Consider the following 144,179-nt stretch of genomic DNA (forward strand, 5'->3'; position numbering starts at 1 on the left):
ATAACTCAAAACGTAAGCATTTTGTCGATAACTATAAATTTTGTTACTATTTTGTCGAAATCTATAGCCTATCAAATAGTGAAAAAAAAACGGTGTACATATTAGGTGTCTACACCTAGCCAATGAAAAATAGGTTCATATTCGAAAAATTCCAAATAGGATAATTTAATGTGAAATATCCAAATAATGAAGCACTCTTGGAAAAAACACATTACAACTTTTTTAAAGAGTTTAAAAAAGCTTTATTTCTGTTTTCATAAAAAAAATTTCTAGGATCAAATGTAAGAAGCAAGTTACGCTCAAAATAAAGTTAGTCCCTTTTGTTTTGGCAAAAAAAAATCAGGAAGATCACCCCCTCCCCCAATTAACAACTTAAATGAAATTAATCGTTACCGCTTCACAAGTTACTTTACTTATGTTGTGTTTATATGATCTGTAAGTGCTTATTTTTGAAAACATTTGGTATTAAAGTAAAATTTTTAAAAAATTTAATTTAAAAAAATGCTTTTTTTTTTCAAAATAACTTAAAAATTGTTAGAGATACCAAAAATCTTAAACAATAATAAAATCAGCTGTACTTTTCTGAATATTTTGTATTTTTTTGTTTTTCTGTAAGACAAAAATTGGTTAAGATTCGATGATTCTAAATTTGCATACACTCGTGATAAGTGACTCGTTCAAACCCTTTTAACTACAGCTTTTTCAAAAATAAGGGCTTTGAACCGATGAAACTTACAGATCATATGATCAATACGTACGCGAGTAAAAAACTTGTGAAGTGGTAACAATTAAATTCATTTGAAATGCTAATTAGGGCGTGATTTTCCCGATTTCTTACTAAAAAAGGGACCAACTTTATTTTGAGACTAACTTGGTTACTTTGATGCTAAAATTTTTTTTTAAAACAAAAATAAGCATTTTTTAAACACTTTAAAAAAGTTAAAATGAGTTTTCCCCAAAAAAGTGCTTCCTTTTTGGTTATGGCACGTTAAAATATTCTATTTGGAATTTGACGAATATGAACCTATTTTTCATTAGCTATAACTCTGCTTCTGCTAGGTATAGTGACCTAATATATACACCATGTTTTTCACTTTTTTACGTGCTATATTTTTGATAAGGATCTTTTTCTCGACCAAATACTTACTTTTTGAGTTATTTGCGAAAAACCGTCCGAAAACGTGGTAATTTTGTAGAAAAATTAACATATTCACTCGCAAATAACTCGAAAAGTATTATTTTGGTGAAAAAACTTTATGGAACAAAAGTTGCTTAGAATTAGTCATTTTATGCATTTCCGGACTTATTTCGAACATATATTTTTCATCCCCAAAAGGGAGGAAACTCACCCCTAGAGCAAAAGCACACATCGGCACAATATCACTTTTTTTCTTTGACTTGTTAGCTACGTGTATGCCAAATTTAATGTCAATCCAAGCGGTTCTTTAAAATTTAGAGGTTTTGCAATATTTTACCTTTAAAGAACGTACTAAATTGGAAGGGTGCTACTTCGGTATGCGGTCTACGGCAGAGTTTCTAGTTTGGTATGCGGTCTACCGTCTGATATGCGATCTACGGCAGTTTAGCTGATTCGGCATGCGGTCTACGTACAAAAACAAATTAGAGAAACTATTACAAACTTTTTATTTATTATTTATATTTATACTTTACTTTACTTGTCATACTTGTGCTTTACTTCACACTTCACGTGTTATTCTGTCTAAATCCCGAACCGAGGATTAGCGGCGTGTAATTTGGGTTGCCTATATAAACTTGAATCAACGAAATGGGCCTTGAGTGTTAATTTAAAACGCTGAAAAGACCGTTTAGTGATAATAAAAAGGGTGGGTTGTGATTGCGCGCAGCGGTCAAATACCTCCTGCCCTGCGGTTCTCTCACTCTAATACCCGTAAGTTGGGTTTGGACCGAAGGGTTAGGTCTTCCTCCTTTCAGGCAAAAACCGATATTTACTGCGGTTGCATGATATTTAATATTAAAATAGTATTGGATGTGGTAGAATGTAGACTCTTTGTATAATTACCAATTGAACAGTGAAGCTGTTAGTAATAATAAAATAGTAATGTTTGTAATAGTTTCTCTAATTTGTTTTTGTACGTAGACCGCATGCCGAATCAGCTAAATTGCCGTAGACCACATATTAGACGGTAGACCGCATACCGAAGTGGCACCATTGGAAGTACCTATATGTTGATTAGGATAGAGATCGATAGAAAGAGTTATGTCATATATCTAAAAATGGACGATAGATGGATAGGAAGAAGGATATTTTTTTACATATTTATTGAATTTTATCAATGAAAATTTATGAAAATCATCAATATTTGATAATATTCAGGTGGGTGTGAGGTGTCCTGGCTGGACACCCTCCTGGCTACGAGGTAAACGAGGTTACGCCACTGGTATAGACAGACGGCGAAGGACCTATATAGCTACTTTACATTCAAGAATGGACTGATTTCTGATTAGGCTATAAACGCCAATATGAACATCCAAAAATTGAAAAATACCCTAAAGAAAAATACAATCTAATATCATATGCGTACATACTCGTATGTTTTAACTTATGCGCAAATATTTTTACTGGACGCGACCTTTAAAACCATTCGGCCTTAGCGCTTAACGACTTACTACTCGAACTCCATGCTCAGTTCAGACACGTAGTTCTCAAGAAGAAATTAACGCTGGCCCTACCTGTCGAACACAATAACCATAGGAAATCGTAAATAATACCGTAAATATGGGGATTCCCGTCGGCACAGCTTTTATTACACGAGCTTTACACGTTATGACATATTTAAAAGCAATAACAACGTTGCAAAACTTTCTTCGGGATCTTCATAGTCAACAAATTCCGAGAAGCTATTGAGGCATTGTGTTATTTCTATTACTTAAAATGTCGTTTTAGGACATGTTATAAACGTATCTTCGTAAATAAGGAAAAATATGTTTACTTCTGTTAAACTATTCAAACTATTTAAAATATGCAAATGAAAGATTAAAATTAACAAAACTAGTCTTGGACAGTGGTTGAAGGTTGGTATGTATTTGAATTTGAGGGTAAAATTAAAATTATCTGTCAACTACTTAAACATGTTTTGACTACAATAAGAAAAGAATAGCAATATGATTATAAGTTTATAGGAACCAACGCATTTTCCAGTGGATGCAGTGGACGATGAATTAACTGACCCAATTGAAGCCGGCAATGGGATAAGAGTCCCTGCATAAGTATTCTAGTGATAACATAAAAAGAGATATGGTAGGTGAAAAGACATTTTATTGTGCATACTCAAATCGGTGTGTTCAACTTAATAACAGAGAAATGGTCGATTTTAAGGGTATAATGTATCTTTTGTAAGTACTGCCAGAAAATACCTTTAAAACGACCGCAATGTTAAATTTCGATTACATTCAAACTAAGCGAGATATGGTGCAACAAAAAAGGATGACTAATTTATTTTAAGATAAAATGCGAAGTATGTATATTTTAACCCCTCATCCACCAGATTTAAATGCATCGTTTTGCTTCTACAATACCTTTTACTATAGTTTTATTTCTATGTTCAACAAGTTTAGTGCAGTCACTGAAGGTGGATATGAGCTATTACCTCCGATTTCGTTGAACCTCCATAGATATGCATGAAAATTGGTGACTGGTTAGAGGATATCTCAGGGAACAAAGGTGACATGGTGTCAACTTGCGCTTTTATCCTGGGGGTCGATGCCACCCCTTCTCGGGGGTGAAAATTATTTTATTGAATATAACCCCATAATTCGATAGAGGGACAAATTCTAAGTAAAATTTGTTATATAAAGTTATTAAAATAAATCAAAACTTTTTGAGTTATTGAAGATCAAAAATTTTAATTTTTCTTGAGAAAAATGCATGTTTTTATACGATTTTTCATCAATAACTCAAAAACTATGAGTTTTTACAAAATAGTTATTATTACCAAAATTGAAGCTAATAAAAAATGAATTAAACTCTTGACAAGAAAAACCTTTTAATGCTAACTAAAAGTGAGTTATAGGTAATTGAATATATATATTTTTTGGCGAGTAAAAAAATCTAAGTATTCAAGCTGAAATAACGGGAAAATGATGCATTTTATAACATAAACTTATTAAACATTTGTCAAAGTACTTAAAAATATCTATTAAATGAGCTCCCGAGCATGTTGATAGCGTAAAAATTTATGCACCAAAATTAAAAAAAAAAAAATTTCAAAATTTTTCCAAAAAATGTTATTGTCTTTTTTTTAATAACTCCGTTTATTTTTAAGATATCAGGTTTATCTAAAAACCGTTTGAAAGTTAGTTCCAAGGGCTATTTAACCACGTTGAATTTAATCTTTAAACCCCCTACTTTCAAAAATAAAAGGTTAAATGGTTGCATGGTTTTCACAGCAAAATTTAAGATTTAAACGTTTCTATCTCGGTTATTTTTTACCCTATGGAAATAGTAAAACAGGTAAAATATTTGACACAGAAAAAACTAAAATTTGGGTATATATCATTTTTTACGTATATTGAGTATTTTTGGAGTTATTATCAAAAGAATATGAAAATTACAATAATTTTAAAAATTATGATTTTTTTAAATTATATCTTTTTTCAAAAATATGCATTCTAAACCGGTCAAAATTATTGAAATCATTACTTATGTTAATATAAAGAAGTTCTTGTAAGGATTACTATAAATTTTAATTTTCGTAGAAATGGCGTATGTTTTATTTTTCACTTTTTCCTAAAAAATTCGAAAGGGTTCTTTTATTTTCATCGTAACTTGCTTAATTTTGACGCCATTAACTTGTTCTGAAGCTCATTTAATAGGTATTCCGAAATACGTTGACAAATGATTAGCAGGTATATTTTATACATTGCATTGTTTTCCCGTTATTTAAGCTTGAATACTTAGATTTGAGTACTCGTCGAAAAAAAAATACACATTCAATTGCCAATAACTCACTTTGAACTAACATTAGCTTAGTTCTTTAAGCGAGGAATGTATTCATTTTTTTATTATCACCAATTTCAGTAATAATAACTATTTTGTAAAAGCTTATAGTTTTTGAGGTATACATGAGAAACCGATTTAAAACATGCATTTTTTTACGAAAAAATAAAATCTTTGGTCTTTAATAACTCAAAAATTGTTGATTTATATTAATAACTTGATATAACAAATTTTGCTTATAATTTCTCCCTCTATCGATTTATGGTATTATTTTTAATAAAATAATTTTCACCCCCGAGAAGGGGTGGCATCCACCCCCAGGGTAATAGCGCAAGTTGGCATCATGTCACTTTTGTTCCTTGAGGTATCCTCTAATTACTCACCAATTTTCATGAAAATCGATGAAGGTTCAACGAAATAGGAGGTGAAAACCTTCAGTGACTCCACTAGTTGGACGGGTTTAAAATGTATGGTTTTTGAAAAAAAAACAAGATCAAATTATAGAGAACATTTTTAATTTTTTTTAAATCTTCCTTTTTCTCCATGTGAAAATGATAATGAGATACAGTAATGAAAGAAAAATAAAATTGTTATCTAAAAGAAAACCTACATTTTTGTAAGATATTTTTTTAAGTGTCTCTTATAACTTTCGAATTACATGGAGAAAAAGAAAGATTTTTAAGGAAATTTTAAATGTGCTCTATAATTTGAAATTATTCTTTTCAAAAACCATTCATTTTAAACCCGTCCAACCTTTTGAATATAGAAATAATACTATAGTAGAAGGAAAACGATGAATTTAAATTCTGGTGGATAAGGGGTTAAATATACTTTGTTTTCTATAGTTATATAATTATACTATTTCTTATTTTATACTAATTTTTCCTTAAAATACATTAGTCATAAGTTTTTTTTGCACCATATCTCGCTTAGTTTGAATGTAACCGACATTTAACAGTTCTCGTTTTAAACGTCTTTTCAAGCGCTACAAAAGGTATTGGTAGCATTATACCCCTAAACTCGACCATTTCTCTGTTATTTTAAGTTTAATACACCGATTTGAGCATGCACAAAAAAAATCTTTTTTCACCTACCATCTCTTTTTTTATTAAAACTAGAAGATTTATGAAAAAACCAATCTCTTTGATTTTTCATAAAATACAAAAATGTTTTATATAGTTTTTTTCGTTAGATGCACAATTTTTATGGTATTCCCAAAAAACAGTCTCCGAAAAGTGTCATTTTCAATGAAAATGGCAAATTTTGAACCACGAATATCTCAAAAAGTATTGAGTTTTCAAAAAAATTTATAAAACAGTTTTTGCTTAGAATTAGGTTCTCTGATCACTTCTGGTGTTAGTTTGATAAAAAAAATTTCCACCCCCGAGAACGGGTGGGAACCACCCCTAAGTTAAAAGCGCCATAGGATATAGGGTAGACTTTGTTTCTTGAGCTATTCCCTACTTACAGTGAAAATATCAAGTAAATTGATGCAGTAGGATAGAATTCGGAGCCAAATACCCTCACTGCCTGCACTAATAGATACCTACATCATTCATACATGAATGATGAATGCATTCACTTAAAGGGTCATTTGGATACCACAATAAAATCACCAATAATTGACATATCCAAATATTTAGAAGAGGGGATTTAAAGATATTTTCCCTAATTTTGATATTGCTTTGAGCATTTATTTGTGCCTCCCAGTTGCCAACCAACCTCTCCGCTGAAAGGTCATTTTCGAAAATGTCAAAAATTGAAAATAGTCATGAAAATAATTTCTGATCGAGTATAACGCAAGAACTTCTTAACAATTTGTCGATTTTGTCCATAGAAAGTGACGTAACAAAGGCGATAAATTATGACGACATTATAGATGATATTTCTAAAGAAAAATCAAGAAATAAATCTGATGTGATCGAACTGGAATGACAATTTTTATGTATTCTTATTTAAATAAAAAAATCTGCTTGCAATTTTTTTTTCGCAAGAATGGTACATGCTTGAAGGGAGGCTACTAGAGAATTGCCTAGGGGGTCAATTGACCTAAACGCGGCCCTGCAAAATACACATATTTTTTCACAAGTTCTATGGGCGATTTCTCGATTTCTGTCAGCACATTGGGCACGAGATTGGTCATCATTTTTGTTTTTCCATAAATTGTCTTTAAACCGACTCTCTGTGTTAGGTACTTGCTGTGGCATAACTTTAGCTTAACAGTCACGATATAAAATTGGAAATAAAAGTTTGTTTACTAAAATGCTACGTATTCTTCGTTCTTCTATATGGAGTGAAGTCATGGACCTTAACGAAGCATCCCTAAAGAGACTCAAAGTATTTGAAATGTGGTGCTATAGAGGCATGTTGAGGATTTCCTGGATAGACGAACGAAGAAGTTCTACACAGAATGTGTAGAGAGCGCAAACTATTCATAACAAGTAACTAGCAGAGAAAAGACATCTAAGGATAAAACAAGAGCGGGCATCTCAAGGAAATAGCAAGAAGAAGGTTGTCGCTACTATTTCATCATTAATATTTTGCTAATTTAAAATTTAAGCACGCCTAGAAAACGTAGCTTGAAAATGAATTAATCAACTCGCTTTTATACCAAAAACGAAAGGAAAAAATGAATAATGTTAACTTTGTTAGAGAAAACTCATTCTTCCGAACTGGCCTAATGCACTTGATTGCGAACTAAGAGAAAAATCTAGAAATTATAGCGAATCTACGTTTTTTATCCGTGCATTTGAAATTTATTTTTCTTGGGCAAAAATATTCAAAGCACCACTTGTGTAAAACTTGCATACCTTGCAAAGAATATCATTTTATTGGAGTTTAAGTCGTAACATGCAGATCCGGACTCCATATTATTATTAGGTCTGGATAATATAAGAAACTGGTATCAAAGATTAGATCAGAAACTAATAGAATTTAGTTTTGATGAGAATATCAACTTACGAACATACATATAAGCGTCGTATACAGGTCTAGAAGTGCTCGGAGAAATTAGTCCATTCTTTCACGGTTTTTGCTGTAAATTTTAAAAAACCGCTTGGATTGACATGAAATTTGGCTTACGCATAGCCAACATGTCAAAGAAAAAAAGTGATATGGTGCCGAGGTGTGCTTTTGCCCTGGGGGTGAATTCTCATCTCGGGGGTGAAAAAATATATGTCCAAGATAAGTACCGAAATGGATAAACTGACTAATTTTAAGCAACTTTTGTTCTATAGAGTTTTTTCACCAAATCAATACTTTTCGAGTTATTTGCAAGTGAATATGTTTATTTTTCAACAAAATAACCACGGTTTTAGACAGTTTTTCGCAAATTACTCAAAACGTAAGCATTTTGTCGAAAAAAATATTCTTAGCAAAACTATAGCCTATCAAAAAGTGAAAAAAACTGTGTATTGTTGTGATCTTATTTTTGAAATCTGATGCTGTTCTCAGATGTAATTTATTTTAATTAATTAATTAATGATTATCTCATTAATCAAACAGATCAAATACCAATATAGTGTCAATCTCAGGGCTAAATTATAATATCAATTACTTACTTTCGTGGCTTCAAAATATTTCTCAGTGGATTCCTAATCGGGATAGAAAAAAAGAGTAAAATAATACACACATATGAATTTCAATTAGAAATTATAAAATCGTTTATTTTATCTAAATGGCATTCAATGCTTAATATTTCTTATATCTTATCTTTCTATCTTTATTTAATATAACATTTACAAACATGGGAATCTTATTTGTTTTTGTCTCCAAAGTTATTTTATTTAAAATGAACTATTATGATTTATCAGTGATAAATTGATTTAGGTTTGATAAAAAATTTTTAATAATGATTGTGCCTCAATTTTCAATGTGGTATTTAATACATAAACCATACATTCATGTCATAACAAAATAGACTGACCTTTACTGATGATTTGACAATGTCTTCACACAAAACACGTTTCCTCCTATCTTGGGTTGCGATCAAACGACTCGTACCAGCTTCCCAGTAAAGCCTCTGCTCCTTTCTGAAAACTACGCCTCGTACCGCCCTCGTTCCTGCCTTCTCCTGATGCCGTGTTCTACCTTTTTCAAACACTTCAACAAAAACCGGGATACTCTAGACTCAAGGAGTTATATCTTATCTCGACTCGGCCTAACACGCGTTCCACGATATCTTACTTTTTAAATTTCAAGAACAAACTAACTATACCGGCGTTTCACCTTTTTGTACACTCTTCTCGAACACTGGACTTCGCCTTTCGATCGCTCTAAACATTCTGCCAAATATCTCTCATCCATTCTCCTACTTCCAAATTACCCCTTCCAGCATTCAAAAATCAACCAATCCCAAGCAACTTTCAATTATCCGTATTTATCAACACAACTTTCCTTTTTCTAAATATCTTAATGGATTTCAAGAAAAAATAATATTCCCCATTTCAATTTTACTTTCTACATTAATACAACATTTACAAATTTAATGACCTATTATCTTATTCACTAGAGTATTAGTTAGCGGTGGTTAATGACAAATCCTTCCGCGAACACTTTCTTTGTACACATCACTCTAATTGTTTACTTGAGTCGTATTGTTCCCGCGGTTCGTAAACACTTCTCCGAATCACTCTCTTAACAGCTACCTATACATAATTTGTTTTATACAGGGTGTTCCAAATTTACATGCCCGTGGTCGAGAAAAATGAAAACCTTTATTTTAATTTGACTTTAATTTATAATTATAAACTTTTATTTCTTATATCAATTAGGAATATAACAGTATATATTCTCTGTACCTAGGTCTCTGTACCTAGAAAAAGCAAAGTTATAGCTAATGAAAAATAGGTTCATATTCGAAAAATTCCAAGTAGAATAATTCAATGTGAAATATCCAAATAATGAAGCATTCTTGGGGAAAACACATTATAACTTTTTTAAAGTGTTTAAAAAAGCTTTATTTCTGTTTTTATAAAACAAAATTCTAGCATCAAATGTAAGCAAGTTACGCTCAAAATAAAGTTGGTCCCTTTTTTTTGGCAAAAAAAATCAGGAAGATCACCCCCCAATTAGCAACTTAAATGAAATTAATCGTTACCGCTTCACAAGTTATTTTACTTATGTTGTGTTTATATGATCTGTAAGTTTGATCGATTCAAAGTGCTTATTTTTGATAAAATTTGGTTTTAAAGTAAAATTTTTAAAAAATTTAATTTTGAAAAAAATGCTTTTTTTCAAAATAACTTCAAAATTGTTATGAGAAACCAAAAATCTTAAACAATAAAAAAAGTCAGCTTTACTTTTCTGAATATTTTGTATTTTTTGGTTTTCTGTAAGACAAAAATTGGTTAAGATATGGTTGTTTAATATTTGCATACACTCGTTATTTGTGATGTCTATTAAGCCAGATCATCCATTTCATAAGTCCATATTTGGAATAGTTTCATATTTTTTTGCTAATTTTTTGCTAATTTATTACCACAAAAACAAATTTTTTGCTCCACCCCTAACCGAGAAACAATGGTTGATGTAGCTTAATATTATGTCACATCATCGATAGCCATATCTCGCGAACCTAAAGAGCTAGAAAATCGTACGACGCGGCATATTTTTTTGCTAATTTATTGCTGTCGATCTGCATATTCAACATACCCCAAAACCACCCCTGCTTCCCTTACAGCTAAACAACACCCCCAAAAAACAACGAAAAATCTTGAAAAATGATTTTTGTGATATAGTTGACGGTTGATATTTAATTGCTAATTTTTTGCTGTCATTAGCCGTAAAAAACAAATTTTTTTCTCCACCCCTAACCGAGAAACAATGGTTGATGTAGCTTAATATTATGTCACATCATCGATAGCCATATCTCGCGAACCTAAAGAGCTAGAAAATCGTACGACGCGGCATATTTTTTTGCTAATTTATTGCTGTCGATCTGCATATGCAACATATCCCAAAACCACCCCTGCTTCCCTTACAGCTAAACAACACCCCCAAAAAACAACGAAAAATCTTGAAAAATGATTTTTGTGATATAGTTGACGGTTGATATTTAATTGCTAATTTTTTGCTGTCATTAGCCGTAAAAAACAAATTTTTTGCTCCACCCCTAACCGAGAAACAATGGTTGATGTAGCTTAATATTATGTCACATCATCGATAGCCATATCTCGCGAACCTAAAGAGCTAGAAAATCGTACGACGCGGCATATTTTTTTGCTAATTTATTGCTGTCGATCTGCATATGCAACATACCCCAAAACCACCCCTGCTTCCCTTACAGCTAAACAACACCCCCAAAAAACAACGAAAAATCTTGAAAAATGATTTTTGTGATATAGTTGACGGTTGATATTTAATTTCTAATTTTTTGCTGTCATTAGCCGTAAAAAACAAATTTTTTGCTCCACCCCTAACCGAGAAACAATGGTTGATGTAGCTTAATATTATGTCACATCATCGATAGCCATATCTCGCGAACCTAAAGAGCTAGAAAATCGTACGACGCGGCATATTTTTTTGCTAATTTATTGCGGTCGATCTGCATATGTAACATACCCCAAAACCACCCCTGCTTCCCTTACAGCTAAACAACATCCCCAAAAAACAACGAAAAATCCTAAAAAATGATTCTCATGATATGGTTGACAGTTGATGTTCAATAACAAATTTTTTTCTATGATAAGTTCTATCGATCCAAAGCTTATTTTAAATGTTTTTTAACGATACTTATGCACGTATTATAAAAATTGAGTTATCCATCGCATTTTTTCGGTACGTCAAAAAAAAGTGTTTCATTTTTTGTTTATTACATTTTCTGTTATATCTCAAAAACTGCTTGATGGATTTTAATGATCCTCATCTCTTTTTATTTTGTTAAACGTGCAAAAATATGAATTTTTCATTTTACCATATCAATGTATATCGAACCATATCTCCGAGATTTATCGATCGATTTTTGACTATTATTAAATATAAGTCACTTCGATACCACTCCGGCTACACTCATAAAAAAAGTAGTTACCGATCTTAGAAAAAGCGTTCTTGAACGAAGAAAGGCTGTTTTCTACAGCAACGAGTAAAATAAACTATAGCCAAGAACTTATTCTTCATAAGAATGTATTGAAAAAAAATTCTTGGTTGTAATTTATTTTACTCTTGGCTCTAGAAAACAGCCTTTCTTCGTTCAAGAACGCTTTTTCTAAGATCGGTAACTACTTTTTTTATGAGTGTAGCCGGAGTGGTATCGAAGTGACTTATATTTAATAATAGTCAAAAATCGATCGATAAATCTCGGAGATATGGTTCGATATACATTGATATGGTAAAATGAAAAATTCATATTTTTGCACGTTTAACAAAATAAAAAGAGATGAGGATCATTAAAATCCATCGAGCAGTTTTCGAGATACATATAACAGAAAATGTAATAAACAAAAAATGAAACACTTTTTTTTTGACATACCGAAAAAATGCGATGGATAACTCAATTTTTATAATACGTGCATAAGTATCATTAAAAAACATTTAAAATAAGCTTTGGATCGATAGAACTTATCATAGAAAAAAAATTGTTATTGAACATCAACTTTCAACCATATCATGAGAATCATTTTTTAGGATTTTTCGTTGTTTTTTGGGGATGTTGTTTAGCTGTAAGGGAAGCAGGGGTGGTTTTGGGGTATGTTGCATATGCAGATCGACAGCAATAAATTAGCAAAAAAATATGCCGCGTCGTACGATTTTCTAGCTCTTTAGGTTCGCGAGATATGGCTATCGATGATGTGACATAATATTAAGCTACATCAACCATTGTTTCTCGGTTAGGGGTGGAGCAAAAAATTTGTTTTTTACGGCTAATGACAGCAAAAAATTAGAAATTAAATATCAACCGTCAACTATATCACAAAAATTATTTTTCAAGATTTTTCGTTGTTTTTTGGGGGTGTTGTTTAGCTGTAAGGGAAGCAGGGGTGGTTTTGGGGTATGTTGCATATGCAGATCGACAGCAATAAATTAGCAAAAAAATATGCCGCGTCGTACGATTTTCTAGCTCTTTAGGTTCGCGAGATATGGCTATCGATGATGTGACATAATATTAAGCTACATCAACCATTGTTTCTCGGTTAGGAGTGGAGCAAAAAATTTGTTTTTGTGGTAATAAATTAGCAAAAAATTAGCAAAAAAATATGAAACTATTCCAAATATGGACTTATGAAATGGATGATCTGGCTTAATAGACATTTATTTGTGACTCGTTCAAGCCATTTTAAATACAGCTCTTTCAAAAATAAGGACTTTGAAACGATGAAACTTACAGATCATAATAATATGATCAATACCTACGCGAGTAAAAAACTTGTGAAGTGGTAACAATTAAGTTCATTTGAAATGCTAATTAGGGGGTGATTTTCCCGATTTCTTACCAAAAAAGGGACCAACTTTATTTTAAGCGTAACTTGTTTACTTTCGATGCTAAATTTTTTTTTTAAAACAAAAATAAGCATTTTTTAAACACTTTAAAAAAAGTTAAAATGAGTTTTCCCCAAAAAAGTGCTTCGTTTTTTGGTTATGGCACGTTAAAATATTAGATTTGGAATTTGAAGAATATGAACCTATTGTTCATTAGCTATAACTCTGCTTCTACTAGGTATAGTGATCTAATATATACACCATGTTTTTCACTTTTTTACGTGCTATATTTTTGATAAGGATCTTTTTCTCGACCAAATACTTACTTTTTGAGTTATTTGCGAAAAACCGTCTGAAAACGTGGTTATTTTGTAGAAAAATTAACATAACTCGAAAAGTATTATTTTGGTGAAAAAACTTTATAGAACAAAAGTTGCTGATAATTAGTCATTTTATCCATTTCCGGACTTATTTAGAACATATATTTTTCACCCCTAAAAGGGGGTGAAAGTCACCCCTAGGGCAAAGCACACATCGGCACAATATCACTTTTTTTCTTTGACTTGTTAGCTATGTATATGCCAAATTTCATGTCAATCCAAGCGGTTGTTTAAAATTTACAGGTTTTGCAATATTTTACCTTTAAAGAACGTACTAAATAGAAAATACAAGAGATTAAAATTACAAATAGGAATTTCATGAAGACTCCATAGAGAAAATAAAAAAGGAATTGTACCATAAATACTTAAGCAAAAAAGATCCACACGACCTCAGGAAAAACGAGAAAAAAACGGTTAGGACTATTACAACGAAAGAAAAAAATGAACACTGAGAAATATCATGTAGAATGTAGAAGTATTATAGCGACACGCTTCATTTATTATTTTTTTAATTGCTAATTTTAAATATTAACTTTTCTCAAAACGAAAGAATACGTCTCATGTTAAATTCACATGTGTTTTCGTTCCTAAAATACAAAACCAGATTGTATAAAATTAATGGTTTTTTTCAGAGAAACACAAGATTACGATGCCAGATTGGCCACGCTCTTTATGTCAACTTCTTCAAAACTACAGAAAGGTTCTCATCTTTTAAAACGCCAGATTTAGTAATTTATCGCCTTTTCTGGCCATATGGTAGAACTGCATACATGATGACATAATAGCGTTTGTGGTCTTGGCAATTCAGACGTATATTATACATTTTAATGATATCGCCAATATTTATGAGTTGCGTTCCTGGGACGACTTTATTAAAATATAGTTCATTCGATTACATGAAATCAATACCAACTCAAGAATATCCGTCACAAAAAAATCATAGCATGTGATCTGTCTTTAAAAAGACAACCAAATGCAACGATGACAGTAAAATTCTCGCGTTAGAGATTCCGTAGTAAATCACGAGGGAAAACCAGGAAAAAACCTCGTGATACTATCCCAACATCGTAAGTATTTGGTCTTACATTTAATTTACTTTCAAAAAACTAATACCAAATTCTGACTTTAATATGTTTAAATGATTATATGACAGAGCCAAAATTACTTGTTCTAACGAAAATTCATTTTTAGAAGAAAAACAATTGTTAACAACTGTTTTATTAAAAAATGATTATCCTTTATCGTTTATAAATAAGGAATTGTCAAGATTGGATCGAATGGAACAGAACAACTTAGAACGGGATCCTACAACATTCACAAGAAATAATATGAGGAAAATATCAATACCATATATAAAAGTACTATCCGAGAAACTTAAAACAATAGGAAATAAATTCAACATTTCAACAACATTCAAAACAACAAACACATTGAGATCTATTCTATCTAAAACTAAACCTAACAATGATCAAGAAAGAACAAAGAATTGCATTTATAAAATACCTTGTGAATGCGAACAATTTTATTTAGGTGAGACATCAAGACCATTAGACGTTAGAATAAGTAAACATCAATCTTATATTAAAAATAGAGAATTTGAGAGATCTCAAATATGTCAACACGCATGGGATAATGAACATAGAGTTCAGTGGAGAGATTCAAGTATAGTCCTGAAAGAATCAGATAGTAAAAAGAGAAAAATCAAAGAAGCGGCTCTAATTATGCTAAATGAAACCAATTGTGTCGCAAATTCTTCGGTAGAATGCAGTAGGATGTGGTTACCCATACTGAAAGAGGAAGTCAATAGAAAGAAAATACCACGATTAGCAAGTCAATAACATATCGAGTTATTAGAAGAATTTTTGTTTACTTAGCAACAACATATTTGTTTATTTTAGTAGTATTTTGTATTTTGACAACGAAACCCGATTTGGGCTTCGAAAACTTAATAAAATCTTTTTTTTTTTTGGTAAAATTGTGGCTTATTTCCCATTAAAAATAGTTGATTTTAAAAATGCCACAAGGAAATAGCTTCAGAACAACATTCTACTGTCACAGTGACAGTTGTTATACTCCTCTGATACGTCTAAAGGTGGAAAACTATATAATGTAATGTTATTTTAGACGCTTATAACGATAATTTCCACCTCCACTAGTTTCATCTCTTTTTGTTGCGCAACGTATTATCTTTTCCGTCTTTTGAGCTATTTTGCTGGTTATTAGCGCACTCATCACTGTATTCTGTTTACATCTGTGGTTAAAGTGTAGACAAATATACAACCTGTAAGACAATTATTATACTTAATTATCGAATAGAAATTAAATTATGGATGTTACAAATGTTGTATTTTACAATTTTATTCTTAATAAACATTTTATAATTATCAATTAACCAATAAGGATTTAGCAACCTCAGCAAGATACGTCGAATGAAGTAGGTGTTGTGGAAATCCGTGACTGCATAAAAATATAACGTCAAATGTGACATTATTTTGTAATAATTATTTAAAATAGTTTAAATTCAAACAAATTAAGTCAGTGCATTAATTTTTTAACTGATTTCTGTGTAATTTGTTTAGGGATAAGAAATTTAAATTGATTAGTATTAATTAAATATATATATATATAATCGGTTTAAAACGTCCTCCGACGTCTTCCGATGCCCAATCTCCATGCATCTCTATCTTCCCAAAGGTCTTCGTCTAAACCTCTCTCTCGGATCTCTCTGTCTATTCCTTCTCTCCAGCTCTTTCTGGGTCGGCCTCTTTTTCTCTTACCATGTGGTGACCAATCTAGAATATGTTTTGGCAGACGGTGTTCTGGCATTCTCTGCACATGTCCATACCACTTTAGTTGTTGTACTCTTATATCTTCGACAATCGTATGTGTGACTCCCATAATCTCTCGTATACGTTCGTTATTAATTCTTTCGAGTTTTGATTTTCCTGCGGCACGTCTCCAGTAGTCCATCTCCGTGGCTTGTAGTGTTCTTTCAGTAGTTGTCTTTAACTGCCACACGTCACTTCCATACATTACTATGCTCTTTATAATAGTGTTGTATATTCGATGTTTATTTTTTTTTGGATATATGTTGATCCCAAATAATACTATTTAGTTGAGATATGGCCCTTCTACCTTGAGTGTTTCGTTTTTTTATAGCCTGATCTGATTTGCCGTCGTCCGTGATTTCTACTCCTAAATAAGAATATTTATTGTTGTACTTAATGTGTTGTCCGTCGTTTAAAACTAGATTCTGTTCGTTGCCACCGATGTTCATGTACATTGTTTTCTCTATGTTAACTTCTAATTAGTATTAATTAAATACAGTTTAAAATTTATAATTTATTATTCTAATAAATCTTCATTTGGAAATAGTTATTTTTATTTTTTACAAAAACTGTGGTTGAAGAAAAAGTATAGTGTGTAACACGTGCAGAAAGGTAATTTCTCACTCGTTTGAATTGCGGCACTCGCTTGCGCTCGTACCGCAACTTTTCAAACTCGTGAGAAATTAGTACCTTTCTGCACTTGTTGCACAATATACTATACAGGGTGTCCAGAAACTCTACCGACAAACGAAGACAGGAGATTCCTTAAATAATTTTAAGACAATTTAACCCAATTCACCTAGTCCGAAAATGCTTCTTAAGGGAGCTAGAGCTCTTTGAAGATGGCATCATGAAATTAGTTTTTCTTAAATACCTCTAGAACGCTTCTATTTGGAAAAACGAAAATTGGTATGCATATTTACTTTTCAGAGATGAATCGATTCCATCCATTGCAAATTTCTAGTACCGGTCATAGGCGTCCGTTTTGGGTAGAACAACAGGTATTTTATCGGATAACTTTTTTGTCCTTAACTTTTATGCATTTCTCACACCGGATTATTAAATTGTGAGGCATTCTAGTACTAAAAGGTACTCTTGCTTTAAGTCGATAGGACACACCGTTTTCTAGAAAAATCGATTTGAAAGTTTTTCGTTCTTGGAATTTGAAACAAAATTGAAAGACCTTTTCAACAAAAGAACGAAGTATTTTACCAACATAAAGTAAGAGTAACTTTTAGTACTCGAATACCTCATAATTTAATAATCTAGTGTCAAAAATGCTCAAAAATTCAAGACAAGAAAGGTATGCTACAAAATAACTGTTGACCTACCCAAAATGGACGCCTATTAGAAATTCGCAATTAATGAAATCGATTTATCTATGGAATATAAATAAATGTACCAGTTTTCGTCTGTCTAAACAGTTTTTTTTAATTTTTTTTTAATTCATAAAGCGAAAAATTTTGAAATCGATTTTTCTAGAAAACGGTGTGTCCTACGGATTTAAAACAAGAGTACCTTTTAGTACTAGAATACTTCACAATTTAATAATCCAGTATCAGAAATGCATTAAAGTTAAAGATAAAAAAGTTATGCGATAAAATAACCGTTGCCTTACCTAAAACGGACGCCTATGATCGGTACTAGAAATTTGCAATAGATGAATTAGATTTATATCTTGGAGATAAATACGCGTACCAATTTTTGTTTTTCTAAATAGAAGCATTCTGGAGGTATTTAAGAAAAACTAATTACAAGACGCCATCTTCAAAGAGCTCTAGCTCCCGTAGCATTTTCGGACTAAGTGAATTGGGTTAAATTATCTTAAAATTATCTGAAGAATCTCCTGTCTTTGTTTGTCGGTAGAGTTTCTGGACACCCTGTATAATAATAATACTCTAATCTGCAAATAGGCCTATTTTAAATAAAATTGATTTGTCTTCGGTATACTCACATCTAAACATAAGTCACTGACTTAAACTTAACTTTATCAAAGTAGTATCGGTGGCTGATCTCTAAGAAAGCCGTAGTACAGTCCTGAGTTCATATCTGAGTGATTATGTTGGTAAAGTGAATCCGAGTAATTATATATTTAGCAATGAGAGTATACAAGATCCACGAAGAATTTCAACGAATGATTTTATTAAACTGCAAAATCTGCAAATCTGCATTATTTCCTCCTCCAACTCGATAACAAGATTACCGACTTGTTTTCGTTCATTCGTACATTCTTCTTCTCTCCGTCTGTTTCTCCACTAACCAACAACTTATGTTCGGTTGCCTGATTTTTTTAGCTTTAGTTTTATTTTTAGCGAATGTAAGATCTGTAGTGTTTAAGGAGAGAGTTATTGTTCGCAGTCGGTGCCAGAAGCTGGGTTTGTGATTGTCGTAATACCGAAGATGAGAATCTAATCTCTTGATACTCACCTCTGAATGTTGATAAATTGCAGTCATAAAAACAAATACGTTCTTTTGTAAAATAAATCAGAACGTACAAAATCATGTTTTAAGTTGTGCAACGGGGTGCAGAGATTACTGGGTTGCATAATACGAATATATTTACACATTTGAAGAACCGATTACAGATGTTTATATTTTTTTATTATGATTATTTCATTTTCGAAGTGGATGCATGCTCTTTGCCTGATAATAAGGATTAGAGAAGGACTAAGCAGATTTAGCAGAAAGGAGGTATCTAACTAAAACGACAATGCTACGGTGGATGTAAATAAGACTAGAAGAGGTAGAATCAGGAACGACTTGATTATGAGGATAGAGCTGTTAGAAGTTGATGGAGAAGACGTAGAGAAAAACGGAGGAGAAGATGGACAGACTGTGTGAAGAAGAACATGAAGATTTTTGAATGGGTTCTGATAATTAAAAGTAAAATTATTTCAGTTACTTATTCACTTATTTATTATATTTCTGTCTATGTAGATTTGGTACAAGAGAATATATTTTTAGTAAAAGTTTAAAAAGATAAACAAATTACAAATTCTCATCAGGTGTCTACTGAAGGCTTGTTAAATACTAAATTTTTATTATGATGTACGGATCTGAATGTTATCTAGTTAAAAAGAAATAAATACAACAAAAGTAGATGACAGAAAAAAAAATGTTTAATGGTCTAATAGTCTAATTGGTCTAATCATGTGTAATTTTTTTTTGGTTTCCTGGCATAGACTTGGTTGTCAATTAGCCAGTCACAACTGTTTTTTTCTATTCATACATAAAGAAGGCAATGAGGTCCTTAGATTTCCATAGTAAACTCTTCCAAACTCTTCCACAGCTCTCTACTCAGTTCAAAAGCTGCAGCTGGCCGCTATGGACTATATTAAACGATCATATATATTTTTGTTGCTCAGATACAATAGATAAGATATATTGAAAGGTAGAACAACATTACATTTATTAAATCTTCGAATTAATTAGAGGTGTATGGAATGTATTTTGTGTTTGTGCACTCAAAGAAAGTGTGATTCAAATCACCCACCTTCTGACATTCGGTACAAAGATTTGAATCAAAAACTTTAATTTTTGCTATATGTAGAGGGAAAGATGCATGCCCAAACTTCATTCTGATTAATGTTGTTATATCGCCGCCGCCTACGAAAAGTATAACTCTGAAAAATGCCGTTAAGAGTAGAACTTTCAATGAACGCCGCGAAAAATATTATTTTTGATTATATGATTGTGAAAATTATAATCACTAATAAAGTGTTAGCGAAAAAATTTATTTTTTTTAAGTATCGGCAAAAAACATCATTTCTGTTTGTGGGTCCACGAAAATTTTAATTAGTAAAAAGTTCTCAGAAATAATTGTTTTCGTCGGCAGAAGCAGAAACAGAAACCGAAAGGGAAATAATAATTGTTTTCGTCAGCATCTATTATGAACTAAATCTTTTCATTATACATATTTTGGGAGTTATAATCTTCGCAGACATGCATATAAAAAAATTGTAATCGCCAATACTTATCAAAGAGTTATCATTTTCACTGGAAATGTATATCACGTTAATCATAGGTACCAGCGATATATCTTCGAGGTGTAATCATGTGTAATGTCGGAAAACAATAAAATTCATATATTATTATATCAAATTGTCGACTTTGGTGTGGATGGTCCATGACATACTAATAAGAGCTTGTGTCCTTTATTGATATCTGTCAAATAATGCCGTTGGTCTGGGATTATTATTTGTAATAATATATAAAATCTTAAAAGATATTATTTCAGTATTCTTTGTGTCAAATATTTACGATTTTCAGCTTCAATCCATAAAACTTTTTTAAACCCAAAAATTCTAAAGTTTTGACTTTTTAAGATAAAATCTTGCCAAATAGGTATTTTTAAGTAGAATCTACCTGTTACAATTATATTTCTCCCCTATTTAACCCATATTGAAACGAATACACTAGGCACCATAGGCGTCCATGTAAGTAAAAATATAAATATTAAAGGATACATTAAGATCTTTGTACAATAAATATATTATACACGGCTCACTAAAATAATTAGTTACGCCCCTGTACTACTGATTACTTAAAATTCAAGTAGTATTTATGTAACCTTTCTGGAAACTCCAGGTTATTGTTGAGACTCGCATTTGAACCCCTCGCCGGGGCAGATCGTCAAAAGCTTCCTAACGAGAATCATCTCTAATCTATCGACGCTCCCGCTATTCGTAAAAAGGCCGCATTTTACCGGCTTTTTTTGCTATCGTTTTATACCGCTCAGATAATTCAATCTGCTCAGTATTATCGACGATGATTTATTTAGCGTATTAGTGAGTGCCTTACAAATGAACCAAATGGATTATGGAATTCAATCAGAGCTCTGATGTGACACGTCATCAAGGAATAAAACTGTAAGTACTCTACATGTATGTGAACATAACTTATTAGTCGTGATACTGTATGCATTTTGAACCATATACCTCTCGTAGCAAATATTCTTTGTGCCATTTATGCAGATAATACTTTAAATTACATATGAAAAATCGTTATCTACTCTTAACCAGCTTACCTATGGGAATATACTCTATAACCGTACAATAAGTATAGGTTACTATTGTTAAGGATACTTTACGTATTGCCTAAACAGTTCTGTTCCATCGAGCCGTATCATATTAATTATTTATTAATTAAATCCTCAAGGTCCTTCGTATTTGCATATTTTGATAATCTCTATTCTGAGAATAACGGTTTTTCATTTATAGTGTCTTTCTGTTGCATTTGGAAATTTCCAAGCCACGCCGCCCCGGCACAAAAATAAAATATTCCTCTCTTTCTGCACTCAAATTCTCAGTATTTAACCCAGCACGTCTCTACAATAGCTGGTAGGTTGTTAAGCCCGGTCTACACGTGCAATTTCAGAAACTACTTGCTTTGTTCAAATAAAGGAGTCGTTTTGTTTGTATGAAAAAATATTTGCATATATTACATTATTTTATTTTCGTAAATATATTTTTCTGTTTATAGTATACAAAAAGTGTACTCATTTCTTGGCTGATAGTACGGGTGTTATAATTTTAACATTGTTTGTTCAACCTTTTGATTTAAATTAAATTTATAATTTTGAATCCGATTAAGCCTGGTTCACAGGTTACAAAAATTATTAAAAATAATTTTGTTTTCTTGCATAAATTGTAAGTTTTTGCTACATTTAGCTTCGCTTAAGCTCATTTTACACTTCTAGAAAACTATAGAAAATAAATAATTGTTTTTTCCTTCAATTTAATTAATTTAAATACTTGTTAAGGGTGTCTCACACTTGCTGAAAAATACCCATTTTGGAAAATTGCATATATTTTGAAATTTTATAGTTTTGCATTTCATATACTAATCTGCGCTCATACAGGGTGATACTATTAAGCCAATCTCACACTATTAAACGTGTAATATATAATATATTGTACATATTCTCTCATTTTCGCATCGATTTATAGGTTTAGACATTTGCAAATAATCTATCTAATCTCACATTCTCGCAACATGGCTGACCGATCAAAATATAACCGACAGAGGCTCACCGCAAAACTTGATATAACCAAGTTGGCTGATTCGGTTCCCACAACTCTTAATTCTCTAAACAAATATAAAATTCGTGAAATAATTTCACAACTCAAACATTCTTACGGACTTTTCCGCGATGCTCAAAATGTGCTGGAGACGATCCCCGAGGAACCTACCCCCTCTACTGATTCCTCTGTGGTTTTTGATAAATATTTGGATACAATTTCTCTATTGGAAGAAAGGTTAGAGGTCATTGAAAGTTCTAATGTGACTGCTACCCCCTCCCTCCAATTTGACCCTAATTCTTCTCTAACCTCACAGTCTATGGCTAGGCAACGAACAGTAAACCTCCCTCGTATTCAGTTAAAACCATTTAGTGGCTTAGTTACTGAATACAATTCATTCATTGAGACTTTTGATACAATAATAGGATCTGATACTACATTAAGTGATCTGGAAAAACTCATTTACCTCAAAAGTTTTCTAACTTCCGAGCCTTTGACGCTTCTCGAGCATATCCCACTCACAGGTGACAATTACAAAATAGCCCGGGATAACCTGACACAAAGGTACGCCAACTCTAAATCGCTTATCAAAACTCTCATCTCTCAAATTCTTGATGCGCCTCCTATTTCTGGAAACGCAAATCACTCACAATTAAGAAGTTTTCATACGGTCATGTCAAATAATTTTAAGGCCCTATTGAACTTGAATAGGCCCCCTTCAGATCTCTTGCATTTACTTCTCATACATATCGCTACTCAGAAGCTCGACGCACCTACCATTAGGGCTCTTGAGTTCCAATCCGGTGGTAGCCAAGCTACCCCTGATTTTGTCCATTTTCTAGGGGAAATCGAGACACGCGTTGTTCATCTTGAGAATATTCAATCTCAATCAAAACCAAAATCGACTACTACTTCCAGACACTCTTTACACCTAGCCTCAGACACTTCTACCAGTAACCTTTCGCCTCGCTTAGGTCCTAAGAAATGTTCCTATTGCAACGACTCTCACTCGATCTACTCTTGTCCTCAGTTCAAGCAGTTGAATTCTAAAGAACGTTTTAGTTTTGTCAAACAAAATAAATTTTGTATTAATTGTCTTGGGTCTCACATGCTCGATCAGTGTAAATCCAAATTCTCTTGCATAGTTTGTAAATCTCGTCATCACACGTTGCTCCATTTCGACAAAACGGGTCATAGTAACCCTTCCGCGGCTGTTGGCCAACACAACTCAAATAATCATAATAAAACCGCTATCTCAAATAACTCCCATACACAGGGTAATTCACAACAGGGGCCCTCACATGTTAGAGCTCCTGAAACGGAAGTTAATCTTCAAAATTCGACTCCACATTCAATGGCTCTATCTGCAGCCTCGCTTGATAATCATTTGGTGTTATTAAGCACACTCCAGGTCTATCTTGTCGCTCCTAGCGGCAAGAGGGTCTTCGCAAAGGCACTCTTAGACTCGGCCTCACAGGTTTCATTTATTAGTGCTGACCTCGTAAAGGAACTGTCACTCACCACTAGAGATGGAAAATTACGGATCAATGGAATTAACTCCACCTCATCCTCGTCTCAATCTATTGTAGATACAACAATTTTCGCTGTCGCTAACGACGTTCCTTTTGACATCTCGTGCTCTGTACTCCCAAAGATAACAAATCCGCTTCCTCAAATTTCTATTTCGGCGAGCAAACTAAACATACCCTCAGAGATACCATTAGGTGATCCGATGTTCCATGTAACATCCCCAATTGGTATCCTGCTCGGTGCAGACCTGTATAACGATATCATTCAACCTGAAATAATTCGTTTGGGAAAAGGTCTTCCCGTTCTTCAACGCACTCTACTCGGGTACACGATATCAGGGTCAGTTCCAGACTTTGCTCTTAAGTCGAAAAATACTAAAAAGGCTTTGGAATTTTATTCAAACTCTCTCGTTACTTGTTGTTCTCATAACACTCCTTCCGCCGTAAATGAGCCGGTAGTGTCCAACGAGGAACTATCCGATCATTTACAAAAATTCTGGGAGCTGGAAGAAGCCGCTCCTCAGAACACCGATCTCATTAATGATCACCCCGCTGAAATTAATTTTGTAAAACATGTTAATGTTCTCCCCAATGGACGATATGAGTCCACACTCAATCTCAAACTCCCTATCGAAGATATAGACATGGGAAATTCGTTTCTCTCGGCAAAAAGACGTTTTCTCAGTCTCGAGAAACGTTTTCAACTCAACCCTGATTTATTGGAAAAATATCAGGACATTATATCGGAATATCTCAATAACGGACAAATAATTCAAGTGCCGTTAAAAATGCTAAATGACTCAGGTAAACCTAATTACTTTCTCCCTCACTTTCCCGTTTTCAAATCCAACTCTACTACTTCCACTCGTATAGTTTTCGATCCAAACAATAAATCGTCTACGGGAATCTCCCTCAGTGACGTCATAGACAAAGGTTATGTCGTCCAACATGAACTTTTTGACATTCTCGCTAAGTTTCGTCAGTTTAAATTCGCACTAGTAGGCGACATCAAGGCTATGTTCCTACAAATCGCCATTTGTCCCACTGAAACATTTCTGTTAAATTTTCTCTTTAGGGACAATATTCAGCAGCCTTTACGGTGCTATCAATTTCAAAGATTACCCTTCGGGCTCCCAAGTAGCCCATTTATCGCTCAAAGAGTTATCAAGCACATCGCTGACAACAACAAACATACCCACGAACTTGCTACTAGTGTTCTGCAAGAATCTATCTATATGGATGACCTGATCAGCGGTGCTGACAGTCTTCATGAATTAAGTTGTCTTTTCGAACAATTAACTTCTTTGCTAGAAACCCATGGTTTCCTCCTCCACAAGTGGAACTGCAGTTCTTCAGAATTTCTGTCTCAACACAATTTAAATCCCGTCTCTGAAGTCAGTCTTAACTTCACGGGATCTGATAAAGTCTTAGGCATATTCTGGGATTCAGAACGCGACCACTTTTCGTTTAAAACTCCTATCTTCAAATTGGCTAATGTTGTTACTAAACGTACTATTCTCTCCTACATTGCTACTTTGTATGACCCGCTAGGATGGTTATCCCCTGTCCTTGTGAACGCTAAGCTCTTGATACAGGAAATATGGTCCCAGAAATTGGACTGGGATCAACCCATTGACTCACCCATCATTATGAAAAATTGGCAAAACCTCTTATCGACATTCAAAACTATAGAAGAGGTCAAGGTACCTCGATGCTTACTTTTACAAAAGAAAGTTGTTGATGTTCAATTAATTATTTTCACCGACGCATCGGAAAAAATATACAGCACTTGTGTGTATCTCAAAGCGACATACTCAGACTTTTCTGTATCGTCGCGGCTTATCGCTTCTAAAAACAAAATTTCTCCGCTAAAAAATAAACTCACCATCCCCAAATTGGAACTTTGTGGAATAGTGTTGGGAGTCACTCTGGCTCATAGACTTTTTCACATCTTCAAGAAAAATTTGAGTATATCTTCATCTCATCTCTTTGCTGACTCTACAATTGCCTTGTCTTGGATACTTTCTAAAAAACACATTTGGAACATTTTTGTACAAAACAGAATTCAAAAGGTCAATTCCTTGTTGGAAACTTTTCCTTGTGATTTCCATTTCGTCAGAAGTCACGAAAACATCGCTGACCCCGCTTCCAGAGGGATAAATGTCTTTGATAATCCCCAGACCACCGAAGACTGGTTATGCGGACCTAGCTTTATTAGAGACAATCCCATCGATTTTTCTCTTCATCAAATTCCTCATTTTCAGGATGATCTTCCTGAATTAAGGAAGTTAGTTGTCTCAAACATAGCAACAAATCACGAACTCAACGACACCTTTGAAAATCTATTCGCTAAATCTTCTTCTTTTCGTAAAATTCAAAGAATTGTCGCTTATCTTTTTAGATTCATCAGTAATATTAAAAAGAAAATAAATAACTCTCCACGAGATACGGATATATTGACGCCACCCGAAATGGAGATCGCTGATCACGCGATCATCAGGTATATCCAAAGTATCTACTTTAAAAAAGAGATTCTTGAATTGAAAAATGCTAAACTCGTGACCAATAAAGCCATTCGTAAACTCAACCCCTTCCTACAACATAATGATGGGCTGATTCGTGTGGGAGGACGTCTCCGACACGCCCCCATATCGTATAATCAAAAACACCCCATTCTACTTCCTTCTAAATGTCGAGTTGTAGAACTAATCTTGACTCAAGCTCATCATAAGTTATTACATTCAGGCGCGCAAACAGTACTTTCGTATGTCAAAATGAAGTACTGGCCAATTGACGGATTAAGACAGATTAAACGCTTAATTCGTAAGTGTGTAAACTGTTTCCGATTCATGACACCCAATTCTGTTCAACAGATGGCAGATATGCATCCCGATCGTGTACTCCCCACTAGACCCTTCCAAGTCGTCTCAGTGGACTATGGGGGGTTCTTCTTAATTAAGTCCTCACATTTGAGGAAGGCACCGCTTTACAAAGCATACGTAGCCTATTTCATTTGCATGAGCACTAAATGTGTTCATATCGAACTCGTCACAGGATTAAGCGCAGAAGCCTATATTCTTACTCTGAAAAGGTTTATTGCCAGAAGATCCACGCCCAGTATTATTTGGAGCGACAATGCCACAAATTTCCATGGGGCAAAAAATGAAATGCGCGAATTCTATGATTTTTTCTTAAATCAAAATAATTCGGAACAGATTAAGGAATTCTGTACTCAAAACTCCATAACTTTCAAGATGGGTGTTCCCCGCAACCCCCATCAATTCGGCCTCCATGAGGTAGGAATAAAGAGTGTGAAGTATCACCTCTATCGAATTATAGGAAATTCCCACTTCACCTTTGAAGTGTTTAACACAGTATTATGCCAAATCGAGGCTATTCTAAATTCGAGACCCATCACTAGGATGTCGTCTGACGCCAATGACTTCGCTTTCCTATCTCCAGCTCACTTCTTAGTTCAAAGAAGTTTAACCGCGCCCCCTGAACCAAGTGTTTCAGAGATACCTGAAAATAGGTTGAATCTTTTTCAGCGTATTAGTAAAATTCAACAGCAATTTTGGAAATTGTGGAAAAAAGACTATCTTTGCCTCCTGCAGCAAAGAAATAAATGGACCGACCCTACTGACCCTGTCAAGATCGGGGATTTGGTTCTGTTGAAGGAGGATGGTACTCCTCCACTCTTATGGCCAACTGCCAGGGTAATAGATGTATTGCCTGGTAAGGATGGTCTAGTTCGTACTGTCAAGATTCACACTACTCACGGTGATTTTCTTCGTGGTATTACGAAAATCGCTGTGATTCCCCTGGAAGATTAAAATCTATCCCTAGGGGGAAAACTTATCGTTTTCCTCCATTTTATCGTTGTTACCCCTTGTGTATATAAACTCTAATTTCTTCAAACATTTCTTATCGTTGTGCACATCTTTGCCAATCCCCTCTCTTCGAGGTGATATAGGCCATCTCTCTCGCCTGTCGCCCCCGGCAATATGTACAATAAATATATTATACACGGCTCACTAAAATAATTAGTTACGCCCCTGTACTACTGATTACTTAAAATTCAAGTAGTATTTATGTAACCTTTCTGGAAACTCCAGGTTATTGTTGAGACTCGCATTTGAACCCCTCGCCGGGGCAGATCGTCAAAAGCTTCCTAACGAGAATCATCTCTAATCTATCGACGCTCCCGCTATTCGTAAAAAGGCCGCATTTTACCGGCTTTTTTTGCTATCGTTTTATACCGCTCAGATAATTCAATCTGCTCAGTATTATCGACGATGATTTATTTAGCGTATTAGTGAGTGCCTTACAAATGAACCAAATGGATTATGGAATTCAATCAGAGCTCTGATGTGACACGTCATCAAGGAATAAAACTGTAAGTACTCTACATGTATGTGAACATAACTTATTAGTCGTGATACTGTATGCATTTTGAACCATATACCTCTCGTAGCAAATATTCTTTGTGCCATTTATGCAGATAATACTTTAAATTACATATGAAAAATCGTTATCTACTCTTAACCAGCTTACCTATGGGAATATACTCTATAACCGTACAATAAGTATAGGTTACTATTGTTAAGGATACTTTACGTATTGCCTAAACAATCTTATTAAACAAATTATTATTATAGGGAAACTAAAAATGACTGAATTCAAAATTATATTGTCTTATATAGTTATATAATTTTACATTATGCCCTGGTCCATATGTCTACACTTATGTTCATATATCCAATGGACTGTTATTATTAGGGTTATTTGGCATTTGGTTTGTCTGGTAATATTATTTATTAGTTTTAGATTTTAATCTGTTGAATGCTTCTTCCATCTCATCTAATTAGAGTGAGTTTTCTTCAAACTTTATTTTGAAGAATTCTGGCCATCTTTACTTATTTTTATTCTGGCCAATATTTCACTTTGTTCTTTCTATGTCTCTTTCTATGTGTTTTTACATCATTGTTCTTGGTTTTCTTTTGCTATTCTCTCTGTGCTTCCCTCGATGCAATTTCTTTTTTCCATCCATACCAGTTTATAATCTTCTTCTGCTTGTCATGTCCTATGTTGCTGTTATAGTCGTCAGTATACATTATTATTTCTGTCTGGTCTACTCGTATATTCATCATCAAACCATTGTACGCCAGGTTTTTGTACCTTTTTTGAGCAGAATGTCGTTTCTTGTACTTATAATGCTTCTACACATTCTCATGCTAATTTTGAATCGATTGTCAAGGCTATATCTCGTAGCTGTTGGATGGATGGGTTGCCCCAGTACACTATCTGGTTTTATCTCTTCAAATTCAATGAAAAACTTTAAATATCCTTTAATAGGCTCCTAAAAACGATAATTGTAGTGGTTGCATATTACATACTAATATTTATGTAGTCCAAAAATATTTATTATTTGAGACTTTTGTTGGATCTAATCAACTCAAGTTAATTTTACAATTAAGAAAATCCAAAACATTCCAGTTAGAATAAATGATGCCCACATATCATAATATACATCTTCTGCAAAATACTATGTATCACACTTGATGCAAGACTTTGCTGGAAAGTCCATATTAAAAAGGAAAGGAAAGAACTAGGTATCCTTTACAAAGAAATGTATCTATAGGCTGATGGGAAGAAAGTCAGCATTGTCCATACATAACAAACAACGGCTACACAAACAAATACTGAGACCAGTATGGACATGGACATACGACATACTGTTGACAACTCTAGGGCTGTGCCTCAAGTAATATTCGGATCATCGGGAGATTCCAGAATAAAGTGCTAAGGAACATCATTGATGCTCCTTGGTATATCAGATAAGTCGACCTCCACAAGAACCTTAAAATGGAAGATATAAATGAAGTTATCAGGAAGATGGCAGGTAGTCACGAACAACGGCTCCATAGTCATATAAACATCGACACCATCCAGCACCTCGATAACAACTGGGTTAGAAAGAAGACTCAGAAGAAGAAAACCATTTGCGGTGGTGTAAAATATTAATTAGTATAAAAGCCGAAGCCGAGCATAGTGCTGTGTTGTGTGTTAGCCATAGTGCATACTTGTTAGATAAAATAATAAGAGGACATCATAGGATTATACGCGAACAAGAAGTAGAACTAGTGGAAAAGTACATTTACTTGGGTCATGAAATTAGAATTGGCAGAGATAACCAAACATGCGAAATAAAAAGAAGATTAACTCTTGCTTGGGCAGCCTACGGAGCTCTGAGAGACATATTTAGGAGCAATATACCGATCGGTTTAAAAAGACAAGTGTTTGACCAATGTGTGCTACCGGTAATGACATATGGAGCAGAGACACTGACTCTAACCAAGGCAACAGCGTCGAAAATGCGAGTTGCTCAAAGGCGCATGGAAAGATCCATGCTGGGCGTAACTCTACGGGATAAAATAAGAAATGAAGATCTCAGACAAACAACCGGTATCGCAGATGTTGTAGAACGTATTACCAGGCTCAAATGGAACTGGGCAGGACACGTCGCCAGGCTGAAAGATTCAAGATGGGCACGAAAGCTGATGGAGTGGAGACCAAGAGAAGATAAACGAAGTAGAGGAAGGCCGCCTACACGATGGACAGATGATATCAGGCGGATTAGTAAAAACTGGCAAAAATCAGCACAAAACCGTGAAGTGTGGAAACAATTGGGGGAGACCTATGTCCAGCAGTGGACGTGAATTGGTTGGATGATGATTATAGGGTTAAGCTCTTAAAATTTATGTACGATTTAGTAATTTAAGTCAAAGAAGAAGAATTGATGATTGGTCAATTGGGACCAGATTTGAGTAGTATAAACACAGCTTAAGTGTTCATTGAAAAAATTACGCTCACTTCCTAAATACGTGTCTTTTTTTAAGTGGACGCCAATGGCTATTTGCTGCTAAAAGCATGTCATGTGGGCATTTTAGAAAAGAGCCATTTTCGCCATGTATAATGTTAATACACTCACAAGAGGTCAGTCTACCTCAGAGTTGGCGTCAAAATGCCAGGTAGTAATGATTTTATCTAAATATATGACAGCCTTAACCTTCCCATTGTATTGTTTTCAAGGTAGCTCTTCCTGCCATAAAAGTATGTGAATGTTGTTATCATAAACTGACCGAGAGGACCTTTCTTTTTATTTTACTTTTCGCCGAGTTGCTTTCTGGCACCTTTTTACTTTGTGAGGCTTTGTAGAAGAACGTTTTATGATGATGTGAGAGTAATACGTATATCTGTGTAATACCTGGACGGTTATTGTAAAGTAAATTAATTTCTAGAAATATTTACTTATATACCTATAGAGATCATAAAAGTAACAAAGAAACAATTTTTTTTCTTTTGAAGTTTCGAGTTCAAATCGGTCCCGTTAAAATCGTAAAAGAAAAATTGTGAAAGCTTGAATTATAGTAATTTCTTCATACAAATCAATTCATCCATTCAACAATCACAAAAATTATTCTTGTTCCATTTTATTCCATTTTATTTAATGTTTTTTTTTCTCCTCAACTCTCCACATATCCCATTCCTATGTTTTAATCTGTAAAAAAATTCTACCAAGAAGTTAAGAAATCGAGAGAAACTAACAAAAATAATACAAAGTACCTATTTCAGAAACAAAGAAGGTTTAACTATATAGGAGCAACTACAGGCAGGCCGCACATCAAAGAAACATGAAACGTAAATCACGTTTCATGAAAATAAAACACTGCTAAACAAATAGACGTCCGGCCATTTGTGAAACTTTCCGAAAATAAAAATGTGTTATGAGCATGAATCACACTCGTTTCATTGGTAGGCGGACTTCAAGATTTGAATTTGTTTAGCCGTGTTTAATTTTCATGAAATTTTACGTTTCATGTTTCATGTTTTTCGTTTTATGTTTCGTTGGTGTGCGGCTTGCCTAAGATACGATATAAGGTAGATTTGCATCGATCTGTTTAATGGATAAAAATTATTGGATATGTAATTTAGCATGTTAACAATTACAAAAAAACAAGGGTTGCCCGATCTAATCTTGTTCTAACTAAATTAAAAAAAAATACATTTTTTTTTATAAATTAAAAAAAAAAATTTCGACCCCGGCAGATCTTATTTCAGATTTTCTAGGTCATTCTAAACAAAAAAGGTCTTTTGTAATTTTTCTGTAAAGTTGATCGTTTTCTAGTTATAAAAAATTTAAAACTGAAAAAAGAACGAAAGATGACGATTTTCAAGTCTTAAAAACATAAGTATAAAATATCATTTTTGAAATTACGAAACACCTAAATTCAAGTTCAAACCTTTCTATCAGTTCTTGATAAGCCTTTTGGACTTATTTCATTCTGAAACATTGTTTTTTAGTTGTTAATGCCCGTCTCCCCATAAGAAACCTTCCTCATTAACAATTAAAAAAATATGTTTTAGAATAAAACATGGCTAAAATTCTTATCGGGATCTGATAGAAAAAGGTTTGAACTTGAATTTATGTACTCGATGGTTACAAAAGTCATATTTTTTACTTGTGTTTTTGAGCCTTGAAAATTGTCATCTTTCGTTCTTTTTTCAGTTTTAAATTGTTTATAACTTAAAAACGATCAACTTTAGAGAAAAATTACAAAAGACCTTTTTTGTTTAGAATGATCCAAAAAATCTGAAATAATATCTGCCCGGGTCGATTCTTTTAATTCATAAAAAATGTCATTTTTTAATTATTAATTAATTATAATGTTGTTCTGAAGCTATTTTCTTGTGGCATTTTTATAATCAAGTATATTCAAATGAGAAATAAGCCACAATTTTACCTAAAAATGATTTTATTAACGTTTCGACGCCCAAGTCGGGTGTCGTTGTCAAAATACAAAATAATACTAAATAAACAAAAATGTTGTTGCTTAGTAAAAAATTCTTCTAATAATTTATTTAATCTGACTCATTTATATCGGCAATTCAGACACGTATTATACATTTTAAAGTAGACGACTTTAAAACGATATTGCCAATATTGATGAGTTGCGTTCCTGGGACGACTTTACTAAAAGATAGTTCATTCGATTACATGAAATCAATCCCAACTCAAGAATATCCACCACAAAAAATCATAGCATGTGATCTGTCTTTAAAAAGACAACCAAATGCAACGGTGGTACTGAAATTCTCGCGTTAGAGATTCCATAGTAAATCACGAGGGAAAACCAGGAAAAACCTCGTGATACTATCCCGACATCGCAAGTATTTGGGTTTACATTTAGTTTACTCTCAAAACTAATACCAAATTCTGACTTGATATTTTAAATTTTAAATAATACTAAAATACTAAATATGTACTAACTCGATATGTTACTGATTTACTAATTGTGGTATTTTCTTTCTATTGACTTCCTCCTTTAGTATGGGTAACCAGAAAAGTTTATGGTTTTCCTGTATAGAAAACCAACACACACCAACAGATATCTCAATTACAAATCAAATCATAACATCAACGTTAAAAAGGGAATCATTAAATCCTTATATGATAGAGCCAAAATCACTTGTTCTAACGAAAATTCATTTTTAGAAGAAACACAATTGTTAACATCTGTTTTATTAAAAAAATGATTATCCCATATCGTTTATAAATAAGGAATTGTCAAGATTGGATCGAATGGAACAGAACAACTTAAAACGGGATCCTACAACATTCACAAGAAATAATACGAGGAAAATATCAATACCATATGTAAAAGGACTATCCGAGAAACTTAAAACAATAGGAAATAAATTCAACATATCAACAACATTCAAAACAACAAACACATTGAGATCTATTCTATCTAAAACTAAACCTAACAGTGAACAAGAAAGAACAAAGAATTGTATTTATAAAATACCTTGTGAATGCGAACAATTTTATATAGGTGAAACGTCAAGACCATTAGACGTTAGAGTAAATGAACATCAGTCTTATATAAAAAATAGAGAATTTGATAGATCTCAAATATGTCAACACGCATGGGATAATGAACATAGAGTTCAGTGGAGAGATTCAAGTATAGTCCTAAAAGAAGCAGATAGTAAAAAGAGAAAAATCAAAGAAGCGGCTCTAATTATGCTAACTGAAACCAATTGTGTCGCAAATTCCTCGGTAGAATGCAGTAGGATGTGGTTACCCATACTAAAGGAGGAAGTCAATAGAAAGAAAATACCACAATTAGTAAATCAGTAACATATCGAGTTAGTACATATTTAGTATTTTAGTATTATTTGAAATTTAAAATATCAAGTCAGAATTTGGTATTAGTGTTGAGAGTAAACTAAATGTAAACCCAAATACTTGCGATGTCGGGATAGTATCATGAGGTTTTTCCTGGTTTTCCCTCGTGATTTACTATGGAATCTCTAACGCGAGAATTTCAGTACCACCGTTGCATTTGGTTGTCTTTTTAAAGACAGATCACATGCTATGATTTTTTGTGGCGGATATTCTTGAGTTGGGATTGATTTCATGTAATCGAATGAACTATCTTTTAGTAAAGTCGTCCCAGGAACGCAACTCATCAATATTGGCAATATCATTTTAAAGTCGTCTACTTTAAAATGTATAATACGTGTCTGAATTGCCGATATAAATGAGTCAGATTAAATAAATTATTAGAAGAATTTTTTACTAAGCAACAACATTTTTGTTTATTTAGTATTATTTTGTATTTTGACAACGACACCCGACTTGGGCGTCGAAACGTTAATAAAATCATTTTTAGGTAAAATTGTGGCTTATTTCCCATTTGAATATACTTGATTAATTAATTATAGTTAGAACAAGATTAGATCGGGCAACCGTTTTTTTGTAATTGTTAACATTCTAAATTACATATCCAATAATTTTTATCCATTAAACAGATCGGTACAAATCGACCTTATATCGGATCCTTTACTAATAAAAATTGAACAGATGAGCAGAATACTTTGACTATCTGTTAAATATAGGCCAGCAAGAGGAACTACAGGGAAATGAGAATTGGCAATAGGATGAAGAGAGGAGTGGGAGGAACCAACTCTAAATGAAATTAGAGTTAATAAGATACTTAAAAAATAACAAAAAAAAGACAAACTCTAACATGAAGTAAAACCACATATGTATATGTAATATGTATATTTACTAAAATTTTAAAATATCCCAATGGATTGAATAAAATAGGTTCATTCAGAACGTTTTCGGACCTATCAGTCCATCATCAGTAAATTCATAAATACTTGCTAACTAGCTCCAGAACCAAACAAAGGTTGTACTAATAATTCAAACTACACTATAGTATAGATGGTTGGCTGGGATTCTCGTTTAGAGTTTCACCATGTTCCTGGAGGTAATCTTTTAACATCGGCGTTTAGTCTTTTCAATTTTACAATACTATAATGTAGATTGAATTATAAGTGTTTGGTTCTGGGGCTAGTTAGCAAGTATATATGAATTCACTGATGATGGAAATATAGGTCCGAAAACGTTCCGAAAATATACCTATTACATAGAAGTGGTTTTACTTCATGTTAGAGTTTGTTTAGCTATATATATGGTATTCAGCCAACCCAGGGAACTACCCCTTTTAGTAAAAAAATGACAATTCGGTGACTTAGATCTTCTGAAGATACAAGTCTATAGCTTTTGATTTTTAGGTGTCCTCAAAAAAATTTAGGGAGACAAATCTGGTGATCGAGGAGGCCACTCGATGGTGCCCCCCCCCCTTCCCCAATTCAATGCCGTGGAAAATTTTAGTCTAAATATGGACGAACGAGTAAAGCATAATGCGGAGAAGCCCCATCGTGTTGAAATATTAGATGATATTTATCATATTGTTGATCATTTTCAATCATATCAGGCAAGGCAGAATTAATCATGCCGATGCTGCTATAATGTGCGGTCTGCCCCGAGGATGCGGTCTACCTCTGCATGTAGCACTCAGAAAATTCCTGAAGGATTTGCCCAAAATAATGAAAAGCAGAAAAATGGAATGAAAAGCTTGGAATGAGATGTAGGCCTTAGGGCAAGATAGAACACGATGGCGTGTTTTCAGTGAAGCTCTATGCTCCACTTAGGTGTTCAAGAACCTTATTTATATAAATTTTTAAAGACTACAAATTACTATTTACAGCTGATATTCACAAGAGAATCCTTATGTTCCTCATATGTTTATATCATATCATTTACTTAGTGTGACAAATGTGGCAAAAAGGTAAATGCAAATTTAAAGTATAAAATGTTTTTAAATAATTAAAATAAAATTTGGATTGAATTTAAAAGTTTAAAGGGAACTCTAAGCAGGGCAGCTTTATCCATTAGGCAATATAGGCAGTTGCCTAGGGCGGCACATTATGAGAGGGCGGCAAGAATACTGTACAAAAAATATTTGTATATAAAAATTATGGATCTGGGTTCTGTCATTAAAGAGTATGAAGCTCTTTCAAATTACTTTACCGCACGGAAGTCAAGAAATTGTGCCCAAATAAATAGAAATAAGAAAGAGAAAAAGGAAAATTCAATTTGACGAGGAGGCCGATGATGAACTCAACTTTTCAGCTAGTGATGAGATGAAAATCCACACATTCTGTATTATAATCGACACTGATAAGACACCTGAATAGACATCTGGAATCTTATCGACTTATTTATCAACGTTTTCGTGTTACTGACAGATTTGCCAAAATTAAGCAATGAAGAAATTATTAAAGAAGCTGAAAATCTGATACAAAATAAAGACGACCAAGATACATCATTCATACATGAATGCATTCACTTAAAGGGTCATTTGGATATCACAATAAAATCACCAATTGCCATCAGAAGTGTTAGTGCAGTCACTGAATGTGGATATGAGCTATTACCTCCGATTTCGTTGAACCTCCATCGATTTGCACGAGAATTGGTGAGTGATTAGAGAATATCTCAAGGAACAAAGGTGACATGGTGTCAGCTTGCGCTTTTACCCTGGGGGTGGATGCCACCCCTTCTCCGGGGTGAAAATTATTTTATTAAAAATATCCCCAAAATTAGATAGTGGGACAAATTCTAAGCAAAATTTGTTACATAAAGTTATTAAAATAAATCAAAACTTTTTTAGTTATTAAAGATCAAAAATTTTAATTTTTCGTGAGAAAAATGCATGTTTTTAACCGACTTTTATAACTCAAAAATTATAAGATTTTACCAAAAAGTTATTATTACCAAAATTGAAGCTAATAAAAAATGAAATGAAATAAACTCTTTACTGGAAAAACCTTTTAATGTTAACTAAAAGTGAGTTATAATAGGTAATTGAATGTATATTCGAGATGTATTCTGGTATAAAATCGTTTATTTAAAAACTATAAAATGTCATCGATTGCAGAACGTTTTCGTTCTAAACAGAACATCTTCAGTGCCTAGAATGAAGTATTTCCACGTTAGATTAAAGCAAAGGGTTAAAAATGTGACTGTTAAAATGAAAAAAGTGTGGGAATACTTACATCCTGCCGAGTATTTTGAAACTAGCACACCGTAAATAGTGTTAACATCATCATATATGGTTTACATAATGTAATATGTTAAAATGTTATGACTACAAGTCGATGTTAATGGATAAAGTGGAACACATGCTAAAAGGGTGCCATGGTTCCCTGCTCGAAGATACTAGGTACTTGCCAATTCAATGGGCACAGACCAACTGAGAAATTATGAAGTGGATTTACAATTTGACAAGGGTGACATGACATGACAAGATAAAGCCAATTTTTGGTTAAAGTTTCATTTGATTTTGGATTTTTTAATAATGTCAAATTGTAAATCCACTTCATAATTTCTCAGTTGGTCTGTGCCCATTGAATTGGCAAGTACCTAGTATCTTCGAGCAGGGAACCATGGCACCCTTTTAGCATGTGTTCCACTTTATCCATTAACATCGACTTGTAGTCATAACATTTTAACATATTACATTATGTAAACCATATATGATGATGTTAACACTATTTACGGTGTGCTAGTTTCAAAATACTCGGCAGGATGTAAGTATTCCCACACTTTTTTCATTTTAACAGTCACATTTTTAACCCTTTGCTTTAATCTAACGTGGAAATACTTCATTCTAGGCACTGACGATGTTCTGTTTAGAACGAAAACGTTCTGCAATCGATGACATTTTATAGTTTTTAAATAAACGATTTTATACCAGAATACATCTCGAAGTTTTTACTTCTGTATTGGTTTTTTAAACTATGGTATACAGCCAACTATTGGGATTTTCCCATTGATTTTTTTTTTTTTTTTTTTTTTTTTTTTTTTGAATGTATATTCTTTTCGGCGAGTACCCAAATCTAAGTAATTATTCAAGCTTAAATAACGGGAAAATGATGCACTTCATAACATAACCTTATTAAACACTTGTCAAAGTACTTAGAAATATCTATAAAATGAGCCCCCGAACAAGTTGTTAGCATTAAAATTTTGCACCAAATATTTTTCAAAATCTATCTTTTAAAAACTTTTACAAAGTTACTGTTTTTTTGTTTTAAATAACTCCGTTAATTTTTACGATATCAAGTTTGCCTAAAAACCATTTGAAAGTTAATTTTAATGGCTATTAAACACGTTGAATTCAATCTTTTAAACCCCTTACTATTTTAAAAATAAAAGGTTGAATTGCCCCGGTTACCTGGTTCTCACAGTAAAATTTAAGCTTTAAAAGTTTCTATCTCGGTTATTTTTTACCCTACAGAAATAGTAAAAAGGTAAAATATTTGATACAGAAAAAACTAAAATTTGGTTATACATAATCATTTTTTACGTATATTGAGTATTTTTGGAGTTATTATCAAAAGAAAATGAAAATTACGATAATTGTAAAAATTCTGATTTTTTTAAATAATATCTTTTTTTCAAAAACATGAATTCTAAACCGGTCAAAATTGTTGAAATCTTTATATTTAGAGGTATATTTTATAAAGTACATTGTTTTCCCGTTATTTAAGCTTGAATACTTAGATTTGCGTACCTACTCGTCGAAAAAAATATACATTCAATTACCCATAACTTACTTTGAATTAACATTAGTTTAGTTCTTTAAGTGAGAAGTGTATTCAGATTTTTATTATCTTCAATTTTGGTAATAATAACTTTTTTGTAAAAGCTTATAGTTTTTGAGTTATACGTGAAAATAGCTTTAAAACATGCATTTTTTACGAAAAAATAAAATCTTTGATCTTTAATAACTCAACAAGTATTGATTTATATTAATAACTTTATATAACAAATTTTGCTTAGAATTTGTCTGACTATCGATTTATGGTATTATCTAAAAAATAATAATTTTCACCCCTGAGAAGGGGTGGCATCCACCACCACGGTAAAAGCGCAAGTTGGCATCATGTCACTTTTGTTCCTTGAGCTATCCTCTAACTACTCAACAATTTTCATGAAAATCGATGTAGGTTCAACCAAATCGGAGGTGAAAACCTTCAATGACTGCACTAAGTGGATTGAAAGATATTTTCCCTAATTTTGACATTGCTTTCTTTGCACATTTATTTGAGCATCCCAGTTGCCAACGTGTCCGCTGAGAGGTCATTTTCGAAAATGTCAAGAATTAAAAATAATTTCTCATCAAGTATGACACAAGAACGTAACAATTTGTCGATTTTGTTAAGAAAAAAAATTTTTTTTGAAAGGTTTTTTTTTTGAAAAGAATTCTCGGATGTGATCGAACTGGAGTGACGATTTTTTCTGTTATAGGTAGTGTGACCAACTCCAATTCGGTCGAATCAGGGACAAGGCTGAAAAAAATACCTGAAAATCGGGCCATTTTTTTTTCAGAAGACATCGTAGTTTAAATCCATTTTTAGTGTATTCTTAATTAAATAAAACTTTCGGCAATTTTTTTTCGCAAAAGTGGTAGGTACATGTTTGAAGGGCGCCTACTAGAGAATTGCCTAGGGCGTCAATTGACCTAAACGCGGCCCTGACTCTAAGGGCTTTAAAATGACCCCCATTGTCAATCAAACATGTTGGAGGGATTCTATGGGTTTATTTACATGGTCGTTTTCTTTAATTTCCCCATTTCTATATCTTTTAAACTGATCTATAAATAATAGAAACTAAAGCTTCTAATAAATAGCTCACGAACACCACCCTGTCTTTTATCGATCCCCTCTGCGATCCCCTTCATCATACCACATTTCTTTAAAAAACACACATGGCCCTCAGTTAGACGTGTACGCATAGGAAACGTACGCAAAGAAGGCAAATATATTATTTTTGATATTCGCCAGCAGAGCCAGAGCCAGAACCAGAGCCAACACAAGCAGCTAATTGAATTCCCCGTAGGAGGCACGCGATTGCGATGCTAAATACGCATAATTTGTGGCTCCTCCGATTTTATTGCCCTAATCTACATTATATCAGTTTGCTTTACTTCTATTAAATTTAATTTATTTCTTGTTTGAAGGCCTCCGAGCTTGGGCCCTGTCAGCCACACTTTGAAAAATCTTTATGGCTTTATTTCGTTTTTGACAAAGACGGTGTTGCCTCAGTTTGTCTTATGTATTTATTGGGCAAGATTTATGTCTTCGTCGAAGAAGAAGGCAGTGATTAAGCTTTTTAATTACCTATATTATTTATTATAACATAACATACGAAGTTTTACAAAGTACCCTGCACAAACCTTATGGAAATTAGGTCCCAGTGGATTTCGTTCATACTTTGGGAAAATACTATTTGAAGCATCCTGATAAAAAGTTCTCATGTGCACAACTCAATCGTATAAAGGATTTTCAAGATATAGAGGCACAAACTCGGAAAATTATAAGATTTACTGGGTATTCCAATTCCCTGAGTTACTGGTTATCTGGCAACATGTAGAAGTTTGGATCAAGGAAAAGTACTAGTAGTCTAGGATTTTTTCCTGGCTATCCAATGGCGACCTTTACTTTGACCTTGACCTTCAACGGACGTCATCTTCCAGAGTTTCGAGGGCTTTTGGCATTAAATTGATATAAACGGATAACTCATGGGTTTTTGGGATCGATAAACACGAATACGCCATCAGAATTAACCTCCGGAGGACGTGGTGGCTAGAGCCACTGCAAGCGACGTCATCTTCTAGAGTTTCGATGGTTTTCGGCATTTAATTGATGCAAATGAATTACTGGAGTGTTTTTTGAGGTCGCTAAACACGAATATGCCACCAGAACCGACTCCCGGAGCACCTGGTTTCCAAGGTCAATGAAAGCTTCTGGAGTTTCGAGAGTCTTTGGTACTACATTAATGCAAACAGATAAGTTATAGGTTTTTGGGGTTGCTGAACACGAATACGTGATCAGTACAGACACAGGAGCACCTGGTGTATAGGACAGGTTATCTTCTGGAGTTTCGGAGAAATCAAATGGATGAATCAAATGGATTACTCTTAGGTTTTTAACTCCAGAAAATAACTTGTCTTAGGCACCAGGTGCTCCTGTGTCTGTGCTGATCACGCATTCGTGTTCAGCAACCCCAAAAATATATAACTAATCAGTTTGCATTAATGTGGTACCAAAGACCCTCGAAACTCCAGGAGCGCCTTTCAGTGACCTTGGAAACCAGGTGCTCCGGGAGTCAGTTCTGGTGGCATATTCGTGTTTAACGATCCCTCAAAAAACCCTCCAGTAATTCATTTGCATCAATTAAATGCCGAAAACCATCCAAACTCTAGACGATGACGTCTTTAGCAGTAGCCCTGGCCACCACGTCCTCCGGAGGTCAATTCTGATGGCATGTTCGTGTTTAGCGATCCCAAAAACCCTTGAGTAATCTGTTTATAACAATTTAATGCCAAAAATCCTCGAAACTCTAGAAGATGACGTCCTTTGAAGGTCAAGGTCAAAGTAAAGATCACCATTGGATAGCCAGGAAAAAATCCTAGACGACTAGTACTTTTCCTTGATTCAAACTTCTACATGTTGCCAGATAACCAGTAACTCAGGGAATTGGAATACCCATAATCTTATAATTTTCCGAGTTTGTGCCTCTATGTCTTGAAAATTCTTCATACGATTGAGTTGTGCCCATGAGAACTTTTTATCAGGATGCTTCAAAGAGTATTTTCCCAAAGTATGAACAAAATCCACTGGAACCTAATTTCCATAAGGTTTGTGCGGGGTACAAATTTTTAAACACTCGCTAAGAGTTTACTAATTCCGATACTAAGATCCCAAACATGGGATCCCCTCTGGAGTATAATGGATAATATGGAGAATATCTAATCACTTAGTTAGCCGAACAAGAAATGTATATGATAAAAGCTTAGCCAAAGTTAAAATACGGGAAATATGTACATATATTCAAATGCGTTCAAAACAAGTCCTTGTACATGAGCACCCTCATCCTCATTCATTGGGCACCTGTCAGGGCATAGTCATACTCCAGATATGGTAAGATTGATGTCTTCATTGGTTGGGATCTTCTACCAGATGGGCAGCTTTATGTAGGGATTTTCAATCTTTATTATTTGTTCTTCGCTTTGTCTTCATTTGGTATTTGTTTGGTCTTCATTTGGTCTTCATCTGGTCTTCTTGTCGTGTTGGAAAACTTCCTCTTAATCTTGGGCCTTCTATCTTGATGCAAACCTAGTTTGCATCACTGAACTTTCAACTAAAAATGTTAAAACAGCAATAACAAACTTGCTTACTTTGCGTGTCCAGTTCAAACAATTAAATCTTGTTTATTCAAAAAAGAGCGGTCTCAAAGGCCATGTCTTTTACGAGCAGGATATCATGTTTATTGCAAGATTTCTCCAACAGAGGATAACTAAGTAGATGTGTTGAATCTTGTACCGCACCATATTCACACAGGGAAATCGAAGTCAGCAAGCAACAGTCCCCATTTGTCCATGTTGGTTTTACACTTGGACAGTCCAATTCGCAGATGATTGAGAAACCACCACACAGGGTAAGGAAGACGAAAGTTCCCCTCGAGGGTTCAAATGGCGAGGAACAGATTCTTTCCATTTGGCAAGACGAGTTCTGTCTGGTGTATCTAGCAGATGTGTTACTCTGATTAGAAACCTTTTCCTCGATTTGAGTATTCATGCGGTAGATTGGTAATCGTAGAGTAGATGTTGCGAGTCTAGAACTTGTTTCTTTCGTTCCACTTCACATATCTAACTACTTCTCTTCGAATGTTAGGTGGAGTGATACCTATGATAGGGTGAAGCTTATAATATATGAGTGTGGCTCTCAAATATCCACTGATAATTCTTGCTGATTCATTGATAGCTACATCTACAGGTTTTCGTATGCTGATGCTTTTCAGCGAGGTTGTTTTTGGCGAAGCAAGTTCGGCAGCAGAAATGCAGAGTTCAACAACGTTTTAAGGGTAGAAGAATCTGCGTCCCACTTTTGTTGATAAACTTGAGAAAAATATTGTTTCTGACCGTCAGTTTGTCTATAAGTTGCAAACAATGTTCTTTGAATGACAACGTGCGAACCAAAGTAACTCCCAGGTATTTAGCAAGGTGTTCAAGGGTTTCAATTAAACCATTGAATGTATTCAATCTTCTTCTTGTTCAGATTTTCCTTTTTAAGGGGTCGCTGTCGGACCCTTCTTCGTCACTCATTCCTCTCCATCGTGTCTTTTTTCAGAACTTCATCTCAATTTTCCTTAGCCTTTCTTTCCTTAAACGTCTAACAGCTCTATCCTTTGTCCCACATAGTTCTCATTTCTACGTGTGACCAAACCATTGCAGTCTTTGCTTTTGTACCTATTTTGAGCCTGTAGTCTCTTTCTAATATTTCATTCCTGATATTTCCGTGATAGAAGTTAGGTAATAACTGAAGGATCACTTTGATTAATCGAGACCTTCCTATGGAGCAGAGGATAAGAGGAACACTACGTGTTCTCAACTTTGTTGTATGGAATGGAAAGCTGGACACTAAAAGTGGATAATATAAAGAAGTTGAGACCCAAGAGAATGGTATAGTTGCAGCTCAGTACATCTTTTCAGAGCAGCCGCCAATAAGGTTTTGATAGCTGTGGTAATAGCGAACCTCCGATCTACAAGAAGAAGAAGTATTACTTAGACTAACGGGAGCTTTTGAGATGTGGTGCTACAGAAGAATGTTGAAATATTCAAAATAGTGGTATCAAAGAGTGTAGTCGTGAGAAGATCCGTTAAGGAATGGGTTTAACTGTGATAATGTGCAATTTAGAATATATGGATAATATAATGAAAAATCGACTCTTGTTGGGAGAAAGAGTACAGCGGAGAAGAGGTCCCTGCAGACGAAAAATTTCTGGTTCTATGTCCGGTGCCAATGTGCATCTTAGAAAGAAAACGACGGTCATGCTTCATTCATATGAGGCTCTATTTTCTATTGTATAGCTGTTCAGGTCTCTTACTTATTGCTATTTATTGTCTATTGTATGTATATATGTATGTACTTATCGGTTTTAGAACGTCTTTCTACGTTGTCCGATGCCTAACTTCCACGTCCTTCTATCATCCCATTGGCCATCTCTAAGGTCTCTTGTACTCATTGCTTTAGTTACCCCTTCTTTCCATGTCTTTTTGGGTCTTCCTCGTTTTTGCGGTTTGGTGGTACCCACTGCATAATCTTTTTGGGCAATCTTGTGTCTTCCATTCTTTGAACATGATCATACCAAATCAACTGTTTCCTCCCAATGTCTCCTGTTAAGTAACCATCTATTCCAATTCGTCGTCTTACTTCCTCATTTCGAACTCTTTATATACCTAACGATCTTTTAAACACATCCATTTCTACAGGTCCTAATTTTTTCCAGTTGTTCTCGGTTATTCTCCAAGTGTCTGCTCCGTAAAGTATATTTCGGAGCTCCAAAGTATTCCATTTAGGCAGCCAATTGTTCTTCTAGCTTGTGTTACCCTTTTCTTTATTTCCTCATCGTCTTTCCCCGTTCTATCGAAGATTACTCCCAGGTACGTGTATTTACTACAGGATGTGATTTCTTCATTATTATCTAGTTCGATATTGGATAACTCAGCTCCTATGGGAAGGTATTTAGTTTTTTCCACATTAATTTCCAAACCCCACTGTTCATATTCCTCCTTTAGTTTTCTTGCCATATAGTGTAGATCGTCTTTATCATTATTAGCTATGATGACTTGGTCATCAGCAAATTGTAAGGTATATAAACAAACCTTTCCGAGGTCTATACCCATACCGTGGCATTTACGTTTCCACTTTTTTAGTGCTTTTGCAACATATATCTTGAACAAAGTTGGTGAAATACAGCAGCACTGGCGCAGACCCTTGTTAACGATGAACTTTTTAGATAGTGTGTTGCCAATTTTTACTTGTGATGTAGAATTTTCATATAGATTTTTTAAGGCTGTGATTAGAGTGTAGCTGATGTTAGTTTCTTGTAGTGATTTCCACAATTTAGTCACAGGAACGCTGTCGTATGCTTTAAGGAGGTCAACAAACATGAGATGGGTCTCTTAATTGGTTGCTGATTTTTTTTTCAATTAATTGTTTTAGACAGAAGACATTATCTGTGCAAGTCCTTCCAGCGCGGAAACCAGCCTGTTCTTCTTCTTCTTGTTCCCTATACTCCATCTCAATCTGATTTCTAAGAATGCGCCCGTACACCCGGCTTAGTGTACTAGTTACTGATATTCCTCTGTAATTTGAGCAATCCAGTCTATATATTGTTTATTGTCATTTGATATTAAAACATTTTCTATCCTTCATTAGTTGGTTTAAAACAAGACAGTGACTGAACGCTTGACTAGTTCGTTTCGTCATCTTTATCTGTAGATATAAGAGATCTGGAAAAAGAAAAATTTCGCGCTCCCTCTATGAAAAAGTAATGAAAATCGTTCAAGATTCCATCTTCTAAAATTTAAAATACACAGCGCATAATCAATTCTAATTACAGACGGGGAGGCAGTATAAATATTAGAAGTTCGATGCAAGGCACTCTCATTTTCTTAATCACCAGCCTTCCGAATGTTGGGCATAACATTGAACAGATAAGACGTGAGGGGGAGTGAGGTGGTGGGCGAAAAGAAGGGGGAAAAGAACGAATCCGGCCTGGCATTTCCGCAGTTAGTTAGAATACATGCATAAATTAAAAACGTAAAACATCAATACTTTCTTATTAAACGTCACCCCCACCCCACCCTCTTAATGACAATCAAGCGGGCCGGGAACGTATGTGGATGGAGAAAGGGGAGAAAAATAAAACGAGGCATGCAGGGGCGGCGGGTGTTAATTTAAATTTTTGAGCGCACAGCTTAAAGGGCTCGATCAAGATTGTCACTGTTGTTTTTAAGAAGGGAGATGGGATAATGGGTAATGTAGGGAGGGGTTAAATTCACCAGAAAACTCACTCGAGGAATGATGAGATGAAATATCGCGGGATTCGTTCCGATTTTATACTTTTTGTCGTACAGACAGACTTTTGAATGTAAAAATGAACAATGGGGGTAGATATACATTTCGCCCCCTTTATCACTTCACAAAAAATATGAGAAATCTTAAATCCTTACATTTTTAAAAACGGGATTTAGAAATTAAAGACTATATGGAGTATTTTAATTCAACTTTCCATTGATAGTAAAAAATTGTAGGTGGTCGACCGCCTACACCAGCCTAGACCAAGACTTAAACCTAGACCTAGACCACCTACCAGGGGTCACCAATTATATTCCCTGAGGGTCCGTTTCAGGACCCTAGGACGCTTCCGGGGTCCGGATTAAATGCTACATGATTCTGGTTGTCCTTTTTTCCAGAACTGTAGTGTTCAACAATTTTTGGAACATATTAAAAAAATAATGCCTTTAAATTTGGAATTTTGGCAATAGCTGACCTTAAATAGCGTTAAATTACTTTACAACTGCTGTTCTGTATATTTTACGGCGACAAAAGAGACTATACTATATGAAAAGGCAAACTAATATACAGAGAGAGTCTGTAAAGTGGAATAAATTCAATAACTCAAATACTAATTGTTTTTTTGGAAAATGCTCAGACCCGTCGATTAGTATTTCAAATTGTCCTTTTTGACATTCAATAATAATGTATACAGGGTGTCCCAATTTAGAGATATGACGTCATCGTCGATTTTCTTAAATGGCAACACTGTCATTTTGATAGCTAATTTGATAGGGTTTGTAAAGTTATACATAACTGCAAAATATCAAATTTTTATTCTCTACCATTTACAAGATAATAGAAAATAACAAAGTTATATCTGTAATTTGGAATATATTCAATAATTAAAATACTAACTGTTTTTTTGAAAAATGCTCAGACCCGTCGATTAGTATATCAAATTGTCCTTTTTGACATATAATAATAATGTATACAGGGTGTCCCAATTTAGAGATATGACGTCATCGTTGATTTTCTTAAATGGCAACACTGTCATTTTGATAGCTATTTTGATAGGGTGTGTAAAGTTATACACAACTGCAAAATTTCAAATTTGTATTCTCTACCATTTAGATGATAATAAAAAATAACAAAGTTATGAAAAAGAAGTAATCAACTAATAATTGAATTTAATTATTTCAATAAATTAAGCAAAACTCATAATGTTGCCCTCAATTATTGTCAAATTGTCAATGGGCAACGTTATGAGCATTTGCTTAATTGAAATAAATAAATTCAATTATTATTTGATTACTTCTTGTTCTTCATAACGTTGTTATTTTTTATTATCTTGTAAATGGTAGGGAATAAAATTTTGAAATTTTTCAGATGTGTATAACTTTACACACGCTATCAAAATACTAGCTATCAAAATGATAGTGTTGCCATTTAAGAAAATCAACGATGACGTCATATCTCTAAATTGGGACACCCTGTATACATTATTATTATATGTCAAAAATGACAATTTGATATACTAATCGACGGGTCTGAGCATTTTTCAAAAAAAAAGTTAGTATTTTAATTATTGAATATATTCCAAATTACAGATATAACTTTGTTATTTTCTATTATCTTGTAAATGGTAGAGAATAAAAATTTGATATTTTGCAGTTATATATAACTTTACAAACCCTATCAAATTAGCTATCAAAATGACAGTGTTGCCATTTAAGAAAATCGACGATGACGTCATATCTCTAAATTGGGACACCCTGTATACATTTTTATTGAATGTCAAAAAGGACAATTTGAAATACTAATCGACGGGTCTGAGCATTTTCCAAAAAAACAATTAGTATTTGAGATATTGAATTTATTCCACTTTACAGACTCTCTCTGTAGTTAATATCTCATTGTTTTCCTACTGTAGAGTTGAATACTTTACTGGTACAGTTAGACCCGGGCATTTAAAAAAAATAAATCGCTTTTTTTAAATACAGCACCTAGAGACTCATAACTTTTCTATTTCTAGTTCGAGATGACGTCAGCAAAAAAGTCTACAATAGAAAATGGGTGGAAATGCTTAACTGCATTTACATGCATAACTTGCATTCAAAAGTGGATAAGCATGTCAAAATCAGTATTATATTAAGGGCCAGATTTTGTTACTCGGGGGTTTTTGAGGTTGCTGATCACGTACACTCCATCAGACCGACCCCCCGGAGCACCTGGTGCCCAGGGTCACTGCTAAGGCACGTCGTCTTCTGGAGGTTCGAGTGTATTAGGCACTAATTAATGCAAACCGATTACACGGGGATTTTGGGGTCGCTGAACAAGAATACTCCATTAGAACCAACGTCTGGTACACCTATGCTTCTTAAAAACCCTCGAAACTGCAGACTACGTACCTTAGCAGTAACACTGGGCACCAGGGGCTCCGAGAGTCAATTCCCGTTGCGTATTCGTGTTCAGTGACCCCAAAAACCCCTGAATTACAACATCTGGCCCTTAATATACTAATTTTGACATGTTCATTCAGTTTTGCATCAATTTTATGCACTTTTCCACCCATTGTTCTATTGTAGACTTTTTCCTGACATCATCCACAACACAAAGCAAAAAGTTGCAAGTTTCTAGGTAGTATATTTAAAAATCAATTTATGCCAGTTTTTTCTGTTCTAAATCCCCTGGTCTGAGTAGAGGAAATATAAATTGTGTATTATTTTGATTTCATTCATAGGAGATTCTGACCAATAGAAAGCTACAGAAATAAAAATTAAACTGATAATTTTTGATAATTTCCCGTCGTCAAGTATATTACGTCAGATGCCCTTCGTTGCTATAAAAAAAAAAGAATGTGTGTGTACTTTGTACGCACGTAAGAAGTTATACTTCTATTATATGATTTAAACGAAATTAATATACTTTTTATTTATATTTTGTTTAAATATTAAACTAATTTATACTTACTACTTCTCAAACATTTTTATTAGAACAGTGCCAAAAATTAAAATAATAAAAGAATAAAACACACACAAACACATTAAACAAGCCACAAATGATGTCTGAACATTAATTGTCGAAAATTTTTTTAACTAAATACGTATTTTCTGAAAATACAATTATATAATAAATATACTTACAATCATAAAATGTATTAAAAAAAACAAAAAAGAAAGTTTCTATTGGGACTCGAACCAGCGCCGATAAGAGCGGTTGGTATTGGAATTCATTCGCCTTCTCCGCTTAGCCACGGACACTATGTGTCATTATTTACGAAGATCGACTAACTAAACGGATTAAACTTGTGATATTTTGATATTTTGAAAATTGATCAAATTATTTTAATTTTGAATTGAAATGATTTAGAATTGAAAAAATACAACAAAACATAGAGTAAAAAAGCAATATATTAGGTGAATATTGATAGAGATTTTGATGGTAATCAAATTATATAAATAAAAGTATTACATACTACGTATTTTGGCAGATCAAATAGATAGGTTTATACCCATGATACATTAACAATTATTACGTACCTGTTGCTTTTAAAAACTATTTAAAAGTCACTACAATATTATAAACTTTTTTGTTTCTGTCCTCACAACAATAACACTAATATATTATACATTTGTTTACCTTTACCTCCAAACCACAGCTGCCATATCGGATAATTTTTGACATGTCATTTGAACATCCAATCAGAACAAAGTTATAATGCGCATGCGCCGGGCTGATAGGTTTTAACATATAAAAAAATCACCCTCTACCGCCGGTAAAGAAGTATAACTTCAAAAATACATTCAGTGTCATTAATGACAACTATTAATGATTTAAAGATTATAAAAGTGATGACTTTCAACCGTCAAATATTTATAACAGCTGTGTGTTTAATTGTACTAATTTGTACTTACATAAATACATTACAATCAAATTTTGGTATTGAACAGTTTTATTCATGAAATAATCGCAACAAATTGCACTCGATCTCTATAATTAATATAGAATTTTAGAGCTCTTGTGCAATTACTACTGATAATATTATTAGTAGGTAGATATATTTTAAACACAGGAAATTATTACTGAGAATATTTAAAAGTTAGGAATTTATAATTGGAATATTAATGGCATATTTCATGTGAATATTAATGACATAAAGTTTTTAGACATCTTCAATGTTGTACATAGTTATTAACTTTCTTAAATCCAGTTATTGAAACATAAATTTAAAATAAATAATCATAGTACAAAATGTTAATTAACAATTTTTTAAATAAGTTTCAATGCAAGATGTTTTGTTTTCTATATTGGCTTTAGGATAAGACCATGCGGCCAGAAACAAAGTAATTAGTACATAATATAAACATAATACAAACAAAACAAATATACATAATATAAACAAAACATAAATAAACATAATATATTTTATCTAAATTATCTAAATAGTAATCTAAGTTAAGGTTATCTACGTCTGACCGACCTTTTTGTTAAGAATAGATATATTATTATTTAACATTTTAACATTTTTTTTGTGAATTTTTGTTAAAATAATCTTAATAAACATTTTGGGATAAGGACAAGGGTCACACTTTTCTCATCCAAGGGTTTTTATTATCATTTTTTATTAATTATTGATTACCTACATGCCCACAAGATGTTTGTTGGAAACTTTATAAAATGCAAAAACTATTTTAACTAAATCCATAGCTGAAAAGGACTCCCACTTATCACGTAGAGAGGAAAGGAATATAAAAAACGCACATGACAATTTTACATAACAGCTTACTTAAACTCCAAATTAATGATTATAATAAAGTATAACAATAAGGGGAAAACTTTTTACAAAATTATATTATCAGTGAGAAAAAAGACATTTTTTTATTTCGCACAACCTGTCTGAACTTTGGATTGAGGTTAGAGCATTTGATTCTTATTGGGGATTTGAGATGTTTATCTGTTAGCTGAGATCTGTACCGACTTTTAATAATGTTCATTCTTGAAAATGCGACTTTGCACACATAAGTTTAGCCAAACATAGTACACAATTTCACTGTTAAAGAATTTCAAAATTGCCAAACACTATATTCTGAATTTAATGGGAGTCCGCACAAAACTAGCCTACGGTCCGGATGCGGACCGCGGTCCGCTAATTGGTGACCCCTGACCTACACTATGGGCAGACGGTGCCAAAAGAATCTGCAAGAAGTTCAAGATCGACAAAACTGAAGGAAATTTGTGGAGGTCAATGTTCAACTTCGGACAGCTTCAATATATGCAACAGCAAACCAAGCAAATATGCGCATATACAGTATGGTGCACATGAAAGGAATAAATTCTTTATTTCGTAAGCCGGCAACGTTAAGAAAAAATCCTAAAAGAGGTCAATTTTTACTTTAAATTGTGATTTTTTGGCATATGTGACGTCATCCATCTGGGTGTGATGACGTAATCAATGCTTTTTTAAGGATACTAGGGGTTGTCTGCTAGCTTATTTGAAAGGTTATTTAATTCTCTATTCAGTAATATAAACATTAACATAATTATTTATACATGTGGCCAAAGATTTTTTTTATTAAATTAATTGACAAAAAAAAGATATTCCACGACGCAGGTGACGTGGGAGCTGGCTTGAACACTAAATTTAAGCGAAAAGCAATGTTTATTGAAGTTATACTTCTTTAGGCACGAGGGTGAATTTTTACATTCCCTGGCGCATGCGCACACCGACAGTATGGTATTAGTCGCTACATATTTTAAGTTATGTAGCGCAAATAAGGTGTGCGTGAAAATAATATATTATTAGTGTTTTTAGTAAATATATTTATTATAATTTTTATGTCTGTGGATTTGTCTTCCTCCTTATAAGTATTATTGAAAATGTTTATTTTCAATTAATGTATCTGTCACCGTGATTGTAATTATGTCCTAGAAATGATCGACTGAATACAAAAGCGTTGGTAGCTGATCGGTAGAGCATTCGCCTTGGGATCGAGAGGTCCACTGTTCGAATTCTGACAAAGTCATATCCTTTTTTTTTTAATTTTTGGTATCCTTTTTCTTCTTTCTAAAATTAGTTTAATATTTAAATACAATACAAAAAAACTGTTTAAAGTAGATAGGTATATTGATTTCGTTGAAATCATAATATGAAGTTAGATTATATTATAATAGAAGTAGTATAATTTCTTACGTGCGTACAAAGTACACACACATTCTTTTTTGTAAAATAAACATTTTTTCTGTTTTCTGGCAACAGTAAAATGTATATTCAATTAAATAAATTGCATACACTATTCTAGCTCCATATTGTATAAACACAAAAGGCGCAAATATGCAAATAATTTTAAACAATATGCGTAATATTATGCAGATATGCAGACGTTAATAATTATTGTCTTGTTCATACATTTTGCATTTAAAAAGCAATTCATATAATAACAATAATATCTAATATACAATGGCTTCCAGCTATGCCTTGTTTTTAAACTAGGAGGAGTAAACTAAAAAGACAGATTCCAAGAAAGTCACTAGAAATACCACCAAATACATCTTCTTTTTTCATATCGGCCTCTGACGGTATAAATATTATATTATACTGATACGTCGCTAAAGAGTTCTAAAGAACTGTTTAATATTGGTTTTAAAAACAGAGCATAGCAGTTAAAAAGTCTTATTTTTTATACCTATATAATATAAGTAAATTAAAACGACAATAAGATTAAAATACAATTTTGACATTGTAAAATCTTCTCGGCTACCCTCAACATCTCGCGTTTACACAGGGAAACTATATAGTATTATGTTGGCATTTCAATGCATCTCCCATCAAAACAGGCATGTTGCCATTTGTACGGATTCCCTTTTATCTATCCATTCAATCAATACAATTTTTACTGACCATCCATTGGTTCAAAACATTAATGACATCTTCCAAAATCTTTCTGCTCAAGATGTAACAGTCTCTCTCATATGGCTACCTTCTCATACTGAAACACCATATCATTTTGTTAAAGAAGCTACCAACCTCAATACCGGAATAACCACAATTCAACTAGCTGATGATCTCAAACTCTTTTCAAGAAGTCAGTAATTGATGATTGGCAAGACTTATGGCAACAGAGTAAAACAACTCTACATGAACTCTACACTCCGAATTAACCACACCAAACTTACTCATGGTTTCTTGATGTCCTCAGAAACTCGTCTAACTTGCCTCCTTTGCAATGTTTTCCTGACTGTGAAACACATCCTCACCGAATGTAACTCATTCACCAACCTGTATACATCACTAGACATGAAACCTACTGTTAAAGAAATGCTCAACAACCGTACAGAGATCATGAAAACTATATCGTTTTTAAAAACCACTCGGCTCTACAAGAAGATTTAATATCATAGTCATTAGTTAAAGTTATATAATGATGTGATCTTGATTATTGATATGAGATAATATTCTTATATGTCATTTAATTTAATCAATGCCTTAATAATAATCTAATTAATTTACCAGATCACATATCAATATGTTTTCAATCTCAGGGCTTTTTATAAAATTAATTACTTACTTACGTGGCTTCTAAGTATTTCTCAAAAGTTCCTAATCGGGATAGGAAAGAAAAGAGTAAAATAATACACACATATGGGTTACAATTATAATCAAAATATTGTTTATTTTATTTAAATGGCAATCACTGCTTAATATTTGCTATATCTTATTATTCCTAAACATAACATTTACACATGGGAATCTTATTTCCTTTTGGTTTCCAATTGAAAGTTTTTATTAACATTTAACTATTATGATTTATTAGCAACAATTCTATTTAAGTTTGATGAAGCTTTTCTGATATTATTGATTATGTTCTTCAATTTTAAATGTGGTATTTAATACGAAAAACCCATACATTCATGTCCAAACAAATGAGACTGACCTTTTTCTGGTGAACTGAGAATGTCTTCACACAAGACCCGTTTCCTGCTATCCTTGGCTGCGATCAAAACCTCGTCCTGGCTTCCAGTAATGTTCTCCTTTGAAACTAGCTCGTATAGCTCTCGTACCTGCTTCTGTCGTGATGCTGTATTCTACCTTTTTCGAAACTGCAATCAGCTACCGGGAACTCTTGGCTCAAGGAGGTTCTTTACTCTCAACCTGGCCTACCTCTCGTTCCACGATAGATACTCCACACTCACGGAACTACACCGGCTTTCTCACTCTCCGTACACTACCGTCTACTACTGGACTTCACTTCTCGACAGCTCCAAACATTCTGATCTCTATTTGTCATTCATTCCCCTACTTTCTAAATATCCCTTCCAGATTCACAAATCAACCTTCCACCACCAACTCTCATTCGCAGTATTCCTCAAAACCAATTTTTAATCTTTCTAAATATGCTTAATGGATTTAAAAAAAAAATAGTTAATTCCCATTCTAAAATTACTTTCTACTATTTACAAAATTTAATGACCTATTATCTACTTCAACTGAGTCTTATTTAGCATAGGCTAATGATCGAACCTTCCGCGAACAACGATAATGACCTATTATCGATTTCAACTGAGTCTTATTTAGCATAGGCTAATGATCGAACCTTCCGCGAACAACGATGATGGTACGCGCCATTCACTTTGTTTATTCTAGTCGCATTGTCCGAGTTTCGTAAGCTTCTTCTAATCACTTCTTAAAATTACATATGACAATTTGTTGTATACAGGTTGTTCTAAATTTATATGCCCGTGGTTGAGAAAATTGAAAATATTTTATATTAAATTGAAATCTGCTTATAATTATCAAAATTTAATTTTCATATCAAATAGAAATATAACAATAATTATTATAGGTTTTCGTTATTTAATTATGTCTCTAATGTTAGTGTTCTTGTCCAAAGGCCATAGTTGTCGAGGTACTTTACGTAAATAAAAAAAATTTGACATTTATTTATTTTAATATATACAAAATAATAATATTTTAAGAAATACAGTAACCATACATACTTAAAGTAGATCGACAATTAAAAAAAACTGGTGCATTTTTAAACTTGTTTATGTTTGAAGGCAGTAGTTCAAGATCTGGTACAGAATCACCTTGTTGAAATTACTCAACTGTTTAATGGAAATGAAAAATACTGCGTGTTTGTTTAAAACATACGAAAAGATTCCTCAATATGATTTGGTTGATCAAATCGACTGATTCCCAAAGAGTCAAATTTTGATTTTCAAGTTTTTTTATGTCCTCAACAAGAAAAAAATTCAGTTTATGTTAGCGTAATTCTAAGGTATAAAAAGACTTCGCATAAAAAATGCTGCTTCTAACAATTGCCCCAATTCGCGATAAAAAGTAAAGTCCACCAGGTATGTCACATGAATTAAATTGAAATAAAATGTGTATACCTATGTAAGTTCTGTGCTATCTCTACTATATTTTTACATATTCTATAAAATAAATGGAGCAACAATATCAGCAACAATTTTTAGAATTTTTCTTATGGTCTCATCACAGCAGATTTTGATAAGGATTTTGAAATATCTTTTTCAAGGTACTTTCATGGGGAATGTTAAATTTACAATATTTCTGCAAAAAATTAGGCAAAAGTAACATTGTTTACTTGAAACTTGAAGATGGAATTCCTGAAGATAACAAGGCTTCCGCAAAGGTACTGGTTAAATAGGTGATGCTTGGGTTTTGAGTCAATAAGCACTGCGCCAGTGTCAATTGCCCTTTTGAATCGGTCCCTTTGAAGGTGTCTTTTCATGCTAATTGATTAAAAATTTTCTATCAGAACAAATCTCAAACAAATAGCCAAAGTTTATTCGTGCGGTTTTTACCGAATCAAATCAAACTCGACAAATTAATTTTCCTACATCCATCTTTACTTCAGGATGTGGCTGGATCCAAGCACGTAGTTTGTACATCGTAACCAAAATAGACGATGTCGCACTTTTTGACGTGAAAACCGTAAATGAAACTAATGTAACTTTTGGAGATTCATACGGTTACTTATTCCTAAAAGCTTCACCGTCACTTCCGCCCCTTTTCGATTTCAGCAAAACCCAAAAAATATGAAATTTATGCAAAATATGCCAGATATGTAAAAAAATGCATTTTGTTCATATATTCCGGACACTAGTCATGACTGGAAAACTGGAAACACACATTGGCCGAACATCTTTTTTTTTTCAAATAATTTATAATATATTTATTATATAATGTATATATATTATAATGGTTTCATTGTTTCTGGCAGTGAAGTGTTCCTAATGGTTCGTTGTTTTTTGCCGGGACTGATCACCGTCGAGTACCTTTCCCATTAATTCAGAAAATAGCAAATTATTCGTGCACGATTACCTTCAACCCCTTCATGGTGTTACTCGCCCCTGCACTGATAGTCCCGACGCGAATCCATCCTAGGACGGTCGTGAAAAGAGAGGGAGGAGAGGGAAAAGAAGACCGATGTGCGCTAAGAATAAGAATACGTGCATTAAAAACGAACATCAATACTTCCCTTATTAAAACTCCCTTATAATGACAATCAAGAAGGCCGCGGAGGCAGCGAGCGTGTGTGAGAGAGAGGTGGGGGGTGGAGAGCGGTGTGGAGGGGGTCGGTGGTCCGGAGGGCGAAGACGCAAGGAGAGGAGATTCTTCGTTTATGCACGGTCGTCCGCGATAACGATTTTTTTGTTAATTATCAAGTCGCGTATGAGACACAGTAAGGGTGGGAAGGTGGTGGGCGACGGCGAAGGGATGAGAGGGGCGCGGGGGCTCCTGCGAATTTCATACGCTTGGGAATTCGTTAAAAGTTGTAAGTCTTGGAGTGTGTAGCTCAGAAAGGAGGCATAAATGAATATTTAGAAAACACTGGAAGGTTTTCGCTCTGTTTTTTCTTTATCTGTGGGATTTGAACGGTTGTGCTTTGGGGACTTCTGAAAATAGCGATTATAGAATCGAGTTCCGCGTGCATCACATTCAGCCAATTACTAGGGGGGAACGGCCTAATCTAATTACGAAAACTTGAAGCAATGTTAAGCTATTTGAGGATTTAAAGCCGATAAGTTCCATAGAACTAAAAACAATAATTTTTAATACTATTTTAATATTGGCATACATTCACGAATATGGAAAACAGACGTACTCTTCATCGACTTTAAACATTAGCACGAAACTGACTAAAATGATAAAAATAACAGATACAACAGAAAAGAAAGCCAAGGTACATAACAACCTAACTGAAAAATTTAAAGTCACAGGAGTACCTACGACAAGGGGTACCAGTGTCATCGCTTTTGTTCAATATATTGTTAGAAAAAAACCTACAAGAGGCACACATAAACAGGTCTGACCTCGTTTATTCCAACAAACACCAGTGTCTAGCATTTGCAGACGATATTGTGATCATAGCCAGAAGTACAACATAATTAAGAGAGACAGTGAGAAGATTATAAGAAAAAGCAAATAGCAAGGGCTTGTATACTAATGAAACGAAAAAATTAACCATTTAGATGGGAAATAAGCCACAATTAAATTGAAAAAAATAATTTTATTAACGTTTCGACGCCCAAATCGGTTGCCGTTGTTAAAATACAAAAATTATTTTTGTAATTTGTAAATAAGGCTATATGCCTTAAATAGAGTGCTGAGAAGTACCTACATAATTATCTAGAGGTGTCGAAATAAGAATTTACAAAACCGTAATAAGACCGGTAGTCACCTATGCGAGTGAAACATGAACACTAACAGCAGCACAACAGTTGAAACTTCAGATATGGGAACGAAAAGTGTTGAGAAAAATATACGGCGGAAAAATCATAAATGGCATATGGACACGTACAACAAACCAAGAAGTAAAATAACTATACAAAGAGCCTGACATAATAGCATTCATAAATACACATAGATTAAGATGGATGGGAAACCTGCAGAGAATGCCTCACACCAGGTTACCAAAGTGACTCCTAACTAGTCCAATAGGAGCAATGAAGAGAATAGGAAGACCAAGGTCAAGATGAAAAACGGAAGTCCAGGAATATATCAGAAGATTAAAAGTGACCAACTGGGAAAGAAAATCAGGGAACAGAAACGAATGTAAAAGAATAGTCAACCAAGCCGTGGGCCTCCTAGGCCTGTAGTGCTAATGTATTATTATATTATTTTAATAGAGAGGCATTGAAAATAATCGTAATTATTACTAATTAGGGTAGGCTAGGCCGTCAACTACATGATGAAAACATACGCAACTAAATTTTTTCTTCTCTTTTCTTTTTGTTTTCTTTAAAAGAGACAAATAATAAAAATGCAAAAATTTAAATGTACGATGGAAATAAATGATGAATGGCAATGAATGATCTAGAACTGAAAAGGCCAGAGCAACATTTAACAACATCAGAAATATATTCACCCATTGCGACATACCTCTCCTACTAAAAATACTGCTGCTAAAATGCTATGTATTTCCAGTCTTGCTGTATGGCGCAAAAGCATGGACACTAACGGAAACATTAATGAGAAAGCTAGAGACATTCGAAATGTGGGTGTACCGACGTATCCTCAAAATATCCTGGACGACTCACACTATCAACGAAAGGTATTTAATTGCGCCGAATGAGAGCCTCATATTATGAGACCTGATAAATATCATGTACTCCAACTGATAATGCAGGGTAAAATAGAGAGCAAATGCCGACCCGGAAGAAGAAGACACTCATGGTTTCAAAACTTACGCCAATGGTTTGGACTAACATCGATCATTTATTCAGAAACGCCACAAACAAAATTAAAATTGCAATGATGATAACCAACTTCTGCAACGGACAAGGCACATGAAGGAGAAGAAGATGACAATGACAAGTGCAAGAGAAATCATTAGAATACTACAAACCGACATATTTATGTTTCGTGGACCTTAAGAAGACATTTGACAGAGTCAAATTAAAGGACGTTATCCACTTGTAAGAGAGATACCTCTGGGAAAAATAAAAGTAAAAGTAGTAGAAGAACTAACTTAGCCAATTGAAGCTCCTGAATCACAGTTTAAATGCTGCTAAGGATTATAGTTGTCTAGTGGATCTACTGGTCCACTTGGTAAAAAAATGTATATATTTCGTTTTGTCTAGAAGAGGAAAATGAGCTACACTGTTTACATATTGTAAAGGTTTTAAAACAATTTTCTATGTAGAACTTGGATGGGAACCCGAATCTCTAAACTATCTATGTAAAACTTCATTTAAAGTAAGGTTGGATCAAGTGCTTTAAAAGACAAAAACGTTGCATCATATAGATTGGCAAAGACGGAAGTGTCGTCATCATCATCATCATCATCATTGACTCTACAACTCATCATAGGTCTTGATCTGTTTTAGAATCAGCTTCCATTCCTTCCTATCCTTCGCCTTGCCTTTCCCAATTTCGTACTCTTAACACTGGTAAGTCATCTTTTACCTGGTCCTTCAATTGTGCGTAAAAAGACAAAAGTGTACCAGGCTCTAATCTGCTTTAGTTTGTATTCGTCTTCTTCATTCCAGGACTTACTTAGTTTGTATTCGTCTTCTTCATTCCAGGACTTACACATTTGTTACTTCTTTGGGGATCAAACTTTGCCTTATCTTTACAAGGATATCCTATATCTTATGGAGAAATTCCAACAGACTGGTTAGTTGAAAATCTGAGTTTATTGCACCAGGAGCCAAAAATGCGAACAATATAGTACGATACGCCTCATGTGTCATCTCCTAAAATTATTCGGGTTCATAAATGCAGTTGGTATGAGAGAGGCTTTGTTCTCAATACAAGACTTATTCCAGAGATGCAGAGACGTCAATTACGATGTATATGCATATCTGGTTGATTACAAGAAAGCGTTTGATTGACTAGAGCCGGCTAAGATGATGGAAGTACTTAAAGAAACAGGAATTAACAAACAAGATCTGAAATTAATTAGGAACCTTTACTGGAATCACACCGCACAACTCCCTGAGACCGCCGTGAGGCAACGAAGTAAGAAGAAAGTTTCATGATAATTAGCAAGAAAAAGATAACAAAATGTCATCACTACGTCAATCAAACCCCAGTAGAAAGAGTGACGCACTACAGCTACTTAGGCACCATAATGCATGAAGTGTGGACCAGCAACCAGAAGATAAGAGTGCGGATCAGAAGAGCTAGATCCACCTTCAACCGGATGGGGGCCTTCTTCGAAAGCCACATCCTCAATCTTGGTATAAAAGTAAGAATGCTGTGATGCTACAACTTCTCTTTCATTTTTTATGGTGTTTAATGGTAGACTTTGAACGAAAGTATGTGCAGAATATTGGAAGCATTTGAGATGTTGCTGTATTGGAGATTACTTAAGATCTTGTGCACTGGCCGAGTCACAAATGACAAAGTGCTCAGAAGGATGAAGATGAACCGAAAGGTACTGACTACCTGAAATCTCGAAAGTTGCGATACTTAGGACACATTGCAAACTATTTCCTGATACGCCCCCTTACAATCGATCTTACAGGGAAAAATATTTCGAAAACGGCGTAGAAAGAAGAAAATCCTAGTTAAAGAACCAGAACGGCCAACGGCGTAACCAGGATGATCCTAAGGGGGATTACAATTACTGGAAGGTCTCTGGGTGGTATGGAATAGTAATGGTGTTAAGCGTATAGAGCTCAAAGTACATCCCAATGGGGGGGGGGGGGTTATAACCCCCCAAAACACCCCGTTGTTACGCCTATTAGAACCTGGTTCAACACAACGTCTGCATCTGTGCAAAGTTTTCGCGCGGCTATAGATACGATAAAGACTGCCATAATAATCGCCAACATTGGTTACGGATAGACTCATCAAAAAGAAGAATCCTATGAAGAATCCTTCTTTTCGATTTGTATTTTGGTATTTTTTTTATACTCGATTTGGAAATAAATGATAGCACAGTTCCTATGGCAGAAGATTCATAATTATCATCATTCAGCTAATCGCGTCCACTGCTGGATATAGGCCTCCTTCGGTATCTTTCGAGGCTCTCTACAATTTCTGTTCTCTCTTTTAGATTGTTTCCTGCTACTCCTTCGACGTCGTCGGTCCATCTAGTAGGTGGTCGTCCTCGTCGTCTTTTATAGTTTCTGGGCCTTCATTTCATGATTCGTCTTGTGTACCATCCATCTTGAGTTCCAGCAGGGTGTACTGCCCTTCTTCTTCTTAAAGTGCCCTTTCCTCAATGGCGATTGGTTACTACAATTGCAAACTCTTCTCTGTCTTCAGCTGTTCTTATTAGCTGCTCAAAATTTAGCCCTCTCCATTGTCGGATGTTTCTGAGCCACGATAGTCTTTTCCTTCTTAGTCCTCTCTTGCCCTCAAGGCAAGAGTGCCCTGTCCAGTTCCACTTAAGTGTCGTGAGTCTTTCGACGACGTCTTGAACTCTTGATCTTTGCCTGATTTGTTGGTTTGTTATGTGGTCTCGAAGGCTCATGCCCAGCATTACATCGTTGCATTATCTTTGCATTATCTTTGCGCCAGTGTTAAAGTATCTGCTCCATAAGTTTTGGGCATATTGGATTGTCCCATATTGGATTGGATTGGAAATCCCATATTGGGCATATGGGATTTGAAATTTTTTCTGTCCGCATTGTAGAAATTTCTAAGTACATATTCTAATGCTAGTGTAGCGAACACTTTTTATTGCAGTTTTAAAAAACAACTTCCGTTATTTTTAAGATTTAACCATTTCTATATTTAGAACTTCGTGTCGCGACGAAAAAACCTGGCGAAAGTTGGACGCTGCCAAAAAATCAGCTCGTAAAACGTTGCTTATTTGTTTCTCCATATTTAAAATCGACATTCCAAACAAAAATAATAATGAGTTCAACCCGTCCGCGTCCTCTGCATACCCGTTCCCCCCGGGCCCCCGCTCCCCGCCCCGCTCCACCTCTTTGCTCGTTGCCGCCAGTATCGAAGGAACACTCCGTGCAAATTTCATTGCGCGGTCATAAGAAATAACAGAAGAGAGAAAGAAACAGCAAAGAAAAAGGGCGCAGTTTAAAACACGCTGGCATCGATTAAAAATTCCTTTCGATTAATAATTGAGAATCTTCTTTGGAGAGTGTACACCGAAGGGGTTGATGAGGAAAAGTCGCTGCCGCCGCCGCCGGTCGAGGAATGGGTTCAGGGACGGGGATAGATCGGGACACACTCATCCGTCACTTTTGGAAAAATCCTGTCAACAACCTCAAAACCTCGTAAACATGTCGAGATTTTAGTCATCAGGTGCTACTAAAATCCCCCCATTCATTCTATATTTCAACGTATTTATACATTTCTTTAAAAATATGTCTATGTCTCTCTCAAATGCCACTACAGTCGAAATTGAGTTTTGGCCTCCTCCAAACTATGCCTTCAACCTTGCCGGCCCCTCTCCGATCTTCCCCAGGTTCTCTTCTTCTTTTTATACTTGTTGAAGATCTGTCGATCTGTTAATTCCGACGTTGAAGTATTTCTTGAGAGGTAGACTGCCAGCTATCTCTCCATCTTTTTGGTGGTCTTCCCGGTGGACGCTTACCTGCTGGTTTTCCTTCTAAAGCAATTCTTGGTAGTCTGTATTCCTCCATTCCTTTTACATGACTGAACCATTCTCTTCGTCTTTGCCTACTCCATCTTACGCCACATTGTTTTCTGATGATGTTGTTTCTCATTCTATCCTTTCTGGTCTTCCCTGTTATTGCTCTTAGTGTCGTCATTTCGGCTGTTCGTAACATGCTTTTGGTTTTATTGGTGTCTTCTCTTGATTCAATACCATAGGTCACGACAAGTCTGATGCAAGTTTTATAAATTCTATCTTTGATGTCCACTCTCATAATATATGGGTAATTCCAGACCACATCTCTCAAACATCCGGACATGACTGCGGCTTTGTTTATTTGTCGTCTTAGGTCTCTGGCTGGGTCATGATAACTGGATAAATCTACACCTAGATATTTGAACTGGTTTAGCTGTTCTATGGGTTTCCCGTCTACCACGAGATTGCATCTAATTGGATTTTTCGCAATGGTAATTCATTTTGTTTTCTGCGTAGATATGTTCATGTTCAGTCGTCGACATGCTTGGTAGAATCGATAAAGTTGTCTTTGTAGGTCATCCTCATCCTCTGAAAATCAGGTCTGCATTGTCGGCATAGCACACTGTACTGATTCTACTGTGACCGAATCTGTATCCTAGTTGTAGCGATTTCACATCTTCTATTATTTCATCCATTAGCATATTAAATAGAAATAGGCTGAGGCTGTCTCCCATTTGTGTTGGTATGTCGGCCGTAGTGGCGTCGTTTATTTTAATTTTTGTCGTGTTGTTATTGTTCATTTGTTTTATAACCTTCCTAATGTTTGCTGGTATCCTTTTTTGTTACATTTTCTGTAATAGTGTAGTCTGACTCTGTCAAATGCTTTCGTTAGGTCTACGAAGCAAATATATGCGGGTTTGTTATGTTCTGTCGACTTCTCTTTCACTTGTTTCATGACAAATATTGCGTCCGTCGTCGACCTGTCTTTTCTGAATCCTTGCTGTTCTTCTCTGTTTTTTATCTGTGATTCCAATTTATCCGTAAGTATGCCTGTGAATAACTTCATTGTCGTATTTAAGAGAGTTATTCTTCTGTAGTTGTCCGGACATGATCTTTGTCCTTTCTTAAAAATCGGTATCCCCAAGTTCTCACGTCTGGTAAACTTTGCTCGTCCGCTGCCACTTCTTCCTCCCATCTTTTCCGTGGCCTTTCTTTTGTTCTTGCACCCTGCATTTTACTACCTAGGGCTCTTTTCTGCAATGTTTCGGTCTCCGTTCTCATTAAATGACCAGCTCATTAAAGTCTTTAAATTTAAAAACGAATTTTGAGATAGGTGTCTCTTCGAACAGTTGGAAGAGTTCAGAACTCTTCTTTCTTCCAGCTTTAGAATAGACTGAACCAGATATCATAAAATACATTAAGATAGGATGTCTGAAGTAAATCGGGTATGCAATGCAGATGAAACAGACTGACCCGCCAGAAAATCGTTCCTTGATATTGGTCCCTGGTCAGAGAAGAAGAAAAAGATTCACAGTTCGTTGAAAGGAATGAAAATATTTTTTTTATTTGGCTACAAGTTACACAACAATGTTTATAGCAAGTCGGTAAATATAGTCGGTAAATATAAAAATATAGAACAAGCAATAAGTTAAGTATTCAAAACATTAAATTACATAAAAAAACATACAATATAGACAAAAAACGTAATAAAATGTCATACGATGTAACAGTCATCCGTCATTTCTGGAAAAATCTTGTCAACAACATTTAAATCATCGTAAAGGTGTCGAGATTTTCGTCATCAGGTGCTGTTACAATCCCTCCATAATGTTGGTGACAATACACTCCTTTGAGGGCACTGGGCACTCCTTAGTTGCCCTTACGTTTCTGGCTTTTTCATACGTATATGTGGATATTATTCTGCTTTGAAGCATCTGAATAATCCACTCGCATGTTGTGGTGTTGATGTTCTTCCTCACTAGTGACCTATGTGTTGGCACAATGGAGGTATTATCAAATGCAACTTCTGTCTAAAAATATAACAAGGGCTACTTCTTTTTGGTTTAAACTCCTTTCGAGTTCCGACACCAAATTCTGGAGGTGGTATCAGGCGGGAAACTGCTTAATGCATCCATTAGGGCTGTTTCAGTGAGTTTTCATTAATATTGTTTTTCTTGAAGTATTCATTCACGATTTTTTCCATGATTTTCAAGATACATGAAGTCAAACTTATATGATTTTGATGTTATTAGAATTAATTTGATGATTCAGAGAAATGAAATCCGTGCTGAGGGCGCAAGAATGTGATGGGATATGGTACGCTCTCTGAGGGTTCTTTTCGTTTGACCAATATATTTCCAATGGCGGTCTTTACCAGAGAACAAGGTGGTCCTTGTTCTCTGGTCTTTACATGGAATGTTACTTATCACATTCGATTTTTCGCAAATAGAAATAGAAATTTCCAACTGGTTTACAATTTATGATGCTTGTTTTTTTATTTATATTTAATTTGTATTCGTAAGTATGTATAATTTTAACTGTTGTATGTTAATGACAACCAATCAAGCCTTCGTTATAATGTGAATATAAAAGAATATTATTAAAATATTATGTAGAGTAGAAATATGATCTTGGCATTTAAAGTTCCCCTAATCAGTTTACAAAAATTTTAGCAAAAAATTAGGTCACTCCTGACACGCCTAATTAAAAAAATCGCCTTAAAACCCCATCGCGACATTCCTCCTATCCCGCGAGAATTTTTTCTCCAGCACTGGATGGGAAAGGCGTAAGGAAAAAGCAGCGGAGGTGGGGAAATGAAGAAGACTGATTGTAGTCAGTGTGTGTCAGAGTAAAAACAGTAAGAGAGTGCGGGCGAAATGAGATGAATCGCCCCGCGTCCTCCCTTACGTTGCTTCCTTTTTAACCCCTTACTCGCCTTCGGAGAGGCCCTTCGAGCATTTGCGTGTCGATTTCTACTTTATATTTCTCTCTTTAAAATGAGCTTTTTCTTATTCGATATCAATATGGGAACTAATTACGTATCTTAATTAAAAACTACAATACATCGATGAGTTTTTACAATAATTATGTATTTTATTTATTTATTTTGCTTCAACCACTAAGGGTTATTTGCATACAAAAAATGCAACATACAAAATATCAATTGCAGATAAGGTGTAAAATATTAGGATTGGATCTCGCGTACAAAAAAAAAATTATTAATAGCAAGCTGAAAATTTGTTAATAGCTTAACTGTGTCTAGTCGGACAAACTTTGATGTATGGGAATACTGGAACAGGGGAAGTTTTAATTGTGGAACAGGTTACAGGTTTGGACCGTCAGACGACGAAAACGTCCCATGTATTTTGTCGGACAGAACTTCCAATTGATTTGTTATCCTTTTATTAAACTCTCATGCAAAAATCAGACTGCTATTTATCACCAAATGGGCATTTTAATAAGTCCGACACGTGGAACATGTCAAATGACAGGAATTATTTTTTTGATAAATAGCAGTTTGATTTTAGCATGAGAGTTTAATAAAAGGGTAACAAATCAATTGGAAGTTCTGTTCGACAAAATACATGCGACGTTTTCGTTGTCTGACGTTCCAAACCTGTAACCTTTTCCACAATTAAAACTTCCCCTGTTCCCTGTACATCAAAGTTTGTCCGACTAGACACCGGTAAGCTATTAACAAATTTTCAGCTTGCTATTAATAAACTTTTTTTAAAGTTATAGTTATACTTCTTTAGGTACGAGGGTAAATTTTTATTTTCCCCGGCACATGCGCACACCGACAGTATGGTATTAGTCGCTCAAACGTTATACGGGATCTGATTGGGTGTTAAAATCATCTGTCAATAATTGTTCAATATGGAGATTATGGATAAACAAATGTTGTGTATATTAGTTTTTATTGTTGTGATGGCAGAGAAAAAAGCAAGTTTATAATTGTAGTGACTTTTTAAATAGTTTTTAAAAGCGACAGGTACGTAATAATTGTAAATGTTTAAGTATCTTAATAAAAAATTACATAGGTACTTACCTATTTGGCAAATTTAAAATGAACATACCAAAATAGTATGTAATGCTTTGATTTACATATGTAATTTGATTACCACCAAAATTTCTACCAATATTCACCTAATATAATTCCACAAAAATCAAACTAATTTGATTAAATTCATATAAATAATAAACAAATGTCAAAAGTTTATGGTGTAAACGTTCAGTGGTGTATATTCCCACATGACAGATACGCGAAGGTAGCGCAATGGGAAAGTACTTTGACTTTCGATCGGCGGGATCGACGGGAAGTGGGTTCGATCCTCAATGCAAGTTACTATTTTTTTATTCTTTTTATACATTTTATGATTGTTAGTATATTATTATATAATTATTTTCAGAAAATATGTATTTAGTTAAAATTTTTGGCAACAATTATTGTTCAGAAATAATTTCTTTTTGGCATTTTCAATGTGTTTGTGTGTGTTTTATTCTTTTATTTTTTAATTTTTGGTATTGTTTTAATAAAATTTTTTGGAAAGTAGTAAGTATTAAAATTAGGTTAATATTTAAATTAAATATAAATAAACTGTTTAAAGTATTTTGATTTTGTTGAAATTGTATATTATAGAAGTATAACTTCTTACGTGCGTACAAAGTACACACATTATTTTTTTTTGGTACGCGGGATCCAGGCCTAAATATTTTAATTACTGATATACTGTATTAAATTTTTCTAAACAAGTTTATGAATGTTAAGAATTCTGCTAAGTCAGCTATGTACTTAGATTCTCTTAGATTCCATTGATTCCTCTTCTCTTTTCAGGAAGTATTAATGTGTTGCAGCCATGTGTCCTAGAGACCATCTGAGACGTGAAATGAGGACTTGATGTTGTCGCTTTGAAAGTCAGAAGTTCCCGGGAAGGACGGAAGATTTATTTCTATCAATTTAGTGTTGCTAGCATGAGCAGGAAAACATGAGTACTTGAAACATGTGATGAGAGGGCAAAAATACTCATTATTACAACTTATTATGCAAGGCAAAATCCGAGGAAAGCTAAATGTGGGAAGACGATGAACATCCTGGCTTAAGAACTGACGGGAATGGTTCTAATGCAGTAGTGCAGAGCTATTTAGAGCGGCAGTCAACAGGGTCCGCATTGCCATGATGATTTCCAACCTTCGATAGAAGATAGAACTTAAAGAAGAAGAAGAAGAAGCATGATCAGGATTTGGCAAACTTAGTCGGATACTCAAGAACCACAAAATACCCCAATACTTGAGGAGCATAGTGTTCAATCAGTGCTTCCTTCTTATCATGACATGGATGTCAAACCTGGACCCTAACTAAAGCAAATATGAATAAACATATCTGGGCATATATGGGTACATAGTCTGGGCAGATTGTATTATCGAAGAATAGGCCATTTTTGGGAAAAGTTCTTTACCAGCAATTTTATTGCTGGAATCGAATCTTATGATTGTATATATTAAAAATATAGGTATGCAAAGTCCGCAGATAGTGTGCTACTTTTTTTATAAACAAAATGGCGCCCGAAAATCGTGTTATTTTCAATTTTTGCACTATAACTCCAAAAATTCCAACTTTACACCAAAATTCTGCATAGAGACTTGTTTTTCCCGATTTACTTCGACGAAAATTTTCCCCGGAAAATGCGGTTTTTTCCAACAAAATCTTTAATTTTCAACTAAAATTTTAGATAATTAATTGTCTATAAATAATTAAACTTATTAACTAATTAAACTAATTAACTTGGTAATATAAAAGCTCTTTTCGTATAGACTATAATTCCAGAAGCCGATGGAAATTGAATGAACAGTTTAGCAACAATTGAATTGTTAATTAAAAATTTACGGTCGCTATAAAAACCACAATATTTATGATACATAAGAATAACTATGATTTTTGTATAAAAAGACATTGTAGCTATCTAATGTAATTTACAGAATTGAAATTGGACTATTTAAGCGGCCTCAGGAATATTTTAAACTTATAAACAATTTTTTGGCTTATAAACAAATAGAATATCTCGGGAAATATTAAATCAAATTAAATCAAGAAAACGGTTTTGGAAAACAAGCGGTAGGACGCTTCTTTTAAAAGAAAAAACGTTTAATTGTGATGAGTGGTTCCTGAGATACAACGGGTCAAAGTTGACCGGCATTTACGGCAAAGATATAAACAATAGGATCATAGTTTTCAAACCATCACCTTTTTGATTTTGTCCTCTTCACACCAATTTTCATATCTTTAAAATATTTATAACATATATTATTATAGTAAAAACTATCGATATTACGAGTGAAAATTGCCAAAAATCGCAAAATTTCAATCAAAAATTAGGTTGGAGAAAATGTAATCTTAAAGTACAAAATCGGTATACGTTAAAAAAATGCATTTTCTCGGCTTCCCATGGAGCAATTTTCTTCATTCTTTTGTTCCCTAGTAACTCGAGTAGAGTCATCTAACTAACGCATTATTAAATGTCAAACTTACTTTTGTTTTGTTATAATAAATTAATTTATTTATTATAACAAAAAAATTTATTTTGTTTAAATAAAGATGGTTTAAATAATTATACAGCTTTCAAATGAGAATATTTGTGTTTTTAACGTTAAAAGGTACAGTTGTAGTAAGTTTGTCTAAAAAAAGTCTACAACTGGAAAAATATGTAGTTTTCTGTTCTTATAAATAAATTAATCTATTATAACAAAACAAAAGCAAGTTTAACATTCAATAATGCGTTAGTTAGATGGCTCTACTTGAGTTACTAGGGACCAAAAAAAAGAATGAAGAACATTTTTTTAACGTATATCGATTTTGAACTTTGAGGTTACATTTTCTCCAACCTAATTTTTGACTGGAATTTTGAGATTTTTGGCAACTTTCACTCGTAATATCGATAGTTTTGATTATAATAATATATGTTATGAGTATTTTAAAGATATGAATATTGGTGTGGAGAAAGAGGACAAAAATAATAAGGTGATGGTTTGAAAATTATGACCCTATTGTTTATATCGTTGCCGTAAATGCCGGTCACCTTTGACCGGTTTTATCTCAAGAACCACTCATCACAATTAAACGTTTTTTCTTTTAAAAGAAGGGTCCTGCCGCTTTTTTTCCAATACCGTTTTTATGATTTAATTTAATTTAATATTTCCTGAGAGATTCTATTTGTTTATAAGCCAAAAAATTGTTAATAATTTTAAAATATTCCTAAGGCCGCCTAAGTAGTCCAATTTCAATTCTGTAAATTACATTAGATAGGTACGGTGTCTTTTTATACAAAAATCATAGTTTTTCTTATGTATTATAATTATGTCGAAGTAAATCGGGAAAAACACGTCTCTATGCAGAATTTAATTACGGTGAATTTTTATTTGAGTGTTTTTGGTGTAAAGTTAAAATCTTTGGAATTATAGAGCAAAAATTGAAAAGAACACGATTTTCGGGCGCCATTTTGTTTATAAAAAAAGTATCATACTATCTGCGGACGTTGCATACCTATATTATTAATATACAGTGATGAGCGCGCTAATAACCGGCAAAATAGCACAAAAAATGGGAAACGTATTAAGATAAAAAGAAATGAAATTAGTAGAGCTGGAACATTTAGCGATATTAACCTATACATTTACATTATAGTGACTGTTTCCCACCTTTACACTTATCAGGGGAGTATGTCACCTAAAAATGTCACTGTGACAGTGGTATTATCCAAACTCGTGCGATACGTCTAAAGGTGGTAACAATCCATATAATGTAAATATAGCTAAACATGTTAACATCGCTAAATTTCCCAACTCGACTAGTTTCATTTCTTTTTATCTCGCAACTTAATACGTTTTCCATTTTTTATGCTATTTTGCCGGTTATTAGCGCGCTCATCACTGTATACAATCATAAGATATACAATCGATTCCAGCAATAAAATTGCTAGTAAATAACTTTTTCTTGTATTTTGATAATTAGCCCAGAGTAACAAGACTTTCAGATAAAAAGAGGAACGACTAGGTAAGATCAAAAACAAAAGTCGAGGACATAACAACAAAACTTGCCAAACTTAAATGGAACTTCGGAGGCCACACTGCTAGACAAAAAGACCAACGTTGTAATATAACAATACAACACTGGAGACCTTACGAAAGGAAACGACCGAGAGGAAGACACAGATGAGATGGGTTGATGTTACTAAAAGAGTAGCCGGAACAAACTGGAGATATGTTGCTCAGGATAGAGACCGGTGGAAGGAGTTGGGAGAGGCCTATGTCCAAACGTGGACGATAGAAGGCTAAGAAGAAGAAGAAGAAGAAGAAGAAGAAGAAGAAGAAGAAGAAGAAGAAGAAGAAGAAGAAGAAGAAGAAGAAGAAGAAGAAGTATTGCTTCTATTCCATTATTTTTGCCAAACATCGTTCAAAAGTAAGGTTTTAAATCTAAATGCACCGTTAGATATTTCACTGATACGACTGTTGTACTGGTTACTACGGACCTAGCTAGACTATCTGCCTTTTCGTTTCCATCTATTCCAACGTGTGACGGTACCCAGCGGAACGCTACTGCCAAATTGTTTTGATATATACGGTATAAAATTAACTTAATCTGCTGTAATGTTGGATGAGAGGGATAATCCATTCAATCATCAATTCCATCAATTCATGTCAGACAACTAAGGCCGTCCGCACATGGTTCGATTGAAGACACGTCTCGGAGCTCGCGTGTCTTGCTCTTCTTGTACGAACTCTGCGGTACAAGCGATTGCTCTCCGCACACTAGTCGAATAAATTTGCTCTCATCTTCCAAATAGGAAGAACGCATTTTTTATAAATCAACCAAAACGACTACATATTTCGATCTGTGCAAAGTACGGTGTTGTTACATTTTTAGTATAATTTGTATAAAATGAGCATTATACAATTATTGGTATTTTTCTACTTCCTCAACGAATTTTATAATAAACACCAAGAAACAGAAGTTCAATGTTTTCAGAAGTTTATTTTACGAACAATATATTTTCACAAAGCTACTATTTAATTTAGCGCAAAAAACAACAAAAACGATAGAAACGAATAAAATAAATTGAATTCCATGACTGGAAATGTGCGTCTCACTCGAACTTTCTCGTGCGCTACCGATCGCAAGGGACGATAGTCGTACAAGACGAGGAGAGTTGCAATCCTAAACGCCTCGTCTACGGAGTAGTGATGTTGAAAAAGTAACTATTCGTTACAAAGTACTCGTTACTTACGAATACCGAAAGTAACGATTACTATACAGAGAGGCAAATCGTTACTTTGATTACTCTGATTACTTCGTTACTTCGTACCAATCGTATCAGAGCTAGTAACGACTATTGTATCTATTTTGATTACTTTGATTACTTTGATTACTTCGTTACTTCATACCAATCGTATTAGAGCGAGTAACGACTATTGTATCTACTTTGATTACTCTGATTACTTCGTACCAATCGTATCAGAGCGAGTGACGACTATTGTATCTACTTTGATTACTCTGATTACTTCGTACCAATCGTATCAGCGTTAGTAACGACTATTGTATCTACTTTGATTACTCTTATTACTTCGTACTTCGTGAAGGTCGTTATTATATCGGAATACCTATACCAAATACCTACCTACTGAGAAATACGATTCTCGATATGATTACCGGTATTCAAATACAAAAGTAATCATAGTAATCAAATAATGTTTATCCCTTAAACAGATTAGTGAAGGTCGTTGTTATATCGGAATACCTATACAAACCTACCTACTGAGAAATACGATTCTCGATATGATTACCGGTACTCAAATACAAAAGTGACAAAAGTAATCATAGTAATCAAATCATTTTTATGCCTTAAATAGATCGGTGAAGGTCGTTGTTATATCGGAATACCTATACAAAATACCTACCCACTGAGAAATACGATTCTCGATATGATTACCGGTACTCAAATAAAAAAGTAACAGTAGTAATCAAAGTAACGAATACTGTAAATGATTACTTTATACAAAATATCTACCTACCGAGAAATACGATTCTCGATATGATTACCGGTACTCAAATACAAAAGTAACAAAAGTAATCATAGTAATCAAAGTAACGAATACTGTAAATGATTACTTTATACAAAATATCTACCTACTGAGAAATAGGATTCTCGATATGATTACCGGTACTCAAATACAAAAGTAATCAAAGTAACGAATACTGTAAATGATTACTTTATACAAAAGTAACGATTTGTAACAAATACTCGAAAGTAACTATAATCAACATCACTACTACGGAGCTCAATGTCACAACGAAGGAACTTGAGTGACGGGGAGAGATCTATTCTACGCGACTATAATCAAGTCGACTAGTTCGAGCGTCGCCCCATGTGCGGACGGCCTAAGTGAATATGATTTGGGAAAAATTTTTCTAGAATAAAAGTTAGGGCCTTAATTATGGAATAGATCAGCTGTAAAAATACTTGTCTCGGGAGACTAGAATGTTCATGTGATTTTGCAATTATTATTATTAATTTTATAAGAAAATCAACACTACCTCAAATACTTCAGACTCCTGTAAAAGTCTTCAAGTTAGCATATAATATTTTAGAGTTCTTTAGGACTTCGAGAAATATTTTAGAAAACTTTGGGTTAGGCCAAAGAAGCTTACAACACTTCAGGAGCCCCTAGAAAACTTAACCCCTTCGTACCGGACCGTCATTCGGCAAGTCGGCTCCTGTATACGGATTCGAGCGCTTACCGAACGGCTTCGCGCGGTCGGTCAAAATACAGTATCATACTACAACTAATTAAAGTTAATGTAATAATAAAACTAATTTTAGAAATAAAACTATTTTTATTAAATTTATTATTCTACATAGTATGTGAGTTAAAATTAAATTTTATCCATAAAAAACCATTTTAAACAAAAATTATTAAAAAAATAACAAGATAATTCGTATGGAATTCCCCAGATTATTTTGTGCTCGATATCGTCCCAGTCTCCTAATCTGGGAAATTTTATCCGAATTATCTTGCAAGGGATAGTAAGGTAAGTTGTAAACAGCAGCACAGTAAATTCACTCCCACACCATCCCATCAGTCAAACATCCAAACAACCTTATCACCAATTAAATTAACTAAATCTAATCTCCCTCTGGACATCACCCACTTTTGGGCGTGGGTTCTCCACTTTTAGATTTGAATAAGGTAATTCAAACAGAACAAAAATACCTGAAATATGATGCAGATGGTAGCACCGCCTTATGGCGAACGAAAACTCATGATGCACCCGTGTGCATCACCGTACTGAGCGGACAGTCAAGAATGATGCACACGGGTGCATCACCGTACCGAAGGGGTTAAGGGCATTATAAAATTACTAAGAAGTCTTCTGAAATGTGGCAGCGAATATAAAGTGTTTCAAAGTAGTAGTCTTACAGTTTTTGGAGACCATGGTTAGAGTGGATTTCAAGACTGCATTGAATGTTGTAGCTACTGGACATTCTTATGGGTGTTGGAAAATTTTCAGGCATTTTGAAGAAAGGGTACTCCCCGTTAAGGTTGGAAAAATACCCTCACTCCCAGCATCGAATTTGTTATTTTTTTACGTATTATATATTTAAAAAATAAGACTTATTGCAAATTTAACCCTTCACTCCTCCTACCCTCTTTCTCCACCACCAGAAAGGCCTTTTTTCTAATTTTTTTCAGATTTTTCCGTAAGGAGTTTCATCTTCAGAAACCCGAAAGACTGGTTATTTGGAGGTTTTTAGTTTTTAGCTCTATTATAGTGTAGCAATCGCGATCTGAAAATTCCTGAAGGATTTGCGTAAAATAATGAAATGCAAGAAAAGTCTTGTAGAAGAGAATAGCTATTTGTATAACAAGGGAGGAAAGTGCTACTTTTTAGCCCGAGAATGAACGGAGGGCAGTAATCATTCAAGGGAGGAAAAGGCACTTTACTCCCATGTTATACATATGGTTTTTCCACCTTCCTCAAATAACAAGTCATTTTTTCATTTTTACCTAATTTATTTATGTAACTAACCAACAAAATTTATTAGAACTAAAACTAACAAGTAGGTACAATATAACTGTCAACTGTCAAATATAAGTCAAATTATTGTTAAAACATTGTTAAATCAGAATAAAAATTTACTGTTTTTTACCATTCTGCAAAATACAGAGTGTTTTTAAATAAACGTTGAAATGTATAGATACTTACGTAATAGAAAATAGATATTGTACAGAGCGTCAATAAGTCATATTTCATGAATGAAATACCATGACGTCACTTTTACTTTTCCTGACTAGGGAGGAAAAATATTTTCCTCCCTAGGGAGGAAAAGTACAACTTTGATCCCTACAATCAGGTCCGGAAAAGTAGACTTTCGGTAGAGGTAGGTGGAAATATTTATTTACAATTAATAAAAATTTGGAGGAATGTGAAATGAAAGGGGACTAATAATTTTCAAAAAAAATATACCCCAACTATGTGCAAAAAAGTTATATGTAGCCTAATTATTTACAAAACAGATTAATTATTATTAAAGAAAAAATTTATGCACTTTAATTTAAGAGAGAAAGGCAGTGAATGGTTCTAGCTTAAAAAAGTCATGCAGTCACCTTAACCAAGAAGATTATGGTGTTATTTACATAAAAGTAAAGAAATTGGTTGATTGTATGTTCCTGAAAATGTTTCTTACTACTTAGCTACAAACGGTTTACTACTTTTCATTATTGTGTGCAAACCCTTTTGAGAAAAGATTATGATGTTGTTTAGCAACACATGTAGACCGCAAGCTATAGTAGAAACGCAACGGTAGACCGCATCTTATAGTAACATCTTAGATTTAATATTTGTCTGTATTGAAGATTAAATTTAAGACAAACATTTAAAACTTACATCGGTCAAACTGGCACAACCTTTGACAAACACATAGCAGAACACAAATGGGCTTTCAATAATAGAAAAACAGATTTTACGTAGGCGGTTCACCTTCTAGCTAGACCATATTCATTCTTTTAATAATCAGTATCAAATTCTTTATATTCAAAATAAAGGCCTTAAGCTATCTTTATTAGAATCTGTGAAAATTAATAAATTAAAAAATACAGATATAATTCAGAATGACCAACTTGAGACAAACAGGTCTCCACTCCTTAACCTATTCAGTAAACGCATAGTAAAACCACATCACTTGAGACACGCAATCTGCCGAAACAGCTGTAGTGACATTGTATTATAAAATAGGACATTCTGTATAACATATGTTTAAAACTCATTCAAAGTCATTACTCGATGTAGTATCTGTTCTTGGATTCAATAACCGCGAGTAACATTGGATTGTCATGTTTGTTATTATTTAAAGGTGTATATAAACATTAACCCGGGCGAGAAAGATATTATGATTATGGTTGTAGTTGGCAAGTATGTATTCACGTTTAGGATAGGTCGCGATTATAAACAAGTTATCATGATTTAGTCATCGATGCGGTAAACCGAAAATATATGTACAGTAAAACCTGCCATATCCGGATCAATGTGGCGACAGACCGATCCGGATATGAAAAAATCCGGATATCAAGACCACCTCTTTTATAGTCTCTGAAAAGTTTTCTCCTTCATATATTCCAGTAATCAACGCCGTTAATAACTTTCGTCGATGGACACGTTTTATAGATTCTAATACATTATTTCGCCATCTTTTAGTTCTTCTTTTAGTGCGTTGTCCAACAGCAGGACTGCCTTTCTCGGTAGATTTCGGTAGATCCAGACGGCGCAGAACCGTCCGGATATGGGGAGGTGCGGATATGACAGGTCCGGATATGGCAGGTTGTACTGTATTTGAATAGAAATAAGAGTTTTAATTAATTGGGACCAGAAGGCATTAACATCACACATATTTATGACAACATTAATTCATAATAAATTTTGTGGAAATATGGAAAACAAAATCTTCAGTGTTTTATTTTTAGACTTAGACAGTGTTTGTCAGATAAAATAGTCGTTTGTATGCATAATACGTCCTTTGGGAAACACTCATTTTTAGGGACATTAAAATTAACCATATTACAGCTAATACACTCTATCATAGTGTATCTACTGTGTTCCCCTCCCCTTCTCGTGTCGCTTTCACTACGAAAGTGAGCGAGTGAGAGGAAAAATGCGGTCTAACAATAGTCAGATGAGTGGATCCGTTTAAACGTCTCATACAAATTAACCTGCCGACTAAATTTGTTTAAAACATGCAATTATCATGACCGGTGCTAGGGGAAGCCAGGCACCTTCGTGAGTTTCAGCTCTCCTAGATATACCTAAATGGCCTTTACACTGAAAAAAACATATTTAGGCGGTTGTTTTACAAACTTCATCCAGAGTGATGAAGTTGCTGATTACAAACTAAATGTATGCACATAACGACATTGCTCGTTATTATATATCTTTAAAATTCATATTTTTCTGAATTTGCTTTCTGTTTTTACTGTGCGATTCTTTTTCTTTCTGTAAGTAGTCAATATTACATTTTCATTTGTAATTAAAGGAATGTAATGGAAGAGGAAATATACTGATTGAAGAGGATAATCTGGGAAAAAATGCCAGAATAATGCAACATAGCAATGGAAAATAATGAACTTATCTGCCAAATTCACAAGAAATTTGATAAAAGCTATCTGTGAAAATTACAGAGATATCGCACTGTTAGAAGTGGGATATAAGCAGTGGCGGTTATAGACAAAAAAAATGCCCGCAAATGATGAGGCATACGAAGAATAAGATAAAATTTAACGCAGCTTAAAATGTGAACCAATCTATTTCAGATAGCTGATAAGCTTGGTAACTTGGTAGCCTGAATTAATGTGAACCAACTTGAAATACTTTAGTGTACCAACTTTAACTTAACTATTATGTACTTTAAAGCAGTTCACAATATTTTAGTTGCTTCTAGAAGATTTCATAGAGAAAATGTTTAAGAGACTAAATAATTTTCTTAATAAACCATTTTTCAATATCTATGTTATTACTGATGTGACCAAGTAGTGATCATAATACTTGAAAACAAAAAAAAAAAAAGAATGTGTGTGTACTTTGTACGCACGTAAGAAATTATACTTCTACTATGTGATTTCAACCAAATTGATATATGTACTTTAAACAGTTTATTTATATTTTATTTAAATATTAACCTAATTTTAATACTTACTACTTTCCAAAATTTTTTATTAAAACAATACCAATAATTAAAAAAATAAAAGAATAAAACACACACAAACACATTGAAAAATGCCACAATGATATGATTTCTGAACAATAATTGTTGGCAAAAATTACACATATACTTACAATCATAAAATGTATAAACAAAAATAAAATCTTACATTGGGGATCGAACCCGCGCATGTTAGGGTGCTTAGATTTGTAATTGGAGCCTCTACTCATTTACCCACTTACACATATCCGTCATGTGGGAAGATAGGTCAACTGAACGTTTTAACGTTTGACAGTTCAGAATTTAATCAAATTAGTTTGATTTTTGTGGAATTAAAATATTAAAATACAACAAAACATAGAGTAAGAAAACAATAAGTAGGTATATTAGATGAAGATTGGTAGAAATTTTTTTGGTAATCAAATTATGTAAATCAAAGCATTACCTATTAGATAGGTACATTTTCCATTTTCCAAATAGGTAAGTACCTACCTATGTAATTTTTTGAAGTTATACTTCTTTACCGGCGATAGAGGGTGAATTTTTATATGGTAAAACCTAGCGACCGGGCGCATGCGCATTATAACTTTGTTCTGATTGGATGTTCAAATGACAGGTCAAAAATTATTCAATATGGCGGCTGTGGCACAGCTGTAGTTAGATTATGTATGGTTGTTGCGTTTTAAAATTTGTGTGAAAAGAAAGAACAAACAAAAGTTTGTTAATAGTTATACTGCCTTTTTAAATAAAATTTAATAAAAAAATTTGGTCTTGGTAAAAGGTATATTATTTTAAAAAGCCCTATAGGGCTACAAACATCGAACAGAACGTTTTCGCTCTAAAAAGAGCATCATCAGTGTTGCAAGAACATGGTGAGCCAACCAAAAAATACGAAGGTCAAAGCCTTTCAAAAATGGACTAAAAGTCACATCAAAATGCTAACATAGCAAATTCCAAAGGATGGATATAATCCCTAAGGATATGGTCCTAGGATAACATATGACTCCCACACGTTAGCATTTTGATGTGACTTTTAGTCCATTTTTGAAAGGCTTTGACCTTCGTATTTTTTGGTTGGCTCACCATGTTCTTGCAACACTGATGATGCTCTTTTTAGAGCGAAAACGTTCTGTTCGATGTTTGTAGCCCTATAGGGCTTTTTAAAATAATATACCTTTTACCAAGACCAAAATTTTTTATTAAATTTTACTTGTAATTAATGGTATACAGCCAGCTACAGGAAATTCTTCCTAGTGGAGCCTTTTTAAATAGTTTTCATATACCTATATTTTTGGACTTTTGGACTATTTTGGACAAGGAAAACTCATTCTAATTTGGTAAGAAGTTTTTATTATAATCATATTGTAATTATACATTTGGATTAGGTTGAAATACATACATTTATTTTCTCAAGAATGCCCAGAGAAAGAGAGAAATCCCAAATTAGGTTCGATTTTTATTTTTAAATTATGATTTTTTGGCGTACATTTATTTATCTAGTAGGTATGTAATGCTTTACATACTTAATTTGATTACCAACAAAAGTTCTACCAATCTTCATCTAATATATTGTTTTCTTACTGTTTTGTTATATTTTTATATTTTCTTCCACAAAATTTAAACTACATAATTTAATTTTCAAAACAACTGTCAAACAGTAAAACGTTCAGTTACCGTATTTTTCCACATGATAAATAATGTGGGATTGGACGAGTGAGTCTACGCTTCGATTACGAATCAAAGCGCCACGAAGTTCACGGGTTCAATTCCCGATGCAAGTTTTATTTTTTTATTCTTTTATGCATGTTATGATTGTAAGTATATTTGTTATATAATTTTTTTTTTCAGAAAATGCGTATTTAAAATTTTTGCCAACAATTATTATCGTTCAGAAATCATTTTTTCTTTGTGGCATTTTTCAATGTGTTTGTGTGCGTTTTATTCTTTTATTTTTTTAAATTTTTGGTATTGTCTTAAAAATCACATAATATGTAGTAGAAGTATAACTTCTTAAGTGCGTACAAAGTACACACACATTCTTGTTATTACAATACTGAAACATTTATAATTACGTACCTGTTGCTTTTAAAAACTATTTAAAAAGTCACTACAATTATAAACTTGCTTTTGTCTGTATCCTCACAACGATAAAAACTAATATACACAACATTTGTTTACCCATAAACATTGACGTATTAATAAAATAACCGACACATTAAAAAATTGTTGACAGGTCATTGTAATTACCCAATCAGAGCCCGTATAACGTTTCAGCTGCGCCCAGGACCAAGACTTTTGATGAATTCGCGCACATATACATTTACTCCCAACAGCCCTAAAGAAGTATAACTTCAAAAACGAAAGAAAGAAGTTGTTCTAAACTCGATTTTGTTTAGAGCTCTTAGTTTAGTAGAACATGCCACAAGACAATGGAAACCCCAGTTCTTTTTCGTGTTATTGGCCATTAGCTCCCTATACTCTGTATTCCCTACACCCTACACCCCTATACAGTTTTTCAGTGTACATTGAGCATCCAGTCCCAAGCGATACACATTCAAAAAGTTATATATGTGTCTTATGTAACTAGGATTATTGATTAAGTTTATGTTAATGCCTTGTAATTTGTCTAGACGTCTAAGTTGTACAAGTTTGGCAAAGCCGTTATCTATCTCTGCACCCCGTAAAAACGAATATGGAAATTTATATCGGGACTGTGCTCATTTTGGAAAGAGTAAATCGGTTAAACTGGATAGGTAGCTTACTGAATTTAAAAACTTAACACGTTGAATGCCAAGTGGACGATAACATTTTTGACCTACAGATTTCTTTTGATCTACTTCTGTGTTATTTGTGTGGTAGATTATATGGGAAGTATCGCTTCAATAACGCAAGTAGATGTAAGGAAATATTTCATCCCCTTCTTTTTACATTATATGCGAGTAGAGAGCATTTAATTTAATGTTATAATTAATAAAAAGCTCCTACTTTTAGGCAATCAACTTTGTTTTATTGCTTCAAGGACAAGAGAAGTCAGGAGACTTCTCTATAGCGAAGATGAACAGAAAATTCAAAGTTTACTGGAAAATATTGAACGATGCTAGGACAAAACAACGAAATATCAAAAACGATCCAGAAATTCTAGCAAGAAGAGATTTGAAGATAAAAACAATACCATTATGTAAAAAACTTATCAGAAAAATTAAATATGATAGGAAATAAATATACCACAATAACATTTGAAACAAGTAACACACTGAGATGTATTTTCTCTAAAACCAAACCCGACAACACATAGTAGAGATCAAAGGATTGCATTTATAAAATACCATCTGAATGCGATAATTTTTATCTGGGAGAAACTTCAACACCACCGTTTTAAGATAACTGAGAATGAACCGTATATTAAAAACAAGATGCTGATAGATCTTAGATACGCAAATATATCTAGGAATGGAATGGATAATAAGCAAGTAGTGCAATGTAAAGAGTACTTAATCAATTTTCCCAGAGTCTCCATTTGGTGATTTTATTCTAGAACTGCTTCTGGATTTCCCCTTTCTATATACCTTCCTATATATCCATCTGAGTCTCTGTGCCTTGACAAATCTGACGATGTCTTCTCTTTTCAAGTTATCTTACTTCGTTGTTAATCAGTTTTCTGAATTCATTGTTACCTAAGTTTAATGGGACTGCTATTCTCCGAATGATTTTTCTCTGTAGGAACCTCAATTTTTCTTCATCTTTCCGTATTAGGCACATTACGTACTTCAGCGCCCTATGAGATTACTGGTCTAATTGCTGCTCTGTAAATTTTCAGTTTACTATTCTGAGTAGTGTTGCCCAAATGCAAGACCAAGATGAGACTTAGACAGTCTTGGTCTTGGTCTTGCAACAGTACACCTGGTCTTGGTCTTGCAACAGTACACCTGGTCTTGGTCTTGGTCTTGGTATTGCGCTCCAGGTCTTGGTATTGGTCTTGGTCTTGCAGCACGAGTCTTGCAAGTCTCGAAGTTGCCCATTAGCCTATTACATATCTTAGAACAACGTAACAGAGTAGGTAAATTTTAAGCTTGAATTATTTATTCGTTAACAATATCGCTGTAATAATATTGTTGCTAGAAGGTAAATTGTCGTTGTACCTGTAGGTACCGGATACCGTACCGGTACCAATGAGTGTACCAATCAAACTGTGTTTTTTTTCTGAAAGTTCGCATCATCCTGTGGAATATTCTAGCCTTTATAAAATACTGAAATTAAAACCCTACTACAGTCTGATATTTTCTTAACATTCTGTCTTTTTATTCATTCGCTTGGATAACAACAAAGTTGGGTATTTTAATAACTAGCCATGTTTTTCACCAATACAGGCTGTTTTGAAATAAGTATGGCAAATTTTAAGTGGTAATTCTAAACAAACCGGTTACACGTAGGTATGAGCGCCATTGGTGAATATTAAAATCTTAATTGTATGTCAAAAATGCGTAATAACTACCTCTTAAAATATACCAAATTTTATTCGCATATCTCAACCATTTTAACATCCCCTATTTCGGAAACGAAGCATTTGCGAACATACGTTTAAAAGCAAACTGTCATTACTTTTTCGTGCAGAGTAATTCTTTTTATTCTCCAACATAAGCGAATGAATTAAAAAACAAAATGTTAAGAAAATATGAGGCTATAGTTGGGTTTTAATTTTAATATTTTATAAGCTAGAATATTCCATAGGGTGATGCAAACTTTGAGAAAAAAAAAACACAGTTTGATTGGTACACCCGGTATACAATGACAATTTACCTGTCTAGCAATAGTATTATTACAGCGATATTGTTAAAGAATAAGGCTATAACATAATATTAAAAAAATCACTTCAATCGGACAACAGGTTTAGGAAATTCAAGACATAAAAAATGACCCGTTTTAAAGGTGGTGCGTTAATTTCTTGGAGTAGTGTATATCAAAAAACACAAAGAGTAACAAAAGAACAGTCGATTGATAAAACAAATCAATTTAATTTAACTACAGAAAACATTGCTATAAATGTGCTTTTGTCTTGCATACATTTCACTGTAATATTTCTTTGTTCAATGCCTCCGTAGACAGTATATCGTTATTAAATATTTCGTTATTTTGTTTATACGGTATGTATAGCCGGCATTATCTGCATTAATGTGTCTCGTTATTAATACTTTTAAGTATTAGCCGCATTCTTTCAGCAAATTTTGTCTAACCAAATGAGGTCATTGCACAATCAACAGAAAAAATATACATAATAGTCTTACTATTCTATATACCGATAAGATATAATATGTATATTTTTATCAACTACAGATTTTTAACGACATTATTGTCGGCATCGCAAGGTCGCAACGCAAGAATATTAATTTATGAATAAAGGCCGGCTATTCTCAAAACCTGGACAATTAATTTCAGAACGAAGATGTCGTCTGCTGGGAAAGAATGTAAAAATATTATATTTTCGCATTGTAATAATGATCTCTGAGTACGTGTCAAATGTATCAAGTGTTATTTTAATAGATATTTTGATTCGCTATGTATGTTTGTGGTATTGTTCGTAATGCGCATAAGTCAAATTTTCCAAATTTTTGTTAAATTTTTTTTTGCCTCTCATAGAGTATCTAAGAATATACCCGAACTAATATACTCTCTAAAACGACCCTCAGTTCTAACTGCAAGACGCAAGAGTCTTGCAGGCTTAGTCTTGTTCTTGCTCAAATCTTGCACGGTAAGTCTTGGTCTTGGTCTTGCTCAAATTAGGCGGTCTTGGTCTTGATCTTGGTCTTGCAAAAACGGAAGAACAAGACCAAAACTGCAAGACCAAGACCGATTTTGGGCAACACTAATTCTGAGTAAGCGTGTTATCTTTACCTTTGGGGAAGTTGTAGTGTTTCCAGTAGGTTCTATTTCCTGTTTCCTGTCAGAATTATTTGATTGATTACTATGCTTCTCATTAACTACATACAGGAGCGTCATTTGAAATTTTGTTTGGGGGGGCAAGCACTATGTATACAATACATTATATATGATGTTATGATGAATATTGATGTATTTTTTGTAAATTTCAGTCATTTTTTAGGGCCAGGGGGGGGGGGCAAATGCCCCCCTGGACGCCCAAATGACGTCCCTGACTACATACTACTTAAAACTAAATACTAGTTAAGTTAAACATGCCCCAAGAAAAAACTTTCAGAGCCCATTCCTTGAATCGTTTCTTATAAATATTTCAGAATCTTCTTTACTTCTTTAAATAAAAAAGAAAATAATACGAAATAAATATTTCAAAATCTTCTTTACTTCTTTAAATAAAAAAGGATTATCATCATCATCATTCTCTTTGCCTTATCCCTACGCGGGGTCGGCTTCCCTAATTGCATTTCTCCACACAATTATATCCTGGGTCATATCAATATTAATCCCCTTTACCAACATGTCCTGCCTAATCGTCTCCCCCCACGTCTTCTTTGGTCTTCCTCTCCCACTCCTTCCAGGAATCTGCACTTTAGCTACTCTTCGTATCGGATGATTAACGTCTCGACGTTGAACATGACCAAACCATCTCAACCTATGCTCTCTCATTTTGGCATCAATTATTGCCACACCTAGACTTCCCCTAATATACTCATTTTTAATTTTATCCTTTCTTGTAACTGCACTCATCCATCTAAGCATTCTCATCTCCGCCACATGCGTTCGTTGTTCCTCATTCTTTTCACTGCCCAAAATTCAGTTCCGTACATCATAGCCGGTCTTGTGGCTGTTTTATAGAATTTTCCTTTCAGCCTCATTGGAACTTTTCTGTCACACAACACATCACTCGCTTCCTTCCACTTCATCCATCCACCCTAATTCTACTGCATGCATCTCCATCTATTTCTCCATTACTCTGTAATACCGATCCCAGGTACTTAAAACTATTGCTTTTTCCAATCAGTTCACCATCCAAAGATACCATTTCAAATACTCTGTCTTTGTCCTACTAAGTTTTAAACCTTTTTCCTCCAGAGCTCATGTCCACTGTTCCAGTTTTTGTTCTACTAACTGTTTCCTACTAACACGACATCATCAGCATACATTAAGCACCATGGAATGTTACCCTGTAGTTTCGCTGTTATCTGGTCCAAAACTAATGAGAATAAATACGGACTAAGCACCGAGCCTAGGTGCTACTTTCACATGAAATTTATCAGTCTCTCCCACACCTGTCCTAACACTAGTCGTTACTCCATCATACATATCCCTCACAATCTTTACATATGCACCAGGGACTCCTTTCTTATTGAGTGCCCACCACAGAATCTCTCGAGGAACTCTATCATATGCTTTCTTAAAATCAATGAATACCATATGAGCGTTTGTTTCTTTACTCCTGTATTTTTCCATCAACTGTCTTATAATAATAATTGCGTCTGTTGTTTATCTGCCCTGCATAAAGCCAAATTGATTCTTGGATATGTCGGTCTCTTCACTCTTCACGTATCCGTCTATCAATTACTCTCTCCCATATTTTCATGGTGTGGCTAAGCAGTTTTATAGCCCTGTAGTTTGTACACTGCTGTATATCACCCTTGTTTTTGTAGATAGGTACTAGTATACTGCTTCTCCATTCGTCTGGCATTTGTCCAACTTACATAATGTTATTAAATAAACCTGCTAGCCACCTTGTTCCTGTCTCTCCCAATGCTTTCCATACTTCCCCAGGAATATCATCTGGTCCTACCGCTTTTCCTTTCTTTATTTTTTGAAGCGCTTGAGCCACTTCCTCGTTTGTTATTTTGGTGACCATTGTTGCTACTGTCTCCGTTGACTCCACAGGCTGTCTGTCAAATTCTTCATTTAATAAGCTGTCAAAGTACTTTCTCCATCTCTTTTTGACATCCTTTTCGTGAACTAGCATTTTATTATTTTCATCTCGGATACATCTAATCTGATTAAAATATTTTGCTTTCTTTGCTCTCTGTTTGGCTATTTTAATATCTTCGTTTCGCCTTCCCTGGTATCAAGTTGATCGTGTAGTTTTGAATACGCTTCTTCTTGAGCTTTTGCTACTGCTACTTTCGCTTCCTTTTTCGCGACCATATAGTTTTGAAGATCTGTGTTGGATCTGGTTTCTTGTCACTTTTTATATAATTTTCCTTTCTCTTTTATTTTTCCTTGAACTTCGTTTGACCACCACCAAGTCTCTTTATCCTCAAACTTTTTTCCTGGCGTCTTCCCCAGTATTTCAATAGCAGTCTCTAATACTACTGGCCATTTTTCTCCAAATTGTAGTAGGGCTTCCTTTCATGTTCCAACATATTTTCTCTACTATTCTTTCCCTGAATAGACCGACCTTCTTTCTCGTCTTTTAGCATCTAACACTTGATTTTTTGTGGTCCTCTCCGATATTTTGGTTTAGTTTCACTTTTTACTTCGAGGATTATCAATATTACTTGGTTAACATATCTTTTGGAATTGTATTGAAAATATTTTATAACAATCGCTGGTAGAATAATTAAAGGAAAAACTTATTTTTAACAGAATACGTGTTCATATCAATCTGTATTCATGATTGTAGGCTGATAATTTTTTACTCAATTTTACCCCTAAAACCAATTACTGTCATAATAGCATCTAGCATCGTATCAGCTTGTCATACCATTCGTATATGTCTATCTAACTGAATTTTTTCGAGCTTTTTAGGAAACATTGAATTACCTTGGCATGAAGATATGGTAATTATACATTCGCCAAAATATATGCAGCTGTTAATGTCAGTTTTGAAAACAATGTGAAAATGATTTTGATTGCTAAAGGGTAATGGGTACGTGATTCAGTTTTAATGAACTTGTCAAGTATTTTTCACCAGTTTACTTCGGAATTTTTGAATTTTACAGTAATTTATAAAAGAACGAGTTGGAACTTCTATTTTATCACTAAAATTATATTCAATTATTTTTTGTGTAGGTACCTGCTATTTAATGAGCATTCACCAGTTCACTAGGCTCCTGCAGTAATTTGTTTAATTCTACTGTGTCAAAAGCTTAACGAAAAACAATAGCTACTAGGGAAAGAGGCCTATTGTATGACATTTGGCCTTTATATGGGTTTGCTAATTTTACACAACACTCTAGATCATCTACCTGGACGTCGCCGAGTGGAAGGTGTTCTTCTTCATGTGCCGTCTTCTCTAAGGAAGTCGGCAATGATCATGGCAATTCGCACTTTCGATACCGCTGCTTTAAAGAGATCAGCAGATGTGCAGTTAAACCAAACTCTCAAATTGTTTAACCAGGAGATGTGTCTTCTTCCACGACTTCTTCTACCCTGTATTCTTTCTTGTATTGTAGAGTGGAAAGTACAATTTTCAAATTAATTATACTCTGGTAAACAAGAGATGAAAAACTTTAGTAAAAGAATAAAATAAAAATTCCATTTTTATTCAGTTGCAATGCGAATGCAAAACAATCTTATTTTTCAAATCAATCAAATTTTAGAAGCCATGGAGGTGTTACCAAGGAAATAAACCAGTAAGTTTTCAATTTAAAAATATTTTAGTAATATTTTAATATTTTTAAATATTGCTATTAGGATTGAAAACTTCATCTTTCAATTGCCAGATGACGCTAGTCACCTAATCCATTCACGTCAGTTGCGGTGTGGAGGATAAACTCTCGTTGTTGGTCACTTAGAGTATGGAGCAGCAGGCCTACGTCTCTCCGATGAGACTCCAATAAGAGTCGAAAATCGTCGATTCAGAGTGCTGGACTGCGCTCCCTGTTCTAAGTGAAAAATAAGATTGTTTTGCCTTCGCATTGCAACTGAATAAAAATGGAATTTTTATTTTATTTTTATATTGGTCGTTACTTCTTTGAGTAACTAGGTCCATTTTCTGTTGGAATTTACCAGCTGAACAGACGGGGTCGTGAATTGTAAGTTTTTTGAATTCCCTCTTGTCTTCTTCGCTTCTGCATCCATCTGGCTTGCAAATTTTAGAAGCCATGGAGGTGTTACCAACGAAATGGACCAATAAGTTTTCAATTTAAAAATCTTTTAGTAATATTTTAATATTTTTAAATATTGCTATTAGGATTGAAAACTTCATCTTTCATCTTTTTAGTAAACGATATAGAAACCAAGTCTAGTGCAGATCAGATGACAATTTACTAAGAGCAGAATTTAGAATAAAATTTCACTGAACGACAAAAACAACAATTACAGTCAGAAAAAAGTACTTAAAGAGCTAAAAAAATTCAAGTTAGCTCAAAATATCATAAATATCAAAATACATAGCAGGACACCAAAAGCTACGAAGCTACAAAAGATCCAGAAAAAACTTGGACCAACACAAAAATGGATTTTTAGTGTGTTAGATTCGGCGAATCCCAAAGAAAAATTACAGAAACGAAAACACTGGATGATAAACACGATGGAGCTAGCAAAAAAACTAAGAGAGCTAAAGAGCTGTACAAAAAACCTCACAGAGAGAAGTTACCGGATCGCAGAATTAACTAAACAAATTAAACACTTAAGGAGAAGAGACTAAAATAGACACATCGATGTTTTATATTTTCTTCTTCTTCTCATTTTTTTTTTGTTCTCTCAGGTGTCGAATTCTGGGATTCCGATTCTTCCTTTCCCAATTTTTTAACGCATTATTATTTTTGGCCATCGCCTTTAATTATTCAGTACCAGTACCCTTTATTCCTTCCTATTTCATCGATTTCATCTATCCGTTTTCTTCCGGGTCTTCCCCGTCTCATTTTCCTTCTACTTTCCAATGCTAAGATTTGCCTTGTAACTCTTTCTGATTTCATTCTATTAATATGTCCGAACCAGAAAATTTGCTTCTGTTTAATGTATTCCGTAATAGGTTTTTGCTTTGTCATTTTGATATCTTCATTACTTATCCTATCCCATTTTGTTTTTCAGCACATTTTTTCAAATGTTTCATTTCGATTGCATTGATTTTTGATTTATGTTTTTTAATGAATTATTCAGTTTTCACGTGCGTATGTTATTATGGGCACTTTTATCGTATTTTGAATTTTTCTCTTCCATTTCACTTCCATTTTTACATCTTTGTGTCCTAGTATTGTTGTATTAATTGTGTAATATAATCGTGTAGATTTATTTCCTCTATTTGTTATTTCTGCATTTATTTTGCCATCATCAGTCATAATGCTGCATGCTGCCCAGATATTCGTACGGTGTTATTTTTTCTAATATTGTTCCATAATCTCCTGATTGCTTTGTTCTTCCCTTTGATTAACTATCATCGCGTCGTTTCTGTTTTTCTTTATATTCACCTCCATTTTCATTTTTAGTAATTCTTCAGTCCACGTATTCACCAGCCTTTGCATTTTGTTTTTATTGTCAGCTACCAGTATTTTATCGTCTGCTTAGAGTAAACTCTCTAATTTAGCTGGATTCAAGTTCCTGTATTCAATTTTGTATTTAGGCTTTCTTCTTTAGCTTTGAGGTTCTTTATAAATCTGTCCATATTTATGACAAACAACAATGGACATCTCCCTCTGTTATTCATTTATTTAGTTTGAATTCATTATCAAAAATATGTTATATATAATCGGAGAATTTGGCAAAATTAGAACTGATGCAGAAATTCTAAAGGCAGAAGTGGAAGTGATACCGAACAGTATAGGCAGAGGTAGAGGTACATCAGTTACTAAAAAGATCTGGAAATAAAAAGCTAATCCCGACGACTGGTACTGGTAATATCGTAAATCTCCAATCACTAAAAAGATGATAACTAAAGTCACCTTACAACAATATAGCAGCATAATTAAAAATTTTTATGCTGTAAAAAATGTATGTCTAAATTACATGTCTTAGTATTTTTACATTTAAAATCTGATCACCTTTTTGTTATCAGTCTACAACCAAACAATACCGTAATATATAACGACCGCATTTTTCGCACATACCGACCTTCACATAATAAATAACATTCACCTGTCATTGGCTGTGTGTTTAACATACGAACACCGGCGCCGGGTGGATTACCCCCTATCGTTGGATTACTCATCCCTCTTGTCATGAGACTCTCGGACAAGGAGATGGTTTTTGTACCTGTCGAATGACGGTATGAGTTGAATAAAGTGAGTTGAGCTCCAAATTAGTCTACTCATTCGTGAAGATTAAATAATATACCTTTTTCCTTATTATTTGCGTTGTTTGATTTTGGAGTGCAAATGTTTGGAATATATCCGTTATTTCGTAAGCTAGCGACTTTAAGGAAAAGTCCTGAAACATGTCGATTTTTATTAAACGCTTTTCTTTTTAAACGCTTTTCTTTAGTTCAATCGTTTGCGTCAAATCTTTAGACGTTAATTTGACTGCCTTTTCTTCAATGCAAATGAATGAAAATTTGCAGACATATGCATTCCCGGGAACAATACACGAAAAGTCATAAAAAATTATTGTTTATGTTTATTAATTGTTTAAATAAAAAAAAACGATTTTAATGGAAAATGCTTAAATTTTCTTCTTTTTTTACAATGAAAAACCTTGAAACTTTTACAGATTGTAGCTAATTATCTGAACTATACATAATTTCACTTTTTTCTTTAATTGTTTACGTTATTCTCATAAATAAACAATAAAGTTTGAATTTTTTTGCCGATTCCGACTACTTTTCATGTTAGTACATCATATGTTTTATACATATTTTTTAAACCTGACGATATATTTTAATATTTGAAAAGTGTAAGACTAAAAAGAAAAAATAAAAAAATATGAAAAAAAAAATGTTTAAGAAACGCTTTTCTTTAGGTACGAATGACTAAAATTAAAAATATTATAGAAAAAATCAACTGAAAAGCAAAAAAGAAAAAAATTGAAAAAATCTAACACATTCGTTAAAGAAAATCGTGGGGCGTGTCTTCATCGAATAAACGGTTTTCGCCCCACGCTTTTCTTTAACAAATGTGTTGATTTTTTCAATTTTTTTTTGAATTATGATTTTTTGACATGTCGCACCTCCGCTCAAAGAAAGTCATAACTTAAAATTTTAAAATCGGTTTTATTGCACCAACAGTATAATAAAACTATAAACTCCTATCTCACAAAGTGTCACGTCTATGGGTCAAGTATTTATCGTTAGATGACACTAGTGTCATTATACACGATTATCTAAAATCAACGACGAACAGAACACATGTCTCCCTAAACCGTATGACAGCATCTCGAACATCTCTACATCCACATTTCAGCCCCTACATCCTTCCGAGAGTCCAAGACGGCTACGGTAGAGGAGTGGCACAATATCCCCCAATCTGATAGCCAGAACACCGAGAGAACAATTTCTTTTCTCCTAAAACACCGATTTCTTTGAGCAATATTTCTTAAAAGTTAACATATCCTATTAACTTAAACACACCGGTTCACATATAAAGAAACGAGTTTTTTAAACACTCAATAATTTCTTACAGATAATTTCTTCAATACTAAGAAATGCATTAATGATTACATTTAATTTTCTTATCCTAAAGTTTTTATTTCTTAAATTGAAAACTACAAATATTTTGCAGTATAAGAAATATAATGTTAAGTTAATCCATATTTATATTTGTGAACAAGAAATTTTCTTGCAATCAAATAAATATTTTAAACCACAAGAAATAATTCTTCCGAAATACCCTCTGTAGTAACTGTGGTTATAAAATAAAAACTTTTTCATTAATGCCGAAATGTTACTTGCAAAGAGATTTTCTTCCACAAAAGAATTGCGCAGATTAACTATTTAGGATTTAGTCGTCAGTGTTTGTCAAGATGGCGTGATATGTTCATGTTCATATATAGATGGATGTTGGATTTATTGGTGTTCTTTAAAAATTAACGGATATTTTGAAGGTACGTACATATATAGGTATTAAATAAAAGTAAATTGAGTAATTTAAGATGTAATAATAATATTGTTGCGTATCCGAATGGTTAAAAAAGAAACATAATAGTATCTTTATATGCTTTTTAGGTATAATGATGAACGACTCCGAAATAAAGGAGCTTATTATTCTAACTGGAAAATATGCCACAATTTAAAGCTGGGACAGAATGATATAATATATAGCTTCAGAACAATATTAAGAAAGGAGTTATTAACCAACTGCGGGGCCTTCCAGAAATGGTAGAACTTCATACATGTAAGTACCATTTTAAAAATGTGTATACTTATGTATCAACTATAATAGGTTTCTTGAATGTATCGTCTTCTATAAAAATATACAATACAACGCTATATCAAACATGGCGGTTGCAACGCTGAGGATGTTTTCTGTTAATTTATTTGAGATAAAGAAATGAGTTAGACAAAAAGAAATATATGTTTATGGTTAAGAAATGTTATTGCCGAAAACCGTGAATTAGTTAATATGTATTAAATGACTAAATGATGTAAACTATTAATACTTTCCCGTAATAAAATTTCTTAATGATTAGGTATGCTGTCTCTTTCAGATTATAAGAAAATTACATATTATTATGTCTGCTTCAATGTTTTACATTGGTTGTTTTTCCCCTCTTGTTTTAGCTAAACAATGTTTATTGTGTGACTTAATATTATACAGATAAATAATTAATATTTTATTAACAAAAAGAAAAAAATAAACAAAGATGTGTAGGTTAAATAATGCCATGTTTGAACTAAATATGATTGATTATTATTAGTATTAATAGTTCTTATATGGGGCCGTGTATTTGTTTTTTTTTGTATTTCCTAAATTTGTCAAAATAAATATCTATAGATATCTTTATAAAAATTTTTTTATTAAATTAAGTTTACTCTTTCTACATAACGATTTTGTTTTAGTGATTTGCTGATATACAAAGTGCTATTAACAAAAGAAGGAAAATTTGAGGAAGTTGGATTTGCCTCTACATCCTTTTATTGTTGTGTAGAAGCCAGTGGTTTTAAGAGTGGAGAAAATATTTGTATGTAATAATAACGTTTTATATCTTGATTTATTAATAAATAATGATTTTACCTTAACACAATGATTTATTTCGCCGTATGTAAGTAATATAACTTTATTTTCAAGAAATATTAACTGAACTCTAAATATACGTTTATCTCTGCGAAATATATTTCTTAACATTAAATACATTAATTATTAATAGTAAAATAATAATATTCCTTACTAAGAAATATTATTGCTCAGAAAGAATAGTTTTGTAATGTGTAGAAAATATATTTGTATGACTAATAAAATTAATCAACATCAAGTGTAATTTCTTTCTGATAAATGGGTTTGAAGTTTGCCAGAAAGTGATAGTTCAATCATGTTTAAGATATATTTCTTTGGCTATAGTGGAATTTATTTGAAATATTTTAGAAAATTATATCTTACATACAAAGATATATTTCTTAGGCAATATGCCAAGTCTATCTTTCTTAAATATTAATAAAGTTTCTTTATGTCAAGAATTTTTTTCTCTCGGTGAATATCATGGATGGATTGCCGAACCTGCTCCAAGAAGTCCTAAAAGGGCAAGAGGCGGCAACACTCATTATTATTACTCATAATTTTTTTAAACTAGACTATAATTTTCAAAATTATGTTTGTTTGAATTTTCTTCAAATATTTTTAAACATTGGATTTTTACTAAGCATCCCTTGATAAACGTTTCTTTTTCAAAAATTTTACTGTTTTGTTTTCCTCAAAGGTGGTTTTTGCCGTATCTTTCATAACATGTGGTCCAAGATTGTTAATTTCTGCAAATTGAAAGAAATACAAGGTGAGCGGTTAATTTTGTCAGTGAGTGTATAATAAAAGGTGAAAATTTAAAAATTAATCATTTTAGAAATATATTTAGAGCTGTTTAGTTGAACAATGTAAAACTGTTTTTTATAAAGATTATCGACAAATACCAGTGAACGACTTTACGTCTCTGCTAAGAGAAGATTTATTTTAGATGTGAAAGGGAAATAAAATAACGGAAAAGCCGAAAAGAGACAGAGAATGCGAGCGAAATGGTCTTCATCAACATTTTAAAACTTCCTATCACTGCAGATGAGAAATTAATGTAATCAGAAGCCGAGTCTGTTATATTGTACATCTGTGCGCCACGATTTTTCCTTATGCATTAATTACATGCAAATTCTTCTCTAGAATGTACAATCCGCCATTTTCTAACTCAATTCCCGTCTTGCCGAACGAAGTCTTATTTCTTTGTCTCATATATACGTATAGACTTTCCTCTCGGCTCACGCATTTTAAACATCGGCCCCTTTCTTTCAAATTCTTAATTAGTAATCAGCCTTCTCTTTCCCGCCTTTTCCGAGATATGTCTCTCGCCTCTCTCGCTCTCGTATGGAAGCGTGACGTCAGCCTGAGACAAAATTAAACTTCCCCTTGTGAAAACGAAATTTTCTACACCCGTGCAAAGGAAAGTCTTTCATTACACACATACAGAGGCAGTTTCTCTTACAATGTCGTTTCTTAAATATGCTACGTGTATCGGTCTACTTGCCGCACTCCCAGAAAGGTTTCTCGGGAATTTGAAATTTGAAGGAGCCTGCCAGGAATAAATTCGAGACCTAATTGCGAAAGATTTTCTTTCCACCTTTGTCATTACGACTTTATTGTTGCGGCATTATTTTGAGTAGAACTTTGTTTAATTAAAAGATTCTGTAAGCTTTGTTCTTACGTTCAACCAACGTTGGACTTTTTCTACTTATGAATAAAATATGCTGCTGCTGCTTTGGGTCAAAGACGACTTCTTCCGCCTTTATTTTACGACTTCAAATTATAAAACGTATGACTTACAGCCAAAGAAATCTCTTTACCATCTTTTAATTGTCTTCGTCTTTTAGCAATTTATTAATAGTGAACTTACTCAAAATATACTGCTGCAGATCCTTCTCCACTAAATATTTCCAACGAACGACAATCGTCGCGATAACGAAAAGAAGTTTGATAATTGAGCAATATTTTTACTTTTTCATTACCTTTGTAGGGGGGGTCCGCGGTTGTTTTAGTATATTAAGTATGGAGAACGGTAAGGGTTTTATACCGATCGAAGACAATTGTTTGGAGGAGGAGCGGAGCGAAGACTCCAATTATTGTCTGAGATCGGTTACCCTTAACGTTCGACATGCTTATAACGTTTTTTGCACGATTGATACCATTATAAATTATAAAATGAAACATTTTCGTCATATTGACTAGTTTCATTCATTTTATCAAGATAGATACTTTGGTTGTTAGGTAGTAACTAGGGTGCATAACAACAATGGAGAATTGAGTTTTTATTTAGTTGTCAATAATTTTGATTATTATAAATTAAAATATGAGCGAAACTGAATTTGAAGAAATTGAACGGGCTTGGGAAGAAGGGTGTTACGCAATTATTCCCGAAAAATCCAAAATCCGTTATCAAAATACGAGTACCTACCAAAGTTTTAAAAAATGATGCGAAGGCAAGAATTTAAGAATCGAAGAAAAGACTCTATTGGCATATTTCGTTCAAAGACATATGAAGTTGAAAGCTCCTGGAAGCCTCTGGGCAGAATATTCAATGATTAAATCCACCGTTTTTCTTTATGATGGCATTGATATTTCCAAGTTTTCAACTTTGATCAAGTATTTGAAGAGAAAAAATGTTGGCTATAGGCCTAAGAAAGCGAGCATTTTTACACGGGAGCAATTTGAAAAATTTCTGATGGAAGCACCGGATGAAGAATTTCTAGTTCACAAGGTAATATAAGCTAGTTTAGGTAAAAGAAATACTCTAATGAAGATTTTTTCATAATTTGTAGGTCGCAATGATATTGGGAATATCTGGTGCCTGTAGAAGAGAAGAATTATATAATATTACTATGAATGACATCCAACAAACCGATGGTTTAATGATTGTAAAAGTACCCAATACAAAAACGAACATCCAGCGTACTTTTACAGTCGTTAATACACCAGACGATAAAATTCCATATTTAGAAATTCTGAAAAAGTATATAAAACTTCGTCCATTACAAGTAAAATCATATCATTTGTTCTTAAGATACGCCAAAGGAAAATGTTGTGCTCAAGTAATAGGGAAAGGGACAATCGGGGGCTGGCCTTCTCAAATTGCCAAATTCTTAAATTTGCCTAATCCCGAGAACTATACTGGCCATTCGTTCAGGAGGACATCAGCAACGCTTTTGGCTAATAAAGGTGTTGATGTCCTCGGATTAAAGCGTCATGGAGGTTGGCGTTCATCGACAGTGGCAGAAAGCTATGTAGAAGATTGATTCTCTTCAAAATAAAATAGATTTTGCCGAAAAAATATTGTGCAATACTAGTAATACTACTAATGTATGCGATTCTGCAGGAGTTTCTGTTAGAAGTGAAACCACAGCCCAAACAAGTGGGATTTCATTAAATAATTTAACAAATTGTACCATAAGTTTCAATATTAATAAATAATTCGTTAGTTTTCTTTATTCTTTCAAAAAATAAATTAAAACTAAGAGATTTTTTAACGACGGTAAGTGAATTACTTACCGTCGAGTTGGAGTACTTACCGTCGAGTTGGATTACTTACCGTCGAGTTGCTAGTAAATGTCACCTACTGACGTAAAATCTGTCACGGTAAACAGTCAAAAATGATCAGTCGTGCAAAAAAGTATATTATTTTATACAAAATTTTAATATTCACAGCTTCCGGAGCGAACTATGGCCGGTGAGAGAAAACCTCTCTGCGTAAAGTTTAGGTGGGTGTACGACAGTCGACAGCGTTTGTCACCGGCCATGGTTCGTTTCGGGAGATGTATATATGTATAGAGGAGAGGAGGGTATTATGGAATACCATTTACATTTTTAAAAATAACTTACACTTTTTTTAATAAAAATTCCCAAAATAACTCCATACTACAACTTATTGCAATGTACTATCACTTGTAAGAAATGAAATATTTATTTTTGTTTTTATAAAAATATTTACTACAAAAGAAAAGTTACAAACGGAGGTTAATATGAAATAGTCGGTTAATAGTCATACGTGTTACAATCATTGAAAAAAAAGTGAACATAAAACATTAACTGAAAAGAAATATTTTCAACTATAAAAACTATATTTTTAAGATTCTATGCTAGTCATTACTGCTTCTACTCTACTCAAAAAAATCATACACAGAATCTTCTTTCTCTGTTCCGGTACAGTCAAGGTGGGCGGTGGGCCCACAAAGAACAGTTTAAGCATTGAATCCAAATTTCTCCTACATAGTTCATCTTCGAAGAATTTTCCATTACAGAAAATATATTCACAGTCTTTGTTTTCTGGTTCTTTATCTTTAGCTCTAGAAATACCTACTATTCTATAATAAACGACACGCCATTTTGAAAAATTAACCTTTAAACTAATGGACAAAACACTATATTAGATAACAATATTAGCTATTAGCTATTAGCAAATTAGCTATGCTAAATTACACTTCTTTTACTTTACATTATGATTAACCTCAGTGTTTAAATCAAATATATTAGTAGATTAAAATATTTATAAACTTATCTGCAAAAACTTTTGAAGATCACAAAACAAACTTTTTTCTGTAGCAGAGTTATGGTACTGATTACCGACAGTACTTAAAAAATATACTTAAGTACTTTTAAGAACTCTATGTACTTAAGTACTTTACTCTAAGTACTGCAAAAAAGATGTGTATGTGTATATACTGGTACTTGAACTTTTAAGTATTTCGACAAGTACTTGTACTCAGTACTTAAATTTGTTTTAAGTATATTTTTACTTGCAATTTAAAAAATAAAAAATACTTAAGTACTCTAAAAGCACTTAAGCGCTCTAATTGTACTTAAGTACTCGAAATGTACTTAAACCCTTCACAAAAAGTTCTTAAGTATTACTGATATTTTTCAATGTTTTCGATTTAGTGTAGTGTGTGATTGTTAATGCCATTCGTAGGCATGCTTTAAGTAGTGATGCTAATTTAGAGATTAGTCTTTCTAAAAGCTGGTTGTATCATGTTAATCATGTCTGATAAAGCCACGCTTCACATTAATGGAACTGTTAATACGACATATTGGCAGAATTTGGTCAGTAGAAAATCCACACGAGTTTCAAGAATATGAAAGAAATTCACCGAAGAAAAATGTATTGGTGCGCCGTTAGCAAAAATAAAATCTATGGACCATTTTTCTTCGCCGAAAAAACAGTCAATGGAAATACCTAATACCCGCACAGGTATGTTAGAATTATTTTTCTATCCACAGTTCGATGAGGACGTATAAGTAAATAGCAATCGAAATGAAACCTATTTTCAACAAGATGGGGCACCCTGTCATTTTTCCTTAGTTGATAGAGACTCCGTTTCCAGTCAATTTGGCGACAACTGGATTGGTAGAAGTGGTCCAATAGAATGAGTTCCAATTCTTGTGACTTAAAAGTTCCCCTTTTTTTGTATGGCCATATGTAAAATCTCTAGCTTACAATCTTGTACCACAAAATTTGGAAGAATTGGGGAATAGGCATGCATTTAACAGCATTACCGAAGATATGCTGGGTAAGGCATTTACCAAGGTATTCACCAAGAAAGAGGGCAACAACGTTTTTTTTCAAAAATCCGCCATTTTTTTATTCGCAATGGAAAGCTAGAATAAAAAATTAAAACCATTCAAACAAAACTTTTACTAAAATAAAACATATCAGCGATATTAGTCCAGGGCGCATCTGTTTTGAGATGGATGTTGAGAGGTGACTCAAATTTTTTTGCAGAAATTCCTTGGAATTAACTCAAATAATAATATTTGAGTTATCCTCCCTCTCAAAAAGGTCCGGAACATTGTTTAAATAATCAAAATGTCAAAAAATGAAGGAAAAATTCGAATTTTTTTTTCGTTTTTTATTATAACTTTAAAAGTATTCATTTTCGAGAAAAGTTGCACTGATATAAAAGTTGTGTAATTAATTTTCCTATAATATAGGATTGGTAAAATATTTTAAAAATTGTCACCCTTGTTGCAAAATAGCAATAATTGCAAAAAAAAAACAATCAAAAAACAAGCATTTGCATTTTACGTTTTTCAACCATTTATGCTACACTTAGGACCTTCATATTTTAAACAGAAAAACTATAAGATAAAATAAAACAATATTCATTAAGATCGGTTCAACAGATTTTGCAAAATAAATGTTGCAATCAAGGTTTAGCTATAAAAATTCATTTTTTCAAAATGTTGCAGGATTGAAAATAAAACAAAAAGCAAGTTGATTTTTTTTTGTATATAGAAGAGTACCGTACCTCTCATTTGCAATTTGCAGAATTAAAATCGATTAACTACCACGGCGTCAGGATTTTTTTTAAATAAACATTAATTTTTGGTGCTACGCGCAGGACAGCGGTGTTCAATTCACACAAGTTGATTTCCACCAAAATTTCTTTCAATCTTTATCTAATATATTATTTTCTTACTCTATATTTTGTTGTATTTTAATATTTTAATTCTAAATCAAACTACTTTGATTATTGTTTGTGAAATATTGTTTAAACAATTCATATGTTTAAAAATAATAAACTTTTATTCTCTAAGTTAAAATATATGAACAAAAAAAAGCTAAACAATTGCTAAAAAAAAGTGTTATTTCAAAGGAAAGTGTACGTGTTTTTATTTTGCAATAAATAAATTTATTTATTTATAGGGAAATGTACTAAAAATTAAAATGTATCAATCATTATCAAAGGTCATTGAAATGCCCAATCAAAGCAAACTATCCGCTGTCCTGCGCGTAGCACCAAAAATTGTTTATTTAAAAAAAATTCCTGGCGCCGTGGTGGTTAACCGATTTTAATTTTGAAAATTTCCAATCAACGGTACAGTATTGTTCTATATGTAAAAAAAAATTCAACTTGCTGACTGCTTTATTTTCAGTCCTATAACATTTTGAAAAAATGAATTTTTTTTGCGAAAGCTGGATTTCAAAATTTATTTTGCAAAATCTGGTGACTTGATCTTAATGGAATTTACAGTATTATTTTATTATATCATAAATAATCAAAATGTCGAACGGATATAATCAGTATCCATTTCCATACTCTCAATGTCCAACATCTAGCCAAATGAACCTCAGCGACCAAAACTTAACAGTTCAACAACTAGGATATTTTCCACAACAAATGCAAATGGGACCACATCCTGTATCACAAATTCAGCAAAATTTCGCTCCAAGCCAGCCAAACCAGCCAATGCAGTTATATCAACCTCAATACCAGTATTCAGTCCAAAGTACATTACCACAATATCAACCCCCATCCACATCCAAAGCAAATGATGAAGAATGGCAAATAGTTCCAAATAAAAAACGTGGGAGAACCAGTCCGGAACAACATTCCAAACTTAAACAAACCAAAATAGATAACTACTGGCTCAACACACCAACAGCAAATAAATTTAATGTATTAATTAATGAAGAGACACAAGAAGCAGATACTGAAGAGGAAAAAAAACAGGAAGAGAAGCCCCCACCAATATTTATTGCCGGTGTTAAAAACATCCAACCATTAAACGAACTACTAAACACTATAGCCAAAGATAAACATTTAATCAGAGTGTTGAATGAAGAACAAGTCAAGGTACAGGCCCAAACAATTGAAATATACGACAGTATAATAAAAGCACTTGATGAGAGAAAAACCGAATATCATACATATCGTAAGAAGCAAGATAAACCCTTTAGAGTAGTGATTCGCCATCTTCATCCTACAGTGAATATACAAGAAATCAAAAAAGAAATAGAGAGCCAAGGACATATAGTTCTACAAATAACGAATATACTACAAAGAATTACAAAAAAACCCCTACCACTATTTTTTGTGGACTTAAAAATGCAAGATAATAATAAAGAAATTTATAAGATGGAATATTTACTCAACGCAAAAATTGATGTCGAAGCCCCAAGGCTAAAAAGAGAATTAGTACAATGTACCAGATGTCAAAGATATGGTCACACAAAAAATTTCTGCTATCATCAATACAGGTGTGTAAAATGTGCTCTAAATCACAAAACAGCTGATTGCCCTAACAAAATTAGATCTGATCTAGTAAAGTGTGTACTTTGCGGTAATAACCACCCAGCGAATTACAGAGGATGCAGTGTACATAAACAACTGCAAGAAGCAAGATTTCCAACCTTAAGAAAGAAAGAGTCACCGAATCAACTACAAAACCAACAGCTACCAGTGGCTACAACAAATATAAGTACAACACAAAGACCTACATATGCTCAAATGGTAAATACCAACCAACAAGATATTACAATGGTCACTCAGGCAAATGACATGCAGGAGTTAAAGAATATGATGAAAGGGCTTATGGAACAAATGAGCACCATGCTAAACTTATTAACAACACTTGTCTCAAAAATGAACTAATGGCTAATACACTAAAATTTGCCATATGGAATGCTAATGGCTTGACACAACACAAACATGAGTTGTATGCATTTATAGCTAATCACCAATTAGACATAATACTGATTTCAGAAACACACTTCACGAAAAAAAGTTTCATAAAATTTCACAACTATAAAATATATCACACAACACATCCAGATGGAACTGCACATGGTGGGACAGCAATCATTATAAGAAACAACATCAAACATTACCAGACAACTCACTATCAAAAAGCACATATTCAGGCCACAAATGTAGTTGTAGAAGACTGGACAGGACCTATAACTTTTTCAGCTATATATTGTCCACCAAAACATTCAATTAAACAACCAGAATTTAAAACCTTTTTTGATACACTTGGACTTAGGTTTATTTGTGGCGGAGACTACAATTCAAAACATCTAATGTGGGGATCTAGACTTATTAATACCAAAGGCCGTGAACTACAAAAAGAAATACTAATAGATAATCTGAACATAGTAACCACAAGGGGGCCAACATACTGGCCTACAGACCCTGCGAAAATTCCAGATCTCCTCGATTTTGTTATAGTGAGAGGAATAAATGAAAAATACTTTAAACCAAAGTCTTGTTACGATTTATCCTCTGACCATTCACCTGTTATCATAACTGTAAGCAAAAACATAACAAAAATAGAAAGGAGCTGTATATTACACAACAACAAAACAAATTGGAGTTATTTTAGATATCAAGTAAATAATCAAATCAATTTAGACATCCCACTAAAGACCGATAAACAAATCGAACAAGCAGTAGAACATTTTAACACAGTTTTACAGGAAGCAGCATGGAACTCAACACCATTACCTACAAATCGACATATGAACAAACACTGTTCCAATACAATACATGAAAAAATAATTGAGAAAAGAAGACTCAGAAAACAATGGCAATTATCAAGATCACCTCAAAGTAAAACAAACCTCAATAAAGCACAAAAAGACCTAAAAAAATTGATAATAGCAGAAAAAAATGCAAGCTTTCAGGAATACCTACAAAAACTAGATGCAACTCAAGCTACTGACTACTCGTTATGGAAGGCTACAAGGACTCTACGAAGGCAGAACTATACAGTCCCACCACTAAGAACACAAACAGGACAATGGGCGAGAAGTCCTCTAGAAAAGGCCGAAACATTTGCGACACACCTTAAAAAAGTCTTTACATCAAATGAGGGAAGTTACTCACTACAAACTGAAGAAGAAATTATTTCGATACTCACAAAACCTTATCAACTAGAACTTCCTGAAAAAAGATTCACAAAAAATGAGGTAAAAAATATTATACAACACAACATCGATCCAAAAAAGGCTCCAGGATACGACCTGATTACAGGAAAAACTCTTCAGCAACTCCCAGAGAAAGGCTTCCAATTTCTGACACAGTTATTTAACTCTATAATGAGACTAGGTCATTTCCCATCACAGTGGAAACTAGCACAAATAACAATGATACCAAAGCCAGGAAAAGAACCAGAAAATGTACAGTCCTACCGTCCTATTAGTCTTCTTCCCGTGGTATCCAAAGTTTTTGAAAAGCTGACACTTACTAAGCTAATGCCTATACTAGAAAACAAAAAACTAATACCACCACACCAATTTGGGTTTATAAAACAACATTCAACAATACAACAGGTACATAGAATTGTAGAGAGAATCAACGAGGACTTTGAAAATAATAGGTACTGCTCGGCGGTATTTCTGGACGTAAGTCAGGCATTTGATAAAGTCTGGCATAAAGGCCTATTATGTAAACTAAAACAGAATTTACCTACAAATTACTATATACTCTTAAAGTCATATATCACCAACAGAAACTTCCAGGTAAAGTATGAGAATGAATACACAAACATACAACAAATTCTCGCTGGGGTGCCCCAAGGAAGTGTACTAGGACCTATATTATACCTTATATTCACTGCTGACTTACCGACAGATACACATATCACTACAGCCACATTTGCGGATGATACGGCAATACTATCATCGAACAAAAATCCCAAAGTAGCCTCAGAAATCTTACAAAATAATCTAAATAAAATTCAACAATGGATGACAAAATGGAGAGTCAAAATTAATGAAAACAAATCGCTACACCTAACATTTACCACGCGTAGGGAAACATGTCCGGCTGTATACTTAAACGATAAAGGAATCCCACAAGGGGATGAAGTTAAATATCTAGGTATGTACTTGGACAGAAGATTAAACTGGAGGAAGCATATATTTACTAAGCGAAAACAACTGGGTCATAAGTTAAGAACCATATATTGGCTGTTGGGCAAAAAATCAAAACTATCAACTGAAAATAAAATATTAATCTACAAATCCATCCTAAAACCAGTGTGGACTTATGGGATAGAATTATGGGGAACCGCCGCACATTCCAACATTGAAATCATACAAAGATTTCAGTCCAAAATATTGAGATCAATACTAGGAGTTCCATGGTTCATAACCAATGAAGCCATCCATCGGGACGCCGGACTACCATACGTCAAAGATGACATCAAAAAGTGCGCGAAAAAACATACAGAAAAACTTAAAGTGCATCCAAACGTGTTAGCAAAAAATTTAGTGAATAAACCGCGTACTGTTCGTAGGTTAAAACGAAAAGTTCCGTTAGAGTTAAGTGAACAATAGGTACTAAATTAATGTGTATAAGTTTATGTCAGAAATAGTCAGTGTTGTAGGCTAAGTTTTAAAAAAGGGGTGCATCACTGGATGCCTCCCTACATGTCATTCCTAATTATTGTCAGTCCTATTACTTATTGTCTGTTATCTACCTAAACATTTAGGTTTAGATTGTATAGATAGATTGTAATAAATGTGGGGTTATTAAAAAAAAAAAAAAAAAAATTTATACAAAATTTTAATATTCACAGCTTCCGGAGCGAACTATGGCCGGTGAGAGAAAACCTCTCTGCGTAAAGTTTAGGTGGGTGTACGACAGTCGACAGCGTTTGTCACCGGCCATGGTTCGTTTCGGGAGATGTATATATGTATAGAGGAGAGGAGGGTATTATGGAATACCATTTACATTTTTAAAAATAACTTACACTTTTTTTAATAAAAATTCCCAAAATAACTCCATACTACAACTTATTGCAATGTACTATCACTTGTAAGAAATGAAATATTTATTTTTGTTTTTATAAAAATATTTACTACAAAAGAAAAGTTACAAACGGAGGTTAATATGAAATAGTCGGTTAATAGTCATACGTGTTACAATCATTGAAAAAAAAGTGAACATAAAACATTAACTGAAAAGAAATATTTTCAACTATAAAAACTATATTTTTAAGATTCTATGCTAGTCATTACTGCTTCTACTCTACTCAAAAAAATCATACACAGAATCTTCTTTCTCTGTTCCGGTACAGTCAAGGTGGGCGGTGGGCCCACAAAGAACAGTTTAAGCATTGAATCCAAATTTCTCCTACATAGTTCATCTTCGAAGAATTTTCCATTACAGAAAATATATTCACAGTCTTTGTTTTCTGGTTCTTTATCTTTAGCTCTAGAAATACCTACTATTCTATAATAAACGACACGCCATTTTGAAAAATTAACCTTTAAACTAATGGACAAAACACTATATTAGATAACAATATAAGCTATTAGCTATTAGCAAATTAGCTATGCTAAATGACACTTCTTTTACTTTACATTATGATTAAACTCAGTGTTTAAATCAAATGTATTAGTAGATTAAAATGTTAATAAACTTATCTGCAAAAACTTTTGAAGGTCACAAAACAAACTTTTATCTGTAGCAGAGCTGTGGTACTGATTACCGACAGTACTTAAAAAATGTACTTAAGTACTTTTAAGAACTCTATGTACTTAAGTACTTTACTCTAAGTACTGCAAAAAAGATGTGTATGTGTATATACTGGTACTTGAACTTTTAAGTATTTCGACAAGTACTTGTACTCAGTACTTAAATTTGTTTTAAGTATATTTTTACTTGCAATTTAAAAAATAAAAAATACTTAAGTACTCTAAAAGCACTTAAGCGCTCTAATTGTACTTAAGTACTCGAAATGTACTTAAACCCTTCACAAAAAGTTCTTAAGTATTACTGATATTTTTCAATGTTTTCGATTTAGTGTAGTGTGTGATTGTTAATGCCATTCGTAGGCATGCTTTAAGTAGTGATGCTAATTTAGAGATTAGTCTTTCTAAAAGCTGGTTGTATCATGTTAATCATGTCTGATAAAGCCACGCTTCACATTAATGGAACTGTTAATAGACATATTGGCAGAATTTGGTCAGTAGAAAATCCACACGAGTTTCAAGAATATGAAAGAAATTCACCGAAGAAAAATGTATTGGCGCGCCGTTAGCAAAAATAAAATCTATGGACCATTTTTCTTCGCCGAAAAAACAGTCAATGGAAATACCTAATACCTGCACAGGAGATGAGGACGTACAAGTAAATAGCAATCGAAATGAAACCTATTTTCAACAAGATGGGGCACCCTGTCATTTTCCTTAGTTGATAGAGACTCCGTTTCCAGTCAATTTGGCGACAACTGGATTGGTAGAAGTGGTCCAATAGAATGAGTTCCAATTCTTGTGACTTAAAAGTTCCCCTTTTTTTGTATGGCCATATGTAAAATCTCTAGCTTACAATCTTGTACCACAAAATTTGGAAGAATTGGGGAATAGGCATGCATTTAACAGCATTACCGAAGATATGCTGGGTAAGGCATTTACCAAGGTATTCACCAAGAAAGAGGGCAACAACGTTTTTTTTCAAAAATCCGCCATTTTTTTATTCGTAATGGAAAGCTAGAATAAAAAATTGAAACCATTCAGACAAAAATTTTACTAAAATAAAACATATCAGCGCTATTAGTCCAGGGCTCATCTGTTTTGAGATGGATGTTGAGAGGTGACTCAAATTTTTTTGCAGAAATTCCTTGGAATTAACTCAAATAATAATATTTGAGTTATCCTCCCTCTCAAAAAGGTCCGGAACATTGTTTAAATAATCAAAATGTCAAAAAATGAAGGAAAAATTCGAATTTTTTTTTCGTTTTTTATTATAACTTTAAAAGTATTCATTTTCGAGAAAAGTTGCACTGATATAAAAGTTGTGTAATTAATTTTCCTATAATATAGGATTGGTAAAATATTTTAAAAATTGTCACCCTTGTTGCAAAATAGCAATAATTGCAAAAAAACAATCAAAAATAAGTATTTGCATTTTACGTTTTTCAACCATTTATGCTACACTTAGGACCTTCATATTTTAAACAGAAAAACTTTATGATAAAATAAAACAATACCGTAAAGTTTATTAAGATCGGTTCAACAGCTTTTGCAAAATAAATGTTGCAATCAAGGTTTAGCTAAAAATATTCATTTTTTCAAAATGTTGCAGGACTGAAAATAAAACAAAAAGCAAGTTGAACTTTTTTTGCATATAGAAGAGTACCGTACCTTTCATTTGCAATTTGCAGAATTAAAATTGATTAACTACAACGGCGTCAGGATTTTTTTAAATAAACATTAATTTTTGGTGCTACGCGCAGGACAGCGGTGTTCGATTCACACAAGTTGATTTCCACCAAAATTTCTTTCAATCTTTATCTAATATATTATTTTCTTAATCTATATTTTGTTGTATTTTAATATTTTAATTCTAAATCAAACTACTTTGATTATTGTTTGTGAAATATTGTTTAAACAATTCATATGTTTAAAAATAATAAACTTTTATTCTCTAAGTTAAAATATATGAACAAAAAAAAGCTAAACAATTGCTAAAAAAAAGTGTTATTTCAAAGGAAAGTGTACGTGTTTTTATTTTGCAATAAATAAATTTATTTATTTATAGGGAAATGTACTAAAAATTAAAATGTATCAATCATTATCAAAGGTCATTGAAATGCCCAATCAGAGCAAAATATCCGCTGTCCTGCGCGTAGCACCAAAAATTATTGTTTATTAAAAAAAATTCCTGACGCCGTGGTGGTTAACCGATTTTAATTTTAAAAATTGCCAATCAACGGTACAGTATTGTTCTATATGTAAAAAAAATTCAACTTGCTGACTGCTGTATTTTCAGTCCTATAACATTTTGAAAAAATGAATTTTTTTGCGAAAGCTGGATTTCAAAATTTATTTTGCAAAATCTGGTGACTTGATCTTAATGGAATTTACAGTATTATTTTATTATATCATAAATTTTCTCTGGATAACATATGAAGGTTCTAAGTGTATCATAAATGGTTGAAAAATGTAAAATGCGAATACTTGTTTTTTATGTTTTTTCCGAAATTATTGCTATTTTGCAACAAGGGTGACAATTTTTAAAAAGTTTAACCAATTCTATATTGTAGGAAATTTAATTGCACAACTTTTATGTCGGTAAAATTTTTCTCAGAAATGAATACTTTTAAAGCTATAATCAAAAAACAAAGAAAAAGATCGAATTTTTCCTTCATTTTTTGACATTTTGATTATTTAAACAATGTTCTGGGCCTTTTTGAGTGGGAGGATAACTTAAATATTATTATTTGAGTTATTTTCAATAAATTTCTGCAAAAAAATTTGAGTCACCTCTCAACGTCCAAATGTACCTACTAATATTTTTACAGATGCGCCCTGGTCTATATCCGCATATTTCTATCTTCAGCCGTTTAGAAGTTACAGGCAGTTAAAATGGCGGAAAATATAAGTGGACACCCGGTATTTGCCCATAAAGTTTTTGTCTGGACCAAAGGTGTGTTTCAATTGAACAACGCTTGTGTTTGAACAAATCTTTTTGTTTGAACGAACGCAATTAACTATGAAATTTACCTAAGTAATTATTATGAAGGGCTCCAAATTCCACTAAAAAATACAAATATAAAATTACTGTCTAAAAATATAGAAAACTATAATAAATGAAAAACTTCTGATTCATCCACCTATACCTAACGCTTGATTTTTTGTTCCAGGTAAGTAGGAGTCACCTTCCGCCGGTCGCGGCACGGCCCGTGATGTACTATCGTTCGATGTTTTCATCCCATAAAGTCGCCGAAGCGTGCAGAAACAAAATACCTTAGCATTTGCTATAATTTGATTTAGTCGATGTTTTCTCTTCTTCTACGATTCCAACGGAACCCAACCCGAAGCGAACTGTGCAGCCTCGCTGGAAATTGGTAACAGATAATATATCTCTTCCACTTTTTAATCAACAAATACAGTTCGAATGAATTAATGCCAATATATAAGTTTTAAAACTACGAAAATGTGTTAGGGCATAAATGTATACATGTAACATTTCAAAACAAGCCTCCGAAAAGAAATTTAAGTAAAAAGTAGATATAGTCCACATTTACGTATCTATAGTCTATAGTTCTTCAAAAAGCCTTCAGTCGGGGGTGACTGAAGACTATTTTAATGTTTTAGGCATGTCTAGAATTTTGTGACAAATCAGGTAGTTACCAGGGTCGCATTAGCAAAATGTGGACTTGTTATGAAATAAGTGGGCTGTTAAAGATAACACCAAGCCCTCTCTTTCTCTGTCTCTCTTTCTACACTAGGAATAAAGGCCCCGTTAAGATAGGCAAAATGCCCTCACTCTCAGAATTCAATTTTTAAATTTTTTTTACGTTCTGTGCAATTAAAAAATGAGATAACGCGGATTTTTAGCTCGCCAACCCCCTTACCCCTCCCCCCACAGCCAAAAACGTAGATTTTTAGATTTAATTTTTTTTAGTTGGGTTGTAATTGATTTAAAAATTTCAAAAAATTCACACATGTAGCTGAGATTTTTACAAAACATGTCCATTTTTTATGGACCCTTAGGTCGTGTGTACATAACCTCAATTTTTTTTTAACTTTTTTAAAACCTATAACTTTTTTTTGGAGGGGGCTGCAGGTCCAATTTTTTTTGCATTTTGTGTATTTTATCAAAAGCTATCTCCTTAATTTTTTTCAGATTTTTCCGTCAGGTGCGCCATCTTGAAAAATCCGGAAAACTGTTTTTTAGGGGGGTTTTGGGGATTTTTTCCATTTTATAGACTGTAACATAGATCAACTCAAGGTTTTGTTAATAGATTATGTATAATTTAAAATAACTGAGTATATTAGGATATTCAAAAATTGGGCGAAACACTTTTAAACCCCCCAAAAACCATGTTTGTTTAAAGTTTGGTAAGGATTTTTGCGGTTCTAATTATATTTTTTGAGGTCGATACAGCCTGAATATTTTTTTTTATTTTTTTACGTTCTATATGATTTTAAAAAATTGGGACTCACCGCAATTTTAGCCCACTTCCCCTATTCCCCCTCCCCCACAGCCAAAAATGTCAATTTTTCGATTTTTTTTTAAGTTGGTTTGCAATTAAATTTTAAAGTTGGTTCTGAAGCTATTTAATGGGAAATAAGCCACAATTTAACTAAAAAATGATTTTATTTTCCATCTGTAATGTGATAGAAAGAATTCGATAATCTGTGACGCACTGAAAAAATGGTTTGGGACGATCTATATAAATAAGTCAGATTAAATTAAATTATTAGAAGATTTTTTTACCAAGCAACATTTTTGTTTTATTAATATTTTGTATTTTGACATCGACGTCCGTGGTGGACGTCGAAACGTTAATAAAATCATTTTTTAGTTAAATTGTGGCTTATTTCGCATTTAGAATAGTAATTATTAAATTATAAATTACAAAAAATTCACACGCACAGCTGAGGCTTTTACAGAACATCTATTTTTATGGACCCGAAGGTCGAGTGAACATATTATAACCTCATTTTTTTTGTTTTTTAATAGGTACGTATAACTTTTTTTGGCGATGGCTGCTAATTTTTTTTGTGTTTTGTGTATTTTACAAACCATCTACGTTTGGCTCATAATGCAAATAGTCCACGCTGTATGCTTGTCCCGTTAGGTAAATTATTCCGATTAATTATTTTGCACAAACTTACTCAAAAACAGGTCCTTATAACAAATCCACAAGGTGCCAGGCAGTACCGCGGTCGGAAAATTGTTTAAACATTTTTTTAAACGAATTCAAAAAATCAATTTTTTCACTTCGGACAAATTTGTTTTAGATTCTCTGGACCAAGCTGAGCAAAAAAGGTATCTTGTGATTTTTCTATAAAATTGACTGTTGTCGAGTATTTGGCAATTTCAAATTTGAAAAACGCGAAAATAGCCATTTTCAAGGCTTAATAACTTGATTAAAAATTATTATTATGAAAGTCATAAAGTGACCAACTCAAAGTTTAAAGCCCCCCCTGCAATAGCCTAAAGAAATTTTTGTCATTATTTTATTACTAACTATTATTTTTAATAATTAAAAATGAGTGCTAAGCATGTATTGAAGCGGCCGTCCGCGAGAGAGAGATGTACAATGTACAATATTCATTGGACGTTTTAAAAAAATATCAATTGGAAGTCAAAAATACGTTTTAAAAAAATAAAAAAGGAATTTTGAGGTTATATGTATTGTCCACTCGACCTACACGGGTCTATAAAAAATAGATATGTTTTGTAGAAGCCTCATAAAAATTTTAAATTAATTGCAACTTTAAACAAAAAAAAAAAATAGAAAAATTGACGTTTTTGTGGAGGCAGAGAGAGGGGGGTGGTGGGCTAAAAATGCGATTAGTCTTATTTCTTAATCACATATAACGTAAAAAAATGAAAAAAAAATATTCAGGCTGTATCGATCTCAAAAAATATCATTAAGCCCGCAAAAACCCTTACATAATTTAAAAAAATATGGTTTTTGGGGGGTTTAAAGGTGTTTTGCCCAATTTTTGATAATCCTAAAATACTCATTTATTTCAAATTATACATAATCTATTAACAAAACCTTGAGTTGATCTATGTTGCAGTCTATAAAATGGAGAAAATCCGTAAAAACCTCCTAAAAAACAGTTTTCCGGATTTTTCAAGATGGCGCACCTAATGGAAAAATCTGAAAAAAATCAGTGAGATATCTTTTGATAAAATACACAAAATCCAAAAAAATTGGACCTGCAGCCCCCTCCAAAAAAAAGTTATAGGTTTTAAAAAAGTTAAAAAAAAATTTGAGGTTATGTACACACGACCTAAGGGTCCATAAAAAATGGACATGTTTTGTAAAAGCCTCAGCTACACGTGTGAATTTTTTGAAATTTTTATATCAATTACAACCCAGCTAAAAGAAATTAAATCTAAAAATCTACGTTTTTGGCTGTGGGGGGAGGGGTAAGGGGGTTGGCGAGCTAAAAATCCGCGTTATCTCATTTTTTAATTGCACAGAACGTAAAAAAATTTAAAAAATTGAATTCTGAGAGTGAGGGCATTTTGCCTATCTTAACGGGGGGTACCCTTTGCCAAAAAACACCTTTTTATCATTGAGTAATATACTATTAACTTTTTTATAGCCTTCTTTGCATCCTACTGATTCTGAAAATGCACAAACATATACCCTTTTGAATGACCATTATAATCTATCGCAACTTGTTGTATCTACAAATGTTGTTAATATAGTGTAATATATGATTATTGTATAGAAAAAAACTAATTGTTGTGACAACGAATGCATTAATCAATCTACTACTGCGTTTAATAACCACAATCAATGCGTTCATGGTGACAATAAACGTAGTTGTTGAGAGAATAAATGTTTTGCTTGACCATTTGAAATATAACGGCTTTTCCTTATCGTGATACCCCTAGCTTCTCTGTGTTACCATTGTTTAAAAAATAATTCTTTGTTAAACAATGCTGTTACCTCTGCCGAAGTGCCGAATAATAATTTCATTTCGTTTACAAGTGTAGTCCGTAGTAGAAGGAAGTTTTCGTGTCTATTATCGTGAAATTTCGGTCGAATTCTTTTTAAATTTTTTTCGAATCCTGAGAAATTAATTAATTAGTATTTTTGAAAAATTAAACGCAGAATAAAATATTACAGTATTACCGAGGGTCTGAAGTCCCTGAGAACTTCTATAATGATTATTTTAATAAGTCACAGGGATGAAAAAGAGAAAATTTAGTATGATTTTTAATTTCAAATATACCATTCAAAAGAAACTTTTTGTTTATTCTAAGGGACTTTCAGCCCTCGGTAATAATGTAATATTTTATTATGCGTTTAAATTTTTCAAAAATACTTATTAGTTTTCTCAGGATTCCGAAAAAAAAATGAATGCGTTTAAAAATAATTCGATCGAAATTTTGCACCTGCTGTCTCAAAAAGGATTAAAGTGATATACATTTTTGGAATCACTATTTCAAACGCTTTTAAATGAGCTGTCACATAATGTACTTTCCTATTTAAAAAAAATCAAAGTTATGCCTGTTACCTGAAGAGGAATCGTGTAACACATTGCCAATTCCAGATTTTCTTAAGGAAGGATCACGTGGCAGCCACATTATACGGATAGGTTTACCTTCCAGTAAATCGAAGTTCGTAGTATCCATAGTTAGTTCTGCTTCCATGACCTGTTTGTGGTTTACATAACCGTACCTTAAGGACTGTCTCCTGTTTGGTCACGACAAACTCGAAGCGAGAGAACTTGACCCACCCTATTAAACAAAAATTATTTAATAACTTAATATTTAATTTGATAATACTATAACTTCAGCTATAGTCATGCGTGAAAATGGTAGGATTAAAAGTTTTGGTTTTTTCTGCTTAATATCCGCAGAAGATGCTATCAAATATGTTGCTGAAATGATTGGAAAAATTACTACAAATAAACCTCTCTTGTCTAGCTCAAAGAAAAGAAGAACGCAGGGCTTATCTGAATAGTCAGCATCTTCAAAGAGCGCAAGCATTTTGGATTCAAAATGGATTAATTTACACTGCAACTACACTACCTTTCTTGTTCCTAACAGTTGTCCAAAGATCAACGGTTTTCAATCACGTTAAATCCATAATTCAGATTAGACAACTTCAAATTGGCCTTCTGCTTCTAATGCCATCAAGACGAAAAATAATAAGGATATTGATGTTGTTGTACGATATTCGTTGCAATCTCTAGGTGAACCTTTTTTATACATAAGTAAGAGTAAAATGAGATCTTCAAAATGCCACCCATATGAAAACAATTAGACGTTTTGAGTCTTTTTAATAACATATTATACAGTGGATAGAGTCACGAATGTCGAGGTGTTGGGAAGAATGGGAAAACATAGTGAGGTTTTAAATACAATTAAAGTTCTTCTTCTTCTTCTTCTTCGTCTAGCCATTCACGTCCACATCTGAACATAAGCTTCTTCAAGTCTTCCTTTCCATTGTTTATTGTTGTACGCTACTTGTAGCCAATTTTTCCCGGAAGTTCGTTTCAGATCATCTGTCCATCTCATAAGAGGTCTGCCTCTGGGTCTATTGTGTTGGTATGGTCTCCAGGTTAGAATTGTTCTGTGCCATTTGTTTAGATCGCTCCTAGCTACATGTCCAGCGTATTCCCATTTCATATTTAATAATTTTTCTACCACATCGGTGAATTTGGTTTTCTGTCTTATTATCCGTGTGTTTGTTTTCCTGTCCTTAAGTGATATGCCAAGCATTGCTCTTTCCATCGCGTGTTGAGTGACTCTGAGTATGTTCATATTCTCTTTTGTGATTGTCCATGTTTGTGCCCCATATGTTAATATCGGAATAATGCATGCATCAAAAACTTTAGATCTAAGATGTAGTTGAATTTGCTGATTTCTGAGTATATAGTTCAGTTTGCCGAATGCTGCCCATGCTAACTTTCTTCTTCTTTTTATTTCTTCCGTTTGAATTTCCCTATTTAGTATTATTTTTTCTCCTAAGTATATATATTCTTCAACTTTTTCTATAACTTTGTCGTTTATTATTGTCACGGTTTCTTCGGAGTGCATGACTTTTGTTTTGTTAAAATTCATTTTCAGTCCTATTTTAGAAGATTCTGTGTGTAGTTCTGAAAGCATGGTTTGCAGTTCTTATAGGTCAGTAGCTATCAGGATTATGTCGCAAATCGTAGATTACTGAGGTAGCGGCCATTGTTGTTTATTCCCCTATATTTCCAATATAGATTTTTAAACACGTCATCCAAAACTAAGGTGAACAGTTTGAGTATCTCCCTGTTTGACTCCCCTGTTTAATGGTACAGGGTTCGTGTATTCATTTTCATTTAGGTAGTATGTAGCTGTAGCTTGGTTCATAGTTTCTTTTATTAAGTTAATATATCTGCTGTCTATTCTACAATTTTGCATTGCGTTTATTACGCCAGTGTGTTCTATAGTGTCGAAAGCTTTTTCGTAGTCTACAAATGCTATAAAAACTGGAAAATTGTATTCGTTACATTTTTCTGTTAGTATTTTTGTGGTTAACAGGTGACAGGGGCGTAGCTACCATTGGGGCAACCGGGGCAGTGCCCCGGGGCCCCCAATCAAGGGGGGCCCCTTGGTGCATAGATTTTAACATGGAAAATAAAAATATGTATTGTAAAAGCCGATCCCAACGAAATATTTTCAAATGACACAATTTTAAAAAGACCGCAACATAGTTTTAATTTTTCACTGGGGACATTAGTCTTTTAGACTCAAATGCAATTGGAACAGAACGTGGCCTCTGAGGTCTGAGCTAAGCTGCGACCCCCGAGACCTTAACATAAAAATTTAAACTATTACTTAAGAAATTAGTTATTTCGGCGTAATAAAACCTAAAATGCCATTGGAAGAGGGGGGCCCGAGCTAAGCTGGGGCCCCCGAGACCTTTCGTAAACATATAAATTGTGACTGAGGAAATTAGTTATTCTGGCGAAATAGAAACTAAAATGCAACCGGAATAGGGACCCTGGGTCCCAGCTACTTTGTCTTAATCAATTTACCCCAGACCACATCTTGGTACATGAAAGGAACCACATATTGAAAAGTAAGGTATACATAAGATAAAATGAGCACATTAGGATCAGTCCCGCCAGTACACTGACCAGCTTCACTGAGTGTGCTTGGCTCACACTGCAGTAGCTTAAGGCAACCTAAGGTACTTTAAAATCAAAGTGAACACGAACGAACGAACGAATTCGTAGGTGTTTGCTTGATTATTCGTTCGGTACAAAGTAAGACCATTTACACTGTAGCGAACGAACGCATTCGTTGATAATCCGTCCGCAATGTCGGATACAGATGAAGCTGTAATTATTAGCGCTGCTAATTTTATAGTTATTGCAGGACATGCTGAAAAAAAAGAAAGAAGAGAGTGTGCTTTCAAGGGGTTAAATATCAAACATTTTTCCGGATCCCCCTTGCGCGGGGGTGAATTCTCCAAACCTCCCGGTAGGGGGCCCCCAGATCACATTTGCCCCGGGGCCCCCAACATCGTAGTTACGGCCCTGACAGGTGATCGGAAGTTGAATAGCCGTTTCTAAAACTTTCCTGTTCATATATGGTTGATATTCATCTAATTTCCTTGTTAGTCGGGTAGTTATGACTTTGGTGAGTATTTTAAACAGGTGTGACAGCTAAAGTTAGAAAATTGCAATATCTGGGACATGTCATGTTATAACTTGTTGCAATTATTAATACAAGAAAAAATACAGGCTAAAAGCAGTCGTGATAGAAGACGCATATCCTGGTTAAACAATTTGAAGGCTTGGTTTAATTGCACTTCTGCTGATCTTCAGCAGCGGTATCGAAAGTGTGAATTACCATGATGGTTGCCGACCTTCTTACAGGAGATAGCACATGAAGAAGAAGAATAACATATTATAAAATGTTTTTTAAGTATTTATTGTGTAGTTTGTGATGTTACCTATAACGTTGGCAACAGGGTCACGTTTCCAGGGCTGTTTTCTCAATAAATACTCTTTAAATTAGACTCCATTTGGTTTTGGCTGTTATAATAAAGCTGATGTTGATAATAAAGTTGAAACGAGTCCTTACATTTATTAAATAAACAATTCTTGTTTTAGAATTTGTGGTTTCGTTTGGAGATTAGTAGGTAAGCATTATTATATCTCACAAACCACATTAGAGTGGGCTACTGTTCGTTATGGACTTAAAAACTGTTATTAAATTGAACGATAAAATCTGGAATCTAATTCCTCATTTATAATTCCTAGAGCATCATGTATAATTCTTTTAGCAACAATGTTCAAATCCTTGAAAAACAAATACCGAACGTCTTTTATATATTATATACCCTTAAAGGATGATTTTGTTGTTGGTACACACAATTATTATGTCGTACCTCGAAGAAATTATTGTTTAACATATCTGATGATGAAACGAGTGTTACCCCAAGGCATATAAAATACCAACAGATAATGGGTGTGTGATAATTGTATGACTTTACGAGAAAGAAAATAACTAGGTAGGTACCTGAGCACTGAAAGACATAAATGACAGTTATTCTAATATATATATATATATTGATGTGATCTTGATTATTGATATGAGATAATATTTTTATATGTCATTTAATTTAATCAATGCATGAATAATAATCTAATTAATTTACCAGATCACATATCAATGTGTTTTCAATCTCAGGGATTTTTATAAAATTAAGTACTTACATACGTGGCTTCTAAGTATTTCTTAATGGTTCCTAATCGGGATAGGAAAGAAAAGAGTAAAATAATAACACATATGGGTTACAATTGTAATCAAAATATTGTTTATTTTATTTAAATGGCAATCACTGCTTAATATTTGCTATATCTTATTATTCTTAAACATAACATTTACACATGGGAATCTTATTTCCTTTTGATTTCCAATTGAAAGTTTTTATTAACATTTAACTATTATGATTTATTAGCAACAATTCTATTTAAGTTTGATGAAGCTTTTCTGATATTATTGATTATGTTTCTTCAATTTTAAATGTGGTATTTAATACGAAAAACCCATACATTCATGTCCAAACAAATGAGACTGACCTTTTTCTGGTGAACTGAGAATGTCTTCACACAAGACCCGTTTCCTGCTATCCTTGGCTGCAATCAAAACCTCGTCCTGGCTTCCAGTAATGTTCTCCTCTGAAACTAGCTCGTATAGCTCTCGCTTCCTGCTTCTGCCGTGATGCTGTGTTCTAACTTTTTCGAAACTGCAATCAGCTACCGGGAACTCTTGGCTCAAAGAGGTTCTTTTACTCTCAACCTGGCCTACCTCTCGTTCCACGATAAATACTCCACACTCACGGAACTACACCGGCTTTCTCACTCTCCGTACACTACCGTCTACTACTCGACTTCACTTCTCGACAGCTCAAAACATTCTGATCTCTATTTGTCATTCATTCCCCTACTTTCTAAATATCCCTTCCAGATTCACAAATCAAACTTCCACCACCAACTCTCATTCGCAGTATTCCTCAAAACCAATTTTTAAACTTTCTAAATATGCTTAATGGATTTCAAAGAAAATAGTTAATTCCCATTCTAAAATTACTTTCTACTATATACAAATTTTAATGACCTATTCTCTATTTCCACTTAGTCTTATTTAGCATCGGCTAATGACCGCTCCTTCCGCGAACAACGATAATGACCTATTAACGATTTCACTTGAATCTTATTTAATCACTTCTTAAAATTAAATATAACAATTTGTTGTATACAGGTTGTTCTAAATTTATATGCCCGTGGTTGAGAAAATTGAAAATATTTTATATTAAATTGAATTCTGTTTATAATTATCAAATTTTAATTTTCATATCACATAGAAATATAACAAATCCCCGCCTTGTATTCGATAAAATTTATCTGCATTTTTAAATAAATTTTCTCGAGGCAAAACCAACTCCCTGTATATTTCCTTACTTTAATCTACGTCTTATACCCCTTCTTCTTGTATTACTCTAATTAGTCCCACCTGTAGAGTAATTGTTTCCTTATTTTCAGTGTCCTCATCCTGTGTTAGAGTGTCGGCTATTATGTTGTCTTTCCCTTTTTCCCATATTAATCTTCTGTCTTTTTCCTCAGATTTTTCACATACTTTTATCGTGTATTCTGCATCCTCGTTTTCATATGCCTCCTCTTCAAATGCCACTGTTTCGATCATATCTTTTTCGCTTTCATTTTTTTGCTTTATTTCTTCTTCTCCTGAGCTCGTCTCTTCTTTTGAGGAATCCCAGGTTTCCTTTGTTTCTGATACTCTCAAATTTTCTTCTTCTGGGCTCAACTCTTCTTTTGAGGAGCCACAGGTTTCATTTTCTTTTGTCTTTTTCTGACTTTTTCTCCCTTTTCTTCTTTGTCCTTGCTTCGTTGCCAAATTCATTTCCACTGTTTGTTCTTTACCTGATTCGTCCGTATTTTGTTTCTCCTGTTCCTTGTCTTGTTCTTCTTCTTTTTCTTCTGTTAGATTCATCGTATTATTTTTAAAATCTATCACTACATGTTTTTCTGCCAATTCGTCAACTCCTACTATCATGTCATGTGACATGTTTGGCATTATTACACATTGTAGTGCATACATCTTCTTACCCAGTCGTACCATTACTCGTATGCCTTCATTTATAGTTGCCAATGTCCGTTTGTTTGCGCCCACTAAATTTACCCTAGGTATTTTGTAAATTAAATTTGTTAAGTTAACTTCTTCTATTAGTTTTCTGTTGACCAATGTTATTTCAGATCCAGTGTCTATCATAATTTTAATTGGTTTCTCGTTGATAAATCCATCCACAAATTTTAAATTAACTCCATTTTTCTTTTCGTTGTTTCTTGCCAATTTAATAAACTCCTTGGGGTTACAACAGATTCCTGTTTGATTTTTGGTTTTTAGTGAGCGCCGTCGTGAAAAAACGCCGGTTGCTCATCGTTGTTTATATTTTCGTCATAATGTCTCTCTCCGTCATATCCATCTGTCTGGGTATTATTTACTTCTCTTCTATTTTCTCTTGGTCTGTCGGATCTGTTTCGGTTTTCTTGATATCCCTGTTCATTTCGTCTACCATTATTTCTGTTTTCTTGATTTGAGCGTGTGGTGTTTCTATTCTGGTATTCTCGATTTCTGTCCTCATTCCATTGCCTATTTCTTTGTTCATAATTTCCTCTTCCGTTGTCTCTATTTTCGTTTTCCCTTCTGGGATTAAAATCTCGTCTTGTATAGTCCCTGCTATTTTGATTTCTACCTCTGTAATCTTGTGTTTCTCGGGGCCTGTAATCTTCTCGCGACCTTCTTGATTTTCTTTCTCTTAGACGTGATTCTCTTATTTGTAGGAATTGGCATAAACTATCTATGTCTTTGTAATTTTGCAATGTGATATGGTCTTCCAGCGTTTCCTCGAAATGTCTTGCAATCAGTTCGACTAATTGTTCCGATGAGTAATTATATTGTAAATGTTTTGCATTATTGTAAATTTGCAAAGCATATGTCCTTTCTGATACACCCATCCTATCATTGTATTTCCCATTTTGCAATTCCTTGTTAATTTCCAATTGTTGGACTTTTCCCCAGAAATAATTCAAAAATTTTTGTTCAAATTGTTGCCAATTGCCGAATTCTTCTTCTTTACTGTCGAACCATAGGCTTGCTTCATATTTGAGATGGTTTCTGATAGTTTCTTTTGCTGTTTCGAAATTTCCGATGTGCTGTATTTTCTTTTTCAGGCTATTTATGAACGGCACTGGGTGTAATCTTCTTACGTCCCCGCCAAACCTTATCTTCACGTCATCTGTGCTATGTATAACCATTTCTCTTCTTTCTCCTACATTTTGTTGTGTCCGGTTTTCGTTGACTTGTTTTTCTATTTCTGTGATTCTTTTTTCCACTTCTTCTCTGTCTACTTGAATAGCATTTTCCAACTTATTTTCCAAATTTTCTATTTCCTTTTTCTGACAATTCGTTATTTCCTTTATTTTGCTTTTGATTTCTTTAATCTCTGTCTCTTGTTGTCCCATATCGTTCTTGATCATTGTCAAACATCCTTTTACTTCCTTTTCATACTTTCCTATGCGTTCCTCCATTTTCTTGTTGTTCTCTTCTATTGCTTGTTTCATTTTTTGTTGTGTTTCATCCATTTTTTGATCCAATTTTTGTTGTGTTTCATCCATTTTTTGATCCACTTTATCCATTGTCCTTTTTGCTTCATCCATTGCTTGTTTTGTTTCTCTTTGATTGTCATCCAGTTTTTGTTGTGTTTCATCCATTTTCTGTTCCATTCTTTGTGACTGGAGTTGCATCATTTGTAATAGTTTATCTATTCCTGATAATTCTTGCTGTTCTGATGCCATGATTGTCGTGTCTAAGATATCTTCTTGGTCTGAATGTTCTTTTTGTTTTTTGTTGTCTTTGCTTTGGCTTCTTGTCACAGACATTTGTTTTCAAGAAGTACTGTCCCCGCCAAATATGAAATTTTACTAGTATGTTACCAAGACGACTTTTTCTCACCCAAATATTATAAATTGTCAATAAATATATCAAATGTAAATATCGTAAAAATAAAATATTAAATCAGTTATGTAAAATTTGTACCTAAAGAGATCTAAAATTTTATGTTATCAAATGTAAGTATCTCACTTTTTACCACAGGCATATAAATTTTCAAATACCGGCTTTACTCTTTCTATCCTTCAAATTTGCCACTAGAAATACTTTACAATGCCCTCCACGTTGGACGACAGTTGTTGTGATCTTGATTATTGATATGAGATGATAATTTTATATGTCATTTAATTTAATCAATGCATAACTAATAATCTAATTAATTTACCAGATCACATATCAATGTGTTTTCAATCTCAGGGATTTTTATAAAATTAAGTACTTACATACGTGGCTTCTAAGTATTTCTTAATGGTTCCTAATCGGGATAGGAAAGAAAAGAGTAAAATAATAACACATATGGGTTACAATTGTAATCAAAATATTGTTTATTTTATTTAAATGGCAATCACTGCTTAATATTTGCTATATCTTATTATTCTTAAACATAACATTTACACATGGGAATCTTATTTCCTTTTGATTTCCAATTGAAAGTTTTTATTAACATTTAACTATTATGATTTATTAGCAACAATTCTATTTAAGTTTGATGAAGCTTTTCTGATATTATTGATTATGTTTCTTCAATTTTAAATGTGGTATTTAATACGAAAAACCCATACATTCATGTCCAAACAAATGAGACTGACCTTTTTCTGGTGAACTGAGAATGTCTTCACACAAGACCCGTTTCCTGCTATCCTTGGCTGCAATCAAAACCTCGTCCTGGCTTCCAGTAATGTTCTCCTCTGAAACTAGCTCGTATAGCTCTCGCTTCCTGCTTCTGCCGTGATGCTGTGTTCTAACTTTTTCGAAACTGCAATCAGCTACCGGGAACTCTTGGCTCAAAGAGGTTCTTTTACTCTCAACCTGGCCTACCTCTCGTTCCACGATAAATACTCCACACTCACGGAACTACACCGGCTTTCTCACTCTCCGTACACTACCGTCTACTACTCGACTTCACTTCTCGACAGCTCAAAACATTCTGATCTCTATTTGTCATTCATTCCCCTACTTTCTAAATATCCCTTCCAGATTCACAAATCAAACTTCCACCACCAACTCTCATTCGCAGTATTCCTCAAAACCAATTTTTAAACTTTCTAAATATGCTTAATGGATTTCAAAGAAAATAGTTAATTCCCATTCTAAAATTACTTTCTACTATATACAAATTTTAATGACCTATTCTCTATTTCCACTTAGTCTTATTTAGCATCGGCTAATGACCGCTCCTTCCGCGAACAACGATAATGACCTATTAACGATTTCACTTGAATCTTATTTAATCACTTCTTAAAATTAAATATAACAATTTGTTGTATACAGGTTGTTCTAAATTTATATGCCCGTGGTTGAGAAAATTGAAAATATTTTATATTAAATTGAATTCTGTTTATAATTATCAAATTTTAATTTTCATATCACATAGAAATATAACAATATATATATATATATATATATATATATATATATATATATATATATATATATATATATATATATATATATATATTATTTAAATGCGTTACCTATCTTTAGTACGGGATTATTGGTATAGTATATGGGATTTTAGGATGGAGTGCACTAGCTGATTGGCACACAGACCGATTAAAAAGGTAATAAAATCAAAATCAATGGTAAAATCCCAATAGCTGGCTGTATCTGTATACCATAGTTAAAAAATCATACAGAAGTAAAAACTTCGTTCGTACAATGGTATAAAAAGTTTATTAAAAAACTATTAAAAAGTCATCCAAATAAATTGCAAAGCGTTTTCGATCTAGATCAAATCATCTTCAGTGCGTTATGCTTATTAGATGAAACTAGCACACTTATAAAATTGGTATATAACATCGAGATATGATTTATATGTTATTAATATGATAATTATAGCGACTCCAAGTCGATGTTAAAAGATTATATTTGTTGGTCTGTGTCCATTGAACTGGCAAGAAGCACACATTCTTATCAAGCTTAACAAATATAATCTTTTATATGTGCAGATCAGCGAAATGGGGGTTGACGGCTCTCTAACAACAGACATAGAAAGAAAACAGCTGATATGGTACGGACACGTCCAGAGGATGGATAACTCAAGACTCCCTAAAATAATTATGCAATGGGTACCACCAAACCGCAGAAAGAGAGGAAGACCCAAGAAATCTTGGAGAGAGGGAGTAACGAAGGCGATGAGCGCAAGAGATCTTAGAGAGGGCCAATGGGATGATAGAGTGTCATGGAAATTAGGCATCGGACAACGTCGCAAGACGTTTTAAAACCGATTTATATATATGTGCAGATCATTGCTGAAAAGTATTTTTCTCATATTATTGACTGTTGATCGAGCTTTTCCTATACGTGATTGGATAATTTCTCCTGTGTATAATCGTCGTTTTTGGTTACGATTGTTCCCAAGTATGTAGATCTGTCCACTTGTCGAACGTATTTTGATATTTAAAGTAACTTCGACTTCTTCGCTAATCTCTACGATATTAGTCATCAAACCCTGCAATTCTTTAACCAACTCTGCGATTACTAACGTATCATCGGCATATCTGATGTTATTTATAGGTTCCGTTGACTTTAATTCTACTTGATGTTTCCTTTCATGCTTTCTGAACGATTTCTTCTGAAAAAAAGTTATTCTTCATCAAAAGCTCTGCATGGTCCAAAACCTAAGATTTAACCATCAAATATCAAATTTTTCCGAATTAGGTATGTACACAAAATGCATTATGTAGCTGTGGGTCTTTCGGAGACTTAAATCATATTTTTTAATTGCAATAATTATAACTTAAATACAAAAATTCTAATACAATCACTTATTCAAAAGAATTATTTACCTCCTTACCATATCCATAATGTTGTCTGTACCACTGATATGAACATATTAAATCTGCTAGTTAGTTTTCTCAAAAGTAATAATATATATAGGTCTGGATCCCGAGTATGAAAAAAAAGTTGATTAATAGCAAGCTGAAAATTTGTTAATAGCTTAAGGGTGTCTAGTCGAATAAACTTTGATATATGGGAACACTGAAAGAGGGGTAGTTTTAATTGTGGAACAGGTTAAAAATTTGGAACGGTCACAGCACGAAAACGGCACATTTATTTTGTCCGACAGAACAGACTTAAACTCTCCGAACAGAGATTAAACTCTCATGAAAAAATCAGACTGCTATTTATTACCTGTCATAATTCCTGTCATTTGACATATTCTACATGTTCCACTCATTAAAACGCCCATTTGGTGATAAATAGCAGTCTGATTTTTGCATGAGAGTTTAATCTCTGTTCGAAGAGTTTAAGTCTGTTCTGTCGGACAAAATAAATGTGCCGTTTTCGTGCTGTGACCGTTCCAAATTTTTAACCTGTTCCACAATTAAAACTACCCCTGTTCCAGTGTTCACACATATCAAAGTTTATTCGACTAGACACCCTTAAGCTATTAACAAATTTTCAGCTTGCTATTAATCAACTTTTTTTTCATACGCGGGATCCAGACCTAATATTTATAAATGTTTATATTATGAATTTATTTTATTATCGTACATAATTATCTTGATAATTTGACATAAAAAAAAATCTGTGGCAAATGGACTTGCATCCAAGCCAAAAACAAGCACACACACACAATATCAAATTTTTTGAATATTATACGAGGCGAGGTATGTCAAAAAGTTTGAATTTCACTCAACAGTAAAATAGCTTTATTTTTCACAAAATTGAAAATTGCTATTAGGAAAAGTTGTTTGGAATTGAAAACTACACTCTGGGCCAAAATTAACCGGCCACCTTAAAAATGAGTCATTTTTGATGTCTTATATCTCCTTAAGCTGTTGTCCGATTTAAGTGATTTCTTAATATGTTATAGCCTTATTCCTTGACAATATCGTTATAATAATATTGTTGCTAAACAGGTAAATTTTCATTGTGCACCAGGTGTACGAATCAAACTGTGTATTTTTCTTAAAGTTTGCATCACCCTGTGGAAAATTCTAGCATTTGTAGAATACTGAAATTAAAACCTAACTATAGCCCCGTGCTTTCTCAACATTTTGTTGTTTGATTGATTCGCTTATGTTAGATAATAAAAAAGTAAGGTGCTTTAACAACTAGACATGTTTTTTATCAATACAGGGTCTTTTTAAAAAAATTTAGCAAAGTTCAAGGGATAATTCTGCATGAAAAAATAATGACAGTTTTCTTTATAAACACATGTCGGCAAATGCGTCGTTTCCGAGATATGGGGTGTTGAAATTTTTCTGACAAACTGACGATTTATTTATTACTTTCAAACCGGTTGAGACATGCACATAAAATTTGGTGGGTTTTAATACGTAGTGATTACACATTTTTTAGCATGCAATTAAGCATTTAATATTCACTATTGGCGCGCATACGAGTAATATGATGGCTCATATTACCCGTATGCGCGCCAATGGTGAATATTATATTCGTATCTGTATGTCAAAAAATATGCAATAACTACGTCGTAAAACCCGTCAAATTGCATTTGCATGTCTCAACCGGTTTTAAAGCAATAAATAAATCGTCAGTTTTTTCAGAAAAATTTCAACACCCCCTACCTTGGAAACGAAGCATTTGCGGACATAAATTTATAAAGCAAACTGTCATTATTTTTCATGCAGAATTACTCCTTAAACTATGCCAATTTTTTTTAAAAACACCCTCTATTGATAAAAAGCATGTCTAGTTGTTAAAGCACCTAACTTTTTTATTATTCAACATAAGCGAATCAATCAAACAACAAAATGTTGAGAAAGCATGAGGCTATAGTTATGTTTTGATTTGAGTATTCTTCAAATGCTAGAATACTCCACAGGGTGATGCAAACTTTAAGAAAAAAACAGTTTGATTCGTACACCCGGTATATAATGAAAATTATCTGTTTAGCAACAATATTATTATAACCATATTGCCAAGGAATAAGGCTATAACATACAAAAAAAATCACTTAAATCGGACAACAGGTTTAGGAGATATAAGACATCAAAAATTACCCATTTTTAAGGTGGCCGGTTAATTTTGGCCCAGAGTGTATATTCTACATAGTATGCAGTTACATCCTTCTAATTGAAAAAAAAATTTTTTGAAAAATTTTCAGTAGTAATTGCACAAGAGCTCTAAAATTATCGAATTTTTCCCGAGTGACACTTTGACAGTTTTAATTATGTCAAAGTGTCACGAGGGCAAAAATTCGATAATAATTTTAGAGATCGAGTGCAATTTGTTGCGATTGTTTCATGAATAAAACTGTTCAAAACCAAAATTTTATTGTAATTTATTTATGTAAGTACAAATTAGTACAATTAAACACACAGTTGTTATAACTATTTGACGGTTGAAAGCCATCACTTTTATAATTTTTAAAACATTAATTATTGTCATTAATGTCACTGAATGTATTTTTTACTAGCAACGAAAGGCATCTGACGTAATATACTTGACGACGGGATATTATCAAAAATTATCAGTTTAATTTTTATTTCTGTAGCTTTCTATTGGTCAGAATCTCATGAATGAAATAATCGATAAGTACCATTATTTTCAGTTATTTCAATTCAGATAACTCTTTTATTATTAATTTTACGAAAAAAAGTGATTCCTAATAAAAAGTTCTGGATGGTCTAAAACCTAAAATACAACCATCTTTTGTCAAATTTTATCAACTTTATACGAGGTATGTCAAAAAATATGAATTTCGCTCAAGAGTAAAATACGTTTATTTTTTACAATATCGAAAATTACTGTTATAAAAAGTTATTTAGAATTAAAAACTATGTTTCAGTATGTAATTACATCCTGCTAATTGAAATATTCTGAACTATATAGGTACTTTACTTTTGATCTAAATTTATCTTTTTTACATAGGTACCTCGTATAAAATTGATATATAAAATGGTTGTATTTTAGGTTTTAGACCATCCAGAACATTTTATTAAGGATCACTTTTTTTCGTAAAATTAATAATAAAAGAGTTATCAGAATTAAAATAACTGAAAATAATGTTAGTAATCCATAATTTTTCAAAAAAAAATTTTTCACTTAGGATGTAATTGCATATTAGAATATAATTTTTAATTGCAAACAACTTTTCATAATAGCAATTTTCATTATTGTGAAAAATAAATTTACTTTACTCTTGAGTGAAATTCAAACTTTTTGATATACCTACCTACCTACCTCGTATAACATTCATAAAATTTGATATCTGATGGATGAATCTTGGGTTTTGGACCATGCAGAACTTTTTATAAAGAATAAATTTTTTTCGTAAAATTAATAATAAAAAAGTTTTCCATATGGATACAACTTACAGGGACATACTGTATATAACGAGGTTGGTTGACATCTAAAGGCAAACAAGGCATCTCTTGTATCCATTACGTTCCTGAAGCCAACTGAGTGTTTGGTCAAAATGGAACTGCATAGTGTTAAAAGATTTAATTAAGGACCAATAGATTTTTTTCCGAATTTTCACATATCATCAAGCAGTTAAGATAAAGAAATACTATTATCATACTTTGTGCATGCCTAAAAATGTTCCTAATGGTCATTATTTATTGATCTTCACACATATCTATGTATAAAGTTGTCCCACTCTACATATTATTATTTCTGCACACCAACTTTAATAAAGCCAAACGCAAACTACTCAAAGAAACCAAACCATTTAAAAGTTAAATCCCGAGGCACACACATACACACAACACACCGCTAAGTTTTGGCGCGCCACTCCAAAATTTATGCAGTAATACACATACAAACGAAGCGGAAGCTTTTCATCAATTATACATTTGAATCCATTCCCAATTCATATCGGTGAATTATCCACATACATATAAACCCTTGTTCACTTCTCAACTCTGGAATTTTGTGATAATTGCAGAAATAGATCCTCAATGTGTTATGAATGTTTGCCTCACTTGCTTTAATTTCAATTTAACTTTACGACTCCAACTCACATTCCCTTCGACTGTTCGCTAAATATACAAAAACTGAACTCTTAAGATTGTTAAGTCTTACTCATATCTGTTTAATATGTTTATTTCATTTAAACGATATAAAAACGGATCAAACCGAAAAATTACATATAAAATGTAGAATAGTGATGGCAAAAATATTGCTAGACACTAAATAGAAGGAAAGAAAAAGAAATGAACCAGTCCGAAAGAATATGTATAGGTAATATGGATGAAGTATCCACTAGGGAACAGTAGAGAAGAATGGAAATGGAATCTAGAAACCCGAGGCACAAGAAAACTGTTATCGCAATCCATACTTGATTTCTCTCCACGCCATCATATGCCTACCTAAAGTGTATGTAGAAAGAGGTTATGTAGCGTTGTTATATATGTTACGGACAATGACGTAAATCCGGCCAATAACGTTAATGGCCGGCCAATGTCGACAATACCCGCTGTTAATCGGTCAATGTTGATATTTTGAATGAAAGATAGGTTATGTGTAGTTTTACTATTGTTTACTTCATGTGTGTATATTGTGTATTGTTTTCGTGTTGAAATTAATAAAATATAAGGTTTATTTCCCCGATTTAAGATTATTTAGGCTTCTAAAATATCATGCATTACGAACAAAAATTTTTGAAATTCAACACAAATAGAAGCAGTACGGTTTAAATTACTATTTTGAATAAGTAAAAAAGAAGAAGAATAATAAAATAACTCAATGAAAGAAAAGAATACTAAAATTGTCTTTATCTTTAGCACATAAGTAAAATACCATATACCATCCGAACAGAGAGTTCGACGGAAACAATTAAATTTTTGGTAGCTATAGAAAATGGGTAATAAATATAAGAAAACAACTAGGAAATATAAGAATAAGTAGAAGTAGATGAAAATAAGTAATAAAACAGGATTTAAATGCACTTTAGAATACACAGTAGTGCGTATAAAAAGAATGTAGAAAAAATAGTAGGTATAAAAAGTATATTATACGTATATGACAATGAATGGATAGATTCTATTGGGCTTTGGGAAGTTACGACAAAATAAGAAAATAATTAAAGAAGAACTACCAAAAAAAACTGGTTAATTGAAAAAAAAACAGAAAAATTGCCATGTGGACATTAATGTGAAGATTTCTACTATAAAAATTAGCCAAAAAACTGTAAAAAGTATCAAAATGCTAAGAATACCAATATTTGCAGCTATAAATATATTTTAAATCAATTATGCTGAAATATGTAATTAAATTATTGTAACCGGTAATACTTTTTTGACCCATAACATATGAAATTATAGTTTAATATATAAATATTAGTAAAAAAAGTAGTCAAAAAGTACCTAAATAGGTAGATATATAATTACTGCAAAAATTAAATATAGAAAGGCCTTCTATATGCTTTCCAACAAATGAAAAATTCACAGTTTCAAATCTTTAAATAAGACAAGTAGCGTTGGTGCGCCAGTGAAACGAAATTTTGAGTTGCCTGTCAAATTTTCCCTGGTATTCTCTGTCTCTCTCTAGGACATCTCTCTTGTATGTTGGTCGCAATCTCGCTTCACTGTTTGAATGGGACAGGGCCATTCCATCCGTATTTAGTTGGTGCAAATGAAAGAAATAAATTCGTTATTTCGTAAACCGACGACTTTAAGGAAAAATCCCGAAGTAGGTCGATTTTTATTTTTAAATCAAGATATTTTGACATGACATATATGTCATACTAGTGACGTCATCCATCTGGTCGTGATGACGTAATCGATGATTTTTTAAATGGAAATAGGGGTCGTGTGCTAGCTCATTTGAAAGGTTATTTAATTATCTATTCAGTAATATAAACATTTACATAGTTATTTATACAGTATGTCCAAAATAAATTTTTTAATTAAATTATTTGACAAAAAAAGAGGAATGGATGTAATTTATTTAATTCAAAATACATTTTACTGTTACCCGAAAATAGAGAAAAAGGTTTATTTCACCATTAAACATTGCTTATCGATTAAATTCAATCATCAAGCCAGCTCCCGCCAGTCACCTGCCTCTTGGAAGTTTAAACATTCATTTAACCGAAAAACTATTGTTTATTTGTGAAATAAACATTTTTTTCTGATTCAAGACAGCAGTAATAAAATGTATTTTGAATTAAATAAATTACATACATTCTTTTTTTTGGTTAAATAATTTAATTAAAAATTTTTTTGTCACCCCTTATAATTAATTATGTAAGTGTTCATGTTACTGAATAGAGAATTGAATAACCTTTCAAATGAGGCTATTACGACCCCTATTGTTATTTAAAAGAATCATCGATTACGTCATCTCATCACACCCAAATGGATGACGTCACTATAGTACGCCATATATGCCAAAATATCATAATTTAAAAATAAAAATCGACCTGTCTCGGAATTTTTTCTTCAAGTCACCGGCTTACGAAATAACGAATTTATTCCTTTCATTTGCACCACACTGTATATAAAAATATTATTATTTCCTTGTTTGTATTTATGAATATGTTACCCATATTATGATAAATAAAGACGTTTTATTTGTTTTTAATAACTACTTATATTTCTGCAACTACGTTCAGACACATCTTAGTATCTCATTTTAAACACTTACTGACTCACACCGATTATCTTTTGAGGCATCGATTTATCAACATTGGCCATTTGCTTCTGGGCACTGTCGTTATTGACCGGTTATTGATGAAAAAAAAATCTAATTTTACGTTAAGTTTTTACAACATTGGCCAATAGCTACGGTTATTGTCGTTAATGGCCGGGCATTGTCGTTAATAACCAAGGAAAATGGACATTCACGACAATGCCCGGCCATTAACGTCAATGTCCAATTTACATCATTGACCGTAACATATATATGTTGTTGTTCCAGTCAGTCTCTAGAAGCTGTCTCAGTATAAACAGTTGATCGATTTTTGATATGTTTGCCAAAACGAGCTTGGTATCGAGGCTGGTTTTTGGGCAAATCTAATGTGGTCCCAAAATATTTTCAAGACAAGGAAATAAATGGAATCATCTGCCAAGAAGGATATTTAAGAGGATTTTGTATGCGCTGTTAAGTAATGATATTCCTCTGTAGTCAACACATTTCGGTTTGTCGCCTTTTTATCGATAGTCGCTATGCCGTTTTCCTTCCAATGATTTTCTTCCTTGGATTTTTTCTTGCCATATTAGCGTTATTAGCTGGTGTATTTGGTATAATATAAAACCACATACTACTTTGGTATACAATAAAACCACGATGTATAATATTCAATAATTATCCATCCCAACACTAAAAGAAACTCGAATTTCTTATCCTAATCTCGCAGACCTCTATACATTTCCTTCCAAGTGTTGGAATAATTGAAACTAAAATTCAAATACGATTCGTATGAATCGCGCCCCATATTTCATTTACTTAATTTAGTTTGTCCCTTCTCACCCCTTTTCACCCCATTCTCCTCAAAGTTTCAGCGGTGTGTGTGCTCACTGAAAGGTGCTGAAATAGATCGGGGAACTTGAGGAATTTTCTGGAATTTTGTTTAAATACACGTACGCATACCTTGATATTGTTCAAATGCCGACTGTGGGGTGTTATCTTGTGGAAACATTGCTCTAATGCATTTCAAAACGTTATATAGGTAATAAGAGAAGTTATTAATTCACTAAGACCGTAACAGAACATTTAAAATAGATTTTCACTATAAGGAAGTTAAAAGAAAAATACGGGAAAAAAGAAGCAAATCTGTTTTTATTCATTATCATGTATGAGATTTTTTTTCCTAGTTGTCATCCATTGGATCCTTAAAGAATTGATTGATTTCTCTACCTTGGTAGAGAACCAAGACAGGCATTGAAATTTAAAGACAAGCATTTATAAAAATGAAAAAAATATTTGTTAATCGAAACCTTCTTCTGGATCTGAGGATAAGAACCTTAAGATACTACGTGTTCTCGACATTGTTGTATAGAATGGAAAGCTGGATACTAAAAGTGGATGATATAGGGAAGTTGGAAGCATTTGAGGTGTGGTGCTATAGATGAATTGTGAAAATACCATGGATCCAACGAGTTACACATGCAGAAGACTACAAATGGATTATGAGGTCATAAAGAACATCAAACCCAGAAAGCTGGAATATGCAGGCCACATTGTCATAGGTGCGAAATATTAGATATTAAGGCTCATAATGCTAGGTAAAATTAAAGGTAAAAGAGTCATATGAAGACGAAGAATTTCCTGATTGGGAAACCTAAGAGAGTGGTATGGTTGCAGCTCAGTAGATCTTTGCAGAGCAGCCGCCAATCAGGTATGGATAGCTATGGTGATAGCCAACCTCTGATAGGAGAAGGAACTACAAGAAGAAGAAGAAGAAGAATTCCTGGGTGTCATTTTCTCATTTTTACTTTATTGTTTTGTTCAATTAATTTTAAAATATAAACAAATTGGGCGAGGACCGAAGAAAATAATGATGAGGAAAAAGAATTGATTTATTACTGTGTTAGAGCTTGTTGTATGTCTCTATTTATTGATATATACTCTGGGCTAATTAGCAAAATACAAGGAAAAGTTATTTATCAGCAATTTTATTGCTGGAATCGAATCTTATGATTGTATATATTAATAATATAGGTATACAAAGTCCACAGATAGTGTGCTACTTTTTTTATAAACAAAATGGCGCCCGAAAATCGTGTTTTTTTCAATTTTTTGCTCTATAACTCCAAAGATTTTCACTATACACCAAAAACACTAAATTCTGCATAGAGACGTGTTTTTTGCGATTTACTTCGACGAAAATTTTCCCCGGAAAATGCGGGTTTTTCCAACAAAATCTTGAATTTTTAACTAAAATTTTAGGTAAGTAATTGTTTATCAATAATTAAATAACTTGGTAATATAAAAGCCTTTTTCATATACCTAGATTATAATTCCAGAAGCCGGTGGAAATTGAATAAACAGTTTAGCAACAATTGAATTGTTAATTAAAAATTTACGGTCGCTATAATAACCACAATAATTATGATACATAAGAATAACTAGGATTTTTGTATAACAAGACACTGTATATCTAATGTACTTCACAGAATTGAAATTGTACTATTTAAACGGCCTGAGGAATATTTTAAAATTTAAAAAAAAATTTTGGCTTATAAACAAATAGAGTATCTCAAGAAATATTACATTACATTAAATCATGAGAACGATATTCAAAAAAAAGCGGCAGGATGCTTCTTCTAAAAGAAAAAACGTTTAATTGTGATGAGTGGTTTCTGAGATACAACCGGTCAAAGTTGACCGGCATTTACGGCAACGACATAAAAAATAGAATCATAGTTTTTGAACCATTACCTTTTTATTTTTGTCCTCTTTCTTTACACCAATTTTCATATCTTTAAAATACTCATAATATATATTATTATAATAAAAACTATCGATATTACGAGTGAAAATTGCCAAAAATAGCAAAATTCCAAACAAAAATTAGATTGGAGAAAATGTAATCTCAAAGTTCAAAATCGGTATACGTTAAAAAAATGCATTTTCTCGGCTTCTCATAAAGCAATTTTCTTTATTCTTTTTTTTTTTGTTCCCAAGTAACTCGAGTAGAGCAATCTAACTAATGCATTATTAAATGTCAAGCTTGCTTTTGTTTTGTTATAATAGATTAATTTACTACAAGTAAATTAACTTACTACAAGTGTACCTTTTAACGTTCAAAATATAAATATTCTCATTTGAAAGCGGTATAATTATTTAAACAATCTTTATTTAAACAAATTAAAAAATTTTGTTATAATAAATAAATTAATTTATTATAACAAAACAAAAGCAACTTTGACAGTTAATAATACGTTAGTTAGATGGCTCTACTCGAGTTACTTGAGAACAAAAAAAAATGCAGAAAATTGCTCCATGGGAAGCCGAGAAAATCCATTTTTTAACGTACACCGATTTTGAACTTGGAGATTACATTTTCTGCAACCTAATTTTTGATTGGAATTTTGCTATTTTTGGCAATTTTCACTCGTAATATCGATAGTTTTTATTATAATAATATACGTTATGAGTATTTCAAAGATATGAAAATTTGTGTGGAGACAGAGGACCAAAATAAACAGGTGGTGGTTCAAAAATTATGATCCTATTGTTTATATCTTTGCCGTAAATGCCGGGAAAATTTGAGTGGTTGTATTTCAGGAACCACTCATCACAATTAAACGTTTTTTCTTTTAACAGAAGCGGGCTGCCGCTTTTTTTTCCAATGCCGCTTTCATGATTTAATTTAATGTAATATTTCCCGAGATATTCTATTTGTTTATGAGCCAAAACATTGTTTATAATTTTAAAGTATTCCTGAGGCCGCATAAAGAGTCCGATTTCAATTCTGTAAAGTACATTAGATAGGTATTTATCATTCATAGTAGTAGATAGGTACTATCATAAATCATAGTTATTCTTATACAGTGCGGTGGAATAAGTGTTGACTCCCCCTGTTAACTTGTTTATTTTAAAAATATAAGCAAAACGCTCGGACAGGTCGATTTTTAAACTAATCATAGTATATTATAGCATCAACGTTTCGAACTTTACGCGATCCCTCTTCAGGTGACAGGCATAACTTTGATTTTTTTTAAAAGGTGAAGTACATCATGTGACACCTCATTTAACAGCTTTTAAAATACTGATTTCAAAAATGTATAACACTTTAATCCTTTTTGAGATCGGAGGCCCAAAATTTCGGTCGAACTCTTTTTAAATGCATTTATTTTTTTCGAATTCTGAGAAAACTAATAAGTATTTTTGAAAAATTTAAACGCAGAATGAAAGATTAGATTATTACCGAGGGCTGACAGTCCCTTAGAATAAACAAAAAGTTTCTTTTGAATGATATATTTGAAATTAAAAATCACACTAAATTTTCTCTTTTTTCCACCACTGTGACTTATTAAAATAAACATTATAGGAGTTCTCAGGGACTTTGGACCATCGAGAATACTGTAATATTTCATTCTGCGTTTAAATTTTTCAAAAATATTTATTAGTTTTTTCAGGATTCGAAAAAAATGATTGCATTTAGAAAGAATTCGACCGAAATTTTGCGCCTACGCTCTCAAACAGGATTAAAGTATTATACATTTTTGAACTCAGTATTTTAAGAGTTTTTAAATAAGGTGTCACATGATGTACTTTCCCATTTAAAAAAATCAAAGTTATGCCTGTCACCTGAAGAGGGATCGCGTAAAGTTCGAAACGTTGATGCTATAATATACTATGGTTAGTTTAAAAATCGACCTGTCCGAGCGTTTTGCTTATATTCTTAAAATAAACAAGTTAACAGCGGGGGCAACACTTATTACACCGCACTGTATATCATAATTATTGTGGTTATTATAGCGATCGTAAATTTTTAATTAACAATTCAATCGTTGCTAAACTGTTCAATTAATTTCCATCGGCTTCTGGAATTATAATCTATACGAATAGGGCTTTAATATTACCAAGTTATTTAATTATTGATGAACAATTACTTATCTAAAATTTTAGTTGAAAATTAAAGATTTTGTTGGTAAACCCGCATTTTCCGGGGAAAATTTTGGTCGAAATAAATCGGGAAAAACACGCCTCTATGCAGAATTTAATTACGGTAAATTTTTTTATTTGGGTGTTTTTGGTGTAAAGTTAAAATCTTTGGAGTTATAGAGCACAAATTGAAAAAAACACGTTTTTCGGGCGCCATTTTGTTTATAAAAAAAGTAGCACACTATCTGCGGACTTTGCATACCTATATCATTAATATATTGCAATCATAAGATTTGATTTCAGCAATAAAATTGCTGGTAAATAACTTTTCCCAAAAATGGCCTATTGTCCGATAATCTCCCAGACTAATATTCTATGGGTACTTATTTATTTCTTCTTCTTCTTTTAATCCTTTTATCGTCTATTTTTTGACAAACTTCACTCCTATAATAACTCCTTCCATCGTTCTCTATCCTGAGCAACATACTTTCAACTTGTCCCGGCTATTTTTTTGATGTCACCTACTCATCTCATTTGTGGTCTTTCTCTTGGTAGCCTACCTTTATAAGGTCTATACTATTATATTCTGGTGTTCCAGTGTTGGTCTCTCTGTCTAGCAGTACGGCCTGTGAAGCTCCATTTGAGTTTGGATATTCTTATTGTGATGTTCTCGACTTTTGCTTTTGATCTTATCCAGTGGTTCCTCTTTCTATTTAATAGTCGTATACCGTATACCTAATGTAACTCTTTCTTTTGTGGCTAGTTTGTTTATATTTACCTTAGTTAGGGTCCAGGTTTGACATTCTTCTTCATTGAACTTAATAAATTTTCTGGAATTTTGTTAATATTGGTTTTTATGTATATATTAAATTTTTGGAATTCGAATTCTTTTAAGTCAAGTTTTGTCTTGCTGAAAAGGGATGATTTTTGTCGGATCTTGAGTACTAGTCTACAGAAATAATCAACTACACTTGCCTGCATTGAAATTAATTTCTTTGCTTATTTTTACTTTATCTTAATATAAATACAAAATTAGTTTTTGTTACTCTACACTAACGCGAAATATATACAGGGTGTCCCGAAAAGATTGGTCATAAATTATACCACAGATTCTGGGTTCAAAAATAGGTTGATTGAACCTGACTTACTACCTATATACAATAGTGCACACAAAAAAAGTTACAATCCATTGAAGTTACAAAATGAAAATCGTTTTATTTTCATATATCGAAAACTCTTAGAGATTTTTTATTAAAAATGGACATGTGGTATTCTTATGGCAGCAACATCTTAAAAAAAATTAAAATGAAATTTGTGCACCCCATAAAAATTCTATGGGGGTTTTGTTCCCTTAAATCCCCCCAAACTTTTGTGTACGTTCCAATTAAATTATTATTGTGGCACCATTAGTTAAACAAAATATTTTTAAAACTTTTTTTGCCTCTTAGTACTTTTTCGATACGCCAGTGTTTATCGAGATATTTTGAATATTTGTCGAATCCACCACATATTTGTATAAATATGGTTAAGTACGATTATAGAAACCTGTTAATAATCTGAAAATTTATTTATAATTTATACTTTTAGGTATATTTTGACGCCATAAAAAGACGCCATATTTCGATAAAAGGTGACTTATCAAGAAAAGACTAAGAGGTAAACAGTTTTAAAACACTGTGTTTAACTAATGGTACCGCAATATTAGTTTAATTGGAACGTACACAAACATTTGGGGGGTTTAAAGGAACAAAACCCCCATAAAATGTTTATGTACACATATTAAAAAAGAAGGCGCATCTCGATAAAAACTGGCTTATCGAAAAAATACTAAGAAACAAAAAAAGTTTTAAAAACGTTGTGTTTAACTAATGGTACATACCACAATAATGAATTAATTGGAACGTACACAACAGTTTGGGGGGTTTCAGGGAACAAAACCTCCATAAATTTTTTATAGGGTGGACAAATTTTACTATAATTTTTTTTTAAGATGTTCCTGCCATAGTAATGACACATGTCCATTTTCAATAAAATATCTCTAATAGTTTTCGATATATTGAAAAAAAAAATATTTTCATTTTGTAACTTCAAAGGGCTGTAACTTCTTTTATGAGCACATTTGTACTAAGGTAAGTTAGGTCCAATCGAACTATTTTTTACCCCAAAATGTGTGGTATAATTTATGACCAGTCTTTTCGGGACACCCTGGATAATTACTGTCATAGTTGTCAAAACTTTTGGTTTCTTGGATACGTTTTTTTCTAAATCTGAAGTTACTATACCAAGACAACTAAATTAGTTGTGTTTTTCCAGTGAAATCGAACTTTATTGCGCCTCTTTTAAATTCCCATCCCAAGTATTTCACAGTACACGTCACGGTCGCTTTTACGACAAAACGAGACAAAACCGTGAGCCTAATGTTAAGTTCAAAACGTAGAGGTAATCTGCAAATAAATTTTCTTTTGTAACATATCTCGACTCCTACTTTCTCAAATCACCATTTCAATAGGGACACAGAACAACCAAATGAAAAGCTTACCAGCCAAATAAATAATAATTTCCCTCGACATAGACGTGCGAGATTGTTTCTTCCTCTTATTTTCTTTTGTTGACATCTTTTTCTATTCGCGGTTTTAAGAATTTTCGGTACAGATTTTAACAGATCTAATGCTATTTCCTCGATAGTTACCTACTACAACTACAGTTAGGAATATTTTCATTTTCAACGAAAACTTTTCATTTATAAATTCGCAAAGTCTGTGTGTTATTGCGTCGCCGCTCCTACAATACTCAGATCAGATTTATCGATGGATTCTTATGTAGTTTTGTCTTCTGAATCCGAATCTGAAAACGGCATTTTGATATCTCTAACGGTCTTCGAGATAATGGACTTCAAAGTCTAAAATTTTCCGCCGACACACTAAACGTCAGCTGAAATCGTTTATAGTAAATAGGCTAGTTTTTCAACGAAAACATTTCGTTTATAAATTCGCAAAAGGGTGTGTGTTATTGCGTTGCCGCTCCTGCAATACTCAGATCAGATTTATCGATGGATTCTTATGTAGTTTTTTCTTCTGAATCCAAATCTGAAAACGGCATTTCGATATTTCTAACCGTCTTCAAAACAATCGACTTCAAAGTCTAAAATGTGACGTCACAATCGTTTTATTTTCTGCCGACACACTACACGTCCAGCTGAAATCGTTGCTATTAAGTAGGCTAGTTTTTTAATCTAAATTTGTTAAGCAAAGCATAGGTTATTTACATTTCAGTTTGACACTTCGTGAATGTCAAACTAAATTTTAAATTAAGTATTAATAAAACATCAATGACATTTGATAGTGAATTTAATTATTATATAAAATAAATAATATGTTCAAAAATACAATTTGAGTATAGTATTTTAAAAGCAATAATTATTTATTAACAGCTTTAAAAAGGTTTATACGGGTATACGGCCTCCCCTTTATGATAAATGGACTGTTCCATTTGCTATGAAGTTAAAATATAGTCGGTTCGCTAAACTCGACACAACTGGCTAGTAATTTTAGTAGGTAATTTTTTTGTTTTTGCGAATATTGCCAAAATTGACAAAACTACTAATTATTTAGTAATTATCAACTAATTAGTAATTTTTTTGTTTGCCAAAGTTTTGTCAGTTGTGTCGTGAGTTTAGCGAACCGACAGTATATGAAATAATATTGTTTGGTACAAAAAATTATGGTTTGATATGTGAAATTACATCCTTCTAATGGAAAAAAATATTTGAAGATTTTTCTCAAATATAGATACCAACAACATTTTCATGTATAACTCTTTTATTTTTAATTTGACGAAGAAAAGTTATTCTTCATAAAAACCTCTTCATGTTCTAAGATTTATGATGCAACTATCATATGTAAAATTTTATTAATTTTATACTAGGTAGGTATATAAAAAATATGAATTTCGATCAAAACTAAACTACCTTTATAGTTCATAACATTTAAATTAGAATGATATAATTGCACATTAAAACATAATTATTAATTCTAAACTACTTTTCATAATAGCAATTTTCCATATTATGAATTAAAATACGTAAATAAACATAGTATTCGTTATGATAATGCTCGCATTTTCAGCTTGTTTAATCTGAATTTGTTAAGCAAAGCATAGGTTATTTACATTTGAGATTGACATTTCGTGAATGTCAAACTAAATTTTAAATTAAGTATTAATAAAATATCAATGACATTTGATAGTGGATTTAATTATTATATAAAATAAATAAGCTGTTCAAAAATACAATTTGAGTATATTTTCAAAGCAATAATTTGTTAAGATTAAAAAGGTTTATACGAGTATACGGCCTCCCCTTTAATGGGACTACCTAATGATAAATGGACTGTTCCATTTGTTGTAAAATGAAAATTGTTATTAGTCGGTTCGCTAAACTCAGACACAACTGGCTAGTGATTTAGTAGGTTTGAAAAGGTAATCGAATGGCCTTGAAAATGAGGTATCGCTAAACCTCCCTTTCCATTAAAGATTTTGGGGGTTGTGTCCGCCCTCGCTAGAGGGTTGATGTAATTTCGTTGAAAACTGGTATATAAAATGTCCCCCTCACAAATAAAGTTGACGTGTTTTTGTATATTTTTAGATTTTTTATAGGGACCAAATTATATAGGGTATAGGGAACACACTGTATGTGTATTATTATAGTTAGACAGTAGTTAAACAAAACCAAATAGAGGAAGTGAATGAATACATATACTTGGGACAAATAATAAAATTGAATAGAGACAACCAAACAGCAGAAATAAAGAGACAAACGAAGTTAGCGTGGGCCTCGTTTGGTAAGCTCAGCTTCATATTGAAGAATAAAAAATACCCTCACCTATCTAAAAACGAAGATCTACGACCAATGTACTCTTCCGGTCCTTACATATGGATGTCAAACATGGACGTTTACAAAAGCGAATATGGACAGAAATCAACGTAAGACTTGTCAGATAGAAAAAGGAATTCCTGGGTAAGAAATATCACAAAAGTTAAAGATGCTACTCGTCAAAGAGCTAAACTAAAATGGAAATTCGCCGGTCATACGATTAGACCAAAAGACAAAAGATGGAATAAAATTATGACAGAGTGGAGACCATGGACATATAAACGAAAGAGAGGGAGACCACAGATGAGATGGGTAGATGACATAAAACACCAAGCCGGCTCAAAATGGATGCACATGGCTCAGGATAGAAAAAGATGGAGGAGCGAAGGGGAGGCCTATGTCCAATATTGGATGTCGCAAGGCTAATAGATAGATGTATATTATTATAGAAACTAATTCTCTCCCTTATCATCTTTATGTCTCTTAGACTTATCATCATTATCTTTGCATTTATCCCTAATCGAGGGGTCGGCTTTCCTAATTACATTTCTCCATAAGTTTCTATCTTGAGGTATACCAATATCAACCCTATAAAAAGAAATTCATGATGACCTAGAAACAGCATTAAAAGCTACACCCGCATTATACACAATAATTATAAGCGAATTTAATGTGAAAATGAGCTTTAAGCAAGATGATGCAGAAATATCAATGGAAAAGTATGCATATGACAAAAGAAATGAACGAGGGCCAATATTGCCAAATTCTTGCAGCAAGAAAATTTATCAAGAACGAATTCTTCGATAAAAAGTCTCAGCGTAAATGGACATGGATAAGTCCACTTTATGGAACACTAAGTTCAATACTCCACAGTTGGTTTGCTTTATTGTATGTTTTTAGTCACAACCTAGACATAGTTGTTTTTATGTTTTACATGTATGTACATTTTGTCTTTTTGTTAATTTTAGCTAGTAGTTTGTATCTGTGAAGACTATATGTACTGGGCCGGAAGATGAAGCATAAAATGTAAGCTTCGAAACCGGTTGCCCCATGATTGTAACAACTAATAAATAACATACAAACTATAAGATTGCGAGTATTGACTCATTTCTTTATCCAGTGGTAAGAAATAAATAAAATATGTGTGCAGCAAGGAGAGACACCGTCTCTCCAAAGCTATTCAGCTAAACTATTCTCCAAAGCTAAACAACAGACGCGATAGAAAAAATCAGCCTTGCTAAACTGGAGTTGGCAGGACACGTCGCCAGATTATCAGACAACCGATGGACAAAACCTACTGCCGAGTGGGGGCCAAGACAAGAAACACTACGAAGCAGAAGACCACCAACCAGATGGATTGATGACCTAAAACGTGATAGTAGTAACTGGATGCAAGCTGCACAAGACAAATACAGATGGAGAGAGCTGAAAAAGACCGATGTAAAGCAGTGGAAGCATACAGGTTGATGATGATGACTTTAGCAATAAAACACCTACCAGCAATACAAAAATATAAATAATGAAATCAATTCTAAGATAATACTATATAGTCCAGAAAGCCACTGCGCATCCGCTAGGAAAAATATTCTAATTCGGATTTTTTGCAAAATCTTACTCAAAAAGGACTCCTTTTAACAAATTTGTATGTTGCCAGGACCAAAAGGTGGTCAAAAATTTTTTAAACGTTTTTTTTGTTTTTTTCCTAAAATTATTTTTTTTGCATGGAAAAAAGTTTTTTTAGGTTTTTTGGATCATTCCAAACAGAAAAGGTCTTTAGTGACTTTTCTTTAAAAATGATAGTTTTTGACATATAAGCGATTAAAATTTAAAAAATTGCGAAATCGGCCATTTTTAACCCTCAAAAACTATGTGAAAAACTGAAAATTTGAATGTTGCCAAGGTAGGTAGATATTGTTTAAACATCGATTGATGAAATCCCGAAGAGTTTTTTGCAATACAATATTCAAAACTCCTTTGTTTTTTAATTGCTAATCAAGCGTGCGTGACACTATTTTCCACCGACAGTATGGTGCAAATGAAAGGAATAAATTCGTTATTTCGTAAACGGGCGTATTTTTAAGTTATGATATTGTGGCATATATGGTATACTAGTGACGTCATCCATCTGGGCGTGATGACGTAATCGATGATTTTTTTAAATGAGAATAGGGGTCGTGTGCTAGCTCATTTGAAAGGTTTTTCAATTCTCTGTTAAGTAATATAAACATTTACATAATTATTTATACAGGGTGTCCAAAAAATTTTTATTAAATTAAATTATTTGACAAAAAAAGAAGTAGAAGGACACCCTGTATAAATAATTATATAAATGTTTACATTACTGAATAGAGAATTGAAGAACCTTTCAAATGAGCTACCACACGACCCCTATTCTTATTTAAAAAAATCATAGATTACGTCATCACGCCCAGACGGACGACGTCACTAGTATACCATATATGCCACAATATCATAACTTAAAAATAAAAATCGACTTGTTTCGGGATTTTTCCTTAAAATCGCCGGTTTACGAAATAACGAATTTATTTCTTTCATTTGCACCATACTGTCGGTGGAAAATAGTGCCGCGCACGCTTGATTAGCAATTAAAAAACAAAGGAGTTTTGAATATTGTATTGCAAAAAACTCTTCGGGATTTTATCAATCGATGTTTAAAGAATATGTACCTACCTTGGCAACATTCAAATTTTCAGTTTTTCACATAGTTTTTGAGGGTTAAAAATGACCGATTTCGCAATTTTTCAATTTTTAATCGCTGATATGTCAAAAACTATCATTTTTAGAGAAAAGTCACTAAAGACCTTTTCTGTTTGGAATGATCCAAAAAACCTAAAAAAAACTTTTTTCCATGCAAAAAAAAGGAAAAAAACAAAAAAAAACGTTTAAAAAAATTTTGACCACTTTTTAGTCCTGGCAACATGCAAATTTGTTAAAAGGAGTCCTTTTTCAGTAAGATTTTGCAAAAATCCGAATTAGAATATTTTTCCTAGCGGATGGGCAGTGGCTTTCTGGACTAATACTCATAATCAAATGACACATTGAACACGATATAAAAACCCATTAATGAATATAAATAGTTAAACAATGCATAAACTATGGCCTTTATTATTCTCTACAAAGCTAAAAGACAATCCATACGACCGACCACCTGTATATAACCCAGATTAGAGCTTTTATGCTCTACGCTCATGTCGCAGCTTCGAAGAATCGCTTCTCGAAATGATGCATGAGTATATTTCACATTTATATCAGAATAATGTGAAAGAGCATTGTAACAATGAGGCACAAACAAACGGCTAAATGGTACTAACTTTAATCTATAATTTCGAGAACGGCATTTTACGTTGTTTAAAGGCATCACTACATTTTTTAATTAATGACTTGGTAAAATGATAATAAAATGGTGCGAAAAATAAACTAAAATATATACAAATATATAAAAATTTATAGATTTATAGTGAAATATTCCCATTCAAGAGATACAATAAAGAAAATTTCTGAATGAAAAATCGCAGGTTATCATTTAATCTGTAAATAGTGAAAATTCTTAATTATATCTTCTATAGTTTTCAATATTATCATCAATCAGGCCTGATTTTTCCACTGTTGAACATAGGCCTCCTCCAGATATTTCCATCTTCTTATGTTCAATTGATCACAATTCTTTTGAA

The sequence above is a fragment of the Diabrotica virgifera genome, chromosome 7 (genome assembly GCF_917563875.1).
Source record: "Diabrotica virgifera virgifera chromosome 7, PGI_DIABVI_V3a".
Taxonomy (NCBI): Eukaryota; Metazoa; Arthropoda; class Insecta; order Coleoptera; family Chrysomelidae; genus Diabrotica; species Diabrotica virgifera.